General features: G+C 43.4%; 6 protein-coding genes and 1 long non-coding RNA gene across 26 annotated transcripts in view; 2 read left to right on the top strand and 5 right to left on the bottom strand.

Annotated features, from left to right (window-relative positions):
• Positions 1–25,861, top strand: part of ubr5 (ubiquitin protein ligase E3 component n-recognin 5) — a 36,736-nt gene extending 10,875 nt beyond the window's left edge. For 2 of the 11 annotated variants that reach the window (XM_081719689.1, XM_081719702.1), the window contains exons 11-58: positions 62–172; positions 287–441; positions 644–761; positions 1,088–1,272; positions 1,538–1,647; positions 2,828–2,940; positions 3,386–3,529; positions 3,748–3,859; positions 4,468–4,700; positions 5,286–5,483; positions 6,022–6,232; positions 6,673–6,799; positions 7,890–8,041; positions 8,343–8,438; positions 8,847–8,970; positions 10,404–10,501; positions 10,743–10,897; positions 11,184–11,275; positions 11,369–11,515; positions 11,950–12,068; positions 12,314–12,440; positions 12,759–12,888; positions 13,232–13,392; positions 13,812–14,051; positions 14,385–14,550; positions 14,864–14,975; positions 15,200–15,331; positions 15,503–15,760; positions 16,136–16,404; positions 16,652–16,863; positions 17,174–17,407; positions 17,564–17,637; positions 17,862–18,034; positions 18,359–18,472; positions 20,119–20,336; positions 20,581–20,701; positions 20,848–21,193; positions 21,580–21,667; positions 22,183–22,327; positions 22,495–22,625; positions 22,714–22,774; positions 23,088–23,266; positions 23,425–23,509; positions 23,603–23,758; positions 24,062–24,175; positions 24,460–24,604; positions 24,718–24,803; positions 25,017–25,861. In XM_081719689.1, the coding sequence (XP_081575815.1) occupies positions 62–172; positions 287–441; positions 644–761; positions 1,088–1,272; positions 1,538–1,647; positions 2,828–2,940; positions 3,386–3,529; positions 3,748–3,859; positions 4,468–4,700; positions 5,286–5,483; positions 6,022–6,232; positions 6,673–6,799; positions 7,890–8,041; positions 8,343–8,438; positions 8,847–8,970; positions 10,404–10,501; positions 10,743–10,897; positions 11,184–11,275; positions 11,369–11,515; positions 11,950–12,068; positions 12,314–12,440; positions 12,759–12,888; positions 13,232–13,392; positions 13,812–14,051; positions 14,385–14,550; positions 14,864–14,975; positions 15,200–15,331; positions 15,503–15,760; positions 16,136–16,404; positions 16,652–16,863; positions 17,174–17,407; positions 17,564–17,637; positions 17,862–18,034; positions 18,359–18,472; positions 20,119–20,336; positions 20,581–20,701; positions 20,848–21,193; positions 21,580–21,667; positions 22,183–22,327; positions 22,495–22,625; positions 22,714–22,774; positions 23,088–23,266; positions 23,425–23,509; positions 23,603–23,758; positions 24,062–24,175; positions 24,460–24,604; positions 24,718–24,803; positions 25,017–25,229 (7,290 nt within the window). In that variant the 3' untranslated portion in view covers positions 25,230–25,861. Of the gene's footprint in view, positions 1–61; positions 173–286; positions 442–643; positions 762–1,087; positions 1,273–1,537; positions 1,648–2,827; positions 2,941–3,385; positions 3,530–3,747; positions 3,860–4,467; positions 4,701–5,285; positions 5,484–6,021; positions 6,233–6,672; positions 6,800–7,889; positions 8,042–8,342; positions 8,439–8,846; positions 8,971–10,403; positions 10,502–10,742; positions 10,898–11,183; positions 11,276–11,368; positions 11,516–11,949; positions 12,069–12,313; positions 12,441–12,758; positions 12,889–13,231; positions 13,393–13,811; positions 14,052–14,384; positions 14,551–14,863; positions 14,976–15,199; positions 15,332–15,502; positions 15,761–16,135; positions 16,405–16,651; positions 16,864–17,173; positions 17,408–17,563; positions 17,638–17,861; positions 18,035–18,358; positions 18,473–20,118; positions 20,337–20,580; positions 20,702–20,847; positions 21,194–21,579; positions 21,668–22,182; positions 22,328–22,494; positions 22,626–22,713; positions 22,775–23,074; positions 23,267–23,424; positions 23,510–23,602; positions 23,759–24,061; positions 24,176–24,459; positions 24,605–24,717; positions 24,804–25,016 lie in introns of those variants that run through there. The other 9 variants (XM_081719714.1, XM_081719719.1, XM_035526061.2 and 6 more) reach the window with 7 other exon arrangements.
• Positions 25,862–26,628: 767 nt separating this feature from the next.
• Positions 26,629–31,269, bottom strand: srsf10a (serine and arginine rich splicing factor 10a). Its single transcript, XM_027014329.3, has 6 exons — positions 31,142–31,269; positions 29,846–29,950; positions 28,809–28,912; positions 28,318–28,489; positions 27,903–27,953; positions 26,629–27,688 (listed from the first exon to the last, which is right to left on the bottom strand). The coding sequence occupies exons 1-6, from the start codon at positions 31,204–31,206 to the stop codon at positions 27,409–27,411; spliced, it is 777 nt and encodes a 258-aa protein (XP_026870130.2). The 5' UTR covers positions 31,207–31,269; the 3' UTR covers positions 26,629–27,408.
• Positions 31,270–32,817: 1,548 nt separating this feature from the next.
• fabp10a (fatty acid binding protein 10a, liver basic) lies at positions 32,818–34,603 on the bottom strand. Its single transcript, XM_027014325.3, has 4 exons — positions 34,458–34,603; positions 34,075–34,247; positions 33,504–33,593; positions 32,818–32,936 (listed from the first exon to the last, which is right to left on the bottom strand). The coding sequence occupies exons 1-4, from the start codon at positions 34,522–34,524 to the stop codon at positions 32,886–32,888; spliced, it is 381 nt and encodes a 126-aa protein (XP_026870126.1). The 5' UTR covers positions 34,525–34,603; the 3' UTR covers positions 32,818–32,885.
• A 1,219-nt stretch (positions 34,604–35,822) lies between these two features.
• myom3 (myomesin 3) lies at positions 35,823–72,522 on the bottom strand. Of its 3 annotated transcripts, XM_035526595.2 has the most exons (37): positions 72,220–72,522; positions 70,103–70,229; positions 66,425–66,529; positions 62,390–62,543; positions 61,582–61,739; positions 61,113–61,205; positions 60,403–60,491; positions 59,810–59,854; positions 56,504–56,644; positions 55,462–55,623; positions 52,893–53,034; positions 51,665–51,864; positions 50,984–51,037; positions 49,866–49,993; positions 48,478–48,661; positions 47,973–48,147; positions 47,499–47,620; positions 45,566–45,753; positions 43,634–43,760; positions 42,655–42,836; positions 42,452–42,566; positions 42,207–42,363; positions 41,706–41,812; positions 41,230–41,274; positions 40,443–40,582; positions 40,078–40,222; positions 39,760–39,819; positions 39,306–39,373; positions 38,843–38,950; positions 38,455–38,542; positions 38,296–38,334; positions 38,076–38,181; positions 37,607–37,770; positions 37,007–37,043; positions 36,818–36,840; positions 36,599–36,654; positions 35,823–36,502 (listed from the first exon to the last, which is right to left on the bottom strand). In XM_035526595.2, the coding sequence occupies exons 2-37, from the start codon at positions 70,207–70,209 to the stop codon at positions 36,236–36,238; spliced, it is 4,281 nt and encodes a 1,426-aa protein (XP_035382488.2). In that variant the 5' UTR covers positions 70,210–70,229; positions 72,220–72,522; the 3' UTR covers positions 35,823–36,235. The 3 variants fall into 3 exon arrangements, 2 of the variants coding, with proteins under 2 accessions (XP_035382488.2, XP_081575866.1); XM_081719740.1 differs by lacking the exons at positions 61,582–61,739; positions 62,390–62,543; XR_014125000.1 differs by lacking the exons at positions 35,823–36,502; positions 36,599–36,654; positions 36,818–36,840; ... (2 more) ...; positions 38,076–38,181; positions 38,296–38,334 and having other exon boundaries at positions 39,230–39,373.
• A 5,531-nt stretch (positions 72,523–78,053) lies between these two features.
• Positions 78,054–88,295, bottom strand: ifnlr1 (interferon lambda receptor 1). Of its 4 annotated transcripts, none has more exons than XM_035525919.2 (7): positions 85,503–88,295; positions 83,981–84,107; positions 81,629–81,789; positions 81,175–81,365; positions 80,502–80,646; positions 79,674–79,801; positions 78,054–79,138 (listed from the first exon to the last, which is right to left on the bottom strand). In XM_035525919.2, the coding sequence occupies exons 1-7, from the start codon at positions 85,561–85,563 to the stop codon at positions 78,173–78,175; spliced, it is 1,779 nt and encodes a 592-aa protein (XP_035381812.2). In that variant the 5' UTR covers positions 85,564–88,295; the 3' UTR covers positions 78,054–78,172. The 4 variants fall into 4 exon arrangements, with proteins under 4 accessions (XP_035381812.2, XP_081575900.1, XP_081575914.1 ...); XM_081719774.1 differs by having other exon boundaries at positions 80,502–80,649; XM_081719788.1 differs by lacking the exons at positions 83,981–84,107; positions 85,503–88,295 and adding an exon at positions 83,675–83,723 and having other exon boundaries at positions 80,502–80,649.
• LOC145659036 (uncharacterized) lies at positions 83,191–88,424 on the top strand. Its single transcript, XR_014125010.1, has 3 exons — positions 83,191–83,678; positions 83,854–83,957; positions 88,292–88,424. It is a non-coding gene; the product is annotated as an uncharacterized LOC145659036 (long non-coding RNA).
• A 50,166-nt stretch (positions 88,425–138,590) lies between these two features.
• The window catches only part of LOC113580013 (mannosyl-oligosaccharide 1,2-alpha-mannosidase IC), a 145,953-nt gene continuing 142,092 nt past the window's right edge, over positions 138,591–142,451 (bottom strand). For all 5 annotated transcript variants that reach the window (XM_035525991.2, XM_035525992.2, XM_081719753.1 and 2 more), the window contains 3 exons: positions 142,311–142,451; positions 141,082–141,197; positions 138,591–139,606 (listed from right to left, as the gene is read on the bottom strand). The exon at positions 142,311–142,451 is cut by the window's right edge and continues 32 nt beyond it. In XM_035525991.2, the coding sequence (XP_035381884.1) occupies positions 139,456–139,606; positions 141,082–141,197; positions 142,311–142,451 (408 nt within the window). In that variant the 3' untranslated portion in view covers positions 138,591–139,455. The remainder of the gene's footprint in view (positions 139,607–141,081; positions 141,198–142,310) is intronic.

The following is a 142,451-nucleotide window of genomic DNA, read 5'->3' on the forward strand; positions in this document are numbered from 1 at the left end:
CATACAGACTTAGTACCTGCCTGTTTTGTGTACCCAGAGTAACTAACGTGCACTTTCCCAGAATCCTTCCATCCACCACCCTCGTGTGTCCTTCCTCGGCTTGGCCAATGAGAAGATCACCCTCTTGTCTGCCAACAGTATCCGTGCCACAGTGGCTACTGAGACTGGCAAGGTCAGACTGCCTCTACTGGAAATGGAAATCCCCCATTAGGAATTTTATATTTGCAGAAATCCCCCATTAGAAATTTTACACTTCATTCCTCTGCGTGCGTGCGTGTGTGTGTAGGTGGCGACGTGGGTGGATGAGACTCTGAGCTCAGTGGCCTGTAAGCTGGAGCATGGGGCGCAGACGTTCCCCGAGCTGCAGGGCGAACGCATCGTCTCCCTGCACTGCTGCTCTCTCTACACCTGCGCCCAGCTGGAGACCAACCTCTACTGGTGGTGAGTGCCTCCCTCTGCCTGGCCGCTGCTCTTTCCTTTCCTTTAATTTCCTCTCCTCCCTAATGTTTTTTTACCACTCTCTAATTGTTGTCATGATTTATTATTTTTTTTATGCCACAGGGCACTATCTGAAACAGCTTTTTAGATCACAGCAGAGAAACTGGGAACTGGAGCAGGTTCTTTCTGCTGTCTTTTTTCGCAGGGGTGTTGTGCCTTTTAGTCAACGGAAAAAAATGCTTGAAAAGGCCAGAGCCAAGAACAAGAAGCCAAAGTCCAGTGCCGGCATCTCGTCCATCCCCAACATTACAGTGGGCACTCAGGTGAGAAGCTCAGAAAGGCACACCCCTCCATCTATCAATTTATTGAATGTCAAAAAAAATGCTGACTGTATCTTGTAATACACAGTATTTTCTTTTGATTATGCATTGGCATATTTTGTACAGTACTTCTAATTCCCCCTCAGCTTGGTAATGAACATCTTAAGTGTGTAACATTAAAATAATTTATTTCTTTGAGATTGAGGATGCTTTTTATTCCATCAGTTTTTAAATTTTTTTATTTTTATTTTAACAAATCAAAGCAAAATGTTAGTTTTGCACCTGCCTCATCTGCACATCTCTGAGCAGTGACATTTCTTGTGCTTCAGGTGTGTCTGAGGAACAACCCCCTGTACCACGCGGGTGCTGTGGCCTTCTCCGTCAACGCCGGTGTCCCCAAAGTGGGTGTCCTGCTCGAGTCTGTGTGGAACATGAATGACAGCTGCAGGTTCCAGCTTCGTTCTCCAGAAAGCCTCAAGAACATGGAGAAGAACACTAAGTCCCAGGAGACCAAGTATGACACTCCTGCTGGAAGATACTGGCAAAAAATTTTTTTTAATTAAATATTTATTAAAAAGGTACATGTACTATGATATGATATGGTTGTAGGCCATGGTTGTGCAACGTTGCTGTGTAGAAATGTAAATAATTTATTATGGATGTTGAGCATTGTGGACTCGTAATAGCACACATTAAATTTGCAAAATTGTGCAGTCTTGTTTCCCACCCCAAGGCCTGAGTGGCATTCTGGTTCTGACTGCTTTGTTTGCGTCCTGCAGGATGGAGAGTAAACCTGAATCAGTCAAAACTGAGATGGGTCCACCACCGTCCCCGGCTTCCACGTGCAGCGATACCTCCTCCATTGCCAGCAGTGCCTCACTGCCGTACAGTACGTACAACACCCTGCTAACGCGAACCCAAGTGCAAGCGGTCAACATCTGCTTCAGACCAGTAACGCAAGCCTAAGCACTGACAGACTGGAGTACCATGCTAGAGTACCACAGGACCCCTGTACTGATCTCTATTATGCACTCTACACTGTTAACACCACTCCTGCAGCACTGCTCTGGCATTTACATTTACGGCATTTAGCAGACGCTCTTATCCAGAGCCGCTTACAAAGGTGCTTTGTCATTTACTCATAGGATACATCCTAGTACAGTACAATAGGTCAGAGTCCAACATACCAATGAACTAGAATACTGTAGAAATACAGGAATCAATGCTGATAACCTAGAATGTACCAAATACATAAGGTCTATGTTAAATGTGCAATAAATAATAAGTGCTAGAGTTTTTAAACAACATAATAAACAATACCCTACTATAAGTACTATTTAGTCAGTCAATATAGGAGCAGCGTCAGCTGTCCTTTTAAATATTCCGCAAATAGATGGGTCTTCAGTCTGCGTTTGATATGTTAAAGGAGTACTTTAGAAAAAGGCCAATGTAGTTAACAATTCATAACATCCAGTGAGGACCGGTTGGCATCTTCTCATTTCTTAATGGTAATGGGCACCTTCTAGCTGGCACATTCTATTCTGCACAATGCTAGTGGCTTTGTGTGTGTTGGGAGGGTTGGGGTGGAATTACGTTTAACACAAGTCCCAGGGTGCTCTGTGCAATATGTCCTGGCCTACTATTACTGACCCTGGTCTTACTCCAGTTGCCATTAATTTCTCCCCAATTATATCTGTGCTAGTTTTTATATTTGATTCTATATCATGTTACTTAATAAGTACTTTATGGCCAAAGACAGGCTGCGACGAGCTCTAAAATTGTGATTAATGATTCAGGTTGTCCCATATTTCCCAGGGTAAGTATATTTTCCCAGTATTTTATAGTTTGTGTGCTAAAATTGTTTTATTAGCTTTCGCCAGAAAACAAAAGCATCAGTGTTTTTTTGCATATCATCTTTTCTTCAGAAAAGTGTTAAAACCTCAGATAAAAAAAATTCTGACTGTTAACGTTTTGAGCGTCACTGGGTTGGAGCGTACGAGTAGGGCGGAGACTGGAAGATGGAGTGGGCGGAAAGGGTGATGGCTTATGTGTTGCTCGCTGTGCCACAGAACGGAGGCGCTCCACACCAGCGCCCCGGGAGGAGGAGAAAGTGAATGAGGAGCAGTGGCCTCTGAGAGAGGTCGTGTTCGTGGAGGATGTTAAAAATGTCCCTGTGGGGAAGGTAGGTGTATCTGCAGGCTGCCCCCAGCTGCCACTGTGGAGAGCCAGAATGCCCACAGCTGAGCTGCCCCGCCCCACCCCAAGCCTTTAAATCGCTGCACATATTTCCTATTAATATATTGATTTTGTAAGATCAATATATATTTGTGGTGTTCAAGATTAAGATGTTATGATTTTGTTATAAAATAAGTAATAAAGTATTATTTATATATGACAAACATTTTTGTGAAGCTCATTGCCAACTTTAAGAATAAAAAGTGGTAGCTCTGTTGTAATTTTTCTATTCTTATATTTTGTAACCATAAAATATTGATGATTATGTAATTTGTTGACTTAAATTGTTTTGCTGTTTTTTTTTTCCTCTGTGTGTCTGTCTTTTCTCTTTTTCTGTGTTGACTTCATGCCATGACGCCACATTTGCAATAAATCTCTCTTTTGAACTCAAGGTGCTAAAAGTCGATGGTGCATATGTTGCTGTGAAATTTCCAGGGACGTCGAGCAGCGTGAGCAGCCAGAGTGCAGCTCCCACTGACTCTGACCCGTCCTCACTACTGCAGGACTGCAGACTCCTTAGAATAGATGAACTACAGGTAGGGGAACGGGCACACACGTGTGCGCTCTCCCGACTGTGCTCACAACAGCATGACCAGGCTTCTCATAATAAATGAGGGAGCGAAAAAGGCTATTAGTTCCTGGTAATATGTGCTTGTCTAATAAAATTACTGTATACACTTCTAGTGTAAAACCTTCGTGTAAAACACTTAACGGTTTTGTTTTTTTTTGTTTTGTTTTGTTTGTGTCTCAACAGGTTGTTAAAACTGGTGGAACTCCTAAAGTTCCAGACTGTTTTCAGCGCACGCCTAAAAAACTTTGTATTCCAGAAAAAGCTGAAATTTTAGCTGTGAACGTTGACTCCAAAGGTAAGTGGAATTATTAAATAGCTTACACAGCGGTCCCCTTTTGCCGAAAGCGCTGAAGTATGAAGATTGTCTTAAAAGTTCTTGATTAACTGTTCTGATCTTATAGTGGTTAGCAGCTAAACATTCAGTAACAAATCTGATCTGTTGGTGGTAGATAATTCCTTTAACATGCTTGGAAAGTAGCTTCTAAACCCTGAGTGAAGAACTGTTATTGAACTACATGTGCTGTATTTGCACATATTTATTAAAGAAACAGTGTTCAACCTTTTAATATTTTATTCAGCATTGAGTAATTTACACTTGTTTTAGGATGTTGTTGCCAATTGCTTAATTATACAGTTGGGACCAAAAAAATTCCTTCCTTAGACTTCCACAAGGCCCAATTCCAGGATATAATGTTTGTATGGTCTTACTCCAAAATGAAGCTTTTGCCCCCCTCAAAAAAGCGTTTTGTATGTGTTTTGATGTTTAACCGCAGAGTATTCTTGTACATTGGATTATTGTGAAGAAGGCCAGAGCGGGTTAATAGAGAAGTAGCTTTGTGTGGTTTTAATGCATCTGAGAAGTAGCTACTAAGCCCTGTGTTCTTCTCCTCTCCACCCTCACAGGAGTCCATGCTGTGCTGAAAACAGGTAGCTGGGTTAGGTACTGTATATTTGACTTGGCCACTGGCAAAGCGGAGCAGGAGAATCACTTCCCCACAAGTAACTTGGCCTTTCTGGGCCAGAGTGAACGCAACGTAGCCATTTTCACCGCTGGCCAGGTAGGCATCCCTTCCCCTTGCCTCAGCAGTAGAAGGCCCTTTTGGCAGTCTCATACTGGAGCTATCTTTCATTTTAAAGTAAGTTAATACATTTATAGTGTTTTGGTAATCATGTAATTTTAATGCGTTTTATTTGCTAATATTTATGTTAACATAGTTCTGTGTTAATATGCCAATATAGATATGATCATCACAAACTATATTTGGGGGGGGGGGATAACTTTTTCCAGTTAAATCCCACTTTGATATCATTTAGGTGAAAAACTAACAGAAGCAACAAAAAGCGATGCTTAATATCAAAGTTCTTTTGAGTCCTTAAAATCCTTGGAAAGAAAGAAACACAAAATGATGTACATGAATTTTCTTGAATGGTTTTTCATTCATAGTGCTTAAAGTAATTTTCAGTTGTAATTTTAGGGTTGTTTTAAGCTTCTCAGCAAGTTTATGGAATTTTTGTCTGAGGTCTTTGGAAAGTCTTGCACTGATTTGCTGGGACCTTGTAATGTGCAGTTCACATTTTCCACAGAGGTCTTCATGGGTCTGTTCAAAATTGTGTGTGATCTCAGCATTAATGTTACTTGACACCATGGCATTTTGGTTCTTTCTGATTATACTGATTTCTGATTATACATCTTTTTTTTTTTTTTTTTGTGAACTTTACAGGAGAGTCCCATTATTCTGCGTGATGGCAATGGCACCATTTACCCAATGGCCAAAGACTGCATGGGAGGAATACGAGACCCTGATTGGCTGGATTTGCCACCCATTGCCAGTCTTGGCATGGGAGTTCACTCCCTTGCCAACCTCCCCAGCAACTCCACTATCAAAAAGAAAGCTGCTATCATCATTATGGCTGTGGAGGTATACCGCTCAACAATGCTGCACAGACTGACCAACATTGTTAGCCAGTATATTTGTGAATGTTGGCGACCTGATTAAGGTTTAGCTTTACAGTGTCAACATACTTAATGTCATCTTTTTATGGCAATGAATTGGGACAGAAGAAAGTACAGTTTATAAATTGCAAGTACTTTTTGTATTGTTTGAACGAGTGGTGAATCCTTCACTTTTCTAATGGCAACTTCAGTTAGTGTGGAAAATGCTAGTGACTACTGAATTTAATAGTTATGCTGAATCCAGCAATCTTCCTTCTAAAGGCCTTAGTGCAGATCATCATTTAAATACTCCAACAGCTAAACTGTTACACCATGCCAATGTTGGAGAGAAATGTTAAAAATTGAGAAACTCAGTGTTGGAAATGAAACACTGGGCTGAGTCTGAGCATGTCTCCAGCCCAAATTCATTGAACCTGTAGGATCATCAGAGGCACTGGGCAGGAAGTGTATGCCTCAACATTTGTGCGTTTTGTTGGCTTTGTGTCTGTGTGTGTCTGTCTCAGAAGCAGACGCTGATGCAGCACGTCCTGCGCTGTGATTATGAGGCCTGCCGGCAGTACCTGGTGGGCCTGGAGCAGGCAGTCCTGCTGGAGCAGAACCCCCACGCGCTGGAAGCCCTGCTGGGTCACCGCTGCGACGGCAACCGCAATCTGCTGCACGCCTGCGTCTCGGTCTGCTTCCCTGTCAGCAACAAGGAGACCAAGGAGGAGGAAGGTCTGTGAGCTGCCCCATGGTCTAACTGCTGGAGAAAAGACCAAGCTTAAGAACTCAACTTTTAATTGTGTTTTTATTTGTTTAATTTGCTGGTCAATATTTTGGCCATAATTGGTTGGGACTGTTGCGTTACTATAACTTGGGTTTAAGCATTCTGTGCCTCATTGAACTTTAAAGCAAATGAATGTGCTTTTCTCAGCAACTAATCAAGATGTATGTGAAACCACTGTTAATTGAGAGCTTCACCGAGAAATCTAATGGAAAAACTAATGAACAGTTAACCTGACTTAATTATTCACAGATCTGACTGTTTGCTGTTAGCCTTCATTTATTTGTAGCTGTTTTAGCGTTTTGCTTTATCAGATCAGTGTTGGTTGTGTCTGCCGGCATTTGCGGTCATACTTGACCTTCTCCTGCTGCTGTTGTGTGGTGTGTTGCAGAGGCCGAGCGCTCGGAGAGAAACACGTTTGCTGAACGGCTATCTGCCGTGGAAGCCATCGCTAATGCTATATCGGTGGTGTCCAGCAACAGCTCGGGAAACAGGACGGGATCGTCCAGTAGTCGCGGGTAAAGACGTCCTTCACAAAATGAAGTCGTCTCGCACGTTTGAAGATTAAGCAGTTTGGCTTTGATTTCGGGCATTGTGCATCACAGAATTTATAGTTTTCCAGTATGGGCTGCAAAAGGCTAGTGTTATTTGAATTAGTAATGCACCTAGCTCCGCTAATGGAAATCAAGGTGACACTTTAGAAATGGTGTCATTGCAGCACAGCATAGACAAACAAGACAAGATCTTTGCTCTGTTGTCAGATGCAACCTTTTGCCAAAAGTCAGTTTGGTCAACTATAAGTGTCTAAGCCTGCGCAAGCCTAAGATCACTAGGTTCAATGCCAGGAGTTGCCTGCACTGCTAAAGCCTGGAGAAGTGGAAACATTCTCTGGAGGGGTGAATTATGCTTCACTCTTTGGCAGTCTGATGGAAGAATCTGGGTTTTGTGGATGACCACTTATTGCAGTTCATAGTGCCAACAATATAGTTTATTTGAGGAGAAACGATTGTCTGGGACTTTGTGCTCAGCATCCCAGTTCTAATGAAAGGTAGTGTTAACACTATAGCATTTTACAGACATTTTAGAAAATTGTTTCCAACTTTGTGTCATCAGTCTGGGGAAGCGCTTCTGTTCCAGCATAACTGTGCCCCTGTGCACAAAACTGTGGTCCATAAGGATACGGTTTGTTGAGTTTGGTATGAAAGAACTTCAGTGGCCTGCACAAAGCTGTGATCTCAACCCACTGAACCCCCTTGAGATTAATTGGAACATTTGATTGTGAGCCAGATGATCTTGTCCAGCATCATTGACTGGCCGTACAAATGCTCTTTTCGTCGAATAAGCACAAATTCCCTCACACACTTCAAAATATTGTGCAGAGCCTTCCCAGAAGAGTAGAGGCTGTTATATGATGACTAAGAGCTTGGCCAGCAGTCACCGCTCAGTGACCATCTCCACTGAGCCCACTTGGTGTCCCAGAACTGAGCCACAGCCCTTTTTGTTCAGACCGCTAGAATCCTTAGTCATCATGGTGGTGTCCCTGCACACTAATGCTTTAGCAGTTCTCTCTGACTGACTTCTTCTGTGTTTTTGATCTCCTTTGCGTAGACTCCGCCTCCGGGAGATGATGAGGCGCTCACTCAGAGCTGCTGGATTGGGCCGCCACGAGTCTGGTCCTTCCTCCAGCGACCACCAGGACCCAGTCTCCCCACCCATCGCCCCTCCCAGTTGGGTGCCCGACCCCCCTCCCATGGACCCCGGTACGTGCAGCAGTGCATGTAATGATGCGTGGGTTCTAACAAAATCAGCAGAAATGTATATATATTTTTTAATTTGCTTCATATTTTTATAGAAATGTAAGTATTGTCTAAATATTAACCAAAACTTAAATAATTCGCCTGCAGATTTTAAGGAATTCTCTCCTGGTTTAAAGGGAGATACCTGCTTTAGTTTTCGTTTGGGCCTATAGCCAGTTTTCCTCTTTTTCTTTTTTTAAACTCTCAGTCTTTTGCATGCCTGGCCGTAGCCTCTAACCTCCTACAAAACGGTCTCCTCTGCTAGATGGTGACATTGATTTCATCTTGGCCCCTGCAGTCGGTTCACTTACCACAGCGTCTACCGGCCCGAGCCAAGGACCCAGCACTTCCACCATACCGGGTGAGGGAGAAGATTCACCTCATCTTTGTCTGTCTGGTTTTAGTACACATCGTTCACTCTATGGCCTCAGTGTTCATCTCAAAAGTTGATCTTCCTTGCCCTAACCTGTCCACCTCAACTCACCAGCTAATCACCAAAGCTTTTAGGAGTTCAATCTGAGCATTGCTGTCTTATAGCTTGCCAGGACTAGTTGGTAGTACAACTAAGCACTTTTGCAAGTCACTGTGGATAAGAGCTTCTGCTAAATGCCATTAATGTAAATATGGACACAACGTGGTTCTTTTTATGGCTTAACAGGATTTTATAAAAACATAGGTGCACACACTACTGGTTTGTTCAAACACTTTTGTTTGGTTGGTGGTTACTAATTATTTAATGCATTAGCATCCACTCGTTTGCGTCCCGCAGGTCCTTCATCGGAACCGTCCGTGGTGGAGAGTAAAGACCGCAAGGCCAATGCCCATCTCATCCTCAAGCTCATGTGTGACAGTGTGGTGCTCAGGCCTCACCTACGGGAGCTCCTCTCTGCAAAGTATGTTATGCAGTGCCCTCATCAAACATGAACACACACCAAGAGCAAACTGCAGGCACACTGAAGAAAGGCTTTGCTTTCAGTGTTTGCATGACCGATTTAAACAATTTAAAAGCAGTTTCAGTGTGCATGTAGATTCCAGAGAGGTGGACACCCAAGGTTCTAGAAAAAGGTGATGCTTTTGGTCTGAGTGACTTGGGAATGGGGATGAACCCTCAGGACCAGTCCTACACTGGTTTGGGTCACATTTCTTTGGCAGGAATTATTTGAAATGGTCAATAATGTACCTGTGGTATCCTCCAGGATTCTGTTCTTGCCCTGGTTTTATTTAGATTCATTCATTCCAAGACTATGAAATCTCTTGCTACAATTATGCAGATTATGCAAATTATCATTTGGTGTGAGAGCCAATTAGATCTATGCTCCCATCGACTCATTATGTCAGTGCCTTTAATATATTTCAGAATGGATGCTCCAAAACTTGCTGTAGCTGAATAAAGATGAAAACGGATTTAATTATTTGGGTGAGAGGCTGCAGGTCTATACCTATCTTGATGCAAATCAAAAGTTGTTGTAACCTAGCTGTCCTAATGGGCTCTGATTTTCAGTAGTAGCATTCATGTCGAAGCGATTACTAGATCGTTATTCTCTCCTATTAAAAATATTAATCAAACTTCTTGTAAAAACAAGACCTTGAGAAACTCATCCACACATTTAATTCTAGCAGGACTGATTACTGTAATGGTCTTTTTTTTACCGATCTTCTAAAAAAGACCAACTAGTCCAGTTAAGCCAAAATGCAAATGCTAGAGTTCTTAGTAGAATCAGCAGTATGTAATGCATGCTGACTAAGTCATTACTCTTTTTCGCTCCAGGTATGTTTCAGAATCGATTTTAAGTTACTGCTACTCGTCTATAAATCACTAAATCGTTTAGAGCTAGTGTATTTATCTGACTCTAGCAGGGTGCTGGGATCACTTGGAGCTCATCCGTATTCATAGCTAGTCAACACTTAAGTACAGAGAAGCAACGTTTAGCTTCTCTGCAGCTCTCAGGTGGCATCATCTCTCCAAAAAGTGCCCCAAGAGTGGACATATTCAAATCGAGACTGAAGACGCTCATCTAAGTTTGTTAGGCTTAAGACGATGCTTAGCTCTCAGGTATAGTATTGGACTGCCATGTTCCAGCTTTGAGTTTGAGTTTTACTCCTTTTACAAATATTTTCCTTGCCTTATAGTAATTGGTAATGGCTTTGGCAGTATTTGCTAGTGGTAGTCTTCACTCTCTCTGTGTGTGTGTGTGTGTGTGTGTGTGTGTGTGTGTGTGTGTGTGTGTGTGTGTGTGTGTGTGTGTGTGTGTGTGTGTGTGTGTGTGTGTGTGTGTCTCTCTCTCTCTCTCTCTCTGTATGTGTGCGCGCGCGTGTGCTGTGGCAGGGATGCTAGGGGCATGACCCCGTTCATGTTGGCCGTGAGTGGGAGAGCGTATCCGGCAGCCATCACTGTGCTGGAGGCGGCACAGAGAATAGCCAAGGGTGAGCTCACTCATCCCAGTCCATAGTACCACCTCCCTGCTGTAGCCTCTGGTTTTAGGAAGCTGAATGTGTGCCTGGATTAATAGAAACACTGCTCTAAGCATTTCAATATCAATGGAGTAAGGGTTTCTGGTATTTGCTCATGACTTCAGATGCTGTCAGATATTCTATTCTGGTCTGTTCTGTTTTGCTTTGATCCTAAATTCTCTGTGAATGTGTGATTTTTGCCTGCACTTACCAGGTGAGCCTGGTGTCGGGGAGAAGGACGACGTGAACTCTGTGTTTATGGAGATGATCTGTCCACCGGGCACAAACCCTGACGACTCTCCCCTCTATGTGCTCTGCTGCAACGACACCTGCAGCTTCACCTGGACAGGGGCAGAGCATATCAACCAGGTGAACACACCCCTCCTCCCTCCCCTCCTAAACTCTGCACAGTTTGGAAGCAATTTCTTTGTATCTTTAAACTCGACAGCGCAGCGGTAGTGACCTTTTTTCCTCTTGTTTTGAGAGTAGAGTTGATATTTAAGATGCGAGTGAGTATGTAGGACATCTCCGAGGGCAGAAATGTGACACCACCTGGGGTAGAGTTTCACTGAATGTTGAAACTTCAGTCAGAAAGATGATTGCAATTGATATGTTGTGTTTGCGTGCATGTGCATGTTTGTGTGTGTGTGTGTAGGACATCTTTGAGTGCCGGACATGTGGTCTGCTGGAGTCACTGTGCTGCTGTACAGAGTGTGCCCGAGTTTGCCACAAAGGCCATGACTGCAAGTGAGTAGAGCCGTTTTGTTCCCCTCTGCTGTATTAACATTTTCAAGCCCGTGGTAACCGTCTTTCCGTGTGTGTGTGTCTGTCTTTGTGCAGACTGAAGAGGACGTCTCCCACCGCGTACTGTGACTGCTGGGAGAAGTGTAAGTGTAAAACCCTGATCGCAGGGCAGAAGGCTGCCCGCCTGGACCTGCTCTACAGGCTACTGACTACCACCAACCTCGTTACCAGTCCAAACAGCAGGTGTGTTCACACCCTATCAGGACCCCCTCCGGGAGAACACATCATGCCCATTAGACGAGGAGATTGCTCATTAACGTGGCTATGGTCGGAGAGCGGTCTCACACTGCCACCTCTGAGAAATTATGCTGATCCTGTGAGAGGGGTCTGTCTCTGCACACTATCATGAGCGTTCAGTAATGAGCCTGGTGCCTTAGACTGGTAAATGGTAAATATATTTTAAAGGCTATGATTCTCTCTATACAGAATGGCCAGTAAAAATGCCTGCAAGATTTTTAAAATGTTTTTACCTCAAAATGTTTTTTTTTGGTCAGAGTTGGAAAATGAAGAGAACCGTCTGGCATTCATCCAGACTTGAATAAACTGTTATGCTGCACGTTTCGCTGTGTCATCTTTTTACTCTCTCCCTGTCTTTTGGTGTATGTCTGCTTCTGCAGGGGCGAACATATCCTGCTGTTCCTGGTGCAGACTGTAGCCAGGCAGAGTGTTGAGCACTGTCAGTATCGGCCACCACGCATCAGAGAGGACAGGAACCGCAAGGCTGCCAGCGCAGAAGGTGCAGGCCAAAGACCTCACGTCAGACCTCAGACCACGGCACACCTCACGCCAGACCCCACTCCACGGCACACCCTATACCCCACGTCAGGCCCCAGGCTGCTGCACACCTCCGTCAGGCCACTCCTCACTGAAGGGGGACCAGATTTATATGCCTGCAGTCTGTATATAGATATGCAGATTTACTTCTTTCCCTCTCGCTCTCTCTCTCTCTCGCTCGCTCTGGATCTGTCTCTTTGCCCCCAGACTCAGACATGCCAGATCATGACCTGGAGCCTCCGCGCTTTGCCCAGCTTGCTCTAGAGCGGGTTCTGCAGGACTGGAATGCTCTCAAGTGCATGATTATGTTCGGCTCACAGGAGAACAAAGACCCGTGAGTGGCCCTTCGGAAACCTTCTCCCCACATTACTGTAGTCTCTTTACCCCAGAGATCCTTAGATCTGTGTTGCAGACAATTGATGTCATAATCTGATCACATGAGTAGTCCTAAACTGTAAGGACACTTCAGCGTTTGTGGTTTTGGCTGTTCTCTTGAGACGGCTTACCAGGGTTCATGGATTGGCATGCTATGTATATGACTTCAGTCAAAATGGTTAACTGAGCCAGTTTTTTTGGGTCAAACTCAAGATACATGTTATCTGTAAATTCCGATTAACATCCGTGCATTTAGGCTTTTGTTGATGTTTGTCAGTCTGAGTGCGAGCAGTCGTGTTGCCCATCTCCTGCCTGAGGAACAGATGTACCTGAACCAGCAGAGTGGTACCATCCGGCTGGACTGCTTCACCCACTGCCTCATTGTCAAGTGTGCTCCAGATATCACCGTGAGTACAAGACCACCAGCAGCAAATGGGCCGCGTGCCCACAATGCTCTCTACGCCTCATGTGCCTACTTACATAAGGGCTGTGCTTCAGCAGTCACCTGTCCTCTGTGCTTCCTTTTAAAACAGATACTATTCAACTTCATGTATTAAAGGTTTTATTTATATAAAACATAATTAATTGTTTTAGGTTTTCTGTTTCGCTAAAATCTAAATGTGCTTTATGTAAAAGAAAAATGGTTAATAGGGCTCATAAAATAGATATTTAAAACATGCAGCAGGAAATCAAATAGTGCTTTACATGTGTCCTGGTCTAGGGTGTTTACACTGTTGTGGTTTTGTGCAGTTCATCGACACCCTGCTGGGCACACTGGTGAAGGAGCTGCAGAACAAGTACACTCCCGGTCGGCGAGAAGAGGCCGTGTGCGTCACACGCCGTTTCCTGCGCTCTGTGGCTCGGGTCTTCGTTATCCTCAGTGTGGAAATGGCCTCGTCCAAGAAGAAAAAGTATGACTCGTCAGCCTCCCAGTATTTTAGCCAGTAGGGTGTTATCTTGGTGTGAAGTACTGTGGAAAACGCTCACCACGGGGATAAAGGGTTTCTTACTGTATACATCAGTAGTAGTTTCCTCCGCATTTTAATGCGTTAAAATGGTACAGAACGGCGCTGTAGTTCTGAGCCAGTGAGACCTATGCGTTTCCTGATCAGATAATAGTTGCTTTCATGTGGTGACATTTTAGACACAAGCACACACCACCCCCCCCACCCCCCCTTGTTTCAAAAGCACTTTTTTTTTTCGTTTGTGGACACTCACCTGGCTTCTCTAAATTTAGCTTTTGTAAACCTGTTAATCAAATGTTTGACTAACCATCTTGTCTGCACTCACCCCCCACGCTCCCTCTTCTGCCCCCTGGTGGCTGCTGCAGTAACTTCATCCCGCAGCCCATCGGGAAGTGCAGGCGGGTGTTCCAGGCGCTGTTGCCCTACGCTGTGGAGGAACTGTGCAACGTGGCCGAGTCCCTCATCGTGCCCGTGCGCATGGGAATCGCCCGGCCTACGGCGCCTTTCACGCTGGCCAGCACCAGCATTGACGCCGTGCAGGGCAGCGAGGAGCTCTTCTCAGTGGAGCCTCTGCCTCCGCGCCCCTCACCAGACCAGTCCAGCAAGTGAGTCGCTCAGCCGGATCAGTGCCCTCAACATGCAGCCTCGGATGCTGTTCTGTAGACGAAATTATTAGGCAGGGCTGCACAGTATGCAGCTAAGAGTTTGAGGTGAAGAATATTCACTGGACTTGGGAGAGGCCCAAAAGTGTCAAAGGAGTTCATCAGTAGATGGTAGTTGCATTTGGGCCTGTTTCTGATGCTGTGGCTAAACCATTGGTTAATTTTTACTTTTTTCTTTCTCAGTCATCTATTTTTTTTTCATTCTCAATAATATACCAGTTTTGCTTTTACCTTCACTTGGTTCTGGCTGGCTGGTTTATTTTTGTGGTGTGTAAGACTGCTTGTGTGTGTGTGTGTGTGCGCGCGCGCGCCTAGCAGCTCCGGTCAGCCTGCCTCCTCCTACATCATCCGGAACCCCCAGCCCCGCCGTAGCAGCCAATCGCAGGCTGCCCGGGGCCGTGATGAGGAGCAAGACGACATCGTGTCCGCCGACGTCGAGGAGGTTAGAAACCCGCAACCAGAAACATGGTTTTCCTGAGGTCGGATTAACACATACTTGTCAGGGTTTTTCCTCCCTAACTGAAGTTGTGTTTTAACACAGCACTTCAGCAGAAGGACAATACTTGGACTATAGCGATAAATAACTAACTATAGCAGGCTCATAACATAATGAATAAAAATCCTGTTGTGGACGAGGTAGCACAGTCTCCTTTCATTTTAAAAGCGGAATTGGCTCTTAGTAATGTTTAGTAGCCATAGCGTTTCCTTTAGTTTTTGGCTTAGTGTGAGCACATCTGACTTTTGGGGGTTTACAGGTAGAGGTAGTGGAGGGAGTTGCTGGGGAGGAAGATCACCATGATGACCAGGAGGAACAGGGGGAGGAGACTGCAGAAGCTGAGGGTCAACATGACGAGCACGACGAGGACGGTAAAGGCATCAGAGATCTAAACCATATATGGAATACTTTACCCAACCATGCTAACACAACCTGAAGCCAAGGGAGAATGGGTTAACTGTCAACTGCTGTCATTAGCGGAATTCTAACTTGCCACCCAGCAGTCTTTGGATTTAGATCCAAAGCTTTGTCTGCAGTCATCACCGTGATATTACACGCACATAGATGGTTTTTGTGCCGGTGTGTCTCAACTCAGGAAGCGACATGGAGCTTGACCTGTTGGCTGCTGCGGAGACCGAGAGTGACAGTGAAAGTAACCACAGCAACCAGGACAATGCAAGCGGGCGCCGAAGTGTCGTCACGGCAGCGACGGCAGGATCTGAAGCAGGTGCTTGCGTTTGACTTGGTGGCAAGGAATGTTCCTGTATTTAAAATTGCCAAAGTATATAACTTGTTTATGTACACACACACACACACGTGTCAACATGTTGGGATTGTTTGTCTTGGTTTGGTGGTTGTGGTTCCACACTTGTCCCTGACCCCTCCCTTTTCCCCAAAGGCGCCAGCAGCGTGCCAGCCTTCTTCTCCGAGGACGACTCTCAGTCCAACGACTCAAGTGACTCTGACAGCAGCAGCAGTCAGAGCGATGATGCCGACCAGGAGACGTACCTGCTGGATGAGCCCCTGGAGAGGACCACGGGCTCAGCCCATGCCAACAGTGCCGCCCAGGCGCCCCGCTCCATGCAGTGGGCCGTACGCACCACGCCCAACCAGCGCTCAGCTGGGGGAGCCCCCACCAGCTCTTCCACCCCTGCAGGTACACACCGCACAGCCGTTGCTACAGCAACGGCTCCAGGGCTCATTCTGGAGTTGATGATTGACCTCAGACCAAATGAGACATGAGCTCACAGTGAAGATGCATCATTTTTGGATTCCCATATGATGCTTTTGGGACCTACTTCATTGTGAAAAATACTGTTATTATAAATAGCACTTAATGTATCCAGTGTGATGTTCAGGAGTAACTCAGTCAGTTATCTCAAAACAAAAATGGTTTGCTTAAAAAAGTCATATAGAAGCTTATTGGTATAAACTGTCAGCCACTAGGCGTCTTCAGCAGCAGCCTTCTCAGAAATAACCGAGTCTGAGCCGTCTGCAAGCCATCTCTAATGCGTCTCTGACGGCTCCCCAGCGAGCTCCACAGGCTTAATCTACATCGACCCGTCCAACCTGCGGCGGAGCAGCGCCATCAGCACAAGCGCTGCGGCGGCTGCTGCGGCCCTGGAGGCCAGCAACTCCAGCAGCTACCTGACGTCAGCCAGCAGCCTGGCACGTGCCTACAGCATCGTCATCCGCCAGATCTCCGACCTCATGAGCCTCATCCCCAAGTACAACCACCTGGTGTACTCACAGTACCCTGCCGCAGTCAAGCTCACTTACCAGGATGCCGTCAATTTGCAGGTGGGTGGCAGGGCAGTCTGAGATCTTTCATATTGATTGAGACTGTGTTTAGGGCATTATTAAGAACGGGGACAGTGGTGAGCTGTGTGGGGAAAGATGGCTTGACGCTTATTGCAATGAAAGCCGATTTAACCTCGTTTCTTAAAAAGCTTTAATCATTTATAGCTCTCTGTTGATATTAATCATCAAGGAGTAATGATAGATTTGTTAACATGATTGTGTGCATTCCGTATGTTTTGCCCTGTAGAACTTTGTGGAAGAGAAACTGGTCCCGACCTGGAACTGGATGGTGTCCATCATGGACTCCACGGAGGCCCAGCTGCGCTACGGTTCGGCCCTCTCCTCAGCGGGCGACCCGGGTCACCCCAGCCACCCCCTCCACGCCTCCCAGCACTCTGGGCGGCGAGAGCGCATGACTGCACGAGAGGAGGCCAGTCTCCGAACCCTCGAGGGCCGCAGGTCAGATGCTCGCCAAGGGGCTTTGTCTGCCCACTGGAGAGTTTTTTCCATGAGGGGACAGTAAAGTGCTGCTGCGCAAAAACAGGTCCCGAGAAGATTTTAGTCCTTCGTTATGCAGGGCTTTTGAAGAATGCTCTGAACATTGTGCCATCCGCTGAACAAAAACAAGCTACTTTTTTTCTCATAATTTATATTTCTGGTTAGTGGGTAGAAAATGGCTTGTTATTAATGTGGGAAATCCATACTTAAAAAAAAAAAAGTTATAGGTTCCTTTCTTTTCCTGTTTATTGATTGTTTTGTGTGTTTGTAGGCGTGCGGCTACGCTGCTGACTGCTCGCCAGGGTATGATGTCTGCGCGCGGGGACTTCTTGAACTATGCGCTGTCACTGATGCGTTCCCATAACGACGAGCACTCTGATGTGCTGCCCGTCCTGGATGTGTGCTCTCTCAAGCACGTAGCCTACGTCTTCCAGGCCCTCATCTACTGGATCAAAGCCATGAACCTGCAGACCACGCTGGACACTGCGCAGATGGACAGGAAGAGGTCAGCTGCTCAGATTCACTGTCCAGGCTGGGCCATCTGCCTCAGAGAAAGGCGTCGTATTTCCTTTGTCATGTGTGATTTATTGTAGTGGAAGGTGACATGTACGTGACTCTGAGCAGTTTGTTTTTGTTGTAAATCTGCACTTTTTTACTACAGAAACCGTGAGCTGCTGGAACTTGGCCTGGATAATGAAGATTCTGAGCATGAGAATGATGAGGACACCAATCAGAGTATGTACTCCAGTGCTCGTATATACAATGATCGCACATACAGCATCACTGAACAGAAATAATACTGGCCTAATAGCCATATTTCATACTCCTACCATACATCAATGATCTGGAAAGTTTGTGCATGTGTTGATTTTTTAATATTTGTTAGGCCAGGTGGTAGTGCACTACCTGCACAGAGAGGCAGCTGTTAAGCCATTGTCATAATGTGTCCTTCCCTGTAGGCTCTACCCTTCAGGATAAGGAGGAGGAGTCTGTCCCTGCGGAAACGGGCCAGCACCACCCATTCTTCCGGCGCTCCGACTCCATGACCTTCCTTGGCTGCATTCCTCCTAATCCCTTCGAAGTACCTGTGGCTGAAGCCATCCCGCTGGCTGACCAGCCCCACCTGCTCCAGGTGAGGATGGCGTCTCTGTTCAGTGCCAGTACCTTTTTCTCCTTGCAGCGCTACATCCCCTGTCCTGCTGATTCACATTTGTCTTCTCAATACACACACCCCTGTTTGTTCCTGACAGTCCGGATTAGCTGGAGAGTTGCAGAGGTAGCTACACAACAATTTGTCTCTAGGTCCAGTGCTCTTCAACCCTGCTTGTGATGGAATTATTTTAGAAGTACTGAACAATTTGCAGTGTGATATTTGCATTTTGTTTAAGGGTGTTTTTTTCTGTTTGATTTGATTTTTTTTTTTTTTTTACGTGCCATTGTTGTCTTCTCATTGCAGCCCAATGCGAGGAAGGAGGACCTATTTGGGCGGCCAAGTCAAGGCTTGTACTCGTCCTCCTACATGGCAAGCAAAGGCCTGTCAGACCTCACTGTGGACATGAACTGCTTACAGGTGAACATCTGCCAGTTAGACCATTCATTAGTGTAGTATGTGCAATGAAGATGGATGCAGTGATCACACACAAATAATAGACCAGTCAGTTTGAGTGTGAAATTTTCAGCCTTTCATCATTAAGGCTGAACACTTAATCACTGATGCGCAGTCTACAGTATCTATACTGGGGGGGGGGGTAATAATAAATTGTCTTCCTCTCTCTAGCATTTCTAAACCAGGTTTAAACAAAGGAACAAAACAAAGCCTTGTGTTGGGTTAAAAATAATACCACTGTAAAAGGAGGGGAACTGCTTCATTGAGGGCAACATTATTACTAAGCCAGATTTCTGTTAAGAAACTAAAATAGTAGTTTAAGTAGTTCATGGTTTTCAATTAGCTGCCAATTGACAATGGACCTGCTCATTTCTGACCTTACATTACTGCTGTATGTGAGGTTTTTTTGGTTGCTGAGGTTTCGAGTGACTGCTCCTTTTATATAGTGCCTAAATTTAAACTTACTGGACCCGTTCTTCTGTGTTGTGACTGTGCTATAGGTTGTTGCATACAACCGGGTTATTAAACTGGGCAGTGAGCAGCTGACAACTCAAATACCCATAATGCAGTGCTTTTTGAAAACAGTGGATAGAGGGTATACACATGTCTGTCGGGAGTTACTGCAGTTGTGCCCACTGAGTGGCACTATTCTTCCGCAATGCTACAAAAATATTTCAGATGGAAAAAGCTGTTGTGATAGATTAAGTAAGAATTCAGTGCCATGTTTTTACAGGCTGCCAAAGCTAAAGAAAAGTGTTAGTAAATCACAATCCCGGTTTAGACAGTTTTGTAAGTTTGAAAGTTAGCTAGCTATACTTGTAACAGAGTATCATTTAAATGTGATGACCACCTGAGTTTGTGTTAGATTTATTGGTAACATTGGAGGAGCGACTGTTTTACCTGCAAAAATATATAACATTACTGAGTAGCAGTGTTGACTTCAAACAAAGTAGGCCTAACTAGTTTAGTTTTCCAAATAAAATTTGTAGAAATTAAATACAAGTACAAACCTATCCACATACAAGCAGAATATCCACTGGTGTTGTCGTCACTTTAATTTCACCAGCAAACCTTGCTTTTTAAGTATGACCAAATGTGCAGGCTTTTGTATGCTTTCAGTCTTTGCTTACTGAAGGCTAGTTCCTTGGAATTGAAATCAGGTAGACTGCATATTATTCAGGAGACCTATGTGTTCTTGGACCACTGGTTCTCTGGTCATTTGGATGTATTGCTGTAGAGTCCAACTGCCTTTTAATTTAGTTCAGTTAATCACTGGTTTTATTCCCAGTTTCACCGTTTCCCCTAATAAGTACAGCCATGTTGCAGAATATTTGCCACTTATTCTGAATGAGGTGGAGTCTTCCAGCAGAAAAGTGATGTCCGTGCATACACTCTCTCACCATTATCAGAGATCCTGCACTGCAGCAGTGGGGCTGCTTGGTCTATTTAATATTTAACCCCAGTATAGGAATAGGGATTAGCTGGAGTTGAGTCAAGTGTTATAACGGGATATAACATGAGGTGTAGTCTGAGAACCTATGCCTTGTACCAGTGGTTTTTCACACAACAATTATTTTCACAATAATAATGTGATGGTATCCTCATTCCAGATTCTACCTACAAAGATGTCGTATTCGGCCAATATGAAGAACGTTATGAGTATGGAGTCCCGACAGAGAGGCGTAGAAGAACAGCCAGCTGCAGTGCAGGACATGGACACCTCCAAGCCTGGCCCATCCCCTCATGACCTGGCTGCCCAGTTAAAGAGCAGCCTCCTCGCAGAGATTGGACTGACTGAGAGTGACGGCCCACCTCTCCCCACCTTTATGTAAGGGTGAACGTTGTGTTGTCATGTTAAATGTCAAGGATTGTAATGTGGAGAGAACTGATGGTTGAGTATAAGAAGCAAACATCTTTACTGTTGGCTACTTTTAGTAGTGTTACTCTGATCTAATTGCTTGGGCATTAAACTGTAGTTTAGTGTGTTCTGTCCTGTTTTAGTTCTATAATTGAAACAGGATCATGTCTCTTTGCTGCAGCATGTTGTGGTTGACTGTTTGTGTCCCTGCCAGCCCTCACTGTAGCTTCATGGGAATGGTAATCTCTCACGACATGCTGCTGGGCCGCTGGCGCCTCTCGCTTGAGCTCTTCGGCCGTGTCTTCATGGAGGACGTAGGGGCGGAGCCTGGCTCGGTAAGTGACATACCGCTCCGAATGAGTTAACAGTGTAGTAAAATGTAACGTCTTTTGGCATGCAAGAGGCTGTCTTGTATAATCGGTGCTCCTGCCCGAAACCATCGCAGCAGATGCTGATGCTCCGCCCCGGGCTGTTCTCACAGATCCTGACGGAGCTGGGTGGCTTTGAGGTGAAGGAGTCCAAGTTCCGGCGCGAGATGGAGAAGCTGCGGAACCTGCAGTCACGCGACCTGGCGCTGGAGGTGGACCGTGAGCGCGAGCAGCTCATCCAGCAGACCATGCGGCAGCTGAACACGCACTTCGGCCGCCGCTGCACCGCCACGCCCATGGCCGTGCACCGTGTCAAGGTGACGTTCAAAGACGAGCCAGGTGAGGGCAGCGGCGTTGCGCGCAGCTTCTACACAGCCATCGCCCAGGCCTTCCTCTCCAATGACAAGCTGCCCAACCTCGACTGCGTGCAGAGCGTCAGCAAGGGCATGCAGGCCAGCAGTGAGTGTGCCGCCTTCACATGATTGTATTTAACAATCAGACCTTTTATGTAACACGTTATTATATAAAAATGCAAGGAGGCTGTGAAATGATGCTTATATGGTAAGAAAAATATGTATATTTAGATCAAAAATGGCTTTCAGTAAATGGAAAAATGAAAATGCCGATACTCGCCGAGCACTCGAACATCTAAAAAGTAGTCTGTGATGTGGCTGATGAAGAATGAAATGCGGCTTTAGGACTGGCCGGAGGGCTTTCATTTTTGCGATGGTATTTTTGCGGGTGACCTTTTACTTTACTGGCAAAAGGACAATCCAAGGACAAGAGATTATACTACCAGGTCTGGTTGAAGGCTGTATAGATTAGACTGGTTTGTGTTTGTGCAGACCTGATGCAGCGTCTGAGGAACAGGGACCGGGAGCGGGACCGGAGGAGTGGGGGCCTCAGGGCAGGATCTCGACGGGACCGGGACAGGTGAGTGTGAGTGGGGCCTGGTACACTGTAAACCAGGGGTGCTGAAGTCCAGTGCTGGTGGTCTACCAGCCTGCGGAGTTTAGTTCCAACGCCAGTCCAGCACACCTGATCCAGCTAATGGATCAGATGTGCTGGATTAGGGTTGGAGCTGAGCTTTGCAGGGCTTTAGAGGGGAGGGCAGAAAACCCCTCCTGTAAGTCATACTGCAGTAGCACATTCTGGTTTCCTAAACCCCACTAGCATTCATGGTAAAATGCTGCTGTACATGTTCTTAATTCTGTGTTAAAACTGAAGTGCCAGCCCCACCTTGTGGTGAACCCTCTGGGCTCCTGAGGTTCTAGTGTAAAGATGACTGCAAGAGGGTAAACAGGTTGTTCATAGTGTTACTCGATAGTTATATGTACTACAGACTGCATCAGTTTCTTCATCTTTTCTATTTATTTTATTTATTTTTTAAATCTGTCTCTTGTTCTCTCCTTGTCTCTCTGTGCATGCACGGGTTCTTTCTGCCACAGGGACTCCAGGAGGCAGCTGTCCATTGACACCAGGCCATTCAGGCCTGCGTCTGAGGGCAACCCCAGTGATGAACCAGACCCCCTGCCTGCTCACAGACAGGCATTAGGAGAGCGGCTGTACCCCCGCGTGCATGCCATGCAGCCGGTAAGAACACACAAGTGTCCTGGAGCATGTTCAGTAGGAGCTGTAGACCAGCATTTGACCATCATGCTGTGGTGTGTGTGTGTGGGTGTACTGAGCAGCCTGAGGAAGGTGTGCTGAGCTTGATGTTCTTCTGAGTGATGTGTGGTGTCGCGTGCTCTGCTCTGCAGGCGTTTGCAAGTAAGATCACAGGCATGCTGCTAGAGCTGTCCCCAGCCCAGCTGCTACTGCTCCTGGCCAGCGAGGATTCCCTCAGAGCCCGTGTAGAGGAGGCCATGGAGCTGCTCATCACACATGGACGGTACCGCACACTGTCGAAACGCAAGCAGGCACATGCGCGCATATGCACGCGCACACTCCCTGAATTTTGTTCACCTCTCTCTTTGCAGGGAAAATGGCGCTGACAGCATTCTGGACCTTGGTCTCCTTGACACTCCAGAGAAAGCACAGGTACAGCTGCTCAGACACTTGCAGAAGGAATGATGCAAACTGCTGCTGTTGCTTGTAAACTGTTCCACAGTGTTTGTCACATTTTATGAAACTGCTTTAAATATATTTTATGGGATGAAGTTAAGAAACAGCGATCCTGCCATTATACCCTCCCATTAAGAAATGATGCAGCACCTGAGATCGTCTAGTAGTAGTGAGCTGAGGTGGCTTGTGACTCTCCCGCCACTCAGGAGAACTGATGGAGTGATAAAATCTCCAGCATAAAAGTGTGTGTATACATGTGTGAGTGTTGTTTAACAGCGTGTTCCTGTAGCAGGAGAATCGTAAGAGGCACGGCTCTACCCGCAGCGTGGTGGACATGGAGCTGGATGACACAGATGACGGCGATGATAACGCGCCCCTCTTCTACCAACCAGGAAAGAGGGGCTTCTACTCCCCACGGCCCGGCAAGAACACAGAGGCTCGACTCAACTGTTTCCGCAATGTGGGCAGGTATGCACCTGGCTGTACAGATGGACCGATTATATCAACTGGCGGCTGGTCTGATTATTTATTTTTATTCCCCACGCCCATGTTCTGCAGTTTGTCTACTCTCCAAAAACTGGTTTGTAGTGCAAAATTTTACTAAACTACAACCCCCTTCTTTCTAGAATACTTGGGCTGTGTCTTCTGCAGAATGAGCTTTGCCCCATCACCCTGAACAGGCACGTCATCAAGGTGTTGCTAGGTAGAAAAGTAGGTATCCTATGTGCAATAACTCTTTGCCTCTACCATTGCAGTGGCGTGTGCGCGCGCGGGTGGTCGTGCTGATTGTATGTGTTAATGCAGGTGAACTGGCATGACTTTGCCTTCTTCGACCCGGTGATGTACGAGAGCTTGCGACAGCTGATTCGCCATTCGCAGACGAGCGAGGCTGAGGCTGTGTTTGCAGCGATGGACCTAGCCTTTGCAATCGATCTTTGCAAAGAGGAAGGCTCTGGACAGGTAACAGCACTTTGCTCCTCTGTTTATTTGTAGCAAATATTCAGGTCAAGCAGGAGGAAAAGCTGCTTTGTAGGCCCAAAAGGGTCCCTGAAAACATTGCACAAAATGTTATCACCAGCAACTGTGCGTGCGTGCGTGCGTGCGTGCGTGCGTGCGTGTGTGTGTGAAAAATTATCCCCTGTCCCATGTTGCTTTGGCTCAGAGCTACAGTGCCCTCTGCTGGACAAACTGTGCTTTTTTAAAAAAATTGTCATAAAAGGCTGGTAAGTGTTCAGGGTTGATCATTGTTGTCGTTCTCATCAGGTGGAGCTCTTGACTGGTGGCGTCAACATGCCTGTGACTCCTCAGAATGTGTACGAGTACGTGCGGAAGTACGCCGAGCACAGGATGCTGGTGGTGGCTGAGCAACCCCTGCATGTACGTGCACTCAGCATCACTCCAGAACAACACAGCACTCCTGGGACTTTAGTGGGACATGCCCCTCAACACATTTGATGCTTAGTCTAATCCTGAAAAACGCTTATTGGTCAAAGCTATTGTTGAACCTTGTGTTGGCTAATGGCTTATTGTTTGTGCATGTTTTACCCTATAGTGCCTCTGTAAATATTTATTTAAGTTTTATCGGTTGCTAGCTGGTCTAGCTCTCGCTGCTGCACTGTCCTTCAGCCTGTGCATGGTAGTGTTGATGTTTTGCTTCGCAGGCCATGAGGAAGGGACTCCTGGATGTGCTTCCTAAGAACGCGCTGGAGGACCTGACTGCAGAGGACTTCAGGCTGCTGGTCAACGGCTGCGGGGAGGTCAACGTGCACATGCTCATCAGCTTCACCTCCTTTAACGATGAGTCTGGTATGGGAGTCGGGAGACCGTGGCAGTCCGTTTTCTTGGACACTGCAAGGTTTTTAGCTGGATATTTGGCCTTCAGTCTGTCCTGTTAACAGTGGTGTATGTCCCACCTGCAGGAGAGAATGCAGAGAAGCTGCTGCAATTCAAGCGCTGGTTTTGGTCCATCGTGGAGAAGATGAGCATGACGGAGAGGCAGGACCTGGTAAGAGACCCTCCACCTGTGTGAACTTGGACATGTCTACCTTTTACTCTGCCAGGTTATCCCACCGGCAACTGAAACCTTTAAATCCTGCTTTAATAAACTAAACTGGCTACCTCCTTGTTAGGGCTCATTCTGAGAGATGCATATATAAACAGTTTTGAGAGTTTTACTGTAGTCCTGTTTTAAGGCCATCGGCTTGTCCTCTTCCTCCAGGTGTACTTCTGGACCTCCAGCCCGTCTCTTCCTGCCAGTGAGGAAGGCTTCCAGCCCATGCCCTCAATCACCATCCGGCCCCCCGACGACCAGCACCTGCCCACGGCCAACACCTGCATCTCCCGCCTCTATGTCCCCCTCTACTCCTCTAAACAGATCCTCAAACAGAAACTTTTACTAGCCATCAAGACCAAGAATTTTGGTTTTGTGTAGAGGGTGACAAATCCAAAAAAAGTTTACTTGTTGTGTAATATTACTAGTTCCATTTTTTGTAGATTTCTTTTTTTTGTCTATACAATTTTATGAAATTTAAAAGAAAAAAGTGCTGTCATCATTGGCGGTAGTTTTTTTTTTTTTTTTTTTTTTTTTTTTTTTTTCCCTTCCCCCCCCCCCTTTTTTTTTCCCTCCCCCCCTTCCACTTTTCTTCTTTTTTTATACACCCCTCCAACCCACCTGTTTTGTTTTTGATTTTTTGGGCTCTGTGTTGTGAACACAGACTTGTTTCAGATTTATTTGCGTTTGTGAGTACGTGTACATTCCTGCATTGGCTTTGTGAAGTTGAAGCCCCGCTGCCCTCGGCTCCATCGGCTTGAACCGAACTTCCCAGGAAACTTTGGCCTGACAGCAAACTGTCCGCCAAACCCCAGCCAAAGACGACAGCAGATGTATTTAAAGAAAATGAAAGGTTTCACTGTGATTATGAATTTTGTTTCCCCCCCCCATTGCCCTTAACATAAAGGTTATGACTGAGAGTTCACTGCTGCCTTTGTGGAAAGTCATTTTTTCTTGTATAGGGGGAGTTAGGGAATTTCAAAATAAACTTGGATGCAAACCATTAGTTTTTATTCATTTGCTGATCTGAGTGTCTTGATCAAATTTATTACATCCATGTTTATTTTCTTGCTGTTCTTGTTAAGTCTTGTTAAAGTTAGCATTTTAAAAAACTGGACTGTACATTTAGAATATTTATTCAAGTTTGATTTCCATACAGCAGGCTGTTTTGGTCTTAAGCAACCACAATCCTGTCTGCCTGTGTTTCAGAGCTGAGAAATTTTAAAGTGACTGCCTGATTCCAGAATCTCTCAGAACCAGTCAATTCTAACAGCATGCGCCTTGACTGCTTATGTGTAGCACTGCTGCGTTTTCCCGCCGCGCGCGTTCGTCTCGTTCTTTAGCTAAAGTATTAAAGACTGCCATGTTGTCAGCCTGGCTTATCTCTAAACAGTTTTTACTGAGACACAATAGGGTTAAACTGGCTTGTTAGTATGGTGACTTTTTTGCAGTCTTCGGTTTGTCCATGCAGCTTGATTTTTACAAAAATTGTACACGTTGGCCCTCTCTGCATGAACAATCCTAAAGCTATTGTAATTTGTTTTAAACTTACTTTAAAAGTATTAACATTCTGGCAGGAGTCCATTTTCCAGTCGTGTGCCATGATGGTCTTCATCCTGTTAATGTTCTGACATATTACTGTATGCTTGCAGTAGTGCTTTGTAAAATGGCCCAGATCACACTTAGGACTCTGAATTTTGGTGTTCAGGAAGACTGACTGCCCCACTTCCCACAGAATATGCAGATCTTAACATTTATGTAATAGACTTGCAAGAAGTCATTGGAAAATACAGACTCTTTATTAACCAGGGGAACAGCTTTTTTTTTTTTTTCTTGTTTTAAGACAACCAAAATACTTCAGAGACATCAGATCAGAGTGGAGAAAACATGTAAAATGAAGTTAGACTCAAATTAAACACTGCTTAAATGTACACAATATAAGTTTTGGGAACTTAAAAAATTAAAACCTCAGTTTCATCTTGGGGGACAACAGTCTGGCAATCACATTTGGTGAGTGAACTATGAATGGCATGGCAAACATGAGTGTTAATTCCAGATTAAAGAAATTCTACAATGCAAAAAATGCCTTACACTAGTCAAAATCTGTACAAACAAAAATACTGCTCTCCATTTATTTGATCTAAATGTGGCCAAAAAAAAACACCCCCCCCCCCCAAAAAACTGAATGTAACAAAATGTAACCATTTTGTTACATTTTTTTTTTCCTGGTTATTTAACAAATTTACCCAGCAGCCTTCCCCCCCAAACCAGGACTTCAGAAGAGACAGATAAGAGGAAAACACTGAACTGTTTAGTGCAGGTCAGCCCACTACACCTGGCGTCTACTGCCAGGTAACTATTCACGAAAGACCCAGCATTTCACAACAGAATCTGCACAAAAAAGACCTAAGTGAACTAAATAGAAGCAACCGTTTTATATGACTAATTGAACAAAAATGTTACGTTAGCCAGAGAGCTGTACGAAGAGTTGAAGAGCCAGAGCATAAAGCATCCTCTTAATTCTCCCAGAAATGGTCTGCCAGCAGGGGTATCACCAGTTCTAGTGGCCGCCCGATTTGCGGCCGGCCCAGGACCTGGAGCGGGAGCGGGAGCGGGACAGCGAGTGTGAACCCGAGCGAGAGGGCGACCTGGCGTGCGCCTCCTCTTCACGTGCACTGGTGCAGGGGGTCAGGTCCTCTGCAGGGGGGTGGGGCGAACGCGACTGTGAGCGCGAGCGCCTGCCTTTGACCTTGAACCTGGAGTCGGGGGAGGGGGAGGAAGAACGGCTTCGGGAAGCTCCGGCTCGCTGCGCCCGGCCGTGCTCGCGTGGGTACCTGAACCTGTGGAGAAAGAAGCAGGACACAGGATATGGCTCCTGCTTGACATCTGCAGGATTGCTACCCTCTATAATTGTGCAAAAAGTCTAGAGTGTGCCTTCATATGACATATAGGAACAACACATTTCACCATCAGCTGATGTCCTCAAAAAGGGCACCCTCAAACTTTTAGGCATTGCAACATGAAACTAAGATCAAGCCATTAGTTTAATCTTACCTGTCATTCTCACGGCTCCTGCTTCGCCTGTGTCTTCCATAAGAGCGGGAGCTGTTCACAAAAAACCAACAAATAATTCTGAACAGTACCTTAAAAGGTTATATGACAATGCTACAAAACAATGAGCTCCAACATACGAGTCAGTGAATGCAGGTGCATTACAGCACTATGGTTTAGCATTCATCATACTTTAATACATCTGATTCCACTCACTAAGGACTTTGTAAATAAAAGGAGTTGAATCAAGAGTGTAAGAGCAGGGAAAACACAGCTGAGAGTTCCAGAACCCAACACAGGATGAAATGATACAGTTTTGTAAAGGACAGTTGGAGCAGTGAACACTTCTGATTATGTCAAGTCCACGAATCTGAGGGAGCCACAGTGCGGCACAAAGCAAAGGCGAGGGCTCACTCACTCTCTGGGGCTGTCAGAGCGCCGAGGCCTGCGCTCGTAGGACGTGCTGCGGGAGCGGTGCCTGTCGTAGCTGCGGCTCCGCGAACGCCGGTAGTGCCCGTCACGCTCACACTCGTCATATCTGGAGAAGCTGCGGGGCGAGCGCCTCTCTTTGCACCTCATCTGACTGGGGGCTAGAGAGTGGGGTTGGGCCAAGACTTAGCAAGGTGAAGAGCTGCTGTGTTCAGTGCCAGATGTGTAGGCCTCGCACCAATACTACAAACCTAAACACTGGGTTACTGTGCCATATGTATGTGTGTGACTGTTGTACTTTTACGAAGCATCCTTTTAAGATGCTAACTGCCGACAACATATTACCTTTTGGTTAGTGCTGCAAAAATGTACCTGGGGCTTAAAACTATTAAATTATCACACCTAGGATGCCACAGCCACACGCTGACACTGTATAGCGACTCATCACCTAAAAGACAAAGGAGCAGAAAGGAGCCTTACTCTTCCTATCTCCTTGTGCGAACTGGATCTCAATCTGCCGCCCACACACCCATTTGCGGTCCAGGTTGTGAAGGGCGTCCTCAGCGTCGCGGACATCCTCGAACATGCTACTGTGTTAAGGGTTTGCATTTGAAACACATCGAAACACAACAAGGAGCGCTGATCTCCTAGAGGATGGCAGTGCCGCACACCGTCTCACTGGCGTTCCACAGGCAGAACCCAGTGCTCGACTTTACTCGGAGTAACGCAACGTAAGGGAGTTTATCTGGAGGAATTAAGACACGGGGAAGTGGAATTCTACTTCTCTTCATCGCTTAATTGGTGGAATTTATGTAAGCAAAATAAATGTATTAAGAGTCAAGTATTTACAGAACCGAGAACTGAAAAGGTTCTTCATTGACATACAAGATAACTGAATTTTTAACAGAAAAAACAGGGAGAACGCATATACGAACGCATATACTCCAGCACAGGTAGGATACAAAAATTAATGTTACCTTTAACATGCTTGACCTTTGACCTTGAGCTTGACCTTTATTCTCTTTAAGCGCTTCCCAGAAGGACTTGGGGGGGGGAAGGGGGGATTTCCTGCTTGTCTTTGCCCCATTATCTTTTTGCTCTTTTCCTCTCTGTCTGGAACATACCGTGGCCTGGACTCCCACTCTGGTGCCCTCTTTTCCTCCTCTTTGAATCTTCAAGCTTTAACTTTCTCTTTATTGTCATCTCTGCCCCTCTATTTCCCGCCGCCTGAATCCTTATGGGCTCTTTGGCTTCAATCTACTCTACTTCAGCCTTTACTCTTAAATATTCTCTGTAGGGAAGGTCTCCAGAACTGTATGTCTTTACATTTTCTGAGACAACAGAAGAAATAGCAGTTAGGAGACAATGCCCAAAATACAATCAAATTTTATTTCACAATGTCATGTTCAGATCCTTTTCTGAAGTTGTGTTCAACCGCTCCTTAAAAAAACCCCCCCAAAAAACCCCTTACATCGTGACTGTCATCTTACTTTTCAACATTTGCGTACAAAGGATATTGAATGTATGCAAATCCTCTTGGTCGACGAGAATAGAAGTCAACTGGAATGTAGACATCTACAATAGGCCCATAACGACCAAACTCACGACGCAAATCCTCTGGCCTAAAGCACCATGAAATGATAGTTTACTCATTTGTCTGATGGAGTGTCTCCTCTCTTGTCTGTACATCTCAGTGACCTCTGTACAACTCCACTTTGGGATAAAGAGGTGATGCTCCTAATAATGTCTTAATTCTACAGGGTGCTTTTCATCTTCTACAAATGAAGTCCTCATTTTTAGACATACTGTATTCTACATGTTTAATATGCATTTTCAGACAAGGAGAGTAGACCTAATTTAGTTCCTTCCATGCACTTAATTTACAACTACCAATTTATTAAAAAAAACAAAAAAACAAAACGAATTAAAGTTCAATCTTATTAACAGTCATTAGCTAAAAGTAAACAGTATTTGTAACTAACCAGAATTCAATGTTTCGATAGTGCACTGCTTGCCTTTAAATACCATCACCAGACATAAAGCTGTGCAGCAACATTAACTGATCAAATGTTCTACAGGCTGCATTTAATGCGGTTTAACACCAATTAAACTCCTTTCCTGATCATGCCATGCTGATGCACTGTAGTCTACATTTGTGGGACAGTAGTAAACCATTACATTAACAAAGGTCAGTGTTATTAACATCAAAAAGATGCATACAACCAACAGGCACAGTAACTATCCTGGCTGTGGAGCAACAAAATATTGGCTAGGTGGAGCACACGTCGAATGTGAAACTAAAAGTGCCATCTCCACCCAAACTAGCTAAACTGGAGCCAGGTTTACTGATTATAGCTAGTTTTAGTACCATGCAGCTTTGCTACCGTCAACTGATCCCTCCAGGGTAATTCACTAAACCTAAACATAGTATTGGTTTTCTACGCCACCATCATGTCCTTTATTTTCAGCTAACTACATCAAGTGTTGTAGGTTAGCTAGCTGGCTCACCGTCTTTACCTTATATGGTAATCTTCTGGGTTTACGCCTCGAATATGTTTTCAGCGCATAAAAAGCTCGCTAGCTGGCTGTTTAGCTAAAAAAACACCTAAAGTGGCAGAGCTGACGGTGTGGCGGTTTGGCCAGACAAATCCAAACGCTGGACGAAGGAAACAGTCCTAGTGTGATTAAACAGCTGGCTAGGTTAGCGTGCTAGCCTTAGCTAAACTGCAGCTTGGTTAAAAAAAAAAAGTAAAAAGGCAAGATATGTAAAATATGTTCGGATAAACTAACGTAATTCACTCGTGCAAACATACCTGCTTTCATCAGATATGTTCCTGATAAAGAGAGAGGTGTTTGGAGGCCTCAGATACCGTGCCATTTCACATTAAACACACGATTAACGTTAGCTACTCAGGAAACAGCCTCTCCACAGGCCAGTGTCAATATTTAGAGTCTGCGCCAAACTATGGAAGGCCAACGGGGCCAAAACGTCTGTGAAAATATGAGTTTGGCCCACCTGAAAATGGATTTGTTTAAAAGTGTTTTTAATGACTATGTTGTCAGTATATGTCAAGGCATCCAAATGTATAGTATTTAACTACCTTCCTGCTGATGTGCATACTTTGATTTGTTATGGTAGCTAGTTAGCAGGGAGAGCTAGGGAGCTGATGCTGCAGCCACCACGCTTTGTAGAGCTCATCAGGAAATTTCATAAACAGTTGTGCAACTTAACCAACACAAACATATGATAGATCTGATGTTGAGGAAAACCATAAGAATGTGAAAGGAAAAACAGCTGATTAGAATTATGTTTTCTATTTGCTTGGCGTGATAACCCAAAACTGATATTAGGCTATTGAACTCAGAACTGCTGAAATAATGTAATTCATTTACATAATGTTGCACTTGATGTTTGGAATTAACATGTAATGGAATATACATCCTGTTGTTAATACATCAGTAATCTTATGTTCTCCTATTTGGAACTACTGAAACTGAACTACATTTACATTTTGAAATAAAAAAAAGTAGAAATAAACAGACTTTGGGAATATTCTGTTCAATGATTGTAAATGTAAATGTAAAATGTCAATGCTTTAATAGAGCATGTAAAAACACTAGAGTTTAAATAATTTTAAAAATATCTTTTTTTCAATGTAAATGTTGAAAAATATTACATGAATGTAAATTGTTATATATTGTTAGAGTTTCAGTTTAAAAGTGCAACATGACTTACATTGTAAATTTTGGAGATTTTTGCTTTATTAATGTCTGTACAAACATTTTGAAATTTCAATAATAAAAATAAAATATTACCAAAATATGTGTATCAATGCATATGTTAGTTAAAATCTTATGTGAACTTGATAACCATAAATATTGTCAGAGGATGCGGTGCAAAAGAGCAATGTCATTATTACTTATAAAATTGGACCGTTTTTGCTTTATTATACAACCTACATGTCACAGTCAAAGAATGTGCAAAAAGGAAGCAAATTCCAGTCTGAAATTGAAGACTTTAATGAAATGAAACTGAACACAAGTGGGCACAACTAAAGAAAGCCAGTGTAACAGCAATTGCTTATCTTGTCCCTTTAAATTATAAAAGCGACAACAATGACACACAGGTGACACAGTGAATGAGACTCAATGCTTATCACCTTGTGGGGCATGGCACAAAACCAAAATAAAACGTGCAACAGAAAAACACAACGTAAGCAAAAAGCCATGTGTCCAATCCACGGACCTGAAAGCTCCGGCTAATCAGCAAGTCAAATGATGATCACAATAGCATTTTGGCAGGGTCTAGTAAAGAAGAGGATATTGTCCAACAGGAATGTTACCATTTAATTAGATGGTATATAGTACTATTCTTTTAACTATAAACCAATGATGACATGTGATGTCATCTATAAACTAATATATACAAACGACAGAGTATTGAAAAAGAACCTTTGATTCTGAGGGCAAAGGACTGAGATACAAGTACTTTTGATCAAAGGAATGTTTATTTAAATAGTTTCAAACTAAAATACGTTTTACACTGGACAAGTTCCATCACAACTTTTTACTCTTCCTGATCATGGTAGTCCCTCCTACAGTAAGAGTCTGAAAAGGAAAGCAGTGATATCAGAATTAAAGAATTAAAGACTTAAAGAATTAAAGAATTAAAGACTTAAAGAATTAAAGAATTAAAGAATTAAAGACTTAAAGACAGTGTCTGGGGAGTGAGTGAGCAGCTGACAAAAAAACAAGTTGTTTTAAAAATGCTAAAAAGCTACCAGAGGTGTTTCATTATTCCTCATAAACCATTTTATCTGATCTTAAATATTCTGAAACATTTTGACATTCTTTGGCTCTTAAATAGGCAATATGAGTTATACTTAGTGTAATGAAATGCCTCAGTTTTGATAGTTTAACATCGTATCTAAGAGTTTATTAAATGTTTTTCCTATTTTATGATTTTGTGGTCATATATGAAAGATGATTATTATCATCTTAGGATAATTGATCATACTTTACTGGGAGGATTTGTGTCTCATCACGAAAACAGTTGAATAATCGCCAAGTAATGTTGCCCTCCACACTATTGTAGCAAAATCTAAGGTTCTTGTCATTTGACTATAAACATGGAATACCAAGTAAATGTCTGTAAATGTTGTCACTGTTACACACCTCAATCATCTCTCCTCCCTTGATCTCCTGCACGTGTGAGAACTTTTCAGTCTGACACACAAGTTTTCCTGCCTCCATCTTCACAGTGCACTGGAGCACACAGAGAAGAGTCCCACTCAGCATAGCAGAGATATCAGAGCAGTGGCTCTTCCTCCTCACGGATCAATGAATGGATCAACAATCTCATTCCCCACGGTGTTGCATATTCTGCCATAACACACCTATGTCCACTCACTAACCACTTATCAATCTCCTTAAGAGCTGAGTCAAGGAGATAAGAGAGTTGTAAAAATATCTAGGTTTTCCACTGTTTTGGATTAGCTGCCACACAAAACAAGAATAAGAATCGTTATTCTGTTTCATAGCAATAAATGCCTGCAAAGGGCATAAAGAAAACTTATCACCTTTCAATGTAATAAATAAATACTGAAATAATAGTATATAGGATATAGGTATAATGAAACAGAATTTGCCTAATAGTTTTATAAATAGTGTTTTTTAAAATCTCTAATAGCCATCATCCATGCTGGATGAAAATGATGATGAAATCAACGGAGAATTGGACAGAAACCTTGAGTTTTCTGCCATCCATGGTGGTGATTTCAGCCTCCTTGCCAATGGTGAAAGAGTTAGTGACTGATTTTCCAGGAGTCTTGGAAGTGATGACAAAGTCATTGCCGGTCTGCTGGATCTCCATCACTGGTTTGATGTCTTTGGCTATCTTAATGATGTCCTCTGATAGTGCTAAGGGAAAACATAAATCAAAATACAGTCAAACTGATCTCTAATGGCCTCTGTAGTTATTCTACTCTCTGCTGTATACTAAGCAACTCTGGTATCTTCATTAGTTCTGGTAACTTAATTTTTAAAAAAAAATGAAATAGACAGTGCTCCCACAAAATCACATCTTTACCCATCTTCCATCTGCCTACTGATTTGCTGTGGTATACTCACAGATGGCTTTGAGGAATTCCTCATAATTCTCCTGCTCATAAACCTGCCATGTTCCACTGAAGGCCATGTTTTCTGGGGTCAGCACGCAAGGCCAGAGCTCGCCACAGCACGGAGGGGGCACATGCACTGCCTCAGCTACTTATACTGCTGCAGAAAGGACCTTTTTGCTTTTGTAATCATTAATAGCGTTTGAATAACCCAAAGTTCATTTACATCTTCAGTTTGGCAACTCCACTGAAAATGGCGCACAAAGGAACACTTTTGCCGTTGCTATGGCAGCAATGGGCTATAATTCCGAAATCTACATTTAGGTTGCTAAAAATTGATTATAAAAAGAGATAAAAAATATAGTTTGTACACTTGTGAAACCAGAAAATCCAGGACCTTGCAGTCCAATTTGTATGCGACACACAATTATGATGACACATTATGTTCTGAATTACATTTGAACTATAAAGGCACTAACAATATTGTTTCTACTTATAAATCTTTTAATAAAAACTGCTTATCTGGTATTTCTTTAGTTAGAAAGACTATTTTTCTGATGAACACTGTTAGAGGTTCATTATAACTCTATAAAATTATGAATACAAAAAACATTAAAGTGTCTGTATCATCATATTCTTTATAAGCAATGGCAAGTGTATCACAATCACCTGAACATTTAATATAATTTCAGTTATACATTCCAAGTACAAATTAGCAGACTGTGAAAAATTGAATGCGTACAGGTTCACATGCTTTTAATAATTTTTACCACATTCTACAGTAATGTAGTACTGTAATTCTGTACTAATGGAGGAAACAAGTCTTTCTGCCAGCTTAAATGAGCTATCTAAGGTATGAGTGGTGAATGTGTTGGTTCTCCATTTAATTAAACTGAACAGGATATTGATTAATTTACTGCTGACATACAATTTGTTTAGTAAGATTTGCAATTAAATATTATTTTATTTGGATTTTTCATTCTTGCTCAATCTTATTATGAGAATCCTTTAAAGATTCAGGGGCAGACATTCAATTTGTACCCAAGTGTGATTGACTCATCTTGAACTTTTCTGCCCAAGGACAGAATGCGAGTCTGCACTCAGCAGAACACGTTCACATTTCACTAAAAGGGTCTTTTACTTTCACTAACACCACTGGCAGCATTTATTGATGTGTAGTGAGGCCAGCCTCACTGTTCAGATGGACAGCAGGTTAATGACACTCTGGACTATTTGCTTTTCAACTTGCACAAAGAAAAAGATGGCCTCTGATTTTCATGTTTTTAAAAAGCCCAGTTTAGTGAGCTGAGCCCTTTGCCCTTTTTTTCTCACTCTCTCTCTCACACACACACACACACACACGTCTTATTACAACACGTACCCTGACCCATTTGTTTATTTCTTTTGCACCATAAAAATTAAGACAGGCACCATCATGCTACAAACCAAATAAGCAAAACACAAACAAAAAACAATGAAAGAAAAGGCCTTTTAGTTTCATTCCACTCAACAGTAACACAGAAACAAACCAAATCAAACAGACTTGCAGGCCTTTTGCTTGGTTAACCTCTGGACTGATGTGCTCTTAATTCCCTATCTGGGATTCTGGGTACAGCTGATTGGCTGGTTTCCCTGCCATTAACCGAGGCTTTCACATCCAATAAACTATTCAGTACACATGCTGACCATACGCTTTGGTACTACATCGTAAGCTAATCCTGGGGGCTAGTTTGTAGTAACACTGCATTGGACGCGTCCTCGAACTGGACACGTCCTCGAACCTGCTGTGCGCTACATTTCGATGGCATCGGCCCGTGGCTTTTCTCCGTGCTTGTACACGCTGACGGTCACGCTGACCGTCTCCGTGCCGTGCTTGTTGCGCACAAACATGCTGTAGTTGCCCGAGTCCTCCATGTTCACAGTGTGGATGGTGAGGGTGGAGCACTTGTTGTCGAGGGCAATGTGGTAGCGTCCCGCCGAGGGGATCTCCCGGTCGTTCTTTAGCCAGGACATCTCCGGGGCCGGGTCACCGTCGGCAAAACAGGTCAAACACAGAGACTGAGGGACAGTGTGGAGGGGTGGAGACAGGAGCATGATAAGGACAGTGACTGATATACAAAGACGATGGAAACCCTTTTCAATGGCGGAAAATACCTTGTCTTCCCTTATGGCCACCACATCTGGTAATCCCTTCGTGACTCTGGCACGGTCTACAGTGAAAAAGCAGGACCACGTCTCTAGGACTGAACTATTATTGTTCTATGCTAATTCGCAGTCAGGTATGCAAATGGATACTGGGAAGGGAACCCGTTAGTGTGACCACCTATGAATAACTGCATTAGCATTTCCACGTGGTCCTTCAAACATACTTACTTTTCTCAGCAATTTCAACTTGCCTGATAAAAACAGAATAAAATAGCTGTTAATTTTACATCAAGTAATAAAGTGCACACACAATGAAATCATTTTATTCCAACTAGTATACAGATCTCTGAGCTATATGGAATGATGGGTCATTATGGCTGATGTGTGTGGAAAAGGCATTGACCAAGCTGCACTTACTTCAGTCTCTGGTACTCCAGCAGAGCATCTGCAAATGCTTCAGAGGAGAGAGAATATTTTAAAGAACACCACAGAGCAAGTACAGCTCACATGCTCAAATCCAGACCTCCCTGGTTTGAATATGCAACTGCAACTGTCTACTGTGTCACCACACCTGACATCTAGGCAAAAGGATACTTAGGCTCTTTGAATTGAGGACTGGTATAGTTAATTTTAACTCACACACAACAGCCTAACATTTTGCATGTCCACTAGATGGAGCTGTTGCTCTGAACCAGTGAGTCCCCTGTGTTTCTTTCAAGCCCTGCTAAAGGTTAGACGAGAAGCTGTTTTGTGCCCGCTGAATATACAAGTGCCTGTTGGTGATTCTGTTTCATTCACAGTGATGCATTTGTCCTGTGGTGTCTATAAGATTGTTTTTATTCATTTGTCATCTGGTGTGTACAAGATTTCCACAATGATTCAGCAATTTTAAGGAATATTTTCCCCCGTATAATACAATCTTTTTGTCCCACGAAGGACAAAATCTCCAGTAGACAGACCTGATGTATTTCAAGTGCTTTCAGACCGACTGGGACGTTCAGATGACCACAGCAGTACCTTGTCCGGACAGATCCAGAGAGCGCGTGTGTGTCTCCTGCCCATCGAGCATCTGCAGGGTGTACTTCCCTTTGTCATATTCAGTGGGGCTGAATATCTCGATCCAGACTTTCTGCATACTGCTGCCAGGTTTGGTTCTCTCCTCCTGATCAATCTTCTTCTCTCTACCAAGCACAGAAAGAATTACTGTTAGCAACAATCCATAATGAATCAATAACAGCTCCTCTTTAAAATAGAATCCCAAGATCAGCTAGAGAAAACATCACAAATCCCCAAAAACAAACCACAACCCCCCCCCCCCCCCCCCCAAAAAAAACAGAACAAAAAAAACAAAAAAACAAAAAGCCCCAAAGCTTTCAAAGCAAAGCTTTTGTTTTGAAGTGGTGGCTCCTGTGTGCTGGGCCTCAGAACGGAACTGCAGTGCCAAAGCCTTGCGAGGGGAATGTGTCTCTGGACAAAAGGGACTCACTTGAAGTACCAGCTGGTCTTCACGTAGCTCAAATAGTCCTTCAGAGAGCAGTAGAGTTTAAAGCCGGCTGCCGTGCACTGGATCCTCATGGGGCCGGCGGAGAGAGCTGCAATCAGACAGACAGCCGGGAGTTGCTCGCACTGCCAGCGCTTTGTAAAACGATATGGAGGTTTGTGTTCGGGGTCGACGTGGGTGACTCCCTAACTTCTCACGAACCTACCGCACTGTTTGCTCAATTGCTGCGTAAGCTTGTCAAACTCTGAGAAGAGAGCAGAGGAAAAAAAGTGCCATGAAACACGGAAGACATTTCAGTCAAACCCACTGCAAAATCGCATGTAAAACGCTGCCTTGATCATTAATTCAGATGTAGGAGCCTCACCCTTGTCCACTAACTCCAGCATGCTCTCGTCTTCTCCTCTGCTGTCAGAGACAACGGCCCGGTACACGCCTGCTTCCTTACGTGTCACCTACAAGGCCATAAAAATATAACCTTGTTTACATTTTATTAATGAAATATATGTTAAATGTTCATCAAGTTATAAAGTGCAAACACAACCAAATCATATGCCACGTTTGCTCTTCTCCAATATCTTCTTTATTTGATTCGTGGAAACATTTTACTCAAATGTTTTTTTTACAAATCCACCAGCAGCGGATGGCGGACTAATGCTAACCGCCGCCTACATCCTAGCGGTGCTAAGCTAAAGCAAATAGCCAAGCCAAGCCAACGGTGGCGAGAGCGTTGGTAACCTGGCAACGCTAGTTACCTGGGCAACTGTATACTTGCCAACTCCAGACTGCTCGTATGTGGCCTGCGTGATCTCCACACCATCCTTAAACCATTTCAGCTTCGTGTCCTTGTTCACGTTGGTCACCTGCATTCATTAAAAACAACAAAAACAACAACTTCCGTCACTATACACAAAGCAGAGCCAGACTCCGTTTTTGACCGCTATTGTAACCCAACTGAAATCTGATCCCAAATCAGCGTTGTTAATCTTTAACAGTTCCTTCAGCTCAACTTATTTGAAAAATATGTTGTTTATTCATTTCCACTTTCCGAATTAGTATTAATGAAATTCACTACATTTTTATTGACTGAAAATGGCTAAGCAGAAACGGAAGTTAGTCCATATTGCTTTGTAAACACTGACCCAGGTGTCTATGTAATGGCTTCATGTCAGGAGTAAATTTGAGCTCAAACACGCATGCAGTAGGTTGGATGATGACCTTGCATTTCAGAATCATCTCACAGTCATTTGTCACAGTCCAGGACAAAAACTCCTCAAAGTGGGGACCTAAAAAAAAAAAAAAATCACCTTGTTTATCAATTATGAAGCATTTTCTTATGGAATCAACTATTCAATATGCTGAATTGCATTAAAGTAGTTTGGTTTTTCATGAAGTAGGGATTTGACTAAAAGAAAACTGAAAAGAACGATAAACCAAAGAAATCTGACTGGTGACATACGCCCAAAGGAGTAATGCAGTACACATGCAGCGGAATGTGATATCACATTACTAAAGTTGATGAGACATCATTTCATTCACTTTAATACACTTTTTAATCAATTAATCTCAAATGGAATGCATTTATAAAATAGCCTCTGTTGAAGTGTGTGTGTGAGAGTGTGTGTGTGTGTGTGTGTGTGTGTGCGTGCGCACTGGCCCCTCGAACACTCACCTGCACACCTCTTCCAGTCCCGCCTCTTGGCCTCGGCTTTGGCCACGGCTTGCTTGAACTCTGCCAAACGACCCGAACACAAAAATGACAAGATCAGAAAGACTGAATGTGGGGGGGAAAGTACAAAAGGTCAGTGTGGTTTGTGACAGTGACCTTTGACCTCTGAACCTTATAAGGCTTTATAAGACTATAGACAGTTACAGCTGCACACAGCAGGCCTATTCTAGGAGTGCACAAGCTGAAGCATGCATCACTGAGCGCTAGCTCAGGACGTCAGCACCAAATTTAAGAGGCGGAATAAAGACCCATCTGACGTACTCTCATCCACCAGGACCAGTGTGAACTGGTTTTTAGCCCTGCCATCCTTGAGCTGAGCTGTGTAGGAACCTTCATCCTCCTTTGACAGCTGATTAAATAGAATGTCCACTAGTCCATTCTCCCTGTCAAATCCGATCCTGCGTGCCTGTGGATAAAGGCACAACCACATGCAATTTCAACTCTGTCTCAGTGGTCTGTGGGGTATTACGTAAGTGCTGAACCTCATCGAACTTAGTTAATCTCACAGAAAGTGCAGAAAAGTTAAATGTTCCTGAAAACAAACACACACACACACACACACACACACACACACACACCCTTCAGGAGACTTTGTGAGTGGAGAAGAGGAGATGGGAGATGGGTACCGGTGTGCTGGAGATCTCTCTGTCGTTGAGAATCATGCGCAGTTCGGCACCCTTGCTCAGAGGCTCAGTCTGCAGCCACAGACGCACAGCTCCCTGCTCCAACACCTCCACCTGCCAGCCCTCCGACCGCAGACTGATCACTGGATCCCCACCCAAAAAAAACAAACCAACAAAAAAAACATCAATGGGTGGGTGGGAGTGCTTTTAGTGTGCATGTGTGGGTATATTTGTAGTGTTTTCTACAATCAAAATGCAACATGGTACTTTAAAAATAGTGGTTATTTATGTGGTTATTTATTATTTGGGGTTATGTAATGTATTTAACAAATGTTTAATCAACTGGTTCCCAAGCAGGGAGGTTATTTGGATACAGTACAAGGTTTCCATTGTATATGTTTAATAAGTGCAATGTGTGTGTGTGTGTATGTTTGTTCATCTTATGACAGGCTTGATAATTAGGTGGGTGGTTTGGATATGGCACAAGAAGCTCAGCGCAACACTAGGAAGCAAAGAACACAAAGTTTTGAAAATCAGGGGTTCTGAGGTCCGGTTCTGGGGCGCGACTGCCCCGCTTAGTGACCCCTGCTGTACCACGATAGATTCCTGAGCTCAGGGATGCAGATCGGCACGTCTCTGCGATGGGACCTCCAAGCCCCTGCTGGGGATCCCACAGCTGTCAGCGAAGCTGCAGCCTCGGTCCTTAACATGACCCGTGGCTTCAGCATTGGCCGAAGCAAGCCCGCAACGCTACAGCAGGGCTCCTTCAGCTGTTCCTTCTGCCACTTACGTGGGTGTTGGACCTGCCAGCTCAGCTCCATCAGTCGCTCCAGATCTGCGAGACGAGAAACAAGCGCGGCGTCAAAGTCGGGCCCCGTGGGACCGGCTGTGGGAATGGCGTGGTCCATAATCCTTATAATTCCTCTGCAGTTGGGCTACAGCTGCTTGGCCCGCTACAGTATAACGGAGGCTTACTGTTAAATTACAGCAGATGAAAAACCTGATTTTTACACTCGACAGCTCAGTTGCACTGAATTATTGCTGTACTCAGAAAGACTCCCATTTTCTAGCTAACAGCAATTTTCCAAGCAAGTTCAAGAACATCTGGTCTTTCTACTCTTATAACTTTCTAATTTTCTCTCAAAACTTTGAGCTTTACGGCTATGTTGGATATCAGAGCCAGTATTAATTTAAGTGAAAAATGAAACAAATAACATACAAAAAACAATCTATATATGGTAAAACAATAGAAGAAGCAGTACCTACCTGCTGCGGTGAAATTGAAACCGGAGGAGATGCCAGGGGTCTCAGTCATTTCAGCAGTATAGAGGCCCAGGTCCTCCTCTGAGGCGGCCGTGAAGGTGAGAATGGACCTGGCACACAAATACTCGTCTCACTGTGGCATCTTCATGCATTACGATGTGCCTTTACCACTTCACTAACCAGTCATTTCCCCCGGTTCCGCCCACCCTGTCCTGAACTATGAACTTGAATGAGAAGGGCGGAGTTTGGGGACGGGCAGAACACGAAGCTTTATGACTTTACGTGTTCTCTTGTCAACTACTTACTAAGCATCTTTACACATCAAGAACTAATTGTTACTTTACGCCTTAAAGACGTACCTTTACCATTATTTTTTTGGCATTTATTTTATGACTTTATAACTTCTGTACTATATCTGATAATACTAGATATATTACAACATTTACATTACAGGTATATCTCAGGTGTTCTGAAATGCGAGTCTGACCACAATAATGAACACACTTGTTCTGCTTGCTCTCCAAGCGGACTCTTCCGGCCTCAATAGGCTCTCTGTAGTTCTTATTCCACTTCACCTCGCCTTTGTCAGCAGTCTCAGGGCCCTCGAAGCTCATGAAGACGAAGCCGTCGTCATCGACCCCGATCTCGATGTCTCTGCTTCCTGACAGTCATAGGAGTGAAGATCGGTAATCAGCAAACCTTGACTCAGAGGTAGAGCGCCATCTGCTGGACATTTTAAAGGAACCGACCTGGGCTGGTCTGGGCTTTGATTGGCTCCGTGGGGAGAGAGGGTCTTCCTACTCCAGCACTGTTGACGGCGGACACACGCAGGCGGTAAATCTGACCACCTTGCAGCCCAGACACCTGCCAGCAGAAGAGCCAGTGTAAGGCTCTTAATTTTCTTAAAGCACTTCTTTAAAGTCCTAAAAGTCCTTTAAGACTAGGCACTGACCTTTAATTGGGTGTCTGTGATTGGCTTCTTTGTCACAGCGGTCCAGTCCTCTGACTCCTCCCCTGGACTGATCTCCACCACATAACCAGTGACTGCTGACTGTCCTTGATAGAGAGGCTCCGCCCATAACAGGACCAGGGATTCTTGCCTAACCTCTCGTAACTCCAGATCATAAGGGCTGCCTAGGGGCAGTGTAGGGGGAAACCCGGCAATTTATTCATGCATTGACAGATTTATCAACCATCCCTCGAACCCAGCCAGCTATCCATCTATGTGTCAGTTCATCCATCTAAACACGAATCCCTCGGTCTGTGCAGGAGGATTTCGAGTCTTCCTTGGCTTCTCACATCACTTTGTGTGAACCGTCTTTTTTCCTCTTGCAGGGGAAAAATGGCTTTTTTCAGCCAGGTAATAAAACATTGTAATTCAAGGCACAACTTGACAATTGTAAGAGAAAACATGTTTGTCACATTTATATCCTTGCAATAGATGGTTACATATTGCATGTGAACCTGCAACTGGCAGAAATACAACATGACATCACTGGGCACAGATAAAAAACTTAGTCCGTATTCATGCTTCATCCTAGAGGCCTCTCACAATAATATCCATACGGTGCAAGATGACTTCCAGAATAAAAAAAAAAAAAAAAATACCCCAAGTACTAATGTATTCCTGAGTATGAGCTCTATAAAATACAAAATGTGCTGCGTTTCTCCATTTAAATGTACAGCAGTAAATCCTCTTAATAATCTTCAGTCACAGATAAATTATTAACAGTGTAGGAAGAGCTTCTTCCATGGAATTATCAGCCTCTGCTGAACAAAGCGATATGTCTGTGTCAGTTTATTAAGAACACTAGCACGGCTGTCACAATACATTTGGGCTGCATCCCCGATGCTTCGAGGTTCAGCTGAGCCAGCTGTACTCTGTGTGAGTGGAGATTGTTCTGTAGCAGGTGGATCTGTTGCTCTCTCACCAGGCACGGGCATTGTCCACTGCTCGCACAGAAAGGCCTCGCTGGGCACAGAAGGTCTACCCACTCCTATGAGGTTTTCTGCAAACGCACGGAACTGGTAGTAGTGTCCCTCCCGGAGACCGGACACCTTTAAGAAGAAAACGATGAAAAGAAAGAGCTCACCCAGATGTTTGCTTGATGAGCTGGTACACAGTCAGAGAGGACAAGCTTAAGACACGGGAGAAAGTGGATCTCTGTATAAGACGGAGAGAGACTCCCAGAGCTGAACGATTTAACATTGATTTCCTCATGTTCAGCAACACAGCACTGACATGGTCACAGTTCAAGCTTACCATAACTACCGGCGTATGTAAGCTGTGCATGCTTTCATTCTTTATAATTAGTCTCAGCAGCACTGCGGGAACTGCAGCCTATAAATGTTCGGGAAGCCCTGCTTAATGATATTATGCTGAAAAGCTCGGAGATACTAATGTCTGGAGGCTGGTTGGGAGCATCAATCTCTCCACTTTATCTCTGCGCCAATGGTCACTTGCCCTGAAAAGGGCTAGTCACATCTGCAGATACCCAAATCCATACCACTTAAAAAAGTGTGTGGTAAACAAAAAACAATTACCCTTGATGAGCCTTCTTAGATTGTGGTTACCCTGTGTGACTAAGATTACTTTTAAAATATACAGTCCTATTAATGCTAGACAGGTGATAAAAGTTATCAAGGCACTGATTCCGAATCAATAGCTTTTCCACACTCGAGACTTCAGCGTACACAGGATTCAGTGGCTCAACTGCAAACTGCTGGAGCAGCTTGCTGCCACTGGGTGGCAGTAGTCCACTTGCGGACACTTGGGCACATGCCATTGGATTAGTGAGAACACTGCAGTAGAGGAGCGTAGCTACAGATGTACAGACAGCTTCTAACGAAACTGCATAGGCAGGCTGCTTCCCTGACTGCCTGATGAGGTGGGGATCTCTGGTGGGAATAACATTAACATTACATTCACCATGACAAAAAAATGCCGACAGTACTGAATCACGGAGTGATGTATTCTAATCAACATGAATGACAGGGCCATCACATAAACGGGTTGGGCAAATTAAAGCCAAAAAACTTATCTTTTGTGGGACTTATTAATGAAATGGAACGCAGTGTCTATGGGCTCATCAGAGGGCCAGCAGAGGGTGCTATGAACCCATGCATCATCATGGCATTATGCTAAGTGTTGGTTTTACTACAATAATTACTACACTTCTATACAGACAGGCAAATCATTGCCACCCTTCTGGTATACAAATTAGAGAGTGATTGGGATTTTTTTTTAAAGTCCTTTAATGGGAGTTTGTAATTAGGTTGCCATGGACACAGCTTGGTGCCAGGTGACATGTAAAGAAAGGGAGAAAGCTTGGTGACTAAGTAAATGCATTAGCAGATAAATGTGTTTATAAAAGGATAAGCAGTGTAAATCATGGAAATCCATTTTTAGCTCATGACTGTTCAAACAAGATACATATTTAGCAGGGTGCATTTTGGATTGAGCCACAATTATGAGTTTCTAAAACTGTAAAACTTGTTTATATGTGGGAGACCCAAAGGTCAGTTCTGGATGGGTCAGGCAGAGTTGGTGATTTCACTGCTCAAACACACCTGACTCAAATCATTAGTTAATATCCAGTTTCATCTTAACGGCTCCATATTCAGAGCTTGGCTCGTGGACTTTTCAAACGAGAACTTCTTGCTTTAAAGCAATCAGTTTTGGTTTGTTTTCACTATTCAGAAATTCCTTATAGAGACTTTAAGGATCCTTGAGATTTGTTCACAGAGTTCACAGAGATTTCCATATAAATAATAAATCCAAAATAAAACATAACCAAACAGCAATGAAAGACAACACATCCCGTGATGGCAGACATGGTATGACAGGGCAGCCCTGGACCCACCGTGTACACCCTATCCTTGACAGGTCTGACGTTGACCTCTGACCATGTGCTCTGGGACTTCTCCCGCTGGTCCAGGTAGTAGCCACGCACGGGGTCTCCGCCGTTGCTGGCAGGGGCTCGCCAGGCGATCACCATCTCAATGCCCGTGCAGCGGAGGAGAGAAATGGCAGACGGGGCCGTGGGGACCACTGCAGCGGGCCGGGGGGGTGGGGGGGGGGGGTGGGGGCATAGGGGGGTTGTTGCGTCTCCGTTAGCTACATCACCCCAAAACCAAAGCCAAATCCCTTCAAATATATTAAAGAGAAAGAATCATGGTAATAGACTGAATCTCAGGAGGAAACAAAAGAATACATTTTTAAAAAGCTCAATTAAAACAGTGGACTAAGAGTATGACCCTGGAGAGCCAGCTCAGACCAGCATCCAGTGTTGTTGTATTCTTTACACAACATACTGCTGGCCTGCTCATGTTGGCTCTCCGAACGCGAATCAGTGCACTGCAGGAAGGTGAGCGGTCTCCACCATGCTGCGGCTCCACCCGCCATGGCTGATAATAGCGGCACCGCCCGTTGTGCGGCTGAAGCTCTGGCCTGAACGATTAGCAGTTTGAGTCTTAGACCTGGTGGTGGTGGTGTGGGTGGTGGTAGGTATAATATTGCTTAGACTGCCAGCAGTATGCCGGCTCTGTACGTCTGAATAAGACCATTAAATGGAAACCGTGTCCAACAAACACTGAGGTGAAATGACCATGTGGACAGCCATGAATGAAATCTGGTGAGGGCCCATTACAGGCGCAAGCATTACTGGTGCAAATCATTTCACTATGCAATCCCATTAAAGCTATACTACACCCAGAAATGCCAACTTGGCTGACCGTCAGGGAAGGCTGCAGGGTGTGGTTACTGTGATCTCGTCCCGCTGACCTCTGCTCATCAGCAGTAATATTGGTGGTTAAATGAGTAACTGATTAGACTGATGACCACTTTACAGCTCAAAACTTGATTTTCTGTGTTAATGCTAAAGCCAATGAATTAAGCGACAGGGCACTGTAGATATATATTGAGAATAAGTAGTGTTACTATATTAATCTATGACAGAAGATGCTAAGGTTATGAATGAAGCATAGTAAAGAAGGATCAGAATCCTGGTTTCTCTGCTCACTCCGTAGATTCTAATACCAGTCAACCCCACTTGCTCTCTTATTCTGTCTGGGAGAGGGAAATTAAATTGGCAGAATGCAGTGTCCTAAATGGAAAACAATATTATATATAAAAAAAGATTAACTGTCGAACGGCACATCCATTCATACGTTTATCCCTCCGTTCATAGAGAGCTGTGCAAAGATTTTCCGGCTAGAAGGACCGGACATTGGGTCTATCATTGTCTGATTGATCAGGGGTGTATTTATAAATGTCCCAAGTGTGAGTGACAGTAGAATTGAGGAGGCGTTTAGCGCAGAGCGCGGCGGAGAAGGCGCGTTATCCGGCAACCTATTACAGGTCACAGCTGTGGCAGCTGCAGGGTGCTTCCATTTCAAGATTTCACCAGCAATAAGGCTCATTCTCACTTTAGTCCTCTCACACAGGACCGCAGGAGGGGAAATAAACACCTTGTATAAGTGTTTCTCTTAGATTATTCAAAAAAAAGTGACACATGTAGTTTAGGTATTAAAAAAGATCACAAAAAATGGTTATTCAAAGTTATGCAACGACGGCCCTTACAAGTGCGTTTCCAGTCCAACGTGATTTCCATTCGGCAACGTATAAAAGTAATTGCAGGTGTTATTCAGTCTTACGCTGCAGATGTGTTTGATGGAGATTAGGTTTTAAAATGCTGGACTATTACTGCGATTGCTCTGTGTGTGTGTGTGTGTGTGTGTGTGTGTGTGTGTGTGTGTGCGCGCGCATAAGCTCCAGGTCCACCGCTGTGCTCTTACGCTTGGCTGCCCTCACTCGGAGCGGCTCGGATTCCTCAGAATAGCGGCTGTTTCCAGCTCGACCCACGGACTTCACACGGAACACGTACTCCTTTCCGGTTCTGAGGCCGTGCACTGTAAACCTGAGGCAGAGAACAAATGTGCATAGTGTGTCATAAATAGGTTGGAGGGATAGGAGTACAATCATTAAAACATCCTGTTACTGCAGATCCAATGGATACATTTAACTCATGTCATGCTGGAAGGAATTATAGCCAAGCAAAGAGGGCATGTATCAAAATATCAGAGAATCACCTTCTGGTTCACAACTCTGAAAAGCAATATCACTCACTAAGAACACCCCTTGCCCTCCAAAAAAACCCCTGTTTTTATTCAGCACTGAATGATGCCATTTGCCAGCACAGCGGTCCATGTAGGGCTGAAGCTTTAGCCTGCTACATCATTCCAACGTTCAGGGCGAAGCAGAGGCTGGACCTGGTGCAGGTGACTGGTTTGTTGTTGATGGTTCTCCACTCTGAGGTCCCCAACTCGCAGCAGTATAGGTAGTATCCCAGAATGCCCTCTGGGTTTTTGGGCTCTTTCCACTGCAGTAGGACTGAATTGGCAGTGTCCCTGATGGCCTGAACAGAGTGGGCTGCTGCAGGTATGCCTACAGAGGGGAACAGACCATTTTAATAAACCACCCGTACCACAGCATGAAGCTACCTGAAAGCAAGACTCCCACCAAGGTGGGAGTCTCCAATGTATAAAATGTTAGTGTTTTCCAGCCAGTTTGTGGATAACTTGGTGACGAACAGAAAAGCTAGTCATGTCCGATCAGGAAAATATCATACAGTCTTATAACTCTTGGGGACTAGAGTCTGATAAACACTATTATGAGTTATTGTCAGTACTATCACACAAGTAAACACGGGTCTAAACCCATGTGAGAGAGATGAAGGTAGAGATGAGGAAGATCTGTACGAGTCCCTCCACCCACCGAGCGCTTCCTGCAGGGAGACAGGCTGGCTGGCTTCTGACGGCTCGCTGACACCGTACTTGTTGACGGAGCGCACTCGGAAACGGTACGTCTTCCCCTTCTGCAGGTCAAAGGCAGCGAACCTAGTCGAGCTGATCCTCTTCTCAAAGCTGGCCAGGTGCCAGCTCTCCTTCCCTGCTTCTGACTGCAAATTCACCAACAGTGCTTGACTTCAAACGGTGTTTGCCTCTCAAGAAAACATGAGCCATTATTCACCAGTCTATGCGTAGTCAAACAAAAAGCCAAATTTCTGTCCTACGAAACAGAGGCAATCTTGGACTGAAGAGTTTTTGCACAGTTGCTGTTTTTTTAGTCCCCTAACTGTACTCTTAAATTATTGACTTTATCAATCTTTTTTTTTTTGTTTTAGTAATGTATGTGTTCGGCTCTCTCTCAATGTTTTCTTCCCATTTTAATAGATTACATTTAAATAAAAAAAGGGAACATTTCCATGAAAATATTCTCTCTCATTTCTTTTCCCAACGTAAAGGTAAATGAGTCTCAAGTCTTGCTGCTCCTGACAGATCAGACAGATTTATTATGGAGCTGCTTATATAACTCCAACAAAACTGCAGCGTCCTGTGGCAGTCCATAGGCTCTGTACTCGTAATTACCCAGCAGAGATATAGGGAAATACCTTCACTATATGAAACCATCACCGCTGGCAGTTTAAAAGGGAGCGAGACCCTATTAGATGGCCTAAGCTTTAAAAACCGCCACCAAATAAAAGAAAGAAAGATAGGGAAGACGTTCTTTTAACTTTCTTCACCGTTTGGGGCGGCCTGAGCTGAAACGCCACCCACGAGGTTGTTCGAATGTCTCACCAAGTGTAAAACAAACAGGGAGCGATGGGGACAGTCTGGTTTTAAGTCATAAACACAACTAGAGAAAATGTGCTTCTTGTTTCAGATGTTAGTGATGTCAGCTCTGCGGCTTTGAAGTTGAGCGTGGGGACAAAGATCGCAGGTCGCGTGGTGTTGTGCGAACAGCTTGAAAGCGGCTGCACTTTTTAATGAGCCCCCCCCCCGGCAGCAGATGCTGCTTTCCTCTGATGGCTCGCTAACTAGTGCGGCAGTGAAAGGGTGTTGTTAGCTAGACCCATTACCTTACCGCGTGAAGCCTCGGCAGAGACTTGGTTGAAGACAGAGTCAACAAAGTAGCATGGTGTAATGAGCTGTGTGGGGAGGTATGGAAAATGTGTATGTGTGTTTCTGTCTATAACAGCATGGGAAGCATGGTAACAGCTAGACTTTGATCCAAACTCCACAGCAGTGTGTGTGTGTGTGTGTGTGTGTGTGTGTGTGTGTGTGTGTGTGTGTGTGTGTATCAGTTTCTGCACATGTGTGTACCCGCTCCACGAAATAGCTGAGTGGCTCCTTGCCCCGCGGGTCTGGCTCGGTCCAACACATCACAGCATAGGTGTCACTCAGCTCACACACACGCACGTCTGTCGGAGGAAATGGAACGCGGATCTGACCTGCAAGTGGGCCAAACATTAGCTATCACAGATATAGAATTTTTGTCATATAGATATACACAGATATAGCATATTTGTGAGACAAGCAGAAAGGCATAGAAAAGAAAGGTGTGTGTGCGGTGTGAGTGTGTGTGTGCGTGCGTGCATGTGGCGCTACTGGGGTGGTGAAATAAAATTCAGGGCATATAGAGAATAGCAGTTAGACAGCAGCTTTACATGTACATATGACAAAATCAATACACATTCACTAATACATCTAATGGTGTACATAGGTGTAAAGGCAGTAGTGGAGTGGTTTGTATAAACACTTTGTCCAGAACAGAATGAGCTAAATGTAGTGTGCCTCTGGTGCACATCTCAAAGAGGCAGAAACTCCTAAGACTTGGATGTACAAAACTCAGACTTGCGAGACTTATAAACATAGATATTTTGTAACCCTGATCCTTTAAGTAATAGTACATCCTGGATCTACCAGCCAGCTTGTGCCAGCCTTTTCAAATAAGTCAGATCCATTATAACATTCCCCTGAACACAAATGTTAAACATGATTATCAAAAACATTTTTTAGTAGGTGTATTTCCAGAATACTACACAGTTTTTAACCAATTTTCCTGACAGATCTGATAAATATGTGGGAGAACAGCTGACAAAGCAATTATAGCTGATTTAAGAGGCATCAGCCACAAAGGAAACCTTCCTGCTGGTTCTAGGTGCAGACGGCAGTAAAAACACTCTTCGGCCTTTCTGGAGTGAAGCATAACACCATTAAACCGAGTCATGTGGTTTTCCATCATCTCCAGCTGCAGTGTTACTATGGCCCTCACAGGCTGCTTCAGATGCCTTTGCAAAGTTTAAGTTATTTTCACTCAGCGGAACCATGGAGAGCAGGAGTGGTGCGATACGTCGGAGAAGAAGTGCCCTGTGTTACCCTTTTCATCGACTGCAGGGTTTGTTATCACACCGGTGAGGGGAAACTCATGTGGTTCTTACTTTCCAGCTGGTCCTTGGTGATCACAATCTCTTTCCCTCTCTCTACCTTGACCACTGGAAGACAAGGAGAACAACAGAAATTGCGTCAGATAAAGGCGGGTGTGGGCAATACCGTTGAACAGTGCGAGAGAAAAATGGAGGTGTTTAATAAGAGGGCCTGGGGGCGGGGCCTGGGGGCGGGGCCTGGTGGGCTGTCTGAACAACCATAACACCTCTCATATCAGGCTGTATGTTCCAAACCAGGCCTCATCACAAGTGGGTCATCAGAAATAAGGAAAAGTTTCACTGATTCTCAAGTAAAAGATATTTTTAAAAGGTATTTGAGAGCATTAAGATACGGCTAGGAAGCCTTCCGCCCAGAGTTGGTGGATAACATGAGTTCGGATGAGAGTCATACGATGAGAGTCATACGTTTCTCTGAAAGTCATACGTTTCTCTAACACTGAAGCCATTATATGCTTTGTCTTTGTTAACTGTTGCCTTATGAGTTGGGATATGTTACATTGTTACTGTAGTTTAAAGGAATTATGCTTTCGCCAAGTTAAAGTAAACATTATATGGACCATAATCACTGAATAAACCTATTGCAGAACATTACCTAATCCATGTAGATGGAAATCTAATTTGTCTGTTTGTGTGTGAGTGTGTCTTTAATATTTATACTGTAACTGACTAAATTACCCATAGTCCTGCTGGGCTCCATAGGGTCAGAGGTGAGGATGGGGTTGGTGGGTTTAGATGGGCGTCCCACGCCGGCCTGGTTGACTGCACACACTCTAAACTGGTACATGGTGTTCTCGTTCAAACCCATGACAGGGTAGTGACACAGTGGCTGGATGAGCTCGTTACAGCGTATCCACTTCCTGGTGCCTACTTCACACCTGAAAGAGAGAGAGAGAGAGAGAGAGAGAGAGAGAGAGAGAGAGAAAGAGAGAAAGAAAGAAAGAAAGAAAAGAGTGTCCTAAATGTAACCAACACTGCCCAAATAAGGCAATACAAATAAAAACACCAAGTAAAAAACAAGGCAATTTTTTTGCTATCCCAAAATAGTTTAAACAGTTTAAATCAAAGAGGAATCTTGCATCGTTTGTTTTTTTGCAGTCCTGCTGTGCGCTTTGGCTACATCACGTAGCAGAATGCACGTCTCACTGTGTGAATCAGGCACCCTGCTAAAAAGTTCTTTCAAACGCCCTTTTGCAGCAAAGCCCGAAAGCAAAAATTGCAACATTTTACTTCTAAATTAACCAGCATACTGGAAAATAGAAAAAAAGGAAATAATATTGACAAAAATCATGGATAATGTTCAGTGAAGTGTGCATGACTGACAGCATAATACACCATTACCTGCCAAACAACACAGAAGGAAACAAATTCTGAAAAACTTTGAGAACCTAAAGGTGTTGCTAGGAAACAGGAGGCTAAGGCACTCACAGTCATGCTTTGACATTTCATCCATCCAGAGTGCAGATGAGCCCCCATCTATCCATTTCTCTCCTTCTCTGCCCCCATGTCTCTGTTTCTCTCCCTCTCTGCCCCTATCTCTCTGTTTCTATCTCCCCAGTCGCCCTCAGAAACATCCCTAGGAACATACACATGCAAGCATGCACGTTTACACGTTTACACTTGTAGGCACACACATACTCTTTCACTCTCTCTCCATTTCACTGTCTTTCTTTTACACACACACACACACACACACACACACACACACACACACACACACACACACACACACACACACTGTAGCTGTCCATGGTTTTTATTACAACCACAGTCTTGTTGTTAACTAGTGAAGGTGTAGACAGGGAACAGAGCTACAGTGACACAGTGTCTGTCACGGCTGCCAAGCAACGCCTCCAACCACGTTATCAAGGGTTCCTGTGTGTTGAAATGGCAACATCGCACGGACCTCTCGATGAAGTATCCCTGCACCGGGCCTGCTCCGTCTGCACTGGGAGGCTTCCAGGAGAGGAAGACGTAGTCCCTGTTCACGTCAGAGCAGCCAACCTGCAGAGGAGACCCGGCTGCCCCAGAAACAGCAGCCGGTCCATCTGAAGGGGGGGGGGGGAGTGAAAGAGAAAAGAAGAAAGACATACGGAGAGAGAGAGAGAGAGAGAGAGAGAGAGAGAGAGAGAGAGAGAGGAGGAGAAAAAGGTGGGGAAGTGATGGAGCGGAAGACGGAAGGAAGAGGGGTCAGCGAAAGACAGGTGAGTGAGAGCATGAGAAAGAGACATACAGCAAGAGAGAAAGAGAGACATACCGTGATGGAGAGAGAGAGAGAGAGAGCGAGAGAGAGAGAGAAAGAAAGAAAGAGATTAATTAGAGGGGCTTAGAAGCACGTCTCAAAATAATGACTGCCATCCGTCACAGCTCCCCTTGCAGGGGAAGCAGCCATCAGAAAATTCCCAGTGTAAATTCCCATCCGCCCGTAGCTCCTCGCCCATGCTAACCAGATTCTTAATGCGCACGCGCCTACTGAGATTAAGGAGCGAAGGTGCAGAAAAAGCGCTCTGAGCCCTAATTACTCTGGCCACAAGCTGCTCGGTGCCTAAACACAGACAGAAACGTCAATGGCTAGCACGCCGTCATAGCCCTTAGGAGCGCCTGCTGCTAGGGTAGATTATGGATTAGGCAGAAGCTGACCGCTGTGAGCAGCGGCTCTCAGACGAGCTACGGGTCACACTGCTACAGCTGTTGTCACCCAGGCTGTACGAGAGACTTGCAAAGCAGAGCTCAAAAATTGTGTTCAGTGTTTTCAATCTTGGGTTTTTGCAACTTTAGCTAGAAGCAACCTTGGATCATACACACAGCAAAGCCACTGATCTTTTAACCCCCAGAACGGGTACCTATGGAGGATCATTTTATTCTTTCTGGGAGCTATTTTCTGCAACATTATAGATTTGGAACCTTTTAAAGTTTCACACACACACATAACAATTAGCAGAGCTGTCAAAATGGAACTTGCTGAGAGTGTGGCACAGAATTTTAATTGAAAATGAAATACTATTTACATTCTTAACAACACATTTGAAGAAAACCTAACCATCTGCACCATCAGACAGACATTCCCAGCTTTGCAGCAGACCACTGGGTAACTACATCTATTTTTAGTTTTTATTATTTTATTGGGACCTAAATACACACTGTGTCAATGAGCTAAAAAACTATTTGGTGGTCTAAATTACCCCATTAAACTTATTTACCAGGGTATTTCAAGGTACACATCTATACACCAATCACCCACAACACTAAAACCACTGACAGGTGAAGTGAATAATATTTATTACCTCATTACAATGGCACTCGTCAAGGGGTGGGATATATTAGGCAGCAAGTGAACAGTCAGTTCTTGAAGTTGATGTGTTGCAGCAGGACAAATGGGCAAAGGCTAAGGATCTGAGCGACTTTGACAAGACCAGAGGACTGAGTCAGAGGGTCACCAACAATGACAGGTTTACATCTGCAGGGTGTTCCTGGCGTGCAGTGGTTAGTGCCTACCAAAAGTGGTCCAAGGAAGGACAACTGGTGAAGAGATGTTAGGGTCACGGGCACCCAAGGCTCATTGACGCGTATGGGGAGTGGAGGCTAACCTATCTGGTCCGATCCCACAGAGGAACTACTGTAGCACAAATTGTTGAAAAGGTTAATGCTGTCTATGATAGGAAGGTGTCAGAACACACAGAGCATCGCAGCTTACTGTGTATGGGACTGCACAGCTGCAGAAGGATCAGAGTGCCCATGCTGACCCTGTCCACCACTGCAAGTATCTACAGTAAAATAGGCAAATGAGCATCAAAACTTGCAGAGTGGCCTGGTCTGATGAATCGTGTTTTCATTTAGTTTACGTGGACGGCTGGGTGTGTGTGCATAGCTTATCTGGGGAAGAGATGGCACCAGGGCGCACTGTGGGAGGACGGCAAGCCGGCGTGATGCTATGGGTAATGTTCTGCTGGGAAACCTTGGGTCCTGGCATCCATGTGGATGTTACTTTGACACCTACCACCTACCTAAACACTGTTGCTGACTGAGTGCAGCCCTCCATGGCAATGGTACACCCATTCACAGCAATGGTATTCTTTAACGGCTGTGGCCTCTTTCAGCAGGATAATGCTAATAATCTTTGCCACACTGTAAAAATTGTTCAGGAATGGTTTGAGGAACATGACAAAGTTGAAGGTGTTGACTTGGCCTCCACATTCCCAAGATCTCAATCTGTTTGAGCATCTTTGGGACAATCTGGGAAAACAAGGATGTCCCACCTTGCAACTTAGAGGACTTGGTCCTCTGCTGCTAATGTCCATGCCTTGAAAGGTCAGAGCTTTTTTTTTGATGGCATGAAGGGGACCTAAACAATAGAGCTAACTGGCACATCTATTCATGTAAAAGGTGGAAAAAAAATAAATAACTGAAATGAAACATAACCAAAACACGATCATTTCCATCCATCAGTCCATCTAAGATGCTGAACTGCTTCTGACCTTTGACATAGACGAAAGCGCTGTGTTCTACGGTGCCATCCCAGGTGCGCAGATGGACCGAGTAAAGCCCCTCATGCTCCTTGAGCATCCCCTTCAGGCTGAGCGTGGTAGTGCGCAGGTCTGTCTGCAGATCCACGTGGCCAGCTGGACGCAGAGGCACCCCTACAGAATGCGTCGCACATAAACCAAAACACGCCACCAAAACATCACAAACAGCACATGACTATACTAGGTCACAGTTGCGTATACTCATTCACCACTCTGTTAGAAGCTCCTACCTTGTGACTAGACTCACTGGCTGCTATATTAGTTCAGTTACAGACTGTAGTCTGCCTGGAGGCAGGCATCACCCATCAGGCACGCTTCGCCGCTCTGTTTATCACTCAGATTACAGGCCAGGTGATGACAATGCTCACGTTGTTTGCATTAACACCAACAACTGGTGCTGGTATTTTAGGTTAGCAGTGTTGTATTTTCTGCTCAGGTCATTGTCACGTTCCTGTCGTGAGTGGTCTGCCCCCTGAATAAAATACAACTAACACAATATGTGCCCGCCAACAGATGGACTACATACAGATGGGCAGGTGAACTCTACCTAAAGGATGTTGCTAATAAAATGGTGATTATAATTAATTTGATGGCAAGTATATATGTTATAGGTTGGAGAAAGGAAGCTAAGCCTGGACATTTACTGCCCTGAGGAGTTCAGATCCATCCACAGTCCATATCAGATTATTTAAGGATAAATTGGATAAATTCTGCAGGTGGGATATTTCAGTAGCATGCTCATGCTTCTGTGTGACTGCGCTGGACCTGTATGATGCGTTTAAACATCTAAAATGATGCTTCAGAGGGACATGAATAAAGAAGCTCTTAAAAGAATAATAAGTAAGCAATAATAAATATTAATAGTAAATAGCAAATAAAATAATTATCTTTACTAAGTGATTATTTTCAGCCTTTTTAAAATGTTGTTTTTACATTTCAGAAAGGCTTAAATTTCTATACACTAAGAAATGAAAGCAACCCCTAGAGGGCTCACCGTCTCTGAACCAGGTGACATCCTGCTGGAAGGGGAGCAGAGGGGAGGAGAAGCCACAGACGAGGACCAGGTTCTCCCCCTCTTTCACAAAGGTTGGAGGGAAAGTGGAGGCGAATGATGCCTCCTGGTCCAGCACTGGGCCTGGAGAGGAGAGGAAGAGGAGAGAGGAGAGGAAGTCAAATGAGGAGTTCAGAACAAACAAATCCATTATTACTGAGAAAATACTTCAGAAACACTATATATATATATATATATATATATATATATATATATATATATATATATATATATATATATATATATATATAAATATATATATATAAATATATATATAAAAGTGTGTGTGTGTATATATATATATATATATATATATATATATATATATATATATATATATATATATAAAAGTGTGTGTGTATATATATATAAATATATATATATATATATATATATATATATATATATATATATATATATACACACACACACTTTTATATATACAACAAGTTATTTAACCCTAACTGATGCAGTGAGTAGCTTCTCATTTGTTAAACAACCATGCTGAAAGACACATCCTGTGGTCGTGGAAAAGATGTTAATCTGTTTCAGAATGGTGAAATTATTGGCATGCATCAAGCAGAGAAAATATCTAAGGAGATTGCTGAAACTACTAAAATCGGGTTAAGAACTGTCCAACGCATTATTAAAGTGGAAGGACTGGGGAAACATCATCTTTGAGGAAGGAATGTGGTCGGAAAAAAATCTTCAATGATCATGATCGACGATCACTTAAACGTGTGGTGAAATCAAATTGTAGAAAAACAACAGTAGAACTCAGAGATGTTCAATAGTGAAAGTAAGAGCATTTCCACATGCACAATACGAAGGGAACTCAAGGGATTTGGACTAAACAGCTGTGTAGCCTTAAGAAAACCACTTGTCAGTGAGGCTAACCAACAAAAACGGCTTCAATTTGCTAGGGAGCATAAAGATTGGACTCTGGAGCAATGGAAGAAGGTCATGTGGTCTGATTCCAGATTTACCCTGTTCCAGAGTGATGGGCACATCAGGGTAAGAAGAGAGGCGGCTGAAGTGATGCACCCATCATGCCTAGTGCATACCGTACAAGTCTGTGGGGGCAGTGCTATGATCTGGTGTTGCTGCAGTTGGTCAGGTCTAGGTTCAGCAACGTTATGTGCCCAAAGAATGAGGTCAGCTGACTATCTGAATATACTGAACGACCAGATTATTCCATCAATGGATTTTATGGCACGGGGATGGCACGGGGATATTCCAAGATGACAATGCCAGGATTCATCAGGCTCAAATTGGGAAAGAGTGGTTCAGGGAGCATGAGACTTCATTTTCACACATGGATTGGCCACCACAGAGTCCAGACCTGAACCCCATTGACAATCTTTGGGATGTGCTGGAGAAGACTTTCCGCAGTTGTCCAAATCCCCCATCATCAATACAAGATCTTGGAGAAAAGTTTATGCAACTCCGGACAGAAATAAATGTTGTGACATTGCAGAAGCTTGTGGAAATGATTCCACAGCAAATGTGTGCCGTAATCAAAGCTAAAGGTGGTCCAACCAAATATGAGTGTGTGACAAATTTTTGGCCAGGCAGTGAGTGTGTGTGTAATATATATATATATATATATATATATATTTTATACACACACACACACACACACACACACACACACACACACACACACACACACACACACACAATCTTATATTTCTATTGATATGAGGATACTAGCACACTTACTGAATCACATTTAATTATCTCCATGAAGCAGGAGGGAGTAATAAAAGATTTCCTTTCCTCTACTCATCACAGACTGCACAAATGAACAATCCAACAACTAAAAATCTTAATTAAAGTGTGGTGGTGTGCAGCAGCGTGCATGTAGTGGTGGGGGTGAGCGTGGGATAGCCACATAATAATGACTCAAGCTGTAAAAATAAGTAGGTTACTCTTCATTGTCCAGGATTGCATGTGCTTCTAAAGAACTATAGTAAGCCATCTCTAGGAGAGTCAGGGCCAGACATTACCATAATGAGGAAAGCACCGTAGAAGTGATGCCTTCTGGGTACAGGATGGGACAGGTTTTGAAAAGGTACGATTCCTCACAGGCTAGGCTATTTGTTCCTCACAAGCTAGGCTATTTGTTAGCAACTGCAGGCCAGACAGAAAGCCACTGCAAGTGGCTTCGTGATGCAGAGTAATAACTTGTAGCTAGAACTTCACCGTAATGGCTTTGAGAGGAACCTGGAATGTCTCCATCTCGAATTTGCCTCATATCAGCGAGACCATGACACACCACGCTCAGTGGAATTAGCTCAGGCGCAACCTGAGTGAAATTAGCTCAGGAGCTGCATGTGGTACTTCCTCTGATGCTGTGTAGCGTGCGCTGCATGTGATTGCCAGTGCCACGTTAATGCCAACCGCCCCACGTTTAAAAACACCCGTTAAAAAACACACAGTACATTTCACACGCGCTGCTCCAAGGCAATGAAGCGCGGTCCTCAATGCAAATAGAGTTATCAATCGCAAAACCATGCTGTTCAAACTCAGCTGATTAAACGCAATAAGTACATTTGTGAGCCCGGTCAGACGAGCTACGTGGACAACACCTGTGGGGGCTGAGATCATGCCATTACGCAAACCATATGCACAGCATGCACACACCCACTAATAGGCCAGTACAGGAGAATGCTTAGCACAGCAGCTATCCAGAACTTCTAAAGAATACCTGTTTAAACTACACCCCCAGAAAAAGGGCACCCCAGGGCAGTTGATGGAAGTCAAAGGCAGAGACGGTTTAATCACAGTGCAGCGAGTGCCGCTAGCTGAGGGAGGCAGTTACTGTGTTGCTTTGTTGGGTGGAAGACAACCTCCCATAGCACTACAGGGTGTGAGACAGTGGCATATAGCTGGCTGCAGAGCTAAGAGCAGGACCAAATGAATCCCAGCACCTGTGATGAAATATACATGACTCTGCAGCTGAAATTGCTGTGATCCATTCACTCACACACACACTCTCTCTCTCTCTCTCTCTCTCTCTCACACACACACACACACACACACACACACACACACACACACACACACACACACAGCATCCTACACCTCCAGCCTGCAGTCATTTTGTGCGGATAAAAAAAAAAAAAGCCGTGTCTGAGTGTTCAAAGTGCGCCAGCGCCTCTGTCTCAGCCGAGGAGATGGAGACCTCAAAAGGCAGGGGAAAAGGAGAGGAGTCATTTTTCATTAGGAATGGTGATGTCGACTCACCCGCGGTCTGGGCGCGCAGCAGACCGGCCTCCGTGCCGTGATATGCTGATTTGGGAAGAAGGAAGGTATGTAAAAGCAGGAGAGAAAGCCAAGTCAGTCACACACACGCACACACATCCTCCACCCACTCTCCTTAAACAAATTCTTAACAATCAAAGACCACTGTGAAATCGAAACTGTAAGGGGTAATTCCTGCTTGAAATGCTTCATTATGTTTCAGTGTGTATGTGATTATTGGAGATGGCATGACAGGCTGATGGTGTGCTGCAGGCTGTGCACTGGAGAACCCGGCAGTAAACACGACTCATGCACTGATGAGGCACTTATAGCATTTTAAACAGACATCTCTCATTCACTGACTCAAAACCCAGCATGCTCAAATAATTAACTTGGAAACTGTTGGAAACTGATTAGATGAATTTTATTTGACCTGGACTTGAATTAAGTTAATGCGCAAGTGTATCGTGGCATTCGGGTTCTGAAAAATGTTTGAGTAGTCTGGAAACATCTTCCCTGGTAATTGGTGAAATGAGCAGTCTGTTCAGCAGTTAAACAACTGTTAAGCGGCCATGAAACGCAAGTGAGTCCCTCACAGTTCACCGCCAGTGTGGCGAAGGTACTCGCTTCACCCAAGCAGCTTCTAGCCACCACTTTGTATTCCCCAGCATCGGCAGGGCTGCACCTGAGGAAGAAAGCATGCAGACAATGAAGCAGCCCCTCTGTTCTCCACCCGAACCCCACATTCATCAGCAGGGAGAACGAACCAGCTCCCCTCCACCCGAACGCCACATTCATCAGCATGGCGAACGAACCAGCTTCTCTCCATTCTCCGCCCGAACCCCACATTCATCAGCCAGGAGAATGAACCCCGCCCCTCGATTCTCCGCCCGAACCCCACATTCATCAGCAGCGTTTCAGCTGAGCCAGCCTAGTGCAGGCTGGAGCGGTGATAATGGTGAAATCTGGAGAACGTTTTAAACAAATAACGGAAATGACACTTAAGACAAATGAGTAAGCTAAAAGTACAGACGGTGGTCTCCTTTATCTACTGCTGAAGCACATGCCTGCAGCCACGTCTTTAGCAATAAAGATAAACGTCACTTACATTTGTTATGTCTAAAACTCATATGTAAGATCAGTGAAGATGAGACGCCTGAAAGTGGCCAACACCTAACAGGCTTTATCTGCACCAGCAGCGTTTAAAAGTTTTAGATGCAATTATTTGAGAGCAATTTCTTTTACTGACTTTTTAAAAAACTTCTCTCTTTGGTTTTTGATTGACTTATTTTCTAAATGTAATTACCTTCTAATCTCCAGGGTGTTGAGGCCGTATTTCTGCTGCAGCTTGTAGTTCCAGGGCTGTGGTGTCTCTCTCAGAGGCACGTTATCTTTGTACCTGTCAACCACAACACCATACTCAGACATGTCAGAGATCGTATGGAAGGGTTAAACCCCAGCATTGAACATTAGCACTGTCTCCTGTCCAGTACTTTTATAGGAAATATTCACAAATGACTTTTCATTCCACCAGCATTGTCTTGCCCAAAGTGCCTGGTAGAGATCAATACTGGGAGGCAACTGGGGTGAAAACACAGGCCACTTCGATGTAATACATTGCATTAGCATTCTGGAAAAGACACCTAAGCCCATCTACTGACAAGTCTTGTAGCACGTAAATCCATAAAGTTTATGAAAAATCGATTTTTTTGGGTGTGTGTGAAACCGTAGATCCTTTCTTGCATGAATAACAAATGTTTGGTGAAATCACCGACCAGGTGATGCAGGGAGCCGGGCTGCCCTGGGACATGCAGGAGAGTTGGACAGTCATGCCCTCCCACATGGTGTGCGGGCGCAGGGGGATGGGGAAGTCTGGGGCCTTCATGCTCAAGTCTTCCAGAAACCTCAGGTGCATGGAGGCCTTTCGCTGTGCCTGGGGGCAGAGATCTCCGCTCAGGGGAATCACCCAGATGGAAGGATGAAGGGAGGAACATTGGTGAAGGGAAATACCCTTGGAGGAGCTCCACTGTCTTCCCATAAACATTATAAAGTCCTAATGAATAACTCAGGAATAAGGAATAAAGAAATAACTGTCAGCTAGCTAGGTGATTACACAACATAAAGGTAAGCTTTCAAGAGCTTTTGTTTGCTGACTATTGGCAGGCCTCAAAAAAATCCAACAAGCAATCAAAACTGTGCCACATGCATTCACCCAGTTCTGTCACAATTTCTCTCATGATAATAAATATCATTATGGTTTGCTTTTTAACCAACCAGAAAACGGGATGAAACCTCTCACCCTAAGACAGCAGAAAAAGTTATTAGGTACAATCCCGCACAACAATAACAAAAACATTAACACGGCTGACAAATAAGCCGTGGGATAAAGGCTAGTGGGAAAGTGGGTTAGCGCGAGCTCATCTCGTTGCAGCTTCATTTGACATTAGCGGCGTTAGCTTTTAGTGGGAGAACTATTGTTTTTAGATCGACAGGATCCGAGCCATGCTGATGCAGCTCATCACATGTGTAGCAGAAGGTTCTCTACAGGTGACGAGAATAACGCGTGCAGTCGCTTTTCTTCACCTCTCTGCGCAGCGCCAAGCGGTCCACCCGCCTGCGGACCTCGTGTTGGTTGCGGATCACCTCGACTTCGACCTTTTCGGCCTCGTTACCAAAAAGCGTCCACTGGTCCCTTCGGCGGAGCTCATCGTCAGCCAGGGTTTCCCTCAGGACCTCCCTACAGACCACACGGGGACGGTGGAAGTGCTGGGTTGAGGTCAGTCTTTCGCTTTCTCTCCAGAGAAAACCACATGCAGTCCTAATCCACAACCAGCACCACAGAGCTTAGTCGTCTAAACCTTAAAGGGTTTCTATTTAATTAGCTGTTTGTTAACCTCAACACCAAAAAAAACAAACAAACAATCCTTTTCTTTCAGTTCAATCCTACATGGCATGTAGCATGCCATGTAATGGAATTGTATTTTCATTTTTGTCATCTGTGACAGTGACACTATTTTGGAAAAAAGTTGCTAAAGTACTATAAAAGCCTGGGTCGTATACGAAGGACTCTGAAGGTCGACGCTGGAAAGCTGACAGACTGTGTTTTATATCGAGCCAGATCCCGTTTTGCACCTTTTTTTGTGGCTTTCTTTCCAATAGCACTAAATCAACAGCGTCCGAGGTTGATTTGAGCCGTTTGAACTTTTCTCTCAGCAGGAATCCAGCTCGGTGTGCACGTCTACCCCCGTGACATTTGACTACCGCTCGCCACTGAAGTGCTTGCGAGGAGTGGAGTAGGCTTGGCTTTTTAGCTGAAGTGTAGCCGAGGAACACTTGAAAACACTTTGCTCAATATGTTGGATTTGTGCTTAGGCAGATAATATGCTAGTTATCCATCTCTCCGGGACTACTATTGGGTTTTGTACTGTACACTAAATCATGTTTTGTGCTATAAAGCAGCACCTTATAAACCCAGTCAGCGCTCTCAAAAGTTAACACAGCTGCCAGGACTGTAATTTTGAGCGTATTTCAAATTCAGGTTTGTTCCAAAGCAACCTACATGTAAACACATCAAAACAAATTGCATGCCTTATTATTTTTTATGAGACTACCATTACATTAAACCCACATACTTTATTGTACATTAGGATCTGCTCATAATTTTGTGACCTGTGGGTTTATAGTACACGCTCGTACAGTTCTTTAAAGCATGAGCATTTCCACGAGCTTGCACTCCTGTGTAGGTACAGACAAATATGGCAACTAATCTCCGGGACCCGCTTTGAGCTTCACCAGCCCGATTGCTGATGTTTGTGTCTTTATGCAGGTATTGCCACACTGCTTAGATGGTGGGGCAAGCCTCAGGAAAGAAGAAAAGGCTGAGAGGGAGAGGGAGGTTTCAGGTGATCGCAATCTGGAGCTTTTGATTACTTGGCTTCTGATATGGAAGTGGTGATCTGAGTGAATATGCACTTTGATTTGGTCAGAGTACTCCCCCATCTCTCGGAGCAAGGGCCTGATCCCTCTCTCTCTCTCATTCCCCCCCTCTCTCTCATTCCCCCTCTCTCTCTCTCTCTCATTCCCCCTCTCTCTCTCTCATTCCCCCTCTCTCTCTCTCCCTCTCTCTCTATCTCATTCCCTCTCTCTCTATCTCTCATTCCCCCCTCTCTCATTCCCTCTCTCTCTCATTGCCCCTCTCTCTCTCCCTCTCTCTCTATCTCATTCCCTCTCTCTCTCTCTATCTCTCATTCCCTCACTCTCTCTCTTACGAACATTTCTCTTTCTATAACTTTTCCATTCCTGTGCAGGCTATAAGAAGACGAACAAGTATGAAATGGAAAGATATGGTAGAAACCAGCCAACACAACAGTAAAATCAGAGAGAAAATATTCTACATCTTCTCACTCAAATACCCTCCCCCACATACACACCCACCCCTTCACCTACCCATGCACACAAACCAACCTTCCCCCCCATACGCACTAATATCAAAGCAGTTGTTCCATGAACGAGCCCCATTAACCCTCACATCATCCAGAATAAAGATAAAACATGAGGAAGCAGGCTGACACCCTCTCTGGTCACACGATAATCTCAATAACCCTTGATATGATGCCCAGAGGGTAGCTCTGTCTCCCAGCAGTAAAGGCCATCCACAGTAGGGATGATGACATCAATGCTTTCCTTCCGAAAGAGGAACTGCTCATCTGATATAATGGTGAAAGCCATGGATTAGAGCCGGTGGTAAGGATGTGGATTGTGAATGATAGGCTTTCTGTCCCCACAACGGGCTACAATGTCACAGCAGAGGGCAAGCGATTTAGGAAATTTACTTACAAGTTAATCAGTGAATGAGAATAATGAGAGGCACTGTGGCTGACCGACTAAATGGGCTAAAACAACTTTATGAACTTTAGTGGAACTTAAGGGTCTGGAATGGATGGAAGATGAAGGGAGATTCAGCGCTATCCACCATTTCTTCTTCCTCTGTCCTTTACTTCTATGGTTGTCCCACCAGCTCCCATTTTTTCCTGTCTTGAAAATCTTCCAAAATTCTTCATGCCCGATTTGGCACAGTTGTTGATAGCGGCTGGAGCACAGTGACTCATTGGTAAATGTTAGAACTAACTCCAATGCTTTTCTCCTCTTGTAGTAATGGTTTTAGGGAAATGGGCTCCGCCTGGTTTGCCTGTAAGTCCGTGGTCTTCAAACATCACACATCTGGAATATCCACCCTCTTGTGTGCTGTTCCGTATGCTGCCTGCACAAACACAAACATGCTCCCACTCGTAGGAATATTGCATGTATCTAGTTTACATGTTAATGGCATGTGCAAACAATGGTGTCCAATTGATCTCAGGTTCTACTCCATATTCAGTGCGATTCTTCTGCCTCCTCTTCTCCAGTCAGTCTCATTTGCATCTCGCTCTGCTTGATCCAAACTGGAACTAAAAAGCTCGACGGGTCTGGTAAGCCTAGGCAGAGGGTCTTGGGGGCCACGCTGGAGAACCAGACACAAATGAGGGTATGATGCTCAGGGAATAAGCACTTTGTGGCACAGGTCACGTCTGGCTGCTCTGTTCTCCCAGCATGATATGACTGTGAGACCTTAGAGACCTTTCTCTTTTGGCACGTTTTTAAATGAGACTCTTATGCAATAAGGTGGCTGTGATTCAGAACAAGAACAAACAACAAACCATAGCAACAAGACTTGCTATGATGTTCCATATCAAGGAACCATAGATGCTGTTTGTGTCCTGCTCGACTAAGTTTATGGAGCTTTACTGCTAGCAGATGTCACTGAGGACATGGATCTGCCTGAGGTTCACCACACTAGCTAGATGTAGAAAGGAGAGTCTGATGTTCTGTACATGTGCATGTACTGTAGTGGAAAGATGTCAAACTCAAATCCAGACTCGCACCTTTAAAGCTTCGAGACATGAAACAAAGACACTTTCTTTTTGTTTACCATGTATACCATAATGAAGTACGATTGTCCAGTGATTACCCGAAACCCCATTACTTCTTAGTTATGTGCTTTACCTCTTGATTATATTTAAAGATATTTAAAGATTTAAAAGTGGAGCGGAACTGAGATAGTGTTTATCAGTGATGTATATTCTGTTTTGTAGTAGTAGTGGAAGGCGAAGAGAAGGGTTCCACCACAGAGAGGCATGAGTCATATGTCCCAGATGCAGGGCAGGGGTGCGAACCCGCGGCCTGCTGAGAGGCAGAGAGCGCGGCACCTGGTCCGGCCTGGTTGCTCAGGCCTGGAGGGCTTGATGGAAAAGGTGCCTGTGGAGCTTTGATTGATGCGGGCGGAGCCCAGCAGGAGAGGGTATCTTTGGGCCATGTGACATGGCAGGAGCTGGTACGCTTGCCTCTAGGCCAGATCAGTGGTTTTCATGGCGTTCGCGGTGTATTTATTGCACTGGCCCCAGTCTGCAATCCGGATTTGCTTTTTCTGTAGTGCAGGACTCAGAACGGGTGCCTGCTGCCCTATCCGTCTACAGAACACCATTGGGAAGGCTGTGTCATGCTGCCATCATCCAAGCAGTAGGGAGGCTGTGTGCGCGTGCATGTGCGTGTGGTGTTATAAAAGGGGTTTGCTCTGTGTACCATGTCCTGTGACGTGGGAATTTGGGCTCCGTTAGAATCTCCTTTACTGACATGATGTCGCCGGGGATGATGGGATAGAACTTGCAGAGGGAGGCCTCTTCATCACTGGGAAATACACAAAACAAAAACAACAGGATTCAATGAGCAACCAAGAGTCAATGCTGCTACAGGGTCTTTAGAGCATTTGATTGATGATTCATTCCATATCTAACTAGTAGTTAGACAATTTGAACTGAATGAATGGTGATGAATGACAAGCTCAGAAACTTGACAACAAACCTTTTGGCAATGACAACAAACCTTTTGGCATGAAGCGTGTATATCAATCACTATCATTAGTGCAAAATCTTAGACATTGAGTTTGACATGTCTTCATCCGTCAGACAGTGTTAAATTAGATCAGATTTGCTTATCTAACACGACGGTGTCTAATAATATATCACTTCTGTTTATACTATTGGTTTGTGCAGACCTAGCAGTGGATGTTCTGTCTGTAGCCAATAGGGGGCTCTGGAGCATTATACTGAGTTCTGACCAATACAGGTTTTACAGGTTTGGAGCGTTTTTAAAAAAAGAAATTGTATTTTTATTTTTTATTTTTTATTATTTTTTTTTTTAGATGGCTGTTCTTTAGAAGACTGATTGATTTCTTAATGGAATGTGAAGGATCTTGGACCCATTATGTGGTCTGAAAAAAATATACAGGCTATTTCTTTTTCTGTAGTTCACTAAACAATTCATTTTCATTTTCCTGCTGTTGTTGTAAAGGCTCATGACAGAGGTTAATTGTGTTTTATTAAGTCAGATTGTGATATAAGCATGTTTTTAGAGACTGGGAGAAAGAGAGAGATTTACAGCAAGTGATGGTTAATTTCTTCCTATATCCAACATTTCTATTCTATTCTATTCTATTCTATTCTATTCTATTCTATTCTATACCTGCACATTTCATTATTAAATTGAGAAAGTCACAGATTACAGGAAAAGAAAAAGCTTGCCAGTTTAGTGTGAGGGGTAACATCTTGAAGGTTAAACTGTTAAAGGAAGATCAGAATATTTCAGTATGATATTCAGACAACTCACCTGTAGGTCAAAGAGCAATTCTTACAGCTTTACATAAAATAGATCAAAGGTCATTGTTTATTGTATGTGTAAGGCCACACCTTCTGGTCTGAAACCATTGCACAATGCTGATCATCCACTACGTCACAGCCAGGGAGGGTCACTGAGTCTTGCCTTTATGGGAGCACATGCTGTGAAATGCATACCAGCCAACTAACAGCGTGAGGCTGACCATGAATGGAAGGTGGAACACCAGCTTTGCTGGAATGCACTGTATCCAGATAATCAGGACTATTACAAGCACTTGAATGGTAGAACTGGTTGTGTTGGAGTAGAATGTGGTTTGGGCAGATCTCTAAGCTGGAAAACCACTGGAGCTTGTGTCCTTCGAAACCATTTTTAATGTACCCAAGACACTCAAACTGTGCTCTCTGTCTTTATTACTGCTCCAGGGTGATCAAGTCAAGAGTCAAGTCAGGAATTTGGTGTCATTCCATCCCCATATGGGAGTCTGGTGAAAAAAAGTAAGAATAAGATACAACATTGTCTACAATGCAACATGGTGTTTACAGGACCACACGGCATTTCTAACCCGAACAGTGCAGAGATTGTTGAGGAGATATAACTGCTCTGAGACAAATCAAAGCCCGTTTTGGAGCAGTGTGTGTTGCCCCTGGTCCTAGAGGGCCACAGTATTGTATGCTTAATGCTGTTGCCCAAGGACACACATCTCGCTATCAGCTGGGGATGGTGCTCACAAAAAGTCATCAGCCAAAGGACCAGCCCAAACCAACCCCCGATTCTCTTGTTTCTGAAATGCTAACATTGTCCCGAAGGTAAGGGTTCCTAATACCAGTCATGGAGACCCCATGTTGTGGGAATGTGGAATGTGGTATTCCTGCGCTAACACACCTGATTCAGCTCATCAGGTAATGACTAAGCCTTTCATGAACTAGAGCAGGTGTGTTAGACTACAAGAACACACAAACACCTTCACAGAATGGCCTCTCAACACTGGAGAATTTGTTATATCAGTGCATGCATATAGGAAATATATTTTATTTATTAGGCAGGGGACAGTATACTGTACATCTGTAGAAGATCAGATCTCTGATTTCAGTTATCGGAGTCTGGTACCCAGACTCAAATCAAACTAGAACACCCAACTCTAACACACTTCACACTTCATTCAGCCCTTTAAAATCTTTTCAATGCCTTGTTTGGTTCGGTTACTAATTCAGATTTGCAAAATATACCCTGTAAGAGGGTTTATTCTACAAGAAGAGGGCTGGTGATCACTGCTCTGGAGGCTTATATCATGCATATTAGAAGTCTGAGTCTGTAGTCACACACACACACACCCCAGTTTACAATGTGACATTATTAGTGAAGGTGTGGCTTTCTCACATACAAGTGACATTCACCAGATCACGTGCTGAGAAGAGAAGAGGAGGTGGAGTGTGTCAGAGGAAAACCAGAAGTCCGTGGCTCATTTTAGGAACCCCCAGAAATCGCAAGCAAAACAAAAGCAGAAAAGGGAAGTTAATGCCGTTTGGCTTTGTAATGTGAGCTTGGTAAAACAAACAGCCAGGGTGAAACCCACACGCGCGTTACACGCTTAGTTTAGTTTATTCTTGCTGCCAACATCCACCTTGACTGTGAAATCCGTTTGTGAAGGGGAACCTGGGCAGTCAGCACAATGGCAGGCATTATCTTTCCTTTTCAATGGAAATGCTGTGTATCCCAAGCACAACAACTGTGCCACATACATACCACGTTGTTCCTCACAGGACTGCATGGAATATCAGCTGCATGGAAACGGGCGAAGAGCATGGCCTGATGTCCATGTAATAACTACAAGCTGCACGTTGTCCTCAACTGAACCGTTATAGGTAATTGATATGATGCTCCTTGTGTTTATGAGCATGTGCATGTGTGATTTGTATGAGCCAATGAGTCAGAGCTTTAATGGGGATTGAGGTTTTGGCACTGGAAGGATGAAACATGTCATAGGGCTACCGTGTCATAGGGCTAACTGTTCTTACAGGGTTTGTCCAAAAAGAAAAAAAACAGTTTCCCTTCCTCTGTGAAAACTTATAATAGTTTAATAAATATATATTGTATATATTTGTATGTGTGCACACAAGTGCGTGTTGTTATAAATCAGTCCTGCCCCTGGGTGCACATGTCACCTCTCAGTGATCTAGGAGTAACCCTGTTGGCAACGTGCTCTTGGTGGAAGTGTGTTGAAACCCGGGAGGAACTCATTCTTGCTGTCACTTTGCCACAGTGCTCTGTCACTTATAGGAATGGTGTTATTGCCAAGCTGATTAACTGAGCCCACAGAACAGCCAGACAGGACACAAGCCATAAATAAAATCTTAAGTTTTCTTTTACAAGCAATTACATGAATAGTGTTTTACAAAGGACAAGGTCTGATGTATAAAGTAATGCCATCATAATTATGGTAATTCAATTAAATGAGTTACACTTGTTTCTTGTGTTTGGCTAATGTGACATTGAAACAACCAATGATGCACGGAGTGTGTGTGTGTGCGTGCACGCATTAGCTTGCATGTGTGATGACTCAGGGTGGATGGGATGTTACGCCTCTACCTGGATGTAAACTTCTTCTTCCTGAGCTGAGAGGACAGTTCCATGCTGTGAGACATCTGCTCCTCCTGGGCCTCCAGGCAATGAAATGTTACTATTTTGGTTGCCATGGCAAGCTGATGACCACCACCTGCAGCAGAGCAGAAGAGCACAGCTGTTAGAAGGATGGATGGACTGAGGTGGAGGGGAGGTACAAGCTGAGTGAAACTGATAGACCGGCACATAAAGAGCAGCCACTTTAATCTGGGAATGAATGATGGTGACCCCAGTGACAAAAAAAGTGATAAAAAAGGTGCATGTGGTAAATTACATGAGCAAATGGTTAATAGTTAATAACAATCTGCAAGACCACTGAGCACCTGAAAGACTAGAGGGAATATCAGCCACATTACAGGAAAGTGCTATGTCAGCACAGAATTTTCCTTCAGCGTGCAGGCTCTGTGGTAATATAAGGGGAAATGATGAGCATCAGAAGGAGAAGCAAGAGAGAGAGAGAGACAGAGAGAGAGAGAGAGAGAGAGAAAGAAATGAAGAGAGAGAGAGAATAGGGGTTGGAATCAGAGCTGAGAAGTTGAGAGGGTAGAATCTGCCTTAAATATCGCTTCGTGGCCTGTTGAGTGAATAATCATTCATTTGATCAGCTCTGCAGTTCTGCTCACTATGGCATACAATCATTAATCACATACAGTCCAAGGGAACGCAAAACACAACACAAACACACACACACACACACACACACACACACACACACATACACCGAGCCAGCCCAGCAGAACTGGGCCACTTGTGAGGGATGACTTCGTTTACGGTGGAACCTGCCTGCACCACCTGTGTTACTGTGACAAGCAGAACCATTAAGTTCGTTCCTCACCACCTCTCTGAAGATTATATCTGTAAGGCAGGATGGGAAAGAAGGGATTGGACTCCCACCTCCCACCCCGGGTCTGGGTGGAGGCGGCGATGATGGGAGGGGGCGTGTTTGAACACATGGAAGAACAGAGGTGCTTGCAGCGCATTAAAATTGATCTGTCATCAGCTGAGCAGCCTGCGTGGTCTCCGTGACTGCCAGGGAACAGCAAGAGGGGTAAAAGTCCCCCTGGAAATAGACTCCAGCAGTCAGTTGCAGAGAACAGGAACAAAACGCACTTTTTGGGGATGGGTAGGATGGGAGGTTAGATAGATGGCTGGAACTGTGAAAGGTAAGTCCATAAATGCATTGGGGAAAGTATGGTTCATCATTTTAAAAACTGGATTACTTGTGACAGCTCAGCCTGGCAGAGATAGAGACGTTTAGTCATATACATACATCGCACTGCTGCTGAGTTTTGCTGCACTACAAATTACTTGCAGTTCATGTATAAATGATTTTCAATTTACAGCTGGATTGAGCCTTCAGATTAAGACGAAGCGAGTTCTCTCACGCACCGTATGCATGTTCTTTAAAGCAATGCGCAGATGGATCTTTGGAAGTTTGGAGATGATGTTAGAACAGTTATGTTAGAAGTCAGAGACTAGTTAAACAGCACATGCACTAGGACCATACCAAGTTCCTATTCTTATATTCACTGCGCCCAGCCAGCCCTCTAAACTCACCTATCAAGACACTATTCACTTCCCAATCACCCTTCACCTGTTCTTTGTTACCTACTCCCTACGTAACCCCCTACAGGTGCTCGAGTCCAGTGCTTTACATTGATGGCCCCTAACCTGCTGTTATGGGCTCTGCCAAGCCTGCTCCATCCCAACATGCTAGTAGCAGTCTAGCCTGCTGAATCAGCATTTATTGTTTGCTTTTGCCATAAGCTGCTTAGTTTCATTGTGTGTGTGTGTGTGTGTGTGTGTGTGTGTGTGTGTGTATGTTGGTAACCACAGTGTTTTATTAACATCACCCGCCCCTCCCTCCTGACCGTGAGATCCCGCTTTTACTGATTACGTGTGACATGCACCATGGCTGCTTGTATTCTTATATTCCTAAGAAGGCCAGGGCCCGTTCTAGGTGCTAAACCAGCAGCCATAAGTCCTATAAGTCTTATCAGAATGATTTGACCTGGAATATGTATATGTCCTATTCCTAAAGAAGATGAAATGAGAAAATGAAAAGCAGATAAGTAGGCACTCACGTTCGTCTTCGGGGTAGAGCTACGTCACCAGTCTGTAAGGTCCTCGAAGGGTTTGTATTTCTTGTTCTCTCTCTCTCTTACTTTCAATCTCTCTGTCCTTCACCCTGTACTCCACTCTTTCTCTCTCTTTCTCTCTGTATCTGTCTGTCAATTCTTTTTTCTCCACTCTCTCTGTGTCTGTCACTCTGTCCTCCACATTCTCTCTCTCTCTCTCTCTCTCTCTCTCTCTCTCTCTCTCTCTTTTTTTCTCTGTTGCACCTTAAGATCTCTCAGCCTGCTTCTCTTCTGTCTGTTCTGGTCCCCCCCGTGTGCCTGTGTGTGTGTGATTGGTGGGGGGAGAGGGGGAGGGACGTGTGTGGGTGTGTGGGTGACCTCTGGACACTGACCGTCCTTCGCCAGGGGAATGCAGCATTAACAAAAAGCACCCACCTTCTCAAGACGATAAATATAGATCTGTAAGATCAGCCACGATGCCTGTGGCAAAGCGGGAATCCAGTCCCTTTAAGGCCGCTGTCCGGTCGTGGGCTTAGATTAAGACCAGTTTGCACCATGCAAATCAGTGGGCAGTGAAGAAGATGGTACCAAGGGGTTTTAAACTAGTTCTGGACTAAAGAGCCCTATTAGGCATATGCTCTTAGGTTGTGTTATCTCAGTCTAGTTTCAAGTTTCTGATTTCATGTTTCAAGTTTGTCCCATACATAAAAATATACAGTGTATAAGACTTGTTGTGAAATGTTTGTTAGTACTCCAAAGCTATACAAATTAAAGAACATGAAAAAGAAAACTACAATATGTGCAATAAATATAGATGACACATGATAAAAATAAAAATATGATAAAGATTATGTACATAAAAAATAAACTGGTTTACAATCAGTCTAGAATAAACATCAAGGGGATCTGGCCAACATTTGAAAGAAACTTATATGGTGTTATATTTATCTATTTCACAAAGTGTATTAATGTCTAATGTTCTGCTTTCTCGGTGCATGCACTGGAGGTCACGCATGTTTCATCAAGCACCTCTCGGAGCTGGACGCAGTTCTCACAGGTCCAGATACTGTCTGATTCATCTCTTGCTTGGATCCTTCCATGTCTTCCGTTCTCTGCTCCATCTCCACTTATAGGGGCTGTTGATCATTTGCTGGGTTCTTAATGGTGCTGGGTTTCCACAAACTCATATTATTCACCAACACTCATTTGAGTACGGAAACAGCAGTGGACCACTCAAGGCCATTTCTACAGGCGCTCTCTCTCTCTCTCTCTCTCTCTCTCTCTCTGTGTGTACATGGTTGTGTGTCTTTTTATTTATATGTGTTTATTGTCCACACCTGCTCCTGAAATATCAAAGTAAACAATGCAGGGAGGAGGTGCCAGGTCATTCTTTGACTCATATATCATTTGTCACATTCAGCTAAGAATATCTCAGTTGCTGTTTTAGGGACGAAGCAGACAGCAGACTGCCTTTATAGGGCCCTGTTGTTCCGAGAGGACAAACACACTCTCCGGCATCTGAAAAATGGCATCACACAGCAAGCACGTAATGGCAAAATGGAGAAGCGCTTAGAGCGAGCTCAGCAGAGAACATGGAAGCATGGCAGGAGCCATGCTACAGACACTAATGGAAGCGGAAAGTCCAGCTTCGGAGACCCCATTCTAAACTATAAAATATGATGGTTCACCATCAGCACTGCAATATAGTCTATATACTATATAATATATATACTAGGCTTACTTCACACCCAGGTAGTCTGCCTTAAGTGTCTAAAAGTTTACATGAGGGCATTTGTTTGGCTGTACTTAAAATGAAAGAGTTGAAGAATAATTTTTAAGGTCTGCGCAAAGGTTCAGTCTGTGTCTCTGGAGCTGCAATGTAATTTAATTTTTAAAATCAGCAACCCATTAAGATTGCATTAATATGTAAGAGAAGAGCTGTGTACGTGTGTGTGTGTGTGTGTGTGTGTGTGTGTGTGTGTGTGTGTGTGGGTGTGTGTATGTGTGAGCGCAAATTTGAGATATTTCTTTCACGAACTCCCCAGCCTTCTGGCTGGGTGGTGTGTGTAAGAGAATAAGGGTGACCGGCACGCAGCCGTACCCCCTCACTGTAGGAACAGGGCAGGGGGATAATGTGTAAAAGACTACCCTCACATTCAGGAGGCAGGACACCTGTACCAAGTGAGTTTATATTTCTGGGAATCAAGGAACTGTTGTCCAAAAAGTCAGTTCCATCGTGGACAACCACGGATCAGACACTTCTCCCGTTTATGATGATCTTAGCCACACAACAACTGATGTGAGATCAGCAGTCCTGATTTGAAAAGGTTTGTGAACTCACAGGTGATGGGAAACATGGGCAGGCGCTACCTGGACAAGCCAGATCTAATATGGAGAGGATTGGAGGAGCCAGACTGAAGTGTCCTAGGTCAAAGGCTCCTAGGCACACACAGGCCTGTTACCACCACACAAACGAACTCAAGTGGACACCGATGGTCTTTTAATGTCTATTCGAATCACGTGGATATCAGAACGTAATATACCATGAGGAAAGCATTTGAACCTTTTGTTGTTTTGTATTGAATGATCAGCACTGATTATAGATATTGCTAATGTTAATACGGCTACTTTCACATAAAGGTAACAGGTAACAGAAATGTTGGTAAAACTGACCAATTTCATTATGACATGGCTTTTTTTTGTTTTGTTCTACCACTAAACAAAAATCAAATCCCAGGTTTACATAAAAGATATAAAACCCTCCGCTCATTAGTGGAAATCTGATTGTTCATTTCAAAGCTGCTAAATCTTATCAGACAGGAAGCAACCGTGAGGCTTGGATAACAGTGGGTGCTATGACAGTAAGGGGCAGAGGGAGACCTGATCTGCTCCCTATTTATTTTGCTACCAGGGGCTTTTGATGGGTGACTAATTGCTTCAAAAGGCTTTCCATTCATCTCAGGCTCTACCTCTGTAGCAGCCCGGCTGTGCAGGAGATTTCCACCAGCTGATGAGTTCGCTCACCACGGCGGCCTCTAGCTAATCCCGTGTTCAGCTGTCCCGACTTCCACACTGGCGTCCAGATCTGGTAGACATCCTCCATGAAAAAGGGGGTGGAGTGGGGACTTCATCTGTTGCATGTCCCGTGTGTGATGGAATAAGATCCCAGTCAGAGCATTGCATCCTTCTTCATTGTGTCCATGTGCTATGTTTCACTCTATCTACAACCGTGTCACCCCTGGATCTTCTGGGACTCTACCGACACAGAACATGCTACACACGCACATATGCAGTCAATCCAAACCCATTTTTGCTGCTGTTATGACAGAGTCCCTCAGTCCCAACAGTGCTTTTGATGTTCTTAGAAATATTACATGGGTTTCCTTTTCACTGAACATTTCATAAAGTATTACTGAGGTATGTGTAAATGGAATCCGAGTGGGTCATGCTACCCTTCTCCCAAGATATTTGGTGTTGCAGCAGTCTGGATCCAGTCTGGACGTGCCGTGCAGAGAAGAAGGAACAGAACAATGCACCTCCAAAGGGATCAAAGTTATAATTATTCAAAGTATGGCATTATGACTACTGGAACAACATACTAATACAGGAATGGCAGTTATATGGAGCTGTTTTATTAACAAAAGAGAGTGGTAAAGCACAAGTTAGGCACGCTGCAGTTCTACTTCCTTCTTTAAAAGTCTTTTCGATATTTGTTGCCATATACTAGGAGTGAAAAAAAATAAACGACGTAACAAAAAAAGGAGGAAATGAGGGAGGTAGAGAAAGGTGGAGGGAGGTGGAGAGCGAGAAGCAAAAAGTGAGTGTCTGACAAACAGTTATATAATCTTACCTGATAAGACTTCAAACATCTGTTTAATAGCAATACTTAGTTGTGTGACGAACAACTTTATACAAGTACCACGACTCTACACAGTCATACAAGAGCAGAAGAATGTGGCTGCAGTTATGCAGAATGTTGCTGCGCTTGTGTTTTTGATGCGGCCTCCTGTGACATGAATGACAGTAAAGTCTGTTTTGAACTGAAAGGATCCATCAGGAATTAATGGCTGTTCAGACGGAATCTCACTGACAGGGGAAGGGCCAAACCCGAGGTCAGTCACCCTATAATCACCAGAAATGACGACTACTCATCCTTTAAATTACATTGTACCGCTGATACTGAAATAGGTTTGGATGAGTTACATCACATATAGCCGATCCTTGCAGACTGTGGCGAGGATCTGAAAGAGATTAATCATTTATTTAAATTTTCACACAAGCCGAGGGGTGAAAGATATTAGAGTCCCAAAAAAGTATTAAAAAGTAGAGTGTAGTGACCATAACGCTCTACGTCACTCTCCTCCATCCACGTCCTGTTTTAACAGTGACTGTAACCTAGCAACCAGCTGCCATATAGACACTTTGGCATTGATACACAATCATTTGGTTGTTACAGACATAACTGGCTCATGAGTAGTGACAAAAAATGAGTCAGACCTTGGCCTTGTTTGTGTGGTGCTCTATGTCCAAGTGGGAGGGTTAAAGAGCTGAAAGAAATGTTGGATCATATAAAACATTGCTTCCACAGTTTATTACAAACCCTAATCTTAGAAGTTTTGAAATAACTTTTACTTTGTGGATCAGTCACCTTCAAACATGGTTGATCCTTTGTCATACTGTGTTGCATTTCAGTGGAGACCATCAAGATCTTGTCTCTCTTAAGTCATTAACTTGCTGCTGTCTAAAAGCTCTCATGTTGACTTCCTCATACCTAAGGAAATAAATCTCCCAGAGGACAATGCCCACGTGAAGCCAAAGAAACTCTAGAAGCCTTTGTCTGAGACACAACACAGTAATCTGGTAACATTGAATTTGATACCTTCCTTCATACTGTAGTGCAATAATAGAAGCATACTAAAAAAACCAAACGGATTTATTTTATTACACTGTGCAACAGAAGGCAACAGAAACTATATAAAGCACAACACAAAAGTATAGGTGAACCAACCACAACGATCATAAGTATCTGTCTTTTTTCTCAGACAATGTTTATATAGACACTTGACACTACTACACTGTAATAATGATTTTCATTCAATTTGTCATGTTGAGAAACTTTAAAAAATACATCAGTGAAGATTATCACTTATGGACACTTTAGAGCAAGTCTTCTTCTACAGAAGTTAGAGCGTAGGGTTTAGGAGAGATTTCAACACTGTTTACATTGTGACAAACCTTAACAAAGGAATTAACTCTCTGTTCTCAGTTAAGTGAACATTCAAGCAAGAAAATAAGATAAATAAAAACTGGTTAAAAAAATAAAATAACTGATATAAGATAGTAATAATTAGTCTGGTCTCAGGAAGACTTCACTGGCAAAGAAAATAAATCATCTGATGTTCATATAAATAGTACAGTTAAAATTCAAGTCACCCATGCGCTCAACGGAGCCTGGAGGGATTGCATTCGGTCTGTGATCCAGGGTTAGCACACTGGCATTCACTTCCCAATAGTGCTCTTCCAAGTCTCTTTTTTTAGTTGAAAAACTAAAAAATGGTGCAGTGCTATAGGCTCCCGGGGTCAGGTCAGAATAGCACGCGAAAAGCCACAGACGCAAGACAGTTCCCGCAGGAGAACACGTCCTGCTTCACGTCCTGCAGCTTGACGAAGGAAGCTCTGCCTAATCCTCGTTCACCTCAGCCTCCTTCACCTTCACATCTTCATCAGCTAGTAATGCCCAGTCAGGTCTCTTCCACTTAAAGATATGCCATGCTCAAACTGGCTAGCACAGAATGAAAACTAATCAGGACCAGTTAGCATCATGCTAACTCGGTGATATGTTTCTTTTTTTTTTTTTTTTTTTTTTTTTTTTTTTTACAAAATTAGCATGTTTGAGTGAAGTGTTCCCTTAAAACTAAAGCGACAGTTATCTCAGAAGTTAGGCTTCAGGAATAGAAGACTATCCTTGGATTTGTAACATCCACCCACCCAAAGCGATGCTGCCGAAACGTGACTGTGTTTCCTTTTCCCCCTCCTCCGCTTCCTCTTCCTGTTGTTCAGCTAAAGCATGTAGCTGCACAGTCCTCATGGTACAGTCCCTTTTGTTTAGCTGGGTTTCTGGAGAGATCCCTGGTACCCAGTTCCTTCTGTAGTTTGACACGGAGTCAGAGAACAAGGCCAGGGGAGCAGTTTCAGTAGAGCAGAACACAGAACAGCTCTGAGGAGCTCCATTTGGAAGGTAGGCTCTCCTGCAGTTCAAACCTAACTCGCTGCCCAGCCATTCTGACTCGTCCATGGTGACAAGCTCAGTCAGCAAAGGGCACCTTTCACCAGCTGGGGTCAAATCTGTCACAGGAGGTGTGTTCTCTGAGCTGTGAGCCAGGTCAGAACTAGACATAGGTTGAAAGAAAATGCTGGAGAACTTCAAGTTCTCGTTGCTGTCCCGTAACACAGGCAGCATCAGGAGATCACACCTGGATTCCACCATTCCCATCTCATGTTCTAGTTCCGGGTTACATAAGACCTGGAATGAATCCCTGTCCTCTGTGGCACACACTTGTCCCGAAGTTCCAGACATAATGGAGTCTCCCACACAGCCATCTTTTGCAAACTGGGATGGATCCTCTGGACCTGGGACTGAGATGGATACCACCATGCTGTAGCTGTTAGAGGATGTAGTGTTTTGGTCGCAGGTTCCGACTGATGTCGACTGTGGATTGGTGTAGGATTGCCAAATTTGGCTGTGGTGGTCCTGGACTGCATAGCCACTTTCATTACTTACAGGATTTGATCTCCTATGCAAAACAGGATGTGACTGTGGTTCAAACTTGTCTGTATTCTTTATAAACTCTGAGCATATCTTCACATCTGCGATTACCACTTGAGGATCTGGGTAGTAAGGCACAGTATTGTTTTTTGACATGATCTGTGTCAGAGAGGAAAAGAAAGAAATTACAAATCAGATAAGTTTATTTCAAAGCTAAGTTACTGTGAGTGAACATTAACAACAAATGTTTGAGTTTTGAAATAATACATATATGATTAGCAAAAATGGGCAGTTTTATAGTATATTTGAGACCTCTAAAGTGTCACAGAAATCAGATTAGACTGGATTATATTACTCAAGTAAAAACAAAACCCAAACAAACACACAGACATAAATTGACAATGAAAAAATAGTAGTGAACTCAGTCATTCAGAAGAAAATGAACATAATCCACAGTTGAAAGTCCATTACCGAACCCTGCTGCGTGTGAGAAGATACAATTCCCAGCCTGCATTCTGTTTGCCATTCCAGCTGCAACTGTGTCCACACGCAACCACACGCACAACCCCCCACACTCCATAAATCCAATTTTACAGTCTGTCTGTTCCAGGAAAATGAGGTAGGCCCCCTTCCACATATGCTCTATTGTATACAGCTTCCACCTATGCCCTAGTGTGTATACTGCTGCATTTACCAGCGCTGCAGGCACACGACGCTTCCTTGTGACGTAGAGCTGGCACAGGACCAAGGCTGGGGTGGCGAGGAAGACAAGTGCCACTAATCCAGACATGAAGAGCACCTGCATCCAGGCCTTACCTACAGCTAGGGGAACAAAGCAATCCAGCCAATAGACAGTCAGCAACAAAATACCCTGATTCCATGATAGCACAATATAGGCCAAAGAAAGCACTTTTTCTGTGCATAAAGGTTGTATTTCAGGGCAGACAGCTATGGGAGAGTGCACTGATGTGATCAGTGATCTTACAGAAAGCTTGAGCTCGATGTTTGAGAGTTTTATAATAGAGTCAAGAACCCTCCCTCGAGGCTGAGAACTCTTTACACAAAAAATGCTTTGTCAACCTCTGACAATTAGTTTTTTTTTCTTTTGAGAACAAGGGTTATGTTGACACAATTTAGATACCACACTTACTGAATTACTTTTATTATTATCAGGAGAATTATCAAAGAATTTCAGATTAAGTAAAAAAGCAGTATTTTTCTTTTACTGTTGCCAACCTCTAATCTGGTGAATATAAAGTACAATGCAGTTATTTGGACACCTATGGACACCTGCAGGTTATCATTCCTGTATGGTTGACGTCCAAATAAAAGTGAATGTACTTCACTCGAACCTCATAGCCATTGTCTTGCTTTGAAATCCAATGTGCTCGACTGCTGTGGCGTTGCTGACTAATTTCGGGCCACAGTGTAAGCGATTAACGTGACTCTGCGGGACAAAGTGCTGAGCTGGGGGGAGCAGCAGCTGCTGGACCGGCGGAGGTTCTGAACGAGGGCTTCTCACCTGGCAAAGTCACACAGAAGGTGGCGTTCTCACTGTGCCGATTTACAGCGGGGTGGGTCAGCTGGTACAGTACATTGCCACAGTATTCTTTTCCCAGCTCCAAATGGTGCAGAGTGACCGTGCCAGACTTGTTCTCGAATGGTTGCTGCTGAGTCGAAACAGGACACATCAGCAGACGTGCAGGAACCCCGAACATTCGCTGTATGATTATGTAACGCGCAGCGCTAGTCCTGTCAGTGGCATGTCTGTGATAATGACGGTCTCATGGTATATCCTCTTTCTCCAACAATGGACTACTTAGGAGGATGCCTTTGCTAATATGACTTATAATGGAATCAAAACTAGAGAGCCAGCAGTTCACACACGCATGCATTATGCTTACTGCTGCTATGGCTGGGAGACTATAAGTGGCAGTAGGTTCTGAAAGTGTAACGTGTGGATAAATGAGACTTTCTTTAATCTTTGGATATATCTGTGTTTCCTGGGGCAGATGGAGATTATAACCAGAAGGAGTTTTGACCTGGAATAGTCAGGATTTTTTTCCCTGAAACTGAAAAATAAACAACTTGTGGAGTTAAATAAATACACTTATGAACTCTTGCTTTTGAAACACACTGTATGAACGGTTCTTGTCATGTTATATCAATGTTTAGGGAGAAGCTGCGTGATTTACCCTTTCAACTTCGGTTTCTGGGTGTGTGAGACGGACTATGTAGTTAACGGGGGCTTCATCGGATCCCTGGCATTTCTCCCAGCAGATGATTTTGTCAATGGAGAGGTTCTGGGGCCCCATAGGTGCTGTGGCCCTCACGGTGACAGTGGACCCGGCCACGCTTATGGACAGCTTTGGAGCTCCGAGGATTGCTGGTATAAGTGAAGAGGAGAGAAAAATTTAAAAGAGTGAAAATACAGAGAGAGAGAATGAGAGAAAGAGAGAGAGGAAAAGAGAGTAAAAGGAAGTTTGAGAGAAAAAGAGAGAATGAAACAGAGGGAGGGTGGATGAGGGGAAATGAGGAAAAAGAATAAAGAAATGACTAAATATACCCGTTTCAAATGAGATGAGCAGGTCCAAAGAGAAGCTGCAGAAGTTTTTATTCTGACATAAGAGAGGAACCCAATCATCTTACTTTGCTCAGAGGGAGTGAAGACGACGTTTTGACCACATTTCTCATTGACCATAATCTTGGCAGAATATCTAGAGCGAACATCAGTCATCACAGAGGTGAGATTACAGAAAGGGATAGAGATATTCTGGCATCCTGCCATTGGTCTTGAAGCTTCTCCATATCTGCAAAGACCAGAATCATTACATTAGGAAGAACAATGACATTTTCTTTTTACTGACTTGTATTGCTGTAATTTGTGTAGTTATATATTTTGCTAAACCAACCTAGCCCCTCCAAACCTGTGAGTCACACACAACTGCATGTCACAGCAATTTTTCAGTTTATCAATTCTGAATGTCATAAAGAGGCAAGAGCACATCGATATAACTGCACAGTGCAGTAAATTCCTCCACTGGCAGCGATACGTATGGAGCAGAACCACAGCCCCAGGTCCTGTAAGGGCCTGTAGTGCTTGCAAGTCATATGATCATTTGGGTGTCATCATAATACCAGAATCTTGCTTGGCTATGAATTTGTAGTGAAGTGATTTTTTTATGGTTTTACTGTGATTTTATATGGTTTTATATGATTCAGTTATTCTTAGATGTGACCATGTAAGAGATCTCAAGAACCCCAAGAGAAGACCAGAGTGTGGGGTCCAGAGAGAGAAGACCAGAGTGTGGGGTCCAGAGAGAGAAGACCAGAGTTTGGGGTCCAGAGAGAGAAGACCAGAGTGTGGGGTCCAGAGAGAGAAGACCAGAGTGTGGGGTCCAGAGAGAGGTAATGTATGCACTAAGAAAGCACTGATCCACATTAAAACTTTGAATTAGCTGTATCCCAGGTCCCTTTGTACTTACTCCCTCTGTGTCTTTTGTATTCTGTTCAGGCTAACCTATTCCCCCATCAGGCTCTGGGGACCAGGACCGAGACCGACGCCCAAGAGTTACGCGGGGAGACACACGGCCGAGTGCCATTTTGCAGTCGGAGCATCTCATAGTCCTAACTGAAAACTGCCCTTCCATCTGAAGGTAAGTGTACTGGTATATGTAACTGCTGTTATGAGTGTGTTTGCAGACACAACGGTGCAGCTTTTTAACAAAAGGTTTAGCTTTTTAAAAGAAAGAAAAGAAGGAAAATACCCTGCAAGTCACAGAGAGGGACGCAGAGGCGGCAGAGGTTATGGCAGAGTGCCATACCCCGCAGAGCCTCGGCAGGGATGCAGGAGTTCTGCCACAGTGGCCGTTGAAGGACTCAGCTGACACACTGGATTTGGATTTTCAGGATGACTGTGGGTGATTTGCTTTGACTGCTCTCTGTGACACTTCGCTGAACCACAAAAGTTGAGCGGGACAGACTGAGGCCAAACATCCTTTTCTCCTGTGTTTCTTTACTGCTTCAGTAAAACAGGGTCTTTCAGAGCCGTTTGCTTGAATTGAAAAAAAAGTACAGAACAAATACAGAACAATAATAACAATAATACAGACCAACCTGGGACATGGAGAGGATTTCGAGCTTGATACATTTTACTGAGAGATTCAAAATGTTCAAAATGTATCCCATCTTAAAACTTTCAGACAATCTTAAAGTACAATCTTCATTTCTTCACTTCAAACTGAAGAAATATTTATCGATTGATCCAAATGTTTCATTTTTTGTTCCGCACGAAAAAGCCTTGATCCAGGCTAATCTGGGTAGTTATCTTCCTCTCAGACTGAGAATGAGTGTGTGTTTAATAAAAGGAAATAGTTACTGCCCAAGACAGCAGAGACTGCAAAACTAGACAAGGAGCCATTAAGGGAAGAGGAGAGACATGTTGGACATGTTGGACATTAAGCAGCTAAAGCCCACGAATGGGAGGAGTGGAGGGGCGGGGTATGAGAGACATGCGGTCCACGAATGGGAGGAGTGGAGGGGCGGGGTATGAGAGACATGCGGTCCACGAATGGGAGGAGTGGAGGGGCGGGGTATGATAGTCGGTGAGAAATGCGAGGTTAATAATATCGAAAACAACTAGACGAAGATTGAAAGCTTGATGTATATGTGATCCAGAATACCAAGAGGACTTACAGTGGTAAGAGGCTAACACAGCCCACTGCTAATCACGGTGCAGTGTTCCCTAGGTTTTACAAAACAAGGAATTAATTACCATTAATTAATAATGATTAAAAAAAAATCACTTGTCCACCCAGCTATCCATTATTAATGAAAATTCTTTGATTTGTTGATTTATTCATGTAATTTAACAGAGAACACAGGTACTTCTCAAGCCCTTGATGAGCTGACTCAGGAGAAGGGGACACAGTGACATTTCCCCCTGGGACAGAAGCAGGACAGCTAGTTTAGACGGAAGGTCAAAGACCGTCTCACACTCACTTGTTATACTGGACACGGTAGCGGACCTCTTCACCCGGGATAGCTACTGCTTCCCAGCGGAGCACAGTGTAAAAGTTCTGAGACTCAAAGTGAGCGTTTGTCATATTGCAGTCATAGCAGCAGTAACCTACAAACAAAGAGGCAAAAAAAAAACTAAGAGAGTGGCATTAGGCTACAAGAAATCATAATGACTGCTCAGATCCTAATACACGTTTCACATAGAGAACATCGATGTTCATTTAAAGCACTGTTTTTTAATGCTAAACACTGCAGACTGCATTGAACAAACTCGCAAATTGGAACATATGTATTGGTAGGAGTGCACATGCACACGAGCACGCACACACACACACACACACACACACACACACACACACACACACACACTCAAATACATAACTAGCCTTGATCTTAGATTTAGCTCTGTCATTCAGCAATACAACAGCTGATGTAGTTGTGACTGACGCTGCTGTAGAAACATTTGTGGAATTCTTCCACCTCAGGCTGAGGTCTTTCTGTCCTCACTCCTCAGTTGCTGACCAGTGTTCTTTAAAAGCATGCCAGTGATTCCCCAGCACTGTGACATGTACAATAACTGTTTCTTTGGCCACAGTTCCACAACAATCTGCTCATACTCTTGCCTATGTGGTGAGAATGGGACTTTTGGAAATGCAAATACACGAAGCACAAGCGCTACATTCTGGAAACATGGTGCAACTTCGGAAATGCTGCACATCCAGTCACGACACAACGGGTGTGTTTGTAGAGGACGCAGAGCAGGGAAGGACTCCTGCGACACCTGCCATAACCGAGCAGTGAGTGATAAAAGTGATTACATTTGTGATTACCACGGTTTTTATCATTGGATAGTCGGATGCAGACTGAACAACTGACCTATTCATTCGAATTCGAGGGTTAACACAAACTATCTAATAGATGTTATCCAGCTTATCCTTGATTCTGAGAAAGTAATAACATACACCCCTCTGCCCGCTGGTACCATCACTGTGTCCACTAGTACTGTCAGTGTGCCTGCTAGTACAATCGCAGTATCCGCGTATTCCATCACTGTGTCTGTTAATACACATCGCTGTGCTCCACACACTTGCATTTGTACACTTTGAGCCATACCCGTAATAAGAGCTGAGGATCACACATACATAAATGCAGTGCTCTTGAGACTTTGCACTTTCTTGAGGTGATGTGCAAACATACTCTTAGATAGTTTGTAGTGCACTTTATTTTCAGTACAGCTCATCATCTCTTTGGAATATTAAAGCATACACTAATGGAGCATTCAGTGTGTTTGGTCCTTACACTTCACTGTGTACTAATGATATAGTGCTTTGTTCTGTTTTCCCATCGGGATGTCCCATCAGGACATGTAATTTTTAGTTTTTGTGTTTACCAACATTTGTGAGGCTCTGGGAGATTCATGTCACAGTAATCCACGAGTCAACGCCAGATCTTTTCTGAACTTGCCTCACGTAAGATCAACGTTTCCAGTGCCGCACACACTCACCTGAGCACCAGAGGAGGAGAAGTGCTGTTCTTGGAGACCACATGTCCAGACGGAGGAGCATGGAGGCTAAAGGGAAAATCCACTTTTTTTTTTAGGTTCTTATCATCTGAATTCGGAATGTCCATTCAAGGCTCCAGTGCTGGTAATCCAGAGGCATGTGGAAACTTGAAGTGATCTTGAGAGAAAAGCACAACCTTTGGACGGAAAAAAAAAAATCACATCTCATCGTTTGCTGTCCTGTGTAGGAAAGGGCAAAGAGCCATCTGATGCCTTCATTTCCTGTTTTGTTTTCTGTAGAGTCCAGGGCAAAGGAGTAGTCATCCACAGGTGTGTGTGTGAGTGTGTCTGTGTGTGCAGGTGAACTTTGGAGTTACCTGATCAGTGTGTTCCGTTTTCATCCGCCTGCCTAACCCCCTCCCACTGCCTTGGCCGGGCCCCGTTCTTGTATTTCAGGTTCTCACTAATGATAAACGCACTGGGAACGTGTCAGTTTCTAGGAAGTGCAAAAGGAAAGTAAAAAAGCCCTTGGAGAAAGAAAGGCCATGATACACTTTGCATCCGCACCTTGCGCCTTTGGGTTGAAATATGAGACTTGTGCGTGGCCCTGCAGGAGCAGCTGTAAAACACACACACTGAGCTGCCGTTCAGCAGTTAAACAGAGCAGTTCCTTTACCGTTACCCCTACTGGACTGCCAATTTGAGCTGCGATCAGCGAACAAATGCACTAAAGAGGATTAATTCCTTTTTCTCAAGCGAGCGCTACATAGATGGAAGCAACGCACAACATAAGGAAGTGTTCTTATAATTGGCCATGTCTTCAAAATTCCCCAGGAGTGTTTCGGACTAGTTACACAGGGACAGGGCAAATCTGCATTACAGTGGATTGAGATAATCCACATTCGTTAGAGCCAAAAACCACACATCTGCTTTGTGGCATTCTTGCTGGTTGAATGCATGTTGTGGTGTTGTGGTGTCTACCAGAAGAGGCTGGGCTCTCACCTGCAGTCTTGGTTCCTCTTGGTTCCTCTTCCTCATACTCTTGGGAAACTTGGTCTTGCCACTGTTGCCTTTGGCGTGCTTACAGGGCTTGGACATGGACAGCTGTAAACCTGCTTTGTGAAAACACCTTTTCTAAAAAGTACTGAAAAAATGCATTTGAATAGAATTGAATGTATGTGAGGGCATATATGGGGATTTCAGTCAGTCTGGGAACTCAGGCGCGGATCTTGCTTTTGCTTCGGTGATCACACTTCATTTCTTCTTAATTACGCATACAAGGTGACATATACAGTATGCAATGAGAATACTAAATCAGCAGTATAGGTAAGAGGCAGACAGTATCCAGTAAACACGGTCTAGACAGGAAAGTCCATCTGACAGTCTCACAAATTGTTTTAAAATTCTCTATTAATGAAATTTTAAACAATTCTGAATTTGTTTTAGGGAAAAAAAAGACCCCTCACATTTTTGTCTTGTGTCAAAGCATGTTAAACTCAGCAAAAGCAAAAGCCTCTTGCGGACCCTGTGGAGGTTTGTCCAGTAGGTGGTGCAACTGAGCACCATTTGATATCATCACCCACTTTTCAAACGCAAACGTTCTGTTAAACGTCCGTCAGGATTTTTTTTTTGACCAGCGAATGTATAAATTCTTGATAAGCAACTCACTTACAGAGACACTGAAGCACACCTAACTTCACTAAAGCAATTTTCAAAGCAATTTTCATAAAATCTTTTTATTTTTACTTTACAGCTCTGGATGTACATATATCTCTGTGGACAATCACACCACACAACACAATTCACACAGCACGCAATACTGCTACCACACACGCACACACACACACACACACACACACACACACACACACACACACACACACACACACACACACACACACACACACACACACACACACACACACACACACACACACACACACACACAACTGATCATGCATTCCCATCCTTCCTTGAGACAGGCTTCGGCTGTCTCCCATCAACTCCAGCTCACACTGCCAGCAGACTTCAGCTAATTATGTGACAAATTCATTAGTCTCACCACAATTAAGCATTTTCTACCCTCTCCCTCCACTCATTGGAATGCAAATGAGAAACACGGAAGGTAGAAAAGGTGATGAGGCAAGATGACACTCAACCAGATAAATAAATGTGTCACATGTCCTCCCTAACATCTCCTGTTAAACAGTGTTTGTGGAATAGGACAGACTGGGGAAAGTGGTCGTATGATAGTGCATTGTGGGAAGAATGCCACTTTGCAGGTACCTTGCGATGGCATGGGGCTCCTCCAGATGTCATTAAACCCAAACAGATGCCAGTACAGATCGATAAACAGGGTGAGCGTACTGGCATTATGAACAATACGAGGCCAATAAAGCCTGTTAACTGCACTGGGTTTCCATAAACTCTCAAACATTTGCTCACAAGTTTAGTTTTTTCCTATCTACACACACACACACACACACACACACACACATCCATAAACAACTGAATAGTCACATCATAAACCCATTTTATATATATTTTTTACATTTACATATTTTATGCAATTTTGACATTTACATTTATAGCATTTGGCAGGCGCTTTTATCCTGAGCCACTGACATTTGACAATACATAGGCTCCTTGAGAATGGAACCCATGATCTTGCTGTGATTAGCACAATGCTCTATCAGCTCTGCCAGGTGAGCTACAGGACATCTTATGCGTTTTAGCACATCGATATAACAATACACAAAAATTATTTAAAGTGCCTTTCTTCTGCTTTACAGACTTGAGGAACTTTTGCCTGTAGAGGCACCGGTTCCAGCCTCCTGCTTCACGCTGGCAGCTGTGAGCTGCATGCAAAGAGCTCTCGCCCCGGCAACTCGGAGACTCTCCAGGTCAACTGGTCTCTCCAGGTTGCCCAGCAACCAGGTGACGCACGAAGAGCTCTCGCTTGGCAACTGACTGGCGAAACTGTCCTCACCAAATCCGGGTTTGCAGCGGGCCATGCCATATCTCCGCAGGGGGCACGCGCACCCACGTGGAGCCGATCTGTGAGTGTTGCTTCAGGGAGTGTGCTTACAGTGGACACCTGCGATGGCATGCTCGGGATCCAGGGATCACATGCGCTAATGCTGAAGGGAGAGCACATCCTTTATAGGGTGACCCTCAGGGTGGGGGAATTACTCCCCCTGTGAATGTATTCCTGTAAATAAAAGTAGAATATATTTGGAGGTACTGCGGATGTATCTTTCCCGGTAGTGATTTATCATTCCTGACTCTTAAAGTCAACTCTTTTGTTAAACGTTGAGAAACAACTTGTATATCTAGAGGGGCTTTTTTGTGTGACATTTGGATGCTCCCATTGAGAACGCAGTGTTCTGTAGGTCTAATGCCATTCATCACAGGCGGTGCCACTTAGAGCAAAACCCAGCCTGGGAAAGTTTTCCTCACTGTCTCACTTGTTTGGTACAACATGACGATTTAGAACCAAATCTAGCGAGACTGGGGGTCCATTTGACTCAGCTATAGCCTAGGCAGCAGGAGCCAGAGGCTGCAGCACTGTTTGCTATGGCGATGGAAATGGAGGTGAAATAAAGGGTTATCATTTATCCTGTGTTGGGTCAGAAAGCAGAGACGGCTTTTTTTTTTTTTGGGTGGGGGTTGATTCTTTCCTTCATGAATGTTGAATGCAAATGCAGCAAACCCAATTATATGAAAATAATGGGTAAATGGTGTTCCTATGTACATTCATCACCTCAACATTGTCACAAGAAAGAACATTTTACCCTATAAACATTCCAGGTAACAGGCTGTGAAAATAATGACCTGCGATGATGCTTCAGGGAAGATAGCAACAGCAGTAACTACTTCAACAGCTGTGTGTGGCACATGCCTTAACAACCATAGGCTACAAAATGCAGGTTATATGAGGGAAAACTGACATGAACTGCTTTTCTATAGCTATGCTGTAAATGCTTTTCAGCAGACTATTGCTATAGAGAAGAGGGTAATGACATATATTTAAGAGACCTAGACAGCGGATGGTGACATTCATAACACACAGTGAACAGAAGCCCCCTGGCCACCATGTTGACACTCCCAATAAAATGCTGAAGAATAACTGGTTCTCTATACATTAAAGAATCTCAAATAGAAAAACATGCTGAGGCGTGCCATGTTTTCAACATACAATTTGCAGAGAGTAAGACATTTCTTGTAAGAGAATAACTGATGTTAGCTTCAAAATCATCAAATACATAACCTTTAATATATAACATTTAATTTAATTTAATATTCAGTCTGGAGTTCTGGAGTCTGTTTCTGGTTGCTGTCTTCTGGAATTGGTGAATGCCATGGACTTAAATTCTGTTAGAATCCAGTTATTATCTGCAACCATGCCTATTAAAAAAACTACATACCATGCTGACCGACTCTGGGAGGTGAGGAGGAGCTGGCCAGGACAGAGGGGACCCGAGGTTAGAAAGCCATGGTGTGTGTGCTGCCATAAGAATATAACGCTGCCAATGCGCCAGAATCAGAAAGAGGGAGCACAGCACACGGGTTCACTGTTCAGTGTCCAAAACGGCAAAAGTCTGAAAGCAAAAGTCAAGCCAAAATCCTAAAACTAAGAAGGTATCATAGTGAATATCCAAAAACAATAAAAAAGAAAGCAAGAGGAAAAAAAAAGTCCAACGGGAAGGAGCAAACAAAAACTTTGATGGTTCGGATAGCAGGCAAAGACTAGCAGACATTCCCAAAGGACAACAATCCCCATGACAGTTATGAGGAGGGCGGCAGTCCCAACAAAGCTAAAGACACTGACGGGATTAATCCAGAAAGAGCACAAAGTAAAGAAGGAGGAGAACACCAGGGTTTACATCCACAGACACAACAAGCTAGCAAGACATACACGATGAGGACAAAAGTTGAGACACACCTCTCAATTCTTCAGATGCTTCATTCAGTCCCATTGCCACTGGTGTATAAAATCAAGCATCTAGCCTTTACAAACATGAATGAAAGAACGAGTCGTTCTAGAGCGCTCACTGGGTTTGCGGGTACTGTAATAGAATGAGTCAGTACTGTCGCAACAAGTCAGTTTGTGAAATTTCTTCCCTCCTAGATATTCCACGAGCAACTGTGAGTGGTGTTATTGACATTTGGAAGCGTTTGCGAACCACAGCAGCTCAGCCATGAAGCGGCAGACCACGTAAAGTCACAGAGCGGGGTCGCCGAGCGCTGACGTGCACGGCGCATAAAAGTCACCCACACTCTGCTCACCTAGTAACTGCAGAGTTCAAAAACTCCTCTTGCATTAACATCAGCAAAAAGAACTTCATAGCATGGGTTTCCATCACCAAGCAACTGCCTTGCATCACCAAGCACAATGGTAAGCGTCGGATGGACTGGCGTAAAGCATGCCGCCACTGGACTCTGGAGCAGTGGAAACGATGTGTTGAGTGATGAATCATTCTTCTCTATCTGGCAGTCTGAAGGATGAGTCTGGGTGTTTGACGAATGCCAGATGAATGTTGCCTGCCTGCATGGATCATGCCAACTGTAAAGTGTGGCACAGGAGGGCTAATGCTGTGGGGTTGTTTGTCATGGGTTGCTCTAGGCCCCTTAGTTCCAGTGAAAGGAATCTAAATGCTTCAGCGTCCAAAGACATTTTGGACAGTTGTATGCTTCCAACTTTGTGGGTACAGTTTGGGGAAAGTCCTTTTTTGTTCCAGCAAGACTGTGCCACAGTGCACAAAGCAAGGTCCATAAAGGTGACTTTAGTGGCTTTGGTGTGGAAGAACTCCCACAGAGCCCTGCCCCCAACCACACTGAACACCTTTGGAATGAACTAAAATGAAGATTGCAAGATTGCAAATTTCCACAGACTCACTCCAAAATCTTGTTAGAAAGCCTTGACATAAGAGTGGAAGCTGTTATAGCTGATAGGGTGGGCCCAACCCCATATAATGCCTGTGGATTTAGAATGGGACATCTGAAAAGCTCCTGTAGGTGAAATGTGTAGGTGTCCCAATATTTTTGTCCATATAGTGTATGAAAGAGTGCACTAGTGGGGCAATCAACAGACACCCTGTGAAAACATAAAAAACTCAAGACATCTACTTGGTGACTCCTATGAGCAACGGGGCAAATTCTAAAGAGTCCTAACAGGAACCCTGTCTCTAGGGATGTCTGCTGGCACTCCTAGGACGATCAGGATGAGAGTGATGAAATCCTGTATGAGAGCCTTCTCTGTCCCTGGCAGAGAACCATGACTGCTCCTCTGGGCCATGTTCATCCCAGTCCACCAGATACTGGACCCCACCATGAGATTAGCAAGAATCCAGCAGTTAGTGCACCATAAAATCAAGCCATCCATCAATCCTGACTCCTGCTTCAGGATGGACCCTGTAGTCCAGTCAATGAGAGTTATGGATTGATAACCAAGGAGACTCCAAAACTACTAGAAATTCTGGAGAATGAATGAAATGCAGAGACTGTGATTAGCTATCTGAAGTTGCATAGCAACTGCTAACAAGTAAAGTCTGCCCTCACCCAGTGAATGACGGTTAAGTGCGACAGTAAGAAAAGCATCCTGCCAGTGGTGAGGTACCTAGAGTCAGCGAGTTAAAGACACGTCCAGTAAACTCTAGTCCACACCAGAGTCTACAAAGGCTTTAAGAGAATGGCATCGATTGGCCCAGAGTTGTAGAGTGGGGAAGCAATGGACTGTACTGCTAACTGAGAAATCTACTGTGTAACTATTTCTGCTTTCACACAAAAGTTGAGGCCCACCAACTGAACTGTAAAGGTTAGGGAAAGTAACTAGCAAATGACAAATTATAGCCATCCCTCAGTATTTGTCAGTTCTATGTTTATGTAAAGAAAACATTGTCATAAATGCATAAAATATATGTAAGATTAATTAATCTATTTCTATTGTTTTGTGTATTACATATGATCATATGTATTATTAATAAAGTAACCAGAAACTCATCTTTGTTGGTTTTAGTCAAGCCATGATGAAAGGTATATTCTTGATTCCACTTAGTCTCTGCTGCAAAAGTTTAAAAAGAAATGTTCAGAAACATGTTCAGAAAGAGAGGGCATATTCTTCAACTCTATGACCCTATTGGCTGAGTCTCTGAGGTTGTTTGGATACCTCACGACCACCAGAAATACTTCTCGTTGCCATTGTTGCAACCAGAACCACTTCTCGTTGCCATAGAGCTTGAAACCTGAGAATACCTCTGCTTGTTGTTACCAGAACCACTTCTCATTGCCATAGAGCTTGAAACCTGAGAATACCTCTGCTTGTTGTTACCAGATAACCATTGCTAAAGTCAAGTCATAGGAAGGACTGAAGTTTGGAGTTCAAAAGTCAGAATAGAGTCAGAAAACCTCCTCATCCACATGGGTAGCCGCGATACCTTTGGGGTGTAGGAAGATGGGGCACAAGAACAGGAAGTGGAACTGCGATATTGCCAGATCCTACTGGGGCAACATGATCAGAACTGGCAGTTGTCGGTGGAGTTGAGAGAAACGTCTTGCAGCACCTGATTGTGTCTGCCACCATTTTCCTTGGCAGGCTTGACTTTTCTCTTCTGTCTGTAGTAGCTGCTCAGGGTTGCACCACAGTGGAATTAAACTGTTTAATATCCAAAAGATAAAAGTTCAAAATCTCAGAAGGGATCACAAATTAAATAAATAAATAAATAAATAAATAAATAAAGAGCGGATTAGGATCAGGCAAGAACCTGGTCTAGTTGTACTGGCATGAGGATAACTTCCTTGGAAACAGCAAAGCAGTTACTCTGGACCAGAGTGTATGCTAAATGCTTTAAATATAATGTTTTTAAATAAGTGTATTATAAGTGTTTTTCTTGTGTGGTAGCCTTATATACATTTTATACATTTTTGAAAACTCTTGTTGATTTAGAATATTTTCAACACAGTGCTAAGCTGATCTTTGCTGGCTAACTTTTTGCCTCCACATTTTACTCTGTAACAGAAGTAAAACTTACTTGGCTTATAGAACTTTTGCTCTGAGTAGTGCTCGAGAGTGAGAGAACTGCTGTCTTTGAAGTGAGGTAGCAATGGAAACATCAAACCCAAAATGTGTTCATACCCTGAGACCACTCTCCCTCTACCTTGCAGCTCTTCATCAGACCTTGCCACGTTTAGTGTGCTAATGGCCTCCTGGGGAGTAAAGAACCCCACACTTTTATCAGAGAGGTGGCATGCCATGGCACATGGATGCAGCGAAAGCACAGGGAAAATCGTCTGTGTTAAATGATGGTAGGCAGCTACAGGGATGAACTGCATTTATTTCAGTTCTAAGGAAGAGTTAGAGTTAATTAAACACTGGGTGACAAAGCTCACCTTCTTCGTGACCACTCATTCTAATGGAAGAGGCAGCTCCTGCCTAACAGATCTTCTCCTTATTTGTTCACCTCATTAAGCGCCCTAGAGCCTTTTTTTTTTAAGAAAAAACCTCTAGAATAGTTTTACAACACCACTCCAGAGGTATATTTAATAACAACTAATAAACTGATAATTTCTGCACCAATGTGTTAATGAATATGGGAAAGCTCATATAAGAAAGCCTACATAAACTTGGTGTGACCAGCAGACTTCTACACTGAGATGAAGCAGAGCGGAACATATAAAAGCTGATGGAGAGCATTTAGCACTCAATTAGTGCAATAGAGCTCATTTAGAGACTTCAACATAAAACATGTCAGTTTTGGTAGCAGGGCTGGGTGTTGAGAAAAGGTATGGCTTTCCTGAACCCACAGTGCAGAGACACTCCTGAAAGTAGGAGGTTATGGTGCTCTTTGTCTTGACGGGAGAAGAGAGGCTAATTACGTGCTGTTGACAGCCGCGGTCGATAATGCTGTAGTCCTTGGATGACTGTGTCCCCCTAGAAAGTGATGCTCTGCTACCTTGAGATACGGCCACTCACAGCAACCTCTTCAGGACAATCTTCTCCCACGATCGTGTTCCATTTCTCTGTGCTTCTCTGTTTCTCTCTTTTAAAACATCTGCTTTAACCTAATGAGGTGCCCTCACACACCTGCAGATGTATTTCTTGGCTCAGACCAAATGAATGCAGACAGATTAGCCCACTGACTTTGAGAGGTTTGACGAATAAGGTCCCTGAGTTACTGAGACAGCGCAGTGTCCAGCACAGAGATGCATGAGGCATTGCAGACTTGTTCATCGTGTGCAAACAGCATGCGAACCTGCTGGGAGACTTGATTGCATTTCAATCGATTTTGGCTGCACCTGACAAATCAAATTATCGAGTGTTAGAAGAAGTGGCAAATCAAAAGACTGAAGACTATACATCATATTAGGATTACCGAACGATTTTTCCATTATAATTAAACTGGAGAAGTTTGTGACTTCTAAGTAGGAATCTGATGCTTTACCTATTGATGCTGATTCAAAGTGTTTTTAAATATTAACATTAGCATACTGAGTATATTTATTAGCAGATTCATTAGCATACTTGGTTCTACAATGACTTTGGCTGCACTAGTCAATTCTAATTAGTAATACTGCCGATGCACTGACTATCAAGGACTTGGGCTCTGACACCGATGCTGATTCAAAGTGTTTTTATAATGCTAATGCATTAGCATATGCAACATATTTATTAGAATATGTATTAGCATTCTTAGCAGGACAACTTAGCTGATCAATAACAATTTGGAAGCAGCCACAAGAATTATATATTGTAGACAGGTATTGGACAGTCAATCTGTTGGATGAATTAACTCACAGTGCAATAAAATGTTTTGATGATGTCACAAATGGCCAATATACCAAATGTCAGCGATAAATATCCAGACAAAATAATTCCTGACACATCATGTCATACACAAATCATTTAGGAAAAAAGTAATGACTAGTGAATCTCTGAGTACCTGTTTAGAGTACCTGTTTAGAGTGCCTGTTTAGAGTGCCTGTTTAGAGTACCTGTTTAGAGTACCTGTTTAGAGTACCTGTTTAGAGTACCTGTTTAGAGTACCTGTTTAGAGTGCCTGTTTAGAGTACCTGTTTAGAGTACCTGTTTAAAGTACCTGTTTAAAGTACCTGTTTAGAGTACCTGTTTAGAGTACCTGTTTAGAGTACCTGTTTAAAGTACCTGTTTAGAGTACCTGTTTAGAGTACCTGTTTAGAGTACCTGTTTAGAGTACCTGTTTAGAGTGCCTGTTTAGAGTACCTGTTTAAAGTACCTGTTTAGAGTACCTGTTTAGAGTACCTGTTTAGAGTACCTGTTTAGAGTACCTGTTTAAAGTACCTGTTTAGAGTACCTGTTTAGAGTACCTGTTTAGAGTACCTGTTTAAAACACAGCATTTTTCTCAGATCTACACAAATTCTCTTCCAGACAAATCGTCACATGATTAAGTCATTGTAGCTGATTGGTCAGTAAGTGACAAATTATGAAACATAATGGTCCTGAATGTCCAGACTTCCAATCGAATGAAACTAATTTTCAGTTCTGCCTCCACTCTTGATCTAATCATCCATATCCTACAAGACTGGTTAAGTAGGACAAAGTTCCTGAGATCGATGCATGATTATTGTTTGGCATGAAATACAGATAAACTAAACTATCTACACTAAAAACTCAAGTTCTCTTGGTAAGGACTGCCTTCGTGACACCTGTACCGTAGGTAACGTTTTCATTTTCAACAAACATGCAATATTGTATAATTACAGTGGGAGCACTTGCTTCAGGAGCTGGACTGAAAAATTGTGGTTGAAGGACTATAATGCAAAGCATTCAGTGCTCAGGAGTGCCACATTAGCAAAAAATGCCAACCTTTCATAAGGTGGCTACAATCACTTCTAGTAAGGCATACATATACATACGCACAAAAACCACACACACACACAGACACACACACACTGGGAAAATATGAACTGATTTGTTTTCAAGCCATCGTGGTCGTTTAGTCACACTTTTTTCATTGCATTTGTGAGTCACAGAAGGGCTCGGGGCCTGTGTGCAGAAGCGTTGTTTCTGTCTCTCTGTACTTCCTGATCTGCTTCAAGAGGCAGCAAAGTGACATGGGAGCACCGAGCCGGGAGGAAGTGAGAAGCAAAGGGCTCTTCTTCAACCTTCAGCCCACGGAGAGGCATGCAGGCTGGGCTGCAGCAGCCCCCAAGAGCAGCCCTTGTGAATTGGTCTGGAAAGGGCCACTGCCAAACTTCTATATGTGTTCACAAACCTTGCATTGCTGTTCAGTGCCCTTTATTTCTATGTAAGCCCTACCCCTCCTTCTTAATATATTTCCGTCTCCTATAAGTGCTGACTTGTGAATATACACTAAAATTGCATTTAAAAATGTTTTTTTTTGCTCAAGAACATTACAGGATATATATATGTGCCATAATCAAATGAAATTCTAAACCGAAACTTAAATCCCCTGCTGAAAAAAGTCCTGACTCAGAAGAAGCGTGAGACAAGAGCTAAGAATAAACTGTACACAAGGCTTCAAAATAATTACACATAAGATACATCAAAAAAAAAAGAAAAGCAACTTCTCCCGTTAAGCGCAGACTTGCTGTGACTTGGCTGCGCAGTGAGTTATTTTTGCAGATGCTCTTTACTCACAGAAGTGCATATGGATTAGCAAACACAATTAACCTAATGTTCAGGTCAACCACGAAAAGAAGGCGGCTATGTGCTTCCAGCAGTGTTGTTCACTGGGTCTGGGAAGGCCATGGTACCGTGCGCTTTAGAGTTTCTCCACTTCCAATCACCCTTGCTTCAGCTCACGCAGGGCACCAGCCGTGTAGGTGCAGAGAAGCTTCAGCGTGGAGTGCAGTACCTGTATTGAGTGAAACTAATGAAAGGTTGAGGGAAGCTTTCTTTAACCAATGAAGTAGGATGGATACCCTCGGGGCTGGGAATATGGTTAGTGGAGGGAGAAAGTATGAGGTACCACATCAGTAATCACTGAGTTGCAGCTTGATTTCCCCACGGTATTCACACGCGTCCAATCCCAGAATGCTCTACTCACTATTCAGTAGGGCTAACCACCAAGCTACCAGCCACAAACACACACACCACGGTCATGCTTTCTTCGCTTTTCATGCCATACATATGCGTCCTAAGAGAAGCAGTGCAAAGCCCATTCATGTCCTTGCGTTCAATAGCTGCAGCCGATTTGCTATGGTCCTATAACTAGAACGACATTAGCATAAATCAGATCATTCATGCCTTTAATGGAGTGATCGTGTGAGCTGACATTTGATGTCATCAGCACGGCGCCGAACACCGAGACCCCACTTATTGACCTTCTATGCGAATGAGCGCTGGGTGGAGTTGAGAAATTCGCGTGTTACAAAGACAAACGCATTAGCTGCAGTCACACGAGGTGTCCTCCCCCTCACAGGCCTTTACTGTCAGCCATACCTCCGTTGATAAGTTCTGGGGAAGGAAGTGATATGGATGAATATAACGTGCAAGACTGGGATCAAATAATAACACCACATAGCCATCTGTCTGTTCAGCTTACACAACAGGCATTTAGCAAATGCCAGGAACATATACATCAGAGCCGCGCAATATATCACCTGCATAACATTATCGCAATACTGCGGTCAGCCATTTGATAGTGATGTTTTTGTGGATCAATGGCTGAATGCAGTGAATTTATAACTTGGGTCAGACCTGCTGTGGGCGCCAGACAGCAGAGCTGGGGTGGCACAGCAGGAAAGAGCTACTCAGGCAGAAGACCCCAAGCTGCTCTCTCCCATGCCGTAAAGAACAAAAGCAACAGATCCCAATGTGGACACTGATCGCACACAGACATTATGGAGCAGGGTGATATTGGTATGCTTGTCCAGCATACGCGCAACATTGATGTGAAGATTCATTATCTGTACTTTGGAATGTCAAGGCTTTTACATACAATCCTTGGGCCGACCTCTTTTTTCAACTTCCTGCTTCCTACAACTGAGGCACGTCTGCGTCACCAAACAGATTGACTGCATTCTTTCGGTTTTCGAGTGGCATGCGCCCGACTGTTTAGTCTGGAATTACATCACCACGTGCCCTATGGCACGTCCACATCGGCAGTAGGTGTGCACCAGGCTTTTCTGGTCTTGAGTGGCTCATGTGCAGTGGGAAGAACTACACCTGGCTCATGTCGGAGGTTTTAACAGGCTGGAAACATAAAGAAATCTCAGACAATATCAGCTTCTCAGACATTAATGCTGGAGTTTCACCTGCTCTTTCAAGCATGTAGGGCTCTTGCTTTTCTCTGCGTGACAGAGTTGAGCTGCATTGCAGGCAGAGGTCCAACCTGAACCCAGTATCACCCAATACAGCCCTGCTGATACATCAGTCAGCGATTATTCACTTTTTATTGTTTTCTTTTTTGCATACCAGCCTTGTTTTATATGCTAATAAAACTACAAATATTGAATAGGTGCTGTGAGAGTTCATTGCGCAGGCAGGAAGAGTTCCCTTATGCTGCAGGATGGATTTTCATAGACACCAGCAGATGGCTGTGGTCCTTGTAAAAGGAAAAAACACAAAGACCTCAAACCACACGCTGCAATCCTCAGGGACAGCTTTCTATTTCACTGTTTCCTAAGGCCCCACAGAAAAAAAGGAAGTTAACGAAGTGAGTTTAAGGATGATTGAGATAATGTAATTTACCCATAAACCTGCCATTCTCTTTGCTTGTTTATTTAATACCCTTTCATTATTCCCCATCTTTAAATTACTGCCTTAGCCTAATCACTGCATACCCTTGAGTAAAGAATGAATATAGAATTAGCTGAGAATTGACTCACACAATAACAGATTGGAACACTGCAATATTCCCCCCTATGTTAATCTAAAGCTGCCGCAGACCAAGTGGAAATGTCTGAATAATTGAAAACTCCGGATCTGTTTGTACTTATGTTGCTGTTACAAGCCCTTCAGTGTAAAAATGGAATCTATAATATCATCTCCTGGAACAAACCTGAAACAATCTGTGATCTTTATTTGAAACAGCCTCTCAGGGTAACCATCTTTAACTATCATTTTCCTTGACTCGTTTTTACATAATGAATAATAATTCATTTTTATTGTCTGATTTGAGTTACTGAGTGGGAGGTGATATAATTATAAACACTGAATCAATTTCACAGGCTCTTGTTTTTTCCCTGGCACGGCTTTAGCTGTGGTGGCAGTCTCATGCATAAATCACTTTCCCAAAATAATTCATGTCCATTGGTCCAGCCTGACAAATTGGCTAAGATTCAAATGAGACTTGCGGTAACACATTTGAGGGGTGTGTGTGAGTTTGATCAAAGAGTACATTGCTCCTAAGAATGATAACACTGATAACACTGTGGGCTGGGAAGCGGCTTGTAACAGAAGAAAGCCTGAAGCAGTCAGAAGGAGAGAGAGCAGCAGCTATACTTGGCTTTGAGTACGTCTGGTTAAATGTCGCATGGACGTGGATTGGGCTATCGAAAACCTCAGTTCCCAAATGACTATACCAACTTAAATCCCTTCACTCCATTCAGGGGAGAACATTATAAATAGAACATTTAAAGTCAGTTCTCGCCTCCTCGCAAACCAATCAGAAGCCCCACACGCAAAGGCATGACTTCCTGCTTCTGTCTTTGTAGGCTGCATTTTGCCAGGAAACCCACTAAACACCATAAAACATTTCAGATGTCATTGTACTCTACATAGTTTAACTTTTTTCTTTCTGTTTCTTTTTCGTAAGGCCTAAATCATTCCCAGTATCAGTGGCCAAGTTCGGTATGAGAACTGTCTTTTTTGTCTCTCTGAAGCAGAAGATGACTTTTTAATCTATCAGCCATCATATTTTTAAAAAATCTTTCTAAACTTTTAAAGACAACATTCACATGACCTGAGGGTGTTTACACACTAGCGTGAAGTGAGCAGTGAATTTTTGGCAGCCACATGAATTATGCATCCTGTCCAACCCTGTGGCTCCTTTGTGAACAGAGATTTGGCAGCATACAATACAAATATTGTCCTGACAAATCTCTCACTTGCACTTGATGAGAGTAAAACAGACAACGCAGTTCTGGAATACTGCGGCTGATTTAGAGCAATGGACAGCAGTCGCACTCGGAGATCTGTTATTACATTTTTAGTAACAGATGATTGGTATTGATTGTCAAAGAATTCAATGTTTTGATATCTTCTTTCCTTTACACAGCTATTTCACCTCAGTGCTGACCAAACAAAAGGTTTGGATTGTGCTGACTTCCTCTAATAGCAGGGTTGCATGGATGAGCGAGAGAGAGAGAGAAAGTAAACAAGCTTAACACTCTCACATCCAGTGGAACTGAACTTACCATCTCTATATCCAACCTGACTCCTCCACTACCTCAACCAGCAATGCAGCGTCAGTGGATTTTTCTCTTCAGGATATACCACTTCCTATAGCATTCTGGTTTGGTTAAAACAAAAAGTTGACCACATCCTGTTTACTTAAAATACAAACTCACCTATCACAATTAGATCTCAAGATCAGACTGAACCACCAACCACTCACTCATATTCCCTCAAACGTCCTCAAATGTGTTGTATCATTTCAAGATGAGATGTATTCAGACGTCTGAAACAATTCCCCAGAGCCTCCTGAGCCTCCAAATAAAAGGAAGCTAAGAAGATGCTTAATCCCGGAAGGTTTAATGACACAATAAGCACATACTTTAACAAAAAGTAGACTCCTCTGATGAGAAAGGAAATGTAAGAACACAGAGGGCCCCTGAGATCAGAACCCAGCCAAGTGAAGGCCCATTTGTGACGCAGATTTTGAAATGGCATGTTTTTACTCCGCAGCACAGACAAATGCTGATGACTCTGCTAATCCCCAGCCCACTGCATTTTTGAACAAAACCCCTTCATTTTCTAAGTATGTGCCTAGAAGCAAGGACCAAATGAATCATTACGGGACGGCGGGTTCATAAAAAATGAGTCTGAGCAAATCTCTTGGCTGAGAGCAGATTGACATCAAGTGCTCTGTTGAACAGGCCTTGGCTTTAAGTAAGAAATGCTAGACTGATCGGGTAATTAAATGGGACACCTTAGGTCAGAACGTAGCACTGGAATAAGAAAGCGTGGTGCCGTGTTTGCATCAGATCTGGACTAAGCTACTTGGAGGATATCGATAAAGCCATCAGTGCCCCCCCATACCACTTCTGCCCCCAGGCCTTGGGCAGCCTGTAGAACCGTCTGCGGCCCTTCATACAGCAGGTGAATGTGAACATGAGTCTGTAGCACATTCCAGAGGGAATTACAACTCTCCAGAAGATCTACACAGCACGAGCCAGTTGGTACCTGTGCACGCTACATTGCCATCCTTACTGCAGATCTCAAGTCCTGCATGACCACAGCAGCACACAGTTTTGCGCTGCATCATTCAATGTGAACAAGGCTTGATAAGGAGTTGATGTGTTGATCTCCACTGCTGTAGTGTGTAGTACTTACTCTTCATGGTCTGACAACAGTGATTTGGGCTCGAAAGACTTCCTGCATTTCGCTGTCTTCTTCTTTTTCTTCAAAAAAAAGCAACATTACAGATGATCACTAGATATGATCAGTTTCCTTTACTGAGCTTTGTGGCCAATCCAGAGCAAATGTCACAGTATCAGTATGTAACAGTGGTGGACAAAATTCATAAGTCCTGAGTGAAAGAGCAGATATGGTTGGTAAATTATTACTTGAGTAAAAGTTTCCTATTTATATATGTATTACAAGTGATTGCTTTTAAATGTATTGTAATATCAAAATGAGAATTACTAGGATTTATTAAAGTGCTGCCACATTTTAATGACCAAACATGAAATGACAGAACAAAATGACAATTCTGTTCCAAATCATTTTCCTTTTTTTTTTTTTTTTGATAAATTGCCACTAAAACATATCTTGTCTTATGCTGTCATTATGAACATGTACAAAACTAATCAAATATGTTTTTTTCTAGCATGTTTTGTTTACTAGTATCCAGTTAATTGTATCTGAAGGTTAGTGACTTAGCTTAGCTTCATCACACTGCACAACCACATTGTCATACATAAATATATAAGCGTAGTATTTAACAAGGATGATATATCAATTTACTCTATAATTTCAATATTTCCATAGATGCTGGGGTCTCTGATATCACGGTGGCTAATGTAGTTTTGAGGTCAGCACTTGAGATGGCTTTGCTAAAATTCATCACATGATATTCAGAACAAAAATATTTCTACATAAATTAGTCATGAATCTTTATCACATGCTAAAATATCCCTTTCCTAAATACAATTTCAAAATACTGCTAATTACTGTATTTATGCTAGAATTTGGCCTACAAATTAGTTTCAAAAGCCATTTTTAAAAACAGTATATACTGTAGTGTTTTTTAGATTAAAATTAAAGTGATTTTCAAAATCAAATTTGTGAAATCCATTATTTGGAATGTGTCTTCATAATGAAACAAGAATTTTAATTTGAGCATCATCCGAAGGCCAGTGTGACCCCCTGAGACCTCTCACAGAACCCTCACAGACCTCTCACAGAACCCTCACAGAACCCTCACAGACCTCTCACAGAGCTCTCACAGACCTCTCACAGAGCTCTCACAGACCCCTTACAGACCCTTCACAGACCCCTCACAGACCCCTCACAGATCTCTCACAGACCTCTCACAGACCCTTCACAGACCTCTTACAGACCCTTCACAGACCTCTCACAGACCCCTCACAGATCTCTCACAGACCCCTCACAGACCCCTCACAGACCTCTCACAGATCTCTCACAGACCTCTTACAGACCCTTCACAGACCCCTCACAGACCTCTCACAGACCCCTCACAGACCCCTCACAGACCTCTCACAGACCCCTCACAGACCCCTCACAGACCCTTCACAGACCTCTCACAGATCTCTCAGACCTCTTACAGACCCTTCACAGACCCCTCACAGACCTCTCAGACCCTTCACAGACCTCTTACAGACCCCTCACAGATCTCTCACAGACCCCTCACAGACCCCTCACAGACCTCTTACAGACCCCTCACAGACCTCTTACAGACCTCTCACAGACCCCTCACAGACCTCTCACAGACCTCTTACAGAGCTCTCACAGACCTCTTACAGATCTCTCACAGACCTCTCTCAGACCCCTCACAGACCTCTCATAGATCTCTCACAGACCCCTCACAGAGCCCTCACAGAGCTCTCACAGACCTCTCTCAGACCCCTCACAGATCTCTCACAGACCCCTCACAGACCTCTTTCAGACCCCTCACAGACCTCTCACAGAGCCCTCATAGAGCTCTCACAGACCTTTCACAGACCTCTCTCAGACCTCACAGATCTCTCACAGACCCCTCACAGACCTCTCAGACCTCTCTCAGACCCCTCACAGACCTCTCACAGATCTCTCACAGACCTCTCTTGATGCAGACATTTCATTAATGGAGAATAAACAGATAAACAATAAACGTTAACGGCACTCACATGTAACAATCCAGTGTAGCGTGAATACAATAAATGTGGAACAACGAACATGAACATCTAACATTTACCATCTACACCAACAATGACTGACATGGAACCAACCACACACACACACACCCCCACACACACCCACCCACCCACACACACCCACCCACAAGCCAGGCTTCTTCTGCTTACATTGACTTCATCATATTTACTTTCTTACCATTCATGATTGATCACTAAACATGGGGACTGAACAAAAGCTTTTCCTTGTCATGAGGGGATGATTAAACTACTAGACAAACACAGTAATGAGAACACTGATTAACAGGTGTAAGCACAACACAGTTAAAGGCTAAGCGCTACCTAATGGACCTCCCTGAAGATCTCACATGATCTTAGCTACTGAAAAAAACATATAGGCGAATTAAAATGAAAATATCATGTTCATTTCTTTAAAAATGACAAATGACAGTAAATTTATGGAAAAACCAGGAGTCACTCTGGAAATTCCAGAAAATTCCAGCAGTTCCGCATGACGTCACTGGTAGACATCAGTGAACAACGTCGTCTTACCAACCAACCACAGTCTTAAGATCAAGTCGTTATGTGAGTCTGGCTTTCCACATCCCGTAGTTAAATTGAATAAGAGCAAATTGAATTATTGCAGCCAAAGACAACACACCTTTTTGTCATTTTGGATTATCTGCTTCTTGAGGTGTTGTCCACCATCTATGTCATATGTATGACATTAATGACAGATTTCAAAGACAGCGGGCCATATTCCTAACTATCAATGAAATGTTTAACAATAAAATGTTTCCTAACTATCCATGATCACAAGCTTTTGCTGTATTTATGTTTGACACTTTCATATTAGCTGGTGTTTATCCTTTAATGTATAGACAAAGCTACATTTTCCTTACCAAAATATGCTGGTATAAGAGCTTAAGCCACATTAAATTCCTAAACCTGTACCGTGGCAGCATCCGTTTCAACTACAGTACAACATATTTCATATTTGCTACGTATTTGCAGAGTACCAGCTGAAAGCTGTAAACCCACCTGATATTTACTCAACATGAAATTATCATGGGCAAGAGAACTGGCTTTGACCTCTACAAAGAGTTACCCCGGTGTCATTAAATTCACAAGACAACACGCAAAGTGTGGAGAGGCTGCTCTTTCATTACCCAGGTGATAACGCACCTGTCCAGGGTGTGTTTGCACAGGCACGGGGCCAGGCACGCACACAGACGACCTCACAGAAGCACGGACAGAGCAGCCATTCACAAAATCCGTGAACCGCGCCACACTTCATATCCCTCCACCGTGGACACTTCACACGGCCATAGTTCCATTAGTGGCAGGTACGTTCCCTTCTCCCGGGTGGGAGGGGGATTAGGTAGACTGATCGTTGATCACACTGATCCACTTTGGTGAGAAGGAGAGGAGTGAGAGAGAGAGAGAAAAAGAGAGAGACAGAGAGGCGGGGTTTTGAGCAGATGCTGTGGACACTGAGTGATGCTCCTGGGAAAATGGACCCAGTGATGTGGTAGGAGAGGAAATGAACAGCCACAGAGTCTTTCTGAAGGGGTTTCCTGGGGTGACCTTCAGAACAACCACAGAGTCTTTCTGAAGGGGTTTCCTGGGGTGACCTTCAGAACAACCACAGAGTCTTTCTGAAGGGGTTTCCTGGGGTGACCTTCAGAACAACCACAGAGTCTTTCTGAAGGGGTTTCCTGGGGTACCCTTAAGGAAATAGAGATTTAGAAACACTCACCTTTTGTTACTTTGCTCAGCACTGAAGCGTATTGATAATGTCGATATGATGTACCTCTTGTTCAAATATAGTTTTAGAAACACCCACACAACAGAACACACTTGTGCATATGCAGACATTTACATTTACATTTACGGCATTTAGCAGACGCTCTTACAGCAGAGCGACTTACAAAAGTGCTTTGTCATTTACTCATAGGATACATCCTAGCCAGTACAGCAGGTTAGAGTCCAACATACCAATGAACTAGAATACTGTAGAAATACGGGGATCAATGCTGATGCCTAGAAGTACAAAATACATAAGATCTATCTTAAACAATGATAAGGGCTACAAACAATAAGTACTCGAGTTTGCTAAACAACATAAACAGCATAAACAATACCCTACAATAAGTACTAATTCAGTCAGTCAAGATGGGAGCAGGGTCAGTTGTCCTTTTAAATATTCTGCGAATAGATGGGTCTTCACAAAGGTTTTAAGGTTAGAGGTCATACAGTATCTTATAACACACTATTGCTACTGGCACCCCACTCATTCTGAACTGTCTCACATGCAGTGCCTACGCAGGGTTGTATTACAACAGTACACCGTATGTATGATTTATGTTACAATGTTCATGTGACAGTGTGTATGTAAATATTTGTACCTTTTGCACATCTGTAAATAATTGCACATTTTTAGGATATGTACATAATACATTCACATGTATATTTTGTGTAACAATACTGCTAGAATATAAGGAGTAAGGCTTTAAGTTTTTCATATGTTCGAGGTGACAATAAAATTGATTTGATTCAATTTTGAAAAAACAAAACAATGAATATTCTGCCCACTAATCCTTTCTTTTCCTTTACAAGATTCTTGATATTTGGTAATAATTAATTAATAATAATTGGAGACAGATGATTTCTGTCTCCTGTGTAACATTTGCACCCATGCAGTGACTTGGGAATGAGAGTTCACTATTGTTTTAGGAGTGAGAATTCAGTAGTGATTTTGGAGTGAAAGTTCATGAGTGTCACAGTGCCATGTGTTCCTGTTGTTGTTTTTGTTTAGTACTCATATGATTCCACTTATTCTGGTACCTGAGTCTCTGCCCTCTTTGTTCACAGCTGTTCCTTGTTTTATTTTGTTAGCTCTTGTATTTAGTCCTCTGTGTTCATGCCTTTGGCTGTTGATTATTGTTTTGTTTTTGGCTTTTATTACTGCCTGCGAGGTTTATTAGATTGGTTTTCCATTATTAACCTCGTTTGGTTTTCTCTTGTTTAGTGTCGCCGGTTGTTGCTCCTGTTTGCTATTGTCGCCGCTGGTTGTGTTTCTTTTGTATTTTCTGTTATTTTAATAAACCCAGTGATTATCTCAGCTTCCACTTGTGACTACTTTGATGTGACAAGTAATGATTTGGCAGTGAGAGTTCACTCGTGATAGGTGAGAGGGAGTTCACTTGTGATTTGGGAGAAGTGGTTTGCTATTGATTTGGAAATTAAAGTTTACTAGTGATTTTGGAGTGAGAGTTCACTAGTGACTGGCAGTAGGAGTTCTCTTGTTATTTTTGGAGTGAGAGTTCACTAGTGATTTTTGACTGGTGATTCACTGGTGATTTGGGAGTGGGTGTTCATTATTGTCACAGTTCCCCTCTTGGTATTGCAGTTGCTATGTGCTCCTGTTGTTGTTTTCATTTAGTTCCCAAATGAGTCCATTTATTCATTGTGTACCGCAGTTCAATGTCTGCTGACTCGCTCAACCAGATGCTAGTTATTTGGCAGTAAGAATTGACTAGTGATTTGGTAGTCGGCGACAAAGAGAGAGAGAGAGAGAGAGAGAGAGAGAGAGAGAGGAGACGGGGGGTGGGTGGTGTTGTGCAAGCATCAAACAGCACTTGACTGACAACCAAAACTCCAAAATGAGTCCAAGCTGAATCACAGATGGTTGTCAGTCAAACCTCAGAAGGACCACCCCTCTCTCATTCTCATCCTGCCTCCTCCATCACATGGCCCCCTGCTGGCTAAGGCACCTGCTGTTTATTCAGCAATATGCCATGCTGAAATGCACTGATGTCCCCTTCATGACGTGTTTACAGAAAGGACTGAGAGCAGGAAATTCATCACACTCACAGAGAGGGTGAAACACCACGGGGTTCTCCCTTTGCTTTGTTGAGAATCAAATGCGCAAGTTCGCTGCAGCCATGGTGTTTTCCATCACCTCACTCAGAAGGCCACAGCATACTTATGTGTTTGAATCCTTCACAGCCTGGCCTGCCTGTACTAAGCCTCTTGTCCCAGCATAAGTGCTCCTATGACACTCTTTGGATGTTATTTTACTAACGTCTCCCAAACCCCTTGCGCTCAGCCAGATGCTATCCCCACCACTAACCCTAAATGTTCATTAAGCTAGGCTTCCTCACCAAACAAACTTTTAATTCCATCTTTTTATAACTCTGACAGAGCAGCAGAGAGGGTACAGGATGCCTGGCGCAGAATTCTGAACGTACGCTCATCTTTGGTGGAGGAAACCCACGGCCCTGTAGCGGAGCTGGCAAGCGTGCTTGAACTGTGCGCATCACTAGGCTGCCTGAGGGTGCACCAGGGCACTATGGGACGGGGGATGTATGGGCATGAATGAGACCCTCTCTACTTGGTGAAGTCTAAAGTATAGCCCCAGGATGGTGTCCAGTGGGAAATGTGATGAGGAGGTTAAGCAGGATGCAGGGAAGAGTTGCATAAACAAGAACACACATTTTATTTGGACATATAACACTCACGACGTAGCACGCAGGCTATTGGGTTCAAACACCGTCAACACAGACACATAAACGATAGACATTTATACACGTATACCAATGACACAATGAGGAGCAGACACACACACACACACACGAGGTGACGTTCAGGGGGAGGGGCTGTACTGTGACAGGAAACCCACAGTAATCTGAATAAAAGTAATAATATCGTTAGATCATAATGCAAAAAACAGATACTTTAATTACATTGAGTTTGAATAATAAACATTACCAGTCAAGATTTTTTCAGCATTCAGTAATAATTTTGTCAAGTGTTGATAAATAAATCTCATTCTTGCACTTCAAAAAGCCTTGGGGGACCAGTTTAATGTAAGATGGGCATGTCTGTGTTATTTAATCTAAAGCTATTTCCTTGGGAACACTTCTCAAGCTGGTTACATCATCTTCTTATTGGTTCATTTAAGTGATTTCACTACACAGCCAGTATCAGTACGCAAATGACGAACAATGGTCTCCAGCCCATTGGTGTGTCTTTCTTAATCGAAAGAGTTTGCAGTTTATGATCTAAGCATAGATGTCTTGCCCCAGGAGTCATTAAGAACTCAGCACAAAAGCATTTAAGGCACTGACAACATTCCTTGCACCTTAAAGCTAGGAACAACTAACCACAACTGCTATGGTTTGGTAATTAGGCTTAGCACAAAGACATAACGTCAGTCAGTGTCAACAGGGGTGTGCCCGATTAACTGCACGCTCATCCCATCTGCCCTCGCTCATTTGATCTTTATTAAAAGCAGGATTGCATGACTGTCAGTCATCATATGCAGGACTGTGCTTCCGAGCAACCACATGCCACCTCTTCCAGTGTATACTGCGGTTCAGTGTCTGTTGACTCAATGATGTACCAGTATGAATTATTCAGATCTTGGCGAGGCGAGAACTTAATTTGCTCTGTTTACAATTTTCTTTGCTGACACCTGCTGGTACATCTATAAGAAAAACAATTAGAACACAAGTCCCCAAGGACTTCCTGGCCAAACCCTAAACCTTTACGTGCTTTCCCGCTGCCTCCGTTCTGTTTTTCCTCTCATCCCTCATCCGTTTGTCAGACAGGGTTCCAGGCACTTTGCACAGCCCTGAAATGTTTTTCATGGCCTGCCATTTTAGTTGGCGTTATCTGATTGGTCAGACCCAGGGACCTGCGCTTACGCTGCTGTGTCCATTGCCAGGCCGTTTTTCATTGCGTTTCCTGAATCTTAACAATTGACTCACCGCAACATGACAGCACTGCGCATTAGACGAGCCTTATATTGCAGATATGGTTTAAAACAGAGCCATGGATTTTATCCTTTACATTTTTGGGCCAAGCCCTCTTTCGGGGGTTTGACTTTTCTAAGGTGTGTGATGATACGCATTCTTCTCACTCCTCACCATCAGTAGGGGAGAGTAGGAGCCCAAAGGGTACCGTGTTCATCCCTCTGGCCCCCTGAAAGGGCATGTGTTTCCTTTATGCAATTAGTATGGAAACAGTTTCCTTCATGACCCCTAACAAATCCCCTCAGCACAGTCTAAATCATGACCTGCTGGGGATACTGGCGGGAGGCCTTTGAAGATTATTAGATGCCCGGGGAGAGTGAGAATGAGGGAAATGTTTAAGTGCGATGGCCCTGCGAGATCGACCCCATCTCCACCCCTGCCTGGGGGGAAAATGGTATGCCCCACACAGTTCTTCACAATGTGGAGTGATAACATGACTAATAAAACCCTGTGGGGTTTTTCCACAGATTAAAAGCATGTGCTGTGTGGATCTCTGCTTCTCAGAACATAAATTCTGTGCTACTGACAGACTAATGAAGCACTCGGGCCATTAGACAGAGTGCCTAAGAAGAGAACTTACACCACACTGCTATTGCTGTGTTATATGAAAGATCTCAGGCACTTAGTGCAAGGAGCATAAATGATCTCATTCACGGTAATCACCTCCAGCATCTTCCCTTTTTAACCAGACTTTTGCTAATTTGCCAGTTCAGCTGGATCAATCTATATCAGCAGATAGTATTACATGGAGAATTACGATGATCCTGATGATCACATAAGCGATTTTATCCCTGCACAAACGTGAGGAGTAAAATTGTAACGCGGAGTGAGAGAGATGCAGAAGCAAACGCTGTGAGGAGCGAGATTTTTATGGGCGAATCTAGACTCACAGAGCCATCACGAACACAAAACCAGAACGAGAAAACACGATTACCAAAAGGACAACAAAACAAGAAAACCAAGCTGATAATTGAAAACCACAGAAGCTAGGAAAAAACAAAGGCTCAGCTCAACGACCAAACAAGACTACACACACACAGACTAACAGGGAACAAACTAGGAACAGGTGAGAAACATAACAGGCAGAACAGCGTTAACACCGAAACAAGGAAACACGTGGAAAGGAAACCAGGAATAAACAAAGACAAGACAGTGTGGTCACGTCGACAGGGACGCTAGGTGGGACAAACCGTGACAAAATTCATAGCTAAATGAATACTTTAATCAAATTTTATCATTAAAAAAAATCAAACTTGTGCATAATCTCATACCGCTAATCAAATCTGAGTTCACACAGGAGCAATTTAAATATCTTGATATTTAATTCTGAAAGCAGGCCTTGAAAGTCAGAAGCCCACCTACACAGAAAAGTCACGTTCACAGTCTTACCCAGTGAGAACGCTTTGCAGAACCTGAAAAGGCTGAGAGGTACTTTTAAATTTCACAAGCTCCTCATGTTATTTAAATCACCAGTAGGACTTTCAATATATGCCTTTTTTTCTTAATGACTAAAGGAGTCTGCTCTTTTTTTTTTTTTTTCCAGAAAGAGGGGCCTCATAAATGGCCCTTCTACAGCGTGGGAAGCCTCTGGTAAGAGTGACTTAATCTGGCTCGTCCCCGTATGCAGGCTCTGGAGGAAGGCTCCATGTAAATGAAGTCCCTTAGTAACCAAGACATCAGCCTCAGTCAAAGCTCTTAACCAAATCTTTGACAGGTCATTAGACCACATGGTGTGCACTGCTGATGAAAGAGGGGGAAATTTCAGTTGTTTATTTATGCAGATGTGACCAACTGGGACTCAACTATCATTAACGGTGGGATCCTAACTACATAAAAATGTAAATAACTGTATCAATGGAGTTGGACGGAGTGAAGATTCTTTGAACATTATCAGCAGGAGATTGTAATAAAGCAGCTGTAATCATGCAATTATCTGAATAATATTTGTTCCAGAAGCTGTGGTCGTGGTTTTTAAAGCTTTTTTCATTAAAAAGGAGAAATGAATGAAACTGACTCATTATGAGACTTGTAGGACATTTCCAATCCTTTGATGTTAAAATATGCAAACAATGTAGTAAGTTACAGTTACTACACATATACAGTAGTTACACATGTACAACCCAATTAAATAAAATTACACTTGGTTTAGTAAAGTGGGCATGTAAAATGAAGGTGAACTGAGATATATATATATATGTATCATAATTTCAAACATCATGCAAAAATATGTGGAGCATTAAAATTACATTTTCCCTTGGCAAATATTGAAGAATGATGAGAATTTTTGCAAAATGAAGCAGAAATGGATAAAAAGGTATTAGCAGTTGTGAGGGTATAGAGAGGATCACAAATGAAGCACTACACAACTACAGCAGAAAAGAAGTGAGAAGTTTCAGAGGAGCGGCAAAAGCATTCACATCGATGAGCATCAAGGACAGACGGGAAGGTAAGTCAGAAAACGTTATTTTTGTTTGGAAAGAAAACCAAATCAAATGTTTAAAAGGGCAGAGATGCGAATTAAAAGTCATCTGTCTATGATCAAACATTTTATGAGGATACACATTCAATTAATGCTGTCTTCATAGTGAAAATATTACTGTTAAATACTTTTGTGCATTAGTCAAGATTTAGGAAACACCACCTCTTTAGTCAAGATTAAAGCAAACACAACACAAATAATATTGCAAAAGTGAACCATATGGTAGCTATTATTTCAGGGTGGGAGTGCTTGTATATAGAAGCCTAAACAAATTATAAGCATCAGGAGATGGCTACAGCACTACTATAGCTCAGAAAAGAACTGATTTATTCTACATGACAAACTATGATAACATACCATTACATTTTTTTTCCCAGAAAGACTTATTTTCTAATCATGTCTACCCAGGTTTTCTATAAATTGCTTGGTGTAGGAGTGGTGTTTGGCCAGAGTGGACATCAAACCTGTCCGGGCAGCGTGATGGTTTTAGCATTTTACCCTGATGTGGTACTGCCAACTATAGAATTTCACTTCTTGATAGTGAAATTCTAACCATATAAACATTTGGAATTCAGCTCAATGATTTGCTGCTGTGAGAACAGTCAGATGTTTTCACTGTCCAGCATTTCTTTTTAATGAGCTCCCATGAGTTTGTCAGTCACTACTTGTGTTAGCTAGTTAGCATCATTAGCTACAAGGGAGTTTGATGCAGTTGATCTGCGTAATGCATATTTCTCTGAAGATGGGTCACCCAAAGCATTACTTAGGTGATAAAAGTTTCTGCTTTATGTTACATAAAGTCTGCCACTCAAATAGTTCAACACATTATACAGATCATGTTTACATATCTGTCCAAGAGGAACATTGCTAATTCTGTATCTAGCTTCATTTCCTTAGCATGAATTAATTCCCTTCATTTTGAAAAAGCACATGGAATGTTTAGCGGCAAGAAGGTGGAAGCATATGCAGAGAAGAGCGAGATTTAATAGGGGCAAATCCAAAATTAGTCGTTTAGGCAGTCCAGGGTTATAGAGCTGACGGAGAGCATGGGGAAATATATTATTATCAAACAAAACAAACACACGAAGGCACACATGGGAAAGCAGGCTATAACTAAGGCAAGGGAAAAGTCAGGGTTAGGAAACATGAAGGCTAAGAGACAAAAAAATGGAGTTCAAAGAAACACCTTAACACCTTCAAACATTCAAACAAACAAACAATGAACCATTAAAACAATTAACAGTCACGACCAAGGCACACAAATGGGTTTAAATATATTAACTAGAAACGAGGGACAGCTGTAAGCAATCAAACTGAGGACAAAACAAAACTATGGAACGGAACTAAACAGAAGAGAGGAAAAACACGGAACACGGAAGATGGAAGGGAACGATCGTGACAGTACCCCATCCCAAAGCACGCAACACCGGGGCGTGCAAAAACAAGAACCATCAAAACAAGACTAGGACGAGACAACAGGAATAGAATTGGCAAGATGCGGAGCAGGGACAGGACCCAGACGAGACACAGGATCAGACAGGCCAGAAACAGGAACCGAACACGGGACACGATGAGGAGCAGGCACCGGAACATCCGCAGACACAGAAACCGGGGCGACAGGAGAAGACTGAACAGGACAAGAACCAGGAACAGACACAGGAACCAAAGGAACAGGAGTGACAGGCAAAGGAGCAGGAACAGACGTAGAAGCAGAAGCAGAACCAGACTAAGGACAAAAAATAAGTGCCGGAAGGGAGGATGAGGATTACAAGCATGCGAAACAGACCAGGCCAGGGACAAAGAGACAGGAACAAAAACGGACACAGGCACCGGAACGGACACACGGACGGGCACAGGAACAAAGGGAGACACAGGAACCGGAACGGGCACAGAAACAGACAACACAACAGGAACCAAAACACCAGGCATAGAGAAGGCAAAAACAATGGGCAGTAGGAGCCACAGGAGAGCTTGGAGGAGCAACCAGGGGGACATGCCTGGCACGAGGACAGGGACTGGTGGAGTGGTTTCTCCCACTCCAGGAACAGGACCTGGTGGGTCCAGGGGCGCGGCTGTGACGATCAGCTGCGGCAGACCTTGGGGATGCAGAAGCAAGGCTGCAGCCATAAGCGGCGGCAGGTCTGGGGGTCCGGAGGCACGGCAGCGGCCGTCAGCGGCAGGTCCACATATTGGGTGGCTTGTGGGATAGCCACAGACACTGGTGGGGTGCCCCTGGAGGAACACACAGACACAGAACCCTCTCGGTGGTTCCCAGAGCGCACACGGGGTATGGGGAGCTCTCATTTGTGCTTGGGTACCAACCGAGTGCCTAAAATGGGCTCTGTGCATTCACTCCGCCTACTCACATTTTGCGCTGCAGGCCGCTCCCCCCTGCAGCGTTGGTCAAGACGGGTAGACTCTTGGCACTTACCTGGGATCTCGTTGTCATCAGAATAAACGCGATCCTGCTTTTTCTGGGAACGACGAGATGCCCGTGTACCCGCAGTGCCAGGGGATTTGCTGTCTCTGGTTTGGTGACGCTTAGACATAACGAACTCGGACTGTGTAGAAACAGCCAGAGTTTCGTCCCAGCGAAACCACCTCTCGCTCTCTCGCTGCGTCCTTGTTGGGCTGTTCATTCCGCAACGATGAGCGGTAAGGAGGCGGACGCATGTGCTGAGAGGAGCGAGATTTAATTGGGGCAAATCCAAAATCAGGGTCGTTTAGGCAGTCCAGGGTTATAGAGCCAACATGAAGAGCACGGGGAAACATGATCAAACAAAACAAACACACGAAGGCACACACAGGAAAGTAGGCTATAACTAAGGCGTGGGAAAACTCAGGGCAAGGCAACACGAAGGCCAAGAGACACAAAAGCATGAAATTCAAACAAACATTCAAACAAACAATGAACCATTGAAACAATGAACAGCCACGACCAAGGCACACAACAGGGTTTAAATACATGAACTAGAAACGAGGGACAGCTGTAAGCAATCCAACAATGTGAGGACAAAACGAAACTATGGAACGGAACTAAACAGAAGACAGGAAAAACACGGAACACGGAAGATGGAAGGGAACGATCGTGACAGCACACCCATTGTTAAGTCATTGTTAACTTTTTTGTCCGCTGTCCAAGTGCTTGGTGATGCCGGGCACTTACTGGATACTGCCATGTTTTCTTAGCCAAACAGATGAAAAGGGGGTGAAGAAATGGGACGTTGAGGGGTGTCTAATAAACTAACTGACAGGAGGTCAGTGTAAACACCAAACAAGATTTCGTCTTGGAACACAGTTTTTTCAAACAGGGTTTCTCATGCAACTATTACATGTGCTGACGCCACTGCTAAAAATATCCATTTTAAAATTATGTTCTATTTCCTCAGTTTATTTGAATTAATAGAAAAGAGGAAAAATCGACTAATGCACATTCGACTAATGCATAACAGTTTTCTAAATTAAATCCTTCTCTAATCTTTTCCAGCAAAAGAATATATTATTGTGCATAAAAAACAAATCATCAGCATAAAAACCAAACTCAGTGAGCTAATATATAAACATATAAACAGGATATATAAACAGTAGCCCTAAGTATACATACTTCACCTTCCCTATTTATGGTTACTAAAAATGAAACCAAAGGAAATGGTAGACTGAAACACAAGTGTGAACATAGTGTCATTACAGTAATTTCTGGCCTCACCAGTGAACGTCCGAAGGCTCTTTGCATCCCACCTGCATCAATTCCCCTAACGTGAATGGGAGAGCACTTTTACTTCAGTTACAAACCTCTTTGAATTAAACAACAATACAGCACTGCCGGCCTCTGCAAAAGGGGCCTTTAAAAATATCAACAAGCTGAAGTCTTCTGAGGTGCACCATAACCACAGAGATTAAACACATTAATTGCTTGTTAATTTTGATGTTATTTGCCATTTGTATGTTAATCGTGTTTTTCTCCTGAGAGGACGAGGTGACATTACACAAGACTTGTTTTGTTTGAATTATCTTCTAATTTCTCTTCCCATAATTAACAAACGTTGAAACTACAGACTCTAAAGCTGCTGCACCCACAACCCAAAAAACCCCCAAAACACCAGAAACTTCAAATCTTGGTCAAAAGGCTATGTGTGGTGTAACATTAAAATGACTTCATGAGCAGAAGGCTGTAATCTGATTATGAGCTTGTGCAGATCTTCTTTTGTGTGCCATTTGATGCACATTTAAAAAAAGAGGCTTTAAAGCCAAAGGCAGCATAAAAAAAGAGCAAAGATTAAAAAAAAGGTGATGTGGCTTTGTGCTGTAGGCTTTCATATACATCTTAATAACAGAGACAGCGCATTCGTGGTTAATGATGCTATTTAGCTAGTGCCTTCAGCTAAAGCAAATTACAGAGAGAATGGTGCATGTTGGGGCTAAGTACCTTGAAGTCTGGCAGGGCTTCTTAAGGGCTCCACATAGTTTCAGGTTTCTCTGCCCCAGTACACCTGATCAGGCTCATTAGTTAATTATCAAGCCCTGCATGAGTTGGATCAGGTGTGTTTGCGCAGGGCTGTGAATCGCTGGCACTGGAGCTGAAAACACCTGCTCTATGGCATAATGAAAGCAGGACATTAACACCTGGAGCCCACCACGTGATAGCTTGGTGTTTAGCCTAAACTACCCACTCTACTTGCCTAGCACCACCTGTAGAACAACAGGTGCTACTGCAGCTTTCTTTCTGTGTTTGTTGGGGGTGTGTGTGTGTGAGTGTTTGTGTGTGTGTCTGTGTGTGTGTGTGTGAGTGTGTGTGAGTGTCTGTGTGTGTGTGTCTGTGTGAGTGTGTGTGTGTGTGTGTGTGTGTGTCTGTGTGTGCACGTGTGTGTGTGTGTGTGTGTGTGTGTGTATGTGTGTGTGTGAGAAAGGTCTCAAGTTCACATGAGCACATTTGAACCACAGCTGAACAACACAGGGCTAATAAAAATTTATGTGGCCATAGTATGTCTCAAATAAATATTTGACAATCTAGCAGAATTAACACCACCATATTCTGATGCATCTGTTGATCTGTGTAGGCTACAATATAATTTCAACCCCACAAAACAACTTCTTAGCTTGCAGCATCACCAAAGACTGTTGCCAATGTAAGAGTTTAACAACTCTCCTTCCAAGTGTTCCTTCACGAGTTCAGTGCTAAGGCGACACGTGAGCCTGTGGATGCAAAGTTAAGAGCATGGGACATAATCATTGCTCACTGGTGGGACATGAGACAGTCTGCAACTCCATTCACAGCTGAGTGCATTTCCTAAATGGCACGTGGCACTCAGAGTTCACAGGGCTCTAATTACAGGGATGAATTGGGGTGTTAAAGCTGCCTAATGCCACCTTTTACTAATTATGTAGGGTGCACCTGCATTTATTGGCATTTATTAATTTGCTGGAAATAAATAAAATAAAAGCACCTGTGACAAGGTGGGTGGAGTGGCACAACAGAGGGTGTGACATTTCAAATTCATGAGTGCAATGGTATTTTTTAACCTGTTTTGGGTTAAACCAGCACTACCGCCTCCTTGGACCTGCTCTTAGCACAAACGCCTTTTCCTTACTTCAAACAGACAAATAAAGACTATTCAACGTGTATTTTGTGATGTAAATGCGCACATACCCTAAGAAATTAATAAAATGCAGCGTTAGGTAACTTTAACACCCCAGCGCAGCCATGAACATGCCCTATTTCAACTTAGAGTAATACCAAATCAACCCAATATTAGAATTAAAATAAGTAAATAAATAAATGATGGAGAATCTGTGGAGAAACTTGAGGATGCCTCAGCAGTGGTGCCAGGTCATGACAAAACCTTCTCCAAAATACCCCCCCCCCCCCAATGCAGAAAATGCCAGAAATTGTTAATGTCAGTAACACTGAACATACGTTAGTAGGGCAGGAACGCTTGCAGAGTTAGCAGGTGTGACAATCCCTTTAAGAGCTGCCCCCGTATGTGTGTAATTTTCTTCTTTATTAGACTTTCTCACACATTACACTCAGGTACTTAAATAATCAACACATGGAATTAAAATCCTCTCGTGAGGGCACATCGAAAATATCTCAGTCCTACAGGGGAACCAGGGCAGACTTGGCATCTGCATTACAGCCTCATTAAAAGTCCAGATGGTAGTAGAGTCTTCGAGTAAACCTTACCCAGAGATCTAGGGCCCCCACCACACGACATTAAAACACTTGCTATGATGGGATCCGCTGTGGATGTTAGATCATCAGGTTTTAAACCGTCGCTATTTCTATCTCTAGCCTTTATACAAATACAAGAACAAGAACTATAGTGAGCAAGTATGTACTCGAAAGCCACATATTTTAGTCAGAAACGCACACATTACAGTGTAGGAGCAATGATATGACGTCACTGGAGGGCAGACGCACAGCCCAAGACAGTCAAATAGCCATAAAACTACTGTCATGGTCAGAATACCACTTAAAGAACTTTTTCCACCAGGGTGTGTATGACCTTGCTTGCCCTGGCAGTGTGGTATAGACTGGTATGTGCTCTTTCCAGGCTCAGAATATTCAACAGAGAAAACCACTTTCATAAGAAATACAATTTCTTTAACAACAATGAAATAGAAATTTCACAAGACATTCATAACATACTGTGAAATGTCTTATGTTGTTTGTGCAATGATGCTATTTTGTGTGAAAGAATAAGCCATTCCTTTTCCTGATTTATATTTAAAAATACAAGATATACCATGTTTCATCTTGCATGAAATGTGAAACCCTGCCTGAATCAATGAGATGATTTTCAGTGTCGTGTAATACACCTGCTACATGGTAAGGATATAAAATGAAACTTTATGTCCAGTTGTGAAAGAACAGGCTTATGAGGAGTGAGATTGGAGATGGCCAACAGACCACTGCTGCTGGACGGAGAACCAATCAACAATGAGGACCAGATGTAACGGCGGTATGGACATTGCCCACCATATACCCCTATAAAACGCATCACTTCTAACTTCAGGCTGGAATCGATCATCAGAGGCCTGTTGGTCTCTGATCAACAATTTTGGAAATAAAGAACTGGCTGCCAATTGGCCTCTAATCAACAATTCCTGGGTTGAATCTTTGGTTCCAACTACAAGACTTTCTTCATGTAACCACCTGGAATAATTGCATAAGGGTGTGTTGCTGTGAATCCCAGAACATCAGCCAGGAGACTGAAACTTGCGGGTGCTTCGGTCAACTCCAAGGCAACACTAAAGGTAAATTATATGCTTTGATCCCTGCTTCTCCTTGCCAATGTTGCCATAGTGTTTAGTCTTGATACTGTGACATTACAGAACAAGAAAGTTCTGGTACTGTCTGTTGAACTAGTCCTACACTGTGTATTGGATTTTTACATTTTCCTTTCAAATAATCATCCCTCATAAATGGCCCCATTTTAACTTTGTGGTTTTATTTGTGTATGCTGTTTTTTTTTTTGTTTTGTATTGATGTTTTTCATTTTTATACATCTTACAATATTACATTATTCTTTTCTAATCATTATTCATTATTCTTTGTCGAATTGCTTTATCTAATGGTGTGTCACTTTTAATTATTAGTCTCCTTCGTTCTTTGTTTTTTTCACATTTCTAGTCATGCACATAAACCTTGAACCTGTTTACCTGTGTATTTAGTTAAGTTAATACTACTTTGCGCAGTTATTCTCATTTGTTTTGTATTCCCAGTTTTGTTATTTAACTCACTCCTCCTTGTCCCACCTTACTGTCCTTAGTCCTGGACTTCTCTCATATGCCTGACTTTGTCTATCTCTGCTCTCACATACGAAGCGATGCTACTCCGCACTTGTGTTCGCTCTCAAGCTCACCAGCGTTGCAGTCTTGTCACAGAACTTCTAAGAGCTAGAGAAAGTGCTCCTTTAAATTTGAATGATCAAAATTTTCTTCAGATATCAATACAATTATCACTATTTGTATGGATACTTCATGTTAACCGTCAAGCGTGTCTCATGTTGTACTACTGGACTAGTGCCGCATTGATTAGCTTTACTATCAATGATAAGATAATTTACTCGGAGCGCCTATGATACATACATTCACTCTAGCACTGCGCACTACAGCCACATCCGTTACCATGCACTGTTCGTCAAACATGCTCTACCCTGTTCATCACTGGTGAGCACCCGTGTTGTAACACGTTAGTGCTGTGCAGTTCTTCCCTTATTAGTGTTCTTTGCACTCTTCATCTTGCTGCTGTAGATACTGGGCCAGGTTCAGGGTTTTCACACAACCAATCACATTGCCAACGAGATACCAATTATACGGCCAATCACGTGTGCTGCCCGTGGCAATGAAAACTGCGCGGGATGTGGCAACAACGCTATAAGACTTGTAAGGCTCCTGGTCTGATCCTGGAATGCAGCACATTCTGGTGTTCTTGCTTTTGAGCAGGGCTCACCGCGCGATGGTCTGCCAGAGGACAGCTCTCTCTGATCTGAAGAAGCAGCCTGGAGAAAGAGTGTGAACTGTGCAGACGTCTGAATGCGCAAGGCTTAAAAAAGAAGGTGGCATCAGTAGGTGGCGCGTGATCATCGGCAGGGGAACAGCAGGTCTGGGGGAGTGAGCTTGCAGGGGGGGCATGTTGTATGCACCCCCTGAACAGACACATCAGAAAGCTGCTGGTATATTATTAAAAAAAAAAATCCCAAAATGGCAAACAAGCCCAAAAGTAAAAAGAAGGGTATGGCTGGCCCACGATGAAGGAATAAACTCAGATTCCACCATCAACTATGGCCAAGCGAGAAATTAACATAGTCAGAACTTGCTGGCCAGCACCTTTGACAAGGGGCTCACCTCTGTCTTGTTTAGAGATAATGGAAGGTTCGGAGATTCACAAAACAGGCCTGGTCTAGCAGTCGGACCCACATAATGAAGACGAAGTGCTCCCTCAAGATGAAACCTCCCCTTTTACTATTCAATTCCAGCAGAGCGACGGGAAAAAAAAGGAAAAATACGCCGAAGGGTTTGAAAATGGGAGAATAAAAAGCATATTTGAGAAGATGTGGAGATATGGTAACTGGCTCTGTTCATTACCGCAGGCTACCTCTCTGCCCTTGAGAGCATCTGTTTTATTTCCTGCATTTGCAGACATCCTCTTGTGGGGATAATCAAAAGACGCTCCGGGAGATGGGTTGAGGAGAAGGGTGGAAAAATTGTGATGCGCTTGTGTCAACTAGTAGGCTTAGCGCAGGCATGGAGCTCAAACCACGGGAAGCAATGATATTCAGCTTCGTTTTTATCCGTGGCTCTCCTGCGCGGGAGCAGGTTGAGAGGTTTATGGGTAGTGGAAAGCAGGGGACAGCTGGGCAGCACTCCTGTCGGGAGGCTTAGCCAGAATGATTGGGCCCCTGTCACTCACCTGGATTTATGGCATGACTTTGAAGGAGACTCATCTCTCCTCTGTCTCCTTTGAATGAACAGAAGGTCGTCTGCAGCAGGACAGACCAGTCTGTCCAGCAGGGAGGGGACATCAGGGCATGAGCAGTTGCTGAACACATTGTGGATATACTGAAGTGAGGTTTTTGTGCATCCGACATGCTGCATCAGCTCTGCCAAAAAGTAAACTACAACGAAGTTTGTTCTGCTCAAATTATATGAAAATAGAAGCAGTGTGGTCTAGTGTTATACCATACATGGCCACAATTGCTGTCTTTTCTCAGTTGCCGTGTCTAAGGTTTTCCTGCTTTGTACAGCCCACTCAAATAATCCATTTAATTGTGCAGAGAAAGAAATCTCTTAGGCTTAATGTTATGACCCCTTTGTAAAAACATTTTAACCACTTTACTTTCCATCTTTCACTGTAGTGATCAATCTGGCCAAATGTAACCTGAACACATCTTAAACTACTGCATTCAGTCATGTTCTATCACTATTTTCTATATGTATTTTGTTTGCTATTCAAAAGTTAAGCCTACTTGCATGATTAGCCTATCCAGGTTTAAACCTTCCAGGTTTAAGAGCAACACTGCCAAAGCTTTCCTCTTCATTTCCCAACTCACTTATACTGAAACGGGAAGGATCCCAAAAGAGTGTAACGCTGTCGGCCCGAGTGCCGCGGGGCAGGACGCACGGACTCATAAAACACAGATGACAAAAGGAGCACTCACATATGACGTCTACCGTGAACATGACAAGACAATTAATTAGACATTAACAAATTAGGTAGCAACAATGACCAGCAACGGTGCGCACACACTGACGGGGGTTTAAATAGACAGACACGCATACAACACTAAACCCCGTGCAGGTGTGTGCAATCCTGGGGGGCGTGGTTACAAAATACACAGGTGAATCCCCTGCATGTGGCGGGCCGTACCACGTGACTCGTGGCGGGCGGAGCATTCCGCGACAGAACAGTCGGGGCCGGAAAGCGAGTCAAAATGCTGAGTAAAGTCGTCAGTGACAAAATCCATAAACAGAACCCAGACAACAAGCAGAGATCAAAATCCGAATAACCTCTAGTCAAGACTTTGCACTGAACTAACCCAAAGCCGGAGCTAAAATACTGTTCTAATGATGTAACAGCTATCAACAGGTACAGGACACAGTTCAATAGATTGGTGTCAGTGACCTCTGCAGTCAAGGAGGGGAATCACCGGGGCAGTATGTGACATACACTATGATTTGTGTGTGGAGACAGCCTTGCAAACTCTGCATATCAAATATAACATGTTGCACAAAAGGGGCCTGTTATATTTCAGGTAGGAATGCATGATTATAATGCTCCCCTGCAGTAATAAAGCACATTGAATCTGAATTACCCTGTAGCCCCCCTGGCCTATAGGTCTGTTAAGTACGCTAACATAATAGGCCTGCTATGGGGGTACAATAGGGTGCCGTGCTAACCATGCATCAGACTATTGCAATTTGAGGGAAAGCTAATCATAAGAAAGGGATCTTTCAAAAAATACAAATAATTAATATAAAAAAATCCAAACAGAATATTAAATGCATTAAAAACAGTGGCATCTGTTTCGTTTAGGGTTTTTCTAAGCATTCAGGCCTATACCACAGAGTAGTCAGCCTGAGGTATAATAAAATGTGTCTTTGTGAGCAAACATACCTGGTGGCTACTAAATAATATTGCAGTAAAATGCAAGCTTATCATGAAACCAACAATAAGAATATTAAGGTAAAAAAACTGCTTTGACTCTGGCTTCCACACCATTATGTTCGTCCCAGACATCAGGCCACTGGTTTCCCGACCCATATGAACTGCAATGCAGATGTAGAGTTACATTTGCAAACTCCAGAATGAGAAGAATACCTCATCATGTCTTTCAGGGACAACATAGCCAAGCACTTCACATAAGAACCCTTCTCTTTGCTTCCTAGAATGATGCCTTGCTGAGTGGTTTTCTTGTACGGTGGTGATTTGTGTTCACCTTTGAAGTTTGACTCTGGCAGGCGGTGGGAAGTCTGAACATAACGCATGAGTCACTCTGTGTTACGGGTCAGGGGTACTCTCCTCTCTGTGCTTGCTCCGCTGCCCTGGCCCTCTGCGCACCCAATAAGGGAATTTATAACAAAGGAAAGGCAAGAAAAATGCAATTCTCTCTGCCAACATGTATTTAGGTTAAGGTGTAACAATTCCAAATCTGTTTGCAAATGTAAAGAAACACTGAGGCTCAAACTCTTGGGTTACCAAGGTGTGTTGAGGGCCCAGACGCCTATGGCCTTTACAGTAATTACAAAAGAAATAGTGCATTTGACACCTGGGCTGGTGTGGGGGAGTTCTGCTGCCGAAGTCATTTAGTTTCCCTCACTGCCAGCTGTGGTGTGTAATTAAATAGGTTTTTAATCACTCCGTAGTTCTGCATCTGTGCAGATGCAGACTGATGCCAATTTAACACAGATTGTGGAGCTCTGCGTTGAAAGAGTCGGGAGATACCACTGGATACAGTGTTTTGGGGAGCTTCGGTAAGCTTTTTAACATTAGACAGGCTTGCATAGTCATTTTACCGTGATGACAAGAGTCATCATGCAGGTTCATATCCAATACGAATGCAAGAATCAAACAGCCTTAGCCATATTAGAGCACGGTCTGCCAGGTCTTTGTCTGCACTGGCTTCAGGCCTTCGTTTCTCTGCTCATAGACTGACAATAACACAAAAAGACCGAAATAAGTGCTACGATAAGTCTTGGTAAAGTTTGCTGGAGTACAGAAGGGCTGTTAAGAAGGAGATATGTGCGTAAAACAAGTCAACAAATGAAGAGTAATTGATTATGACTGAAAGAAGCATTCATTTATAGGTAGTGGAGTGTAAGTGCCTCTGATCAGACTGCTAACATCATGAATGACTGTAGATAGACTGGAGGTTTGGTGAAGCTGTCTGGAGCCAGGCACAGTGTTTAACCATAGTGTGGACAGCTTGTGCATTAAGAAAGAACATCGATCCCCCGTTGAGCTGGTCTGAAAGCTGAGACATCACCAGCGAGCAATTTGGACCAACTATCATTAACCCAGCATCTGCTGTGGTGATGTTGCCCTGCTCACGTGCACACACACACACACACACACACACACACACACACATACACACACACACACACACACACACACACACACACACACACACACACACACACACACACACACACACACACACACCTCATCTGTAGTAGTGATAGCTAGCTAAATGGGCAATGTGAGGGAGTTTATAGAGGCACCTGTAGTTTCTTCAATTCTTTTCTTTGGTTCTATGCAACAAAATGTCTTGCTTTCAAAAATAAACAGGATTCTACTTCCAAAAAAAAGTGTGATGGGCGAAGGTAAATGTGAAGGCAGTATTTTATTTGGGTTTCGGACTTGCAGGTTTTCATAAGGTCTGTTAAAAAGTAAACAGACATTAAGCAACAGGCTTTTAGGTAGATTAAACTGTGACACGTACTCTCTAGCAGATGTGCAGAATCCATCTGTTGTGGCAAGCTGTACTGCTAATTAGGGAAGCAGATATGTCGACTGAATTTCAATGACCGAGTAGTAGTAATAACCAGGTCTTCTTTATTACCACGTAACGCTTCACAGCCACACCCCTTACACCAGTAAAACAACGACGCTTCTCTTGCTATTGCGTCTCCTAAAAAAGTAGTGCTGTGTGCTACCTGCCACAAGGGAAGGTAAGAGCAGGATTCCTGTGCCTATTGAAAAGATTTGACTGTAGTTATTTCAGGATAGGTTCTGGGTAAATGTGGAAAAAAGAAAAATGAAAAACAAATATATGTTTCAATATATGTTTTCAGACTATTGCTTCCTTTTTTCTAAAATAATATAAAATTCTGATTTTCTAAAAACTGATCATACAAGCAGAATGTTTTTTTCATGGCATTTGGAAATGTTTTACCTCTGTGAGAGTACGTGGCAAAGCGAGCTCGATGTTGCCGAAAACAAGGCAAGAAATATGGCGTGCGTCTGAATAACTAACACAAACAAACAAACAAACACACACACACACACACACACACACACACACACACACACACACACGGCGCCTCGACGCCCGTACACCACAGCCTGCAATAAAGCTCTGCCCCAAGTGCTTTATAACTGTACCATATCCGGACCTCCGCGGCCAAATTAGTTTGGAAGAAAATGCGACAATATCTTTTAATTGCATATATACATAGCATCACAAATAATCTGATAAACTTGTCGAAACATTTATGAGTTATGCAGTGATGCAATTAGCTAGTTATCAGGAGCTCATGTGCCAAATTCCAACTCTAAACTGTTCTGAAGGCAACTCTGCCTTGGGGACACAACCAACGTAATTGGTTCCGACAACCAGTGTCATTCAAAATAACCAGTATGCAGAGATTATCTTCAGAAAACTGCACACTTCGTCGGCACGTTTTATATGAACACAACGCTATTTTAATTGTGATTTTGCTTTTTTGTTTTAATCAGTTCCTGTTATATGGTATTAGTTGCTCCATCTTTTTTACTCGGTTAGTTGTTATCCTACAAGGTGTTGTGCAAGGTACACTAACGTGCTGTGAATGCTGCCTGGATACACTTAGTCGCTTGCTGTCGTAATGCTGTACAGTGTCTGTCGAGGAGCATGCCTTTGCGCTTGTTTTTTTTTTTAAAGCAATGCTCGGTTTTTGCTTGTTGGCGCTGGAAAAACGGTGCGTATTAACACGGAATAGCACGGTCCTGGTATAAGAGTGCTATTTCTGCTCGGGTATACGGCGATGGTAGCCACCGTGTTCTCCCGAGAAGGGTCTGAACTGACATCAGTGTTTGTAATAGCGTGTCCTAATAGCTGTGGGAAAGTTTGCTTTTGTTGTACATGAACAGTACATTTAAACTTCGTGTCTTCATCTCCTGATACTGAGTGGTGGATGCACTGACGCTGCTAGGAAATCCATATATAGGTGAGTTTTCTTTGATATTTGAATGTAATACATACTTCTACTTTCCAGAAATTACTGGGATTAACCACAAGAAAGTTTCCTTTGATAATAGCCAGCCCACGCGTTGTTATTATACACATAAGACAAGTTGAACAAAAGCTAAATGTAAAAAATTCAATGTTATTAATGTCTTAAGCCGGTTACTGTTATCATGTTGCGTACTTCATACACGCAACTGCTGGGGACCATTTACTCTGCCAGAGTTTGCTGAAAAATACAGTTTAGTGGATTACGCTTTCAGTAATACTTAATAGATTATTACAGTGCCTGTCGTTCAATATTCGTCTCAAAGCAAATTACGGTTAACAATGTATATAGTACAATAATAAATTAACTCGAATTACTCAGAAACACATGAACGTCATTATTGGGACACACCGAAAAAGTAGTTGAAGCGAAAGTATAACGGAGGTAGGGACATGACAGAAAGGAGCGGGCCATGTCATGGGTGGCGCAGTGCATGGCAAAGTCCACAGGCTGGAATCTTCTATTGGGGAAATAACATGCTATCTATCTTATTTGGTAAATAATAGCATACGTATAACATACATATTTAACGGTTGGTTTTTAAAACAATTTATCTACACAATAAATATCTGGCCTTTTGTTCTCAGATGTCAAATATGGTCTGAACAATCTAGCGATAAGTATGGAAATATTAGTCTAGAAACGGAATTTTACTATACAACGTGTTGGAACCCGTGTAAAGATAGCGGAAGACAGTTAGAGTGGAGGGGTTGGAAACCGAAACCGTAAAAACGCTGTAATGAAAAGATCCGGTAAAGAATGACAGCGTTCTTCAGTTTTATAGCAGCCAGTAAATCCAGTGGTTATCGTTTATTCCTATCCTTTCACGCAGGCATCGGCACCGGCCCCGTCGATTAGCGAGGCGCCGCTGAAACGGGGACCGTGGAGCCACTCATACCCAAACAAACACGCCTCCGCCGCCTCGTACTACGGCTGCCTCGTATGAAAGGGTCTTTCATGGCTGGGAATGCTGTCCAGCTTCGCGTCCGACGTTTCGAAGCGTTTTGTCTAATTACGCACACGATGCTGGCAGCTTTGTAATGTAGACGCACTAATGACAAAGAGTATTCTGCTTGTTTGTGCGTAAAAGATGACTGTATAGCCTACATATGTACTGTGTTGGTGCAATCTGTAATAAGATATCTGCTTCCTAAATGATTCTTTTCGGAGCTTGAAAGAACAGGTTAACATGGTAGCAATAATATTTAAGGCATTATGAGCATTCATGGAACATGGTGTGACCTCCAGGAAAGATGCCTGCTGGTTTTCATTCTTCCAGGTCTTTGGAATGGACTTGCAGTATAATGTTGTGATGTTTTGCCTCTTGTTGTGGAGACTTCATCCATGGAAACATCTGCAAGGTGAGACCACAAGTCCAGCTGCCTTGACTGACAAATAGACACAAGGGAAACTAAACAGAAGGGAAAGCTGTTTGCAGCAATGGTAAAGCTACTTCCATCTCAAGCTATGAAGACCGATTTTGTCTGAACATATTCTGTATAGATTCCAGCTGGTGATATGATTTATCCTCATCAAATTGCCTCTCCAAATTTTATTTATCATGCCAAATCCATCTCTGCTTTAACAATTTTTGTTTTTTAAATATGGGGTCTTTGAACATCTTAACTAGAATCTTGACACCTACACATATTATGAAAGGAAACCTGTGCGAGAGGAATAATGTTTCATGTGCAACCTGCTCAGGGCTTTTCCAGGAACAGGCGACCACACAGGGAAAATGGACAGAACGACCAGGAACACAGGCAGACACACAGCCTGGCAACAGGAGCACACAGAAAGGCTACAACTAGAAATCAAGACACACCGGCAAAGTAAGAGAAAGGCAAAAAGAGAAAAGCAAAGCCTGAGGGCGGCAACCACACACAGTCTTAAACCTGGATCATCCAAAGACATGCTGTGGCTACGGGACAAAGAGCCGCCTCTCGGGCATGGCAGCCAGAGCCAATGTTTAGCTTCCTGAAAGACAGGCTCTGTTCCGCTACCCTCTCCATCAGGTAGCATCAGTCTCCGTCACACTGGCCTCATTTCAGGGAGCACACCCCTGCACTTAACACATTCCTCGTGTCCCTCACACATCCATCCCTCCTCCAGGGTTACACCCATCCCCCTCGCCATGGGGTCACACTGGATATCGCACCATCCCCTCATAGTGCGCGCGCGTGTGTGCGTGTGTGTGTGTTGCTTTAACCATGGGCACGTTCCTGATGGTTATACAACACCATCCCACTTCTGACATCATTTGTAGAAAGGCTAAGGGCAGCAACAAGAGGCGGATCTCAAACCCAAGTGTTCCAGGCAGCCAACATTTGCTCTGACTGCCAGACCAAAGCGCCAACATTCTGGCACAGGAGCCGGACCACATTTATCTTCTTGAGTGACGGTGTCCGTCACACTTAGTGAAGCCAGCATATGCGCTCAAGATGTTGCAAACTGCCAAAGCAAACAAGGGAGTCCATATGTGTGTGATAATCAGTGCCTGCATCGAGAACAGGTGCAGGTGATGATGAGGGGGCGGTGCCAAGCTGAAGCTAGAACATGACAGGACCAATCAGGAGAAGAGGAACTGGTGTAACATCTCCATATGGAGACTTTATGACAGTAGTTAATCATCACTAATGCCATGCTTAGTAATACCGTGCTTCTACCGAAGAAAATAGATAATGTCTTATATAATTTCATAGATAATGTAACTGATAAGATATGTTTCTCAATTACATTTACTGTAAAAGTAATTTGGAAAGAAATACATTTAGGGTAAAGGAGGGCTTTTTTCTGGGTAGCACAGTAGCTGGTATATATGGTGCTGACTGTTAAACAAACACAAGTGTTGATGGGAAGTTTTTTGGCAATGCAAGACACCTGCAAGGCGAGAGACCTGACGAAGATCCCACTGGAGCTGAGATGTTGTCATTATGTCTTCATAAAGCACAGTGTCTGAGCAGAATATAGAGTGCGGGCTTATTCATTTATTAATGCAAGAAGTCAGTCAGCTTTTTAGCTATTAAATGTTAAAATAGCAGTAGAGGTAAAACAAGATGTGAGTGCTGGCAATGCATCATAGCCTATGGCATATTATAAGGAGTCTAATTAAGATTTTTTCATTTCATGCAGGCCAAGCCGCTCTGGATAAAAGCGTCTGCTAATGAATGTAAATGTAAAGGAAAAGGTAACTAAAGGTGAAATTCCTTGCGAGCAGTGAGGAAGTCATGTTGGGAAGTCATGTTGGGAAGTCATGTTGAGGAAGTCATGTTGAGGAAGTCATGTTGGTCATTTGCTAAAAGGTCAGCATGCTGATTTATGAATGATCAGTTACAGTGAATGACTCCAGGTAGCAGGTGTGTACAGAGGCACCCAGAAACAGTGACCCTGTTTGCCTGCAGAGTTTAGTATCTAATCTAAGCTGGAAAAGGGTTAAACTGGGGTTGTTAAGCTTCTTAAGAGCAAGGCTGGGCATTCCGTAGGCTACTTCCATGTGATTAAACTGGCAATTGTGAAAAGCATTTTTAAAAACTTTTATTTTGGTTTAACAGCAAAGCAGAGATGTATCACTATGCAACGATGCACCTAGGATGAGTTTGTCTCACCTCCACCCTTTTCCCCAAACAATAAGCCTCTTCTTTCATAAGCTCCCTATGATTGAGCCAAGCCATTTTCCACACATTTCCCCCACTATTTTTGCCGAGCTACAAACAACCTTTTCTTTTGTCTGCCTGGAATGTCTCTTTGAATTCCTGCTGTTTGTATAAGCACCTATTCTTAGCCCGAGCTGTACAGGCTGCCATACTGGAGACTATACGTTTTCTAAACACTGTTCATTAGACAGCATTAGCAGCCCATGCAGTGCGACAACTTGTTATCTCATTGTTCCAGTGCGCCCCAATGCACCCCCCCCATAAAGACGGCTATTTAAATGCAAATTATTCATACAGATATGTCATTGCCGCCTTTACCTATGGCCCAGGCTATGGCGCTGTTCCCGCATTATCAGCCCTCTGGGCTGGCCACCCAAACTCACAGCGCTGTCCGGATGAATGGGAACTGGCATTTAGGCCTTTGGCTTGGAGAATGCCCCAGGCTTTGGCTGACCTTTCCGAGCAGAAGGGAAGGCTGGAGCGATTGGCATGTTAATGTGACGGTCTTCTGAACCATGGCTTGGTCGGAGTTTTGATGCCGGGACATTGTGGACAACGGGCATGAATGTTGAGGCTTTCCTCCACTAACATGCACTGTTAACACGTTCAAGGTATGTAGTGTGTAATTACTACGGACAGCATCCCTGCCAGGCCTTTTTCCTGCACCATAATAGCAGAGCTTGCCGACTAAGAACATGCCACTCACTGAGCATGTCAGTGAGTGGCTGTCATGCTGAGACAGCATTTGTTTGGATGTTGTGTAGTGTTATGGTTGCCAAGTGGATTGTTTTTCCATCAGATTACAGCTGTAGCCCACTAAGGTCCACAAAAAATATATGTACATGTATTAAGTCACAAGTAATGAGTGCTCATTGGAGGACCATGAAATGACCCTGTAGCTCTGCGTCCAGCAGAGCTCACTACTAAGGATAGGTGGGGATATGTTGCGGTTGTTCACTAGCAGCACCCGCTGGAAAAAAAAACCCAACAACCTCTATTGTGCAACTTTAAAGTTTCAATGTGAAGATTTATTCCCCAATGTGTAATGAATAAAGTTGTATTTCTACAAGGATTGCCTTGAGAGCTGCTCTATAATGTTTTACTCTCATCCTAGCTCAGTTGCATATAACATTAACATTCAGGCAGATAATTAAATCTATAACTCACATGCAACTATTGGAAAAAAAATGCAAGTTTATTATCAGCTCCTGGAAAAACAGTGTATAACTGTCTTGCTCCAGCAATGAACTTGACTGAATTAAACATTAAACTTTACTTTGCACTTTGATTTGCACTTTGATTACTTTGCACTTTGACTTTGCACATTTCTGGACTCAGTTATCATCTCTTTCAGGATGATTAGCAGTAAATCACAGAGGTGTTTGTTTTCCAGGTTCCTGCTAATTGTATTGGGTTTGGTTACTTGCATTCAGATAATTTTTGCAATTTTAAATTGTTAGCTGCCAAGGGCCATTCCAAGATATTTTCAATCTCTGGTCTAAGATAATTGTTTTCATGATGTAGACAATGACAAAAACAGGACCTCAAACAAGGATTTGCAATGAGCAACACAGGGCTCACATGGCTGTACTGCGCTGCAGCCTGCCTTCTGATCAACGGGAACCACTGAACAAAACAGGACCCAACATGAATTTAAAACCACACTTTTGCGATCATTTGCACCCTTGTAATTACACAGAAGTGATTATACCTGCATTAAAAAGCAATAATAGTCCTATGGATCAGCATAATGTGCTCATCACAGCATGAATAAAACTGATGATCCCTCGGTGGCTACTGAGCCTGGTATACTGTAAAGCACTAAGAATGGCAATTAATCAGCAGTGCCCATTACAAATTAACAATGCACAACAGTAATTAATCTGACGGGATATAAATGTTGTGATAGCAATGAGCGTGCACGCACAAAGATTCAAAAACACACTGCCGGGATCACAGCGCATCTCCAGCAGCAATTATGATGGCAAGGGAATGAAAGATGAGGCAGAAAGCGTGCCCAGAATAGATCGATTACGTTAAAGGCCGAGATTGGGAATTTTCCGAGTAAGACTTACCACTGTTCAAGTTGATCAAGATTAAGTTTTTTCTCGGATCAGACTGAAATGTCAAGCAAGGGCAAGTTAGAGCGAAGGCAATCCAATATTTTACAAGAAAGACCTTGGGATAGGTTTCTATATTAAGAAACCAGAACTCTGAGATAGGCCTAAAATGTGCTGACGTGCTATGGCTGAGTGCATCTGTATCCGACAGTGAGCCAACCAGCGTGGGAGAGCCAACCAGCTGATGCCCTGAACCTACCCTCAGCCTGGGAATCTCAAAGTGGCATTCCCAATCCGGAGGCAGACCCGTGGCTGAACGGTGGCAGATGGAGGAAGGATATAAGAATGCAGAGTTTATTCCCAGCAGACAGATTCTCTTTCCTTCTGCTTGGCGGATGCTGCCAGCTCCCGCCAAGCTGGTTTTTCCTCTCATTAGAGTCTTGCTGGCTGAAGGCGTGAAGCCCAGATCAGGTGGGAGAGCCGTGCGTCTGTCCGTGAGTGTCTCCGCAAAATTAACTTCTCAGCGAAGCCAAAATTCCTACACCAGGTTGCCATCCAAATGAGAGGCTTGGAAGTCAAGCATGTACACAAGCTATGCTTTAACTACAGGTCAACAAATTCCCAATAAAAATGGCTTTTGGGAATTCCAGTGCAACATGGATTATGGAAAAATCCTCATTTAACGCAGTGAATCGTGTTGTTGCTGCTAACAATAGGCTTGTTGCTTCCACAGAACAGTTCTCTGGACAGTCTGCAGTGCCCAAGGTGTGGCTATAGCCTACAGCACAATCATTCCTCCCTCAGGTTTCTGGTTATGATCACAGTCAGGAACCGTCAGCTCCAGAGAGCTCAATGCAAGATTTGAAAACTTGAATTATAAATGATTTATACCACAGTACTGGAATTTTATGTAAGGTTTCAAAATATATTATCACTGATCTGAAGAATATGAGTATCCTGTAAAGAAAATAAATATGGCAGCTGGACACAAAATATGACTTAAATGCACTGATAAGTTAACAAGGATGTGACCACATCTACAGACGCTGTCTGTCTGGGTGCCTGAATGTAGCACGTATGCTCTAAACTGGAGCTCAAACTACACCACTAAAACAGACCTTGGCACTGTAGCTCAAACAGTGTAGCTTGCTAGGTGCTAGCTGCCAGCACACTGCCGCGATGTCCGGGGAATCCGGCTCTGTTGTGACAGACCCCTGTGCCGGACTGCACACTTCGTGCTGGCTCACTTTTACAGTGCCGTGGTTATCAAGCTGTTGCGTATGAGTAGTCCTGCTCAGCTCTGTAAAATGGTGAGTCTTAGAAGCTTGCCGGCTTCATCTCACACACCGTCTCATACTGAAACAAAATTCAAGAACAGGGGAGTATATTAAAGCCGATTCATTTCAGGTGGTGGCGTATATCTTATCTTAGTCTAGACTGAAACATCATCCAAGGTCCAGGCTCTCCATTATAGGTTTGTTGTGTTTTTGATGTTGTTGTTTTTTTTCAGGGCAAACACATGCCTACTTTCTCCAATTAGCTCTGAGGTCACTCAGCATTCGTAAAAACCAAACCAAAACTCAGAAGGTAGAAACAACAAAACCAAAATGAAAGAGAAGACAGCCAATCTAAACTTTTCCCTGCATGAAATAACAATTTGTGAAATGACCAGGTTTGATTTTGTCTGTATGGGTTTAAAAATAAGACCTTTGTACACATGAAAGATTCCTGATGAACCAGCAGTACGCTACAGCGGAATGCTGAGGTAAGAGATTTGAAATGTATCCTTTCCAGAAGACAGGGAGAGACCCTCTGACCATTACAGCTGAACAAGAGGGCTGTGTTTGCCGCTTGTCTCTGGTGGAGATGAGGTCCAGTGAGGATCTTCTCTTTCGCTACAAGGATCTGGAGGATTCTCGGAAATGGGCTCTTCCTGTTTCCTCCCTTTCATACAGCTAGAAACCCTGCGAGAAAATAACTATGTTCAACAAAGCGTGAAACCAAAGAGACAGAATGTAGACGGGCTGGAACATAGGACGCCGGGCACGGTGGCAAAATTTTAATTTCATCCCAGGAACAAAGAGAGTGGAAACGCTCTGCATTAGGCAGACTGTCTTTCTGCTTCAGTGCTCACAGACTGCGACAGCAGGACGCGTGTGTGTACGGCACACTTTCCTGTACTCACACACAGAGCCATAGAACTTGTCCGTGTGCTCAGGCGGGTGCAGACATTAAGTCTTATTTACAGAGCCGTTCCCAAACAAAAGCACACAAACACATGTGGGCACAGGCACCTGTGCAAATGTATCCTTTTCTCTTTCTCGGTCACAGATGAAAGCAGAATGTAAAATGTGCACTGAGTCTCACACACACACACACACACACACACATCCCTCTCCTGGGAGAGATGGCCTGCAGCCCGGACTCCTAGGCTTGACTGTTCCAATGGGCCCACTATAGGCAATACTGCTGGTCTGCAGTGGGAGTTAACAATAAACACACTGAGTTGTGGCACAGATTTTAACCTACATATGCGTGCTCATATACACACAGTCTATTATAGCTATGTTGGGAATTCCCATTCAATTACATAATGCTATAACCAATGTTATGCCTACACCTAAAACTAATATTTTGGCTATTTGAAATTTTTTTTTATTAAAAAAGAAATCCCCTTTTATGTTGCCCAGACAAATGTCCCCACAATGTCAACATGTTCATGATTATTGTTTCCCACAAAAACCAAAATACATGCCCCAAACATATCTAGTTTAAATGGCTCTTATTCCATTATGTTAAACGAGTTAATTGCCAATTCTGTCCACAGAATAACAAAACCTGTCCACGCCACCCACCCCCGACCATTTAAACACCAAACAGCTCTGTTTTAAAATCAGGCATGAGGACTAGTACAGATCATTTAAATGTGTAAGGAAAGGCTGGGTGAAATTCCAGCTGTACCTTCACTGATCCTGTGTCATCATGTCTTTGTGCTTACTGGATCTGTGAGAAGACAGCTGGCTTGCATTTGAACCGTCCTTAAATTACAGCACCTCAGGGTACTTTGTTTGAGGACCGGGGTTACAGCAACCTCATTTCATTAACATATTCTCTGACAAAGAATAACATTATTATGCAAAAACAAATGAGCTTGAACAGAGAGGGCGAGCATGATCAGTTATCCCTGAATAAAATCCGCTCACAGGCATTCATAAACTGCAATTAATGTAATTGATCTGCTCTAAGACAATCAATTGTGCATAGGGTGTGATGAATTTCAAGTGACTTAAGAAAAGTCACGTGACTACACACTGCCATTAATTTCACGTCACTAATTATTGGAAGCACACCTATTCCCAGCAAGTCCCTCATCAATAAAATCTGTAATGGACTTCCTGCAGTGTCAACTAGGGAGTTGACACCATCACCATTTCTGAGAAGGTTATTTGCTTTCCTCTTAAGCAGGTACGGTTTCCATTGCATCCACTGGCACAGGCTAGCTCCAATGCTACTTCATACGAACCCAGATCAAAAGGTGTCAAAGGTGGCAAGCCGGAGGGAGGCCGTGACCGAGGGAGAGCCAGAGGCACGTGCTCTCTAGTCCCAAGTCATTATTCTGTAGCAGAGAGCTGAGCAGCGCAGGCCAGGTGCCTCCTCCACTGCGAGATTAAGGCTGAAGCTTCGCCCTAGACACACGTCCCGCCGTGGACCCGTTTGGAGCAGGGCCGCCGAAATCGTTCGACACGCCAGGGTACCCGCACTCTTGCGACTATGAGCCCTGAGAACGGCTAGTGTGGGTGTGAGGAGCAGCGTGTAGGAGCCTGGCCGTTAGATTCTCAGGAATGACGTAATGTTTCTAACCAGGCTCTTCCTGTACTCTGCTCATTAACTCCACGTATGACATCCTAGCGGGCAGCTTTGGTGAGCATATGAAGTGCTCAACCGCAGACTCAGTAACAAACACTTCACAGATGGGTAAGGATAAGGTTACTATGGCAACATATGGTTCGCAAATAAACTGTTTGATATCCCAGTTCTTATAAATAATAAAAGGTGTTAACTGTAGTGATAATGTGAGTAATAAAATGGTATAATTATGGAAACAAGTTATTTATGGAAATAATGGTATATTTATGGAAATTGTTTACTGATGAATTATTTAGTAATTCATGTATTTTAAGCAATTAATGCATTTTATTTAACTTATTATAGTGGTAATAAGTTGGTAATAACCTGTCAGAATAATGCAACAAGTAAATATCTGAAAAAATATATTTCCAACTGTTACCTAATAGTCATTTCCTGCTGTGGAATTAAGTAATACTAAACATTTAATAAATAATATGATTTTACATTATTTGAGATAAACATTTTAGGTCTTAAATTTTTCTTGATCTACATATATTTTTATTCACATATCACAGTCATTCCTTCAAATGTCCTTAGGCATGAAGATAATTACACTGAAATAATTACTGAAAATGAGCTGTCAGGGCTGTAAAGAGCACATTTACATTTAACTGTTTCTTTAAAGAATCAGGTTGATTGAGTTTTTATTGGTGTTCTTGCCAAAATTATTTACTAACGAATGAGTAACAATTAGTAAAATAACATTTGCTTTCTGCATAAGTGCAGATAAGTGCAATTATCACCCTAATATTAACATGTCATTACCCACTTATTACCATTTAAAGTGCTATATGTGTATTATTGGAATCAATTAGCCTCACCAATGAGACATGAAGACCAGAGAACGTCAAAGACAAAAATGAGAGAGACTCACACAATTTGTGCAGTTGTTTTAAACGTATAAAGTTGCACAGATATTTTACCAGTATTTGAAAATATACAACATTGAAAGATAAGCAAAACTAGCTAGGATAACTCATACCATAAGTAACAGTAACAAACACCTGAGGGAAGCAAATCAAAATAACGGTTAAACATTATTCATAGTGATCATGTAAAAAATGAGAAAACATAAAAGAGAATGAGAAGAAAGGGAGAAGAAAAATAAAGCGCGGAAGATTAACAGCAGGGATTACTCAAAGTCGCACTCATCAACTTATGTACAGCACGGTGGTGGAAAACGAAACCACAACAAGAAAAAAACCATCAGCAGACCACCAGGTTGACCACTGGGAGAAAGACTTGAGGCAGGAAGGACGCAACCTCTTCAGAGCAGGCAGGAAGGCCAGTTTGCCCTTTCACTGTGTATTGTATTGTGTGTGCGTGTATTGTATTGTGTGTGTGTGTATTGTATTGTGTGTGTGTATTGTATTGTGTGTGCGTGTATTGTATTGTGTGTGTGTGTATTGTATTGTGTGTGTGTATTGTATTGTGTGTGTGTGTATTGTATTGTGTGTGCGTGTATTGTATTGTGTGTGTGTGTATTGTATTGTGTGTGCGTGTATTGTATTGTGTGTGTGTGTATTGTATTGTGTGTGCGTGTATTGTATTGTGTGTGCGTGTATTGTATTGTGTGTGTGTGTATTGTATTGTGTGTGCGTGTATTGTATTGTGTGTGCGTGTATTGTATTGTGTGTGTGTATTGTATTGTGTGTGTGTGTATTGTATTGTGTGTGCGTGTATTGTATTGTGTGTGTGTATTGTATTGTGTGTGCGTGTATTGTATTGTGTGTGTGTATTGTATTGTGTGTGCGTGTATTGTATTGTGTGTGTGTGTATTGTATTGTGTGTGCATGTATTGTATTGTGTGTGTGTATTGTATTGTGTGTGCGTGTATTGTATTGTGTGTGTGTGTATTGTATTGTGTGTGCGTGTATTGTATTGTGTGTGCGTGTATTGTATTGTGTGTGTGTGTATTGTATTGTGTGTGCGTGTATTGTATTGTGTGTGCGTGTATTGTATTGTGTGTGTGTATTGTATTGTGTGTGTGTGTATTGTATTGTGTGTGTGTATTGTATTGTGTGTGCGTGTATTGTATTGTGTGTGTGTATTGTATTGTGTGTGTGTGTATTGTATTGTGTGTGTGTGTATTGTATTGTGTGTGCGTGTATTGTATTGTGTGTGCGTGTATTGTATTGTGTGTGCGTGTATTGTATTGTGTGTGCGTGTATTGTATTGTGTGTGTGTGTATTGTATTGTGTGTGCGTGTATTGTATTGTGTGTGCGTGTATTGTATTGTGTGTGTGTGTATTGTATTGTGTATGCGTGTCCTCCATAGCCTCCTGTAAACAGCGATGCTGGTCTTTGAACCACAATATAGTGACTAACACCATAGAGCTGCATGGCTTACAATGCAATAACAGCACAAGAAAATCTGATATTTTTTTTGAGAGGGACTTCCGATTCTCTCCTCACACATTCTGATGTCACTCAGCCTTTTATGTATGATACACTGAGTCGTCGGTGACTTTTTTTTTTTTCCTGAAAATTGTTTTCAAACCTTCAGACATCTTGGTCCTTGCATGATATTGAAAAGCAAACTGACAACCAAATCTGTCATGGTAAGATATTTTTTTAAAAATGAACTGTGTTTGGCAAAAAAAAAGAAGAAGAAGGAAGGAAATGACATCAGAAAAGCTTTGGCTAAAGATGGAAAGAAATGCTAAATCACTGACGAAGAGTGAAGAAAAGTGGATTTCTCTTTCTCTTGGAATGGCCCATGATGTGGCACTCATCTGGGAGATTTGGGCCTGAATGATATTCAGTTTTTTTCCTCACAGAGGAAGGAAGGAAAGAAAAAGGTGCTCTTTTCACAAAAGTCACTTGATTTGTTTTGATTGTCCACAGAAAAAGTTGTGCCGGCTCCCCCAATTGGGCAGGATGTCCCGGCTTGAAGACGTACAATCACAGCGTATACCACAACATCCTTTACGGGAAAGGAGCCAAGAGTCTTCGACGGGGCCTTTAAGGCTGTGGCCCTGCACTGGTGTGTGTGTGTGTGTCTGTGAGCGTGTGATCATAAGCTACTCTGGACGTGTCTGATCAATGTTCTGTGTGGTGCCGTGTGGCTGTAGGCAGTTCTTGCGTACGATGGGGAGGGGATGGGCCTCGGTGTTGAAGACCCAGTCATCCAGAGGCAGCAGGTCGTCATCCGAGAACAACAGGTACAGATATCTGAAATTGAGTCAATAACTCAATAATTCACCGGAAACTAAATGTGTCCTGAAAGGAAGTTTTGCCAAGAGTTATGCACTATAAGAAATACATAGTAGGGATCAGCTAGCATTAGAGAAATGAAATTATTCAACAGTTCCTTTCCCATTGTAAAACAAAGATCATCTTTAAATGGTAAAGTAAGTATTCCTCTGAACACACACACACTCTCTCTCTCTCTCTCTCTCTCTCTCTCTCTCTCTCTCTCTCTCTCTCTCTCTCTCGATTCTAAATCACATAGAGCTGGATAAGACAATCAACTTTCACATTCTCGGTGGAACCCCAGTGGGGGCCTTATTCACTGAGAAGTGCTCTAACCATGCTGATATTTGAGATACCGGCATGGGCCTTTCACACCAAAACTGTATCACCCCGCTGACACGGTGCCAATTAACCTAAACCTTAGTTATTTCATGCATATACAAAATGGGACATAAATACTTTTAAAAGATAATGTTTGACCTGCAGTCTGTTTGGTCGGGCTGTGTGACGCCAGCACACGTCCCACAGAACAACCTTTTCTAACTGTGCAATGAATGGAAGTGCACAGACTTACATATACAAGTAATACAATAACCCTAATAAATAATTCAATTTTATCGTAACAGATTGTATTTTCAGATTTTTTCCTTTCATCTTTGCTTATTTTCACATTAATTTCAAAAAATGCACCCTGTTAGGCAGGCAGTTGTTGCATAGCAACAAGTTATTTGTTGCTGGAAGGAACTGGCAATATTAAAACATATTTAACGCAATGTTTCAGGCTCCTTTTTGCCCCTTTATTTTAGAGAACGAATATATAAAAGCAATAGAACACTCGAGGCTGTGTGTTATCGCGAATGACATCATGGGCAAACCACAGCCGTGAGGGAGTGATTGGAGATAACACCCTCCCTCTCGCGATCTATTGCTTAATCATGCTCTGATCCCCATCGCACTTGTTTCTAGCCATGTAAGCCTTTTAGATCAAACTGTGCCTATGAAAGAGCTTAGCACGGGACTGCCATCATGACTCTGAGTCAAGGAGATATGGTAGCAACGATCATTAAGTGAACCCTGAACGAATGCTAATATCGCTAATTAGCGTAATGTTGCGTAAACCTGTGACAGTGTGGTTACATTAAGTCTGATTACACAGTTTGCACTTCTCTCGACACACATCACAAACAATGTCGTACCTGCGTGAAATTCCTACTACAATACCTTCTGAGGGCTGGTGAACATGCATCCAATTTTTCATCCAAGCCCCACTGTTGGAGCAAGCCATAGCCTTCAGTGGGCTACTTACACAGGGCCTGTAAGATTCTGCTCACTAGCAAACGACTGGTCCCTTGGCCCCAACATGTGAAGCTTTGCCTATGTCTACAGGGCCCACAGTCAGTCCACAGTGGGCCAGTACGGATATGCCTGCTGGGAGGAAGTAGGGTATTACTCACTTCAGTGTTTCAGACAGGAAGAAGCTCTGTTGCATGTTGTCATGGCTGACTGTGGAGGCGTATACGTCTCTGATCCCCGAGAAACCCCCGTCTACACGACAGTGTTTCTCCAGCGCCTGTGAGAAACATACCATTACCTCTTAAAGATCAGTAACTGCAAATGGCTAGTGAGGAACAGAGGCCAACATGCTACAATTACCTTATTTGCATTATGTTAACCAACTCCTCAGCTAGCAAACCAGTAAATTAACCACGTACATGCATGGAGATAACTAATAACAAGAGCATTTTCCTACAAATTTTGATGAAAAACGCACAACAAATTTGACAAATGAACAAAAAAAGAGGTGACGTTTCAAATTAAGGGACAATTAACTCATAACAAAAGCAGACATCTACACTGTGATTATGCATAGCCCCTGTGTTACTTTGGGAAATGAACATGACAAATCTATTTCAGTTCTCATCCACCTCATAATTAACACATCGTCCTATCTGAACGAGAGAGGAACTCCGTTTTAACACCCCGCCTTTAGCCCGGCTTTCGTTTCTGAGGGCTAATGGGTAGCCCCGAGGGCTGTTTTGCCTTGTTTCGCTGTTCTCTCTTTTACCTTGCTTTGCCAACCTCTCTACTCATAGGAGGTGGTTTCTTAACCTCGCGGATTCAACAGATTTACGGTTAGTACTGCCTCCCACATTTGCGGTTGGATTACTACATTAGTTTAAGACTAGGACTGGGGACAGACGGATAATTTGTGTTCAGAAAACAATCGTTACAAAGTGACGTTTGTGCAGTGAAGCTGCAGCACAATACATCAGAGCCTGTTTCACAAAAACCTCTTTGCCACTGGAATATTAATACTCTGTTATTTGTTATTAGCATTGTCTTTCCTTTATAGCATCTATTGTGTCTGATATAATGCATAACTCAATAAACAAAGTTAGAGCTCACTCTAGTCTCAGGCTACTTTTCACAAGGCCAAGTCACAATGCATGTGGAATAAACAAAGTACTATTCCAAGACTGACAGCAGCGATTAACAGCTCTGCAGCTGTTTCCTTCAAGAGTCACTGTATGACTGCCCTGCATTAAAACAGCCTCTGTCATGCAGAAGAGAGAAAACTGTGCACCCTGTGCAACTGGAATTAACCAGGGAAAACGAAGAAGGCCCTAATCTGTGTGATCGGTCGCCTGGCGAGATGCGTTTCCGCCGTGAAGCTCCCACCCACCTCCACGGCCTCCCAGCCCCACTGCCGGTACTTGGGGTCGTGCGTCAGACGCCACATGTACATGTAGCTCTCGATGACCTCTGGTCTCAGGATGTAGTAGCGGTCGCTTAGTCTGGTGCCAGTCGCTTCAGCACCTCCATC

Source organism: Electrophorus electricus, chromosome 1, assembly GCF_041902795.1.
Source record: "Electrophorus electricus isolate QZ-2024a chromosome 1, ASM4190279v1, whole genome shotgun sequence".
Taxonomy (NCBI): domain Eukaryota; kingdom Metazoa; phylum Chordata; class Actinopteri; order Gymnotiformes; family Gymnotidae; genus Electrophorus; species Electrophorus electricus.

Excerpts from the sequence above, each read along its gene's own strand:
- ifnlr1 (XM_081719774.1), bottom strand. The coding sequence starts at position 85,563 with ATGCTCCTCCGTCTGGACATGTGGTCTCCAAGAACAGCACTTCTCCTC. Across the intron at positions 84,108-85,502 it reads TCTCCTCCTCTGGTGCTCAG|GTTACTGCTGCTATGACTGC; the intron begins GTGAGTGTGTGC and ends CTTTGTTTGTAG. Across the intron at positions 81,790-83,980 it reads TACCGTGTCCAGTATAACAA|ATATGGAGAAGCTTCAAGAC; the intron begins GTGAGTGTGAGA and ends TGGTCTTTGCAG.
- myom3 (XM_035526595.2), bottom strand. The coding sequence starts at position 70,209 with ATGGCAACCAAAATAGTAACATTTCATTGCCTGGAGGCCCAGGAGGAG. Across the intron at positions 60,492-61,112 it reads AACACCCTGGAGATTAGAAG|GTGCAGCCCTGCCGATGCTG; the intron begins GTAATTACATTT and ends TTTCTTCCTCAG. Across the intron at positions 41,275-41,705 it reads TTTCAATTTCACCGCAGCAG|ATCTGGAGCGACTGATGGAG; the intron begins GTAGGTACTGCT and ends CTCGTCTCGCAG.
- srsf10a (XM_027014329.3), bottom strand. The coding sequence starts at position 31,206 with ATGGCACGGTATCTGAGGCCTCCAAACACCTCTCTCTTTATCAGGAAC. Across the intron at positions 28,490-28,808 it reads CGCACAAGGAGATAGGAAGA|CCCCCAGTCAGATGAGGTGC; the intron begins GTAAGGCTCCTT and ends CCCACTCTCTAG. Across the intron at positions 27,954-28,317 it reads CGCTCTGACAGCCCCAGAGA|CTCCCGCTCTTATGGAAGAC; the intron begins GTGAGTGAGCCC and ends TTTTGTGAACAG.
- fabp10a (XM_027014325.3), bottom strand. The coding sequence starts at position 34,524 with ATGGCCTTCAGTGGAACATGGCAGGTTTATGAGCAGGAGAATTATGAG. Across the intron at positions 34,248-34,457 it reads GGAATTCCTCAAAGCCATCT|CACTATCAGAGGACATCATT; the intron begins GTGAGTATACCA and ends GTTTTCCCTTAG. Across the intron at positions 32,937-33,503 it reads AGGGAGGAGAGATGATTGAG|ACTCTTACTGTAGGAGGGAC; the intron begins GTGTGTAACAGT and ends TTTCCTTTTCAG.